This window comes from Pseudophryne corroboree, chromosome 11, assembly GCF_028390025.1.
Source record: "Pseudophryne corroboree isolate aPseCor3 chromosome 11, aPseCor3.hap2, whole genome shotgun sequence".
In the NCBI taxonomy this organism is placed as follows: Eukaryota; Metazoa; Chordata; class Amphibia; order Anura; family Myobatrachidae; genus Pseudophryne; species Pseudophryne corroboree.
This window is the reverse complement of record NC_086454.1, coordinates 31,285,444-31,429,622: the sequence shown is the minus strand read 5'-3', so window position 1 is coordinate 31,429,622 and position 144,179 is coordinate 31,285,444. Positions and strand designations below refer to the sequence as shown.

Sequence of the window (144,179 nt, the reverse complement as noted above, 5' to 3'; positions counted from 1 at the left end):
AAACTGTCAGTTGCCACCCACAAACGCCTTCTTCCTGTCAATCTCCTTGCGATCGGCTGTGCAAACGGATTAATCGCACAAACCCATCGCTGAGCGGTGATCCGCTTTGTACCCGTGGGACACGCCTGCGCATTGCGGTGCATACGCATGCGCATTTTAGACCTGAACGCCGCTGTACGAAAACGCAGCCTAGCGATCAGGTCTGACGTAGGCCCTATGTATGATTTTGACTATGGCCATCTTTTACTGTACTATGTACTATAGAGTGTACACTTTCTAGTCTGCCTGTACAGTCTATTTTTTCTTGCAATACCGACCCCGCGGGAGCGCTCATCGGCATCGCAGGGTGTATACACATGGTGCTATATGCACTATGGGGGTCATTCCGAGTTGATCGCTCGCTAGCTAGTTTTAGCAGCCGTGCAAACGCTATGCCGCCGCCCACCGGGGAGTGTATTTTAGCTTAGCAGAAGTGCGAACGCTTGTGCAGCCGAGCTCTGCAAAAACAGTTTGTTCAGTTTCAGAGTAGCTCTGAACCTACTCAGCGCTTGCGATCACTTCAGCCTATTCCTGTCCAGGTTTGATGTCATACACCCGCCCAGCGAACGCCCAGCCACGCCTGCGTTTTTTCAGACATGCCTGCGTTTTTCCAACCACTCCCTGAAACAGTCAGTTGACACCCAGTAACGCCCCCTTTCTGTCAACCTTCTTGCGTCCGTCAGTGCGACTGAAAACTTCGCTACAACCTGTGCACAACCACAACGGGCTTTGGGGGTCATTCCGAGTTGTTCGCTCGCTAGCAGTTTTTAGCAGCCGTGCAAACGCTATGCCGCCTCCCACTGGGAGTGTATTTTAGCTTAGCAGAAGTGCGAACGAAAAGATCGCAGAGCGGCTATGAAATAATTTTGTGTAGTTTCAGAGTAGCTTCAGACCTACTCAGTGCTTGCGATCACTTCAGACTGTTCAGTTCCTGTTTTGACGTCACGAACACCTGTTCACCTGCCAATATGTCAGCACAGAGTAATACAGCAGCATCATATATACCAGGGCTGCAACCGCTGGCAATCTCATTTATAAGCCAAAGGAAAAGGAGCCTGAAGATGGAAACCCCGCTCATGCATTATTGTGTTTTGCGGAGTCTGTGTAAGTAACTGAAGAAGCTAAATAAAACCTTCCTCTCGCTGAAAGAACCATGATATACAGTGCTGTATTATTGTGGTACTTTGTATTGGAGGAGGAAATGCACATCCACAATACGGCCACATGAGGTCCTCGTGTCACAGGAGAAAAGCTGCGGAGGAAGCTGGATCATGTGTAAGGGAGAGTAGAGAGTGTTACAAGATGACTCACAAAAGACAAAGGGCCAGATGTACTAAGGGGGTAATTTCGACCCGAACGCACGCTGCACTTCCTCGCAGTGGTGCGATCGGGTCGGAACAGCGCATGCACGGCGTGCGCACTGCACAGGCGCGTCGTTGCTCGGTGACCCCTGTCGCTGGGCTACAATGCTGGAAACGAAGAAAGCGGTCACAGCGGCGACCGCAAGAAGATTGACAGAAGGAAGGCGTTCCGGGGCGTCACCTGTCCGTTGGCGGACGTTTTCGGGGAGTGGTAAGGAAAATGCAGGCGTGTCCAGGAGAACGGAGGGCGGATGTCTGACGTCAAAGCCGGCCCCATCATCGCTGGATCCGTCGCACAGGGTAAGTATGTCTAGGGCTGCTCTTATTTAACGTGAAACTTTAGCATAGCAGGGCTGCACAAGCGTTTGCAGCCCTGCTATGCTAAAATACACTCCCCCATAGGCGGGGATTAGTTGATCGCACCAGCAGCAAAAAGTTGCTTGGTGTGGACAACTCGGAATGACCCCCTAAGTCTTGAAAAGTGATAAAGTGGAGAGTGATAAACTGCCAACCAATCAGCTCCTAACTGCCGTGTTACAGGCTGTGTTTGAATATGACAGTTTGGAGCTGATTGGTTGGTAGTTTATCACTCTCCGCGTTATCACTTTTCAAGGCTTAGTACATCTGGCCTAAAGTCTGGGTGCTATAGGGGCATATTCATCAGCACTTAATTTCTACAAAAGTAGGTGAAAATTAACATTTTAACTTTTGTAAAAATTAAGTTTTGGGGCCATTCATCATGAAGGTTACCGTAGGAGATACCACCTGTATGATCTATAGTTGTGCACCTGCATGAACTATAGTTGTGCACCTGCCTGAATTATAGTTGTGCACCTGCACTAGTGCTAGTCCTGACAAATTTTTTCACTGCTACGGAAGTAGTGGTGAAAAGATTTGCGAAGACAGCTGATTGTAACTGCATAGTAATGGTGCGGTCACATATAGGATAAGTGCGCCGTGGGCGGAGTCTCAGGGGACTGTGCCCAGAGATACGGCTGATTGCCGACCTCTCGCACCTAGGTCAGGGCTGGCACCAGTGCTCGCAGATAGTGATGACATCTGCTCTCACACCGGAATATAGGGGGAGATTCCCATCTATTTTCTAGCATGCAGTGACCCACGCCCATAAGAAGTAATAAGGAATAGAAAGGTAACACAGCGGCAGTCATAGAAACAGATGGTGTTACTCCACAAACCGCAAGGTCCTGCTGAAGCCACACCTTCCTGGTGGTACCACGCCTCCATGGCATATTGGATCAATACATGCACCAACCCCTACAATATACTGAAGAGCTGACTTTATATTTATGCTCCCCCCATAGCTCTGTCTCACTACTGGCTGCTCAATTATGGATTTCCTTAAAACCTGGACTGTTGGGGTGCCTTGGGGACTGAGTTTGGGAACCACTAAATTGTCCTATCATTCCCCACCACACAAGTGTCAGGATGTGGGTAGATTGTTCCACGTAATTGTCCCCATGGTTACCGTGCACACCTGGCCAATGGGGGGGGGGGGGGGGGCGCATGGACCTCCATTTTCTTAGGCCTCCTGGGTCTCAGCACTCTGACGCAGGCAAGTGTGAGGAGGAGGGGGGTGAGGTGACATGTGGATATATTGGATATAAGCAACAATGGGGGCAGAGCCGAAACTAGGGGGGGGGCTAGGGGGGCAGGCGACCTGGGCGCTGGATTGGAGGGGGCGCCGAGACCCCCTAGCATGCTCTCCTTATGCGGCAATGGTATCATTTCAGAGCAGTCTGTGAGTAAACTGAAAATAAACTACAGCTCCCAGCAGCCCTCGGGAGCTGCAGTTTACTTTCAATTTCCTCTCTGCAGTCAGTGGCGGACAATCGGTGCTTCCGCCTCCTCACAGTCCCGCTGCCCGTCACCCACCCGAACGCTTCTCATTTCTCCCCACCCCCGCTGCCCGACTCCCGCCTGAACATATTTCTTTTCAACCACCCGCTGCCCTTCTCCCGCCCGGAAACCTCTAATCTCTCCCCAGCTCCGCTGCCCGTCTCCTGCCTGAAGGCTTCTCCTCCCGCCTGTCTCCTGCAGGGTGCGTGGAGCATACAATAGGTGAGCTTTCTGGCAGAGGGCATTGACTGGCAGTCTGGCTCAGGACAGGTGGGCAAGAAGAGAACATAAAAGTTTCTTAGTGTGTGTGTGTGCATATGGCTATGTACGTATGTGGCTGTGTGTGTATGCGCGCGCATGTGTGGCTCTGTATATATGGCTCTGTATATATGTGGCTGTGTGTGTGTGCATGTGTGGATTTGTATATGTGGCTGTATGTGTGCATGTGTGGATTTGTATATGTGGCTGTGTGTGTGTGTGTGCGCACACTTGTGTGTCTTTACATATGTGGCTGTGTGTGCATATGGCTGTGTGTATGTGAAAATTTACATGTGTGACTGTGCATCTGCATATGCTGCTAAATTTAACATGGATCCAGCTTGTTAACCCACACCCACTATATAGTACTGTCCACTATTAAATCCACACTGTGCATTACAACATTTGGGGATATTTATCATATTTATCAAAACTGGCGCACAGGTTTAAGTAGAGTTGCCCTTAACAACAATGGAGAAAATGGTGTAATGTACTGTTTGCCTAATACAGACCTGATCGCTGTTGTGCAGTGGCCGATTACTAAATGACTGCACATGCGTATGGATCGTAATGTGCAGACGAGACGCCAAACAGCTAAAAACAAATCCTGCTCCCTTTTTAATCACTAGGCGAACGCATGCTGATTGACAGAAAGCGGACATTTGGTGGTAGTAACTGGACTTTTTTCCTGAGAGTGTCAGGAATAATGCAGGCGTTCCCAAGCGTTTTCAGGGAGGGTGTATGACGTCAGCTCCGGCATGATCAGCCTGTTTGTATCGCACTGTAGGAGTAAGTCCTGGGCTGCACAGACTGGAAAAATCATTCGATGGTGAGTGAGTTGCGAACGGATTTGCATATGTCCGCTGTGTGGCGAAGTTTTTGCAGAGCCAAGGATGCACCTGCCACCAACAGGAAAGCCGGGGAGCCGGACGGGAGGAGAGAGATCCTGCAGAATGGGAGGTATGTGTGCACCTACCACACACACATGCAGGTCCCCGCTAAAATTGCTAAGGCAATTTTTCATGTCAAAACGTTCTGAAATTTAATACTTTTTATATATATATATATATATATATATATATATATATATATATTTTTATTTTTTATTTTTTTTATTTTCGTATATATATATATATTATTATTTTTTTTTTGTGTGTGGGGGGGCGCCAAATGACTACCTTGCCCCGGGTGACAAAAATCCTAGTTTCGGCCCTGATGGGGGTCATTCCTACACAATCGCTCGCTGCAGCTTGTCGCAGCGTTCGGGTCGGAACTGCAAATGCGCCGGTGCCTAGCAAACGATCGCCTCTGAGACCGAGGTGGTTGCTGGGCGGGAGGGGGCTGAACGGCGGCGTCAAGCCGCCGTTTAGGGGGAGCGGTCCGGCCAACACAGGCGTGCCCGGACAGTTGGGGGGGCGGGCTGCGGCGGCTGCGTGACATCTCATGCAGCCGCTGCGGCTAGTGGCAGCGACGAACAACTCCCGGCTAGCCGCAAGAGCTGCGCTGGCCGGGAGTTACTCCTCAAATACAAAGGCATCACCACTGTGCGATGTGTTTGGATTTGTGCAGGGGGGGGGGGGGCGGCACTAACATGCGGGACGGACTACCCCTGTACTGGGCGTCCCCTGCATGTCAGGGAACATGATCGTAGCTGTGATAAATTTAGCACAGCTACGATCAACTCGGAATGACCCCCAATACCCATTACAACCCTACAAAATAAAATGGAGGCATTATGAATTGGCATTAATCCTATTTGGATAAAATCTGCGTACTGGATGTGCGCGTATGAGAGTAAAAGGCTTCATATAAATAGCAGCCAATTCAGCAGGTTGTACACTTACCGCAGCAGAAATGAGTTATTGAGCGGCGTGTAATTCTCTGCTGCACAAAGTGAATGTCAGACCCAGCAGCTCCTGGGCGCCGGCACACAGAATGTGCCCTATTTCTCTTCCCAGGAACATGCCTCACTCCTGAATGGGATAAATTGCAGCGTTCATGTGAAATTGTTCCTATTGTGAGACATAAATAGGAAACGTAACCAGCGTCAGGTTGGGGGACTGGGCTCTTACTATACTTCTAATTCTCTCAGCAACAATTCTATTTTTGCAGACTTCAAAGTAAAACTAAATAGAGGAAAAAGTTTATACATTGGGCCAGATTTGAGGGGGGTGGGGGTGGGTGAATACAACTGGGGACGCAGAGCCGGATTAAGACCATGGGGTGCCCGGTGCACTTAAGACAGTGGGGCCCCTAATAAAGAGAAGGCAGATGAAAAAAAAACAGGCAGCAGCTTAGTAAAATTTGCCTTCCCTGCACTCCCATCCCCACTGCAGCGGCGCCCGCACAGACAGGACAGCTCCCCCCTTAATCTGGCTCTGTGGGGACGGCTTCCACAGCCAAGAGTTGTACCTGGCACTTGCGGCTCCTTACGCCTGGAGATATTTGGCCCCGATTCAGATGCGGTTGCAACTTTGACGGTGTCGCAGCTGAGCGATTGTCGGTAGACTCAGTGCCGTAGCTACCATTAGGCAGTTTTAGGCAGCTGCCTATGGGCGCCGGCTCCTGAGGGGGCGGCAACGAGTCTCCCAGCACAGTAATAAGGATGGCTCTGAAAAAGACATCCTTATTTTACTACAGCCACGGTTTGCACAGGCTTACTGGCTGAGACTGCAAACATGTCACAGTCTGGCATCTCTGGTGCAGCCAGCAGCAGTGCCCGACGCCCGACCCTCTTCCTCTCTGCACTGTGGTTGCTCCATTCCCCGGGACCCAACCACCTATCTACTATAGTACGTGTAATACCCTGAAGCTATTGCACCATGGAGATCCCCTTGTGATTTTTTTGTTTTGTTTACATTGTGGAACTACAAGTCCCAGAGTAGATTGTGGGCTGAACTTTATGTGACCCTGTCAGCTTGGGACAGGGATTTTGCCGCCAATTCTCTGGTCCTGTCACTTCTTACCCAGCAACATAAAAAGTCTGGGAAACATGTCCCCAGCTGATTGGGTCCCCTGGGTTGTAGGGCAGAGTGACCAGGGGGTAGTCTGTTGCTGGGGCCCCGGGAGCCAGTCATCATAGAGGAGAGGGGAGGTGGAGGAGCACCAGGACCCTTAAAAGAAGCCTCACAGCACAGGAGAGGGAGCCCCTGGAGGAATGGGAATATGTACCTGGGGAAGTGGAGCCATGTAGTGTCCAGAGCCTGAAGACTGGAGTATGCAGCGCTGGGAGGATCGCTGCCAGAGGAGCCCTGGAGGAATGGGAAGATTACCTGGGGAAGGTGTCGCCATGTAGCCCCAGGAGCCGCCTGCCAGTGTGTGAGGACCGTCTGCGCAGAGAAGAAGCCGAGGGGAGAACCAGCGACCGGAGCACCAGTGCCAGAAGAATGCCGGAGACCCTGCCTGAGGAGAAGAGCTGGCCGCGTCAGTGCCAGCGGGGATGGAGTGCGGAGAAGAGCCGCCGCTGCTGAGAGACTGGAGCGCTGGGCCGGAGGAACCGCAGCCCGTCCAGCAGAGCAGTGATGACATCCGTCCCCTGGATTCCAAGGAGCGGCAGATGAGAAGCGCGCAGGCACCGCGAAGGACGACCCCGGGAAGAAGACCCCAGCGAGGACCCCTGGCGGCTGGAGTACGGCGAGGACCCGAGAAGACCCCAGCGTAGAGATGACGGCGCGGACCGGAGCCTGCTGCACAGGAGCAGAGCGAGATTAGTGAGAGGACAGTGGGGACCGGAGCAGAAGAGGACATCGCCGGCAGAAGTAGTGAAGAAGATTCGGGAGCCGATCGGAGGTGGCAGAAGCGCCGCAGCAGGTGGTGAGACCCTGATCGCCCTTCCGCTGCCATACTCTGCCCCTGTTGTGCCCTCCGCTGCAAAAGCTCTGCAAAGAGGGGACATAGTATTTGCAAAGGGGGGTAGACACCCCTAAGATCCCCTGGGTCCTGTTATTTATCCCCTTCCGCTGCATGAACTCTGCATTGGGGAACATATTGTTTAATGGGGGGGTAGGACCTCCTTCATAGTGCCTGCAGGTGTAGTATAGTGGAGGGGGTGAGCGTCCCTCATGACTTCCGTGCCGCACAAACTAAGTAAAGTATGGGGAAGGGCACCCCACAGTAGCTGTGCCCCTGCTTAGGTGCAAACAGAGGGTAGGCACCCCCTGTTTTAGTGAGAGGGGCAGATCTATAGTTCTTTTTATGCAAGCTCCGCCCAGCAGTATGAAAGCTAATGTTAATGCATTTATCCGCTATTAAGGAATGCTGGTACTGATAGTTCTTTTTTATGCAAGCTCCACCCAGCAGTGTGAAAGCTAATGTTAATGCATTTATCTGCTATTAAGGAATGCTGGTACTGATAGTTCTTTTTTATGCAAGCTCCGCCCAGCCGTGTGAAAGTTAATGTTAATGCATTTATCTGCTATTAAGGAATGCTGGTACTGATAGTTCTTTTTATGCAAGCTCCGCCCAGCAGTGTGAAAGCTAATGTTAATGCATTTATCCGCTATTAAGGAATGCTGGTACTGATAGTTCTTTTTATGCAAGCTCCGCCCAGCAGTGTGAAAGCTAATGTTAATGCATTTATCTGCTATTAAGGAATGCTGGTACTGATAGTTCTTTTTATGCAAGCTCCGCCCAGCAGTGTGAAAGCTAATGTTAATGCATTTATCTGCTATTAAGGAATGCTGGTACTGATAGTTCTTTTTATGCAAGCTCCGCCCAGCAGTGTGAAAGCTAATGTTAATGCATTTATCTGCTATTAAGGAATGCTGGTACTGATAGTTCTTTTTATGCAAGCTCCGCCCAGCAGTGTGAAAGCTAATGTTAATGCATTTATCTGCTATTAAGGAATGCTGGTACTGATAGTTCTTTTTATGCAAGCTCCGCCCAGCAGTGTGAAAGCTAATGTTAATGCATTTATCTGCTATTAAGGAATGCTGGTACTGATAGTTCTTTTTATGCAAGCTCCGCCCAGCAGTATGAAAGCTAATGTTAATGCATTTATCTGCTATTAAGGAATGCTGGTACTGATAGTTCTTTTTATGCAAGCTCCGCCCAGCAGTGTGAAAGCTAATGTTAATGCATTTGTCTGCTATTAAGGAATGCTGGTACTGATAGTTCTTTTTATGCAAGCTCCGCCCAGCAGTGTGAAAGCTAATGTTAATGCATTTATCTGCTATTAAGGAATGCTGGTACTGATAGTTATTTTTATGCAAGCTCCGCCCAGCAGTGTGAAAGCTAATGTTAATGCATTTATCTGCTATTAAGGAATGCTGGTACTGATAGTTCTTTTTATGCAAGCTCCGCCCAGCAGTATGAAAGCTAATGTTAATGCATTTATCTGCTATTAAGGAATGCTGGTACTGATAGTTCTTTTATTGCAAGCTCCGCCCAGCAGTGTGAAAGCTAATGTTAATGCATTTATCTGCTATTAAGGAATGCTGGTACTGATAGTTCTTTTTATGCAAGCTCCGCCCAGCAGTGTGAAAGCTAATGTTAATGCATTTGTCTGCTATTAAGGAATGCTGGTACTGATAGTTCTTTTTTATGCAAGCTCCGCCCAGCAGTGTGAAAGCTAATGTTAATGCATTTATCTGCTATTAAGGAATGCTGGTACTGATAGTTCTTTTATTGCAAGTTACCTGCTTACCTGCTACTTGTATTGCTAACGCTGGTTACCTGAGACTGTCGTTTAATAGCCATAACCAGCCTGCTTTAATCGTGCACAAGTTCCTGCTTACCTGCTACCTGTATTGCTGACGCTGGTTACCTGAGACTGTTGTTTAGTAGCCATAACCAGCCTGCTTTAATTGTGCACAAGTTCCTGCTTACCTGCTACCTGTATTGCTAACGCTGGTTACCTGAGATTGTCGTTTAATAGCCATAACCAGCCTGCTTTAATCGTGCACAAGTTCCTGCTTACCTGCTACTTGTATTGCTGACGCTGGTTACCTGAGACTGTCGTTTAATAGCCATAACCAGCCTGCTTTAATCGTGCACAAGTTCCTGCTTACCTGCTATCTGTATTGCTGACGCTGGTTACCTGAGACTGTTGTTTAGTAGCCATAACCAGCCTGCTTTAATTGTGCACAAGTTACCTGCTGACCTGCTACTTGTATTGCTAACGCTGGTTACCTGAGACTGTCGTTTAATAGCCATAACCAGCCGGCTTTAATCGTGCACAAGTTCCTGCTTACCTGCTACCTGTATTGCTGACGCTGGTTACCTGAGACTGTTGTTTAGTAGCCATAACCAGCCTGCTTTAATTGTGCACAAGTTCCTGCTTACCTGCTACCTGTATTGCTAACGCTGGTTACCTGAGACTGTCGTTTAATAGCCATAACCAGCCTGCTTTAATCGTGCACAAGTTCCTGCTTACCTGCTACTTGTATTGCTAACGCTGGTTACCTGAGACTGTAGTTTAATAGCCATAACCAGCCTGCTTTAATCGTGCACAAGTTCCTGCTTACCTGCTACCTGTATTGCTGACGCTGGTTACCTGAGACTGTTGTTTAGTAGCCATAACCAGCCTGCTTTAATTGTGCACAAGTTACCTGCTTACCTGCTACTTGTATTGCTAACGCTGGTTACCTGAGACTGTCGTTTAATAGCCATAACCAGCCTGCTTTAATCGTGCACAAGTTCCTGCTTACCTGCTACCTGTATTGCTGACGCTGGTTACCTGAGACTGTTGTTTAGTAGCCATAACCAGCCTGCTTTAATTGTGCACAAGTTACCTGCTGACCTGCTACTTGTATTGCTAACGCTGGTTACCTGAGACTGTCGTTTAATAGCCATAACCAGCCTGCTTTAATCGTGCACAAGTTCCTGCTTACCTGCTACCTGTATTGCTGACGCTGGTTACCTGAGACTGTTGTTTAGTAGCCATAACCAGCCTGCTTTAATTGTGCACAAGTTACCTGCTTACCTGCTACTTGTATTGCTAACGCTGGTTACCTGAGACTGTCGTTTAATAGCCATAACCAGCCTGCTTTAATCGTGCACAAGTTCCTGCTTACCTGCTACCTGTATTGCTGACGCTGGTTACCTGAGACTATTATTTAGAAGCCATAACCAGCCTGCTTCAATTGTGCACCAGTTACTTGCTTACCTGCTACCTGTATTGCTAACGCTGGTTACTTGAGACTGTTATTTAGAAGCCATAACCAGCCTGCTTCAATTGTGCGCCAGTTTCCTGTTTACCTGCCTCTTGTAAATTTTGTTAGGATAATAAAATGGAGTTGGATACTATATTATGTTTGTGTTGTCATTGTGTCTGAGAGGTAAAGCAGGTCTGCCGCTCTGATCACCCGAACCTGATTCACACTAGCACCCCACAATTTAGTTCAAGTTTTCGGCACCGTAAGCGTCATGTGTTTGTTTGTGGGTGGACATTACATAAATTTTGGCGTCACGAACAGGATCAGAGAATCGCAGGCGGGCCTGTGCTCCAGACACAATGACTTGTTTGCCAACAGAGCTGTACCCAGTTCAAGGCTTATGTTAACCGATGTATAGTGTTAAGGTGTATACGTGAGGACACGTATAATTTTAGGGGGGAAGAATGTAATACCCTGAAGCTATTGCACCATGGAGATCCCCTTGTGATTTTTTTTTTTGTTTACATTGTGGAACTACAAGTCCCAGAGTAGATTGTGGGCTGAACTTTATGTGACCCTGTCAGCTTGGGACAGGGATTTTGCCGCCAATTCTCTGGTCCTGTCACTTCTTACCCAGCAACATAAAAAGTCTGGGAAACATGTCCCCAGCTGATTGGGTCCCCTGGGTTGTAGGGCAGAGTGACCAGGGGGTAGTCTGTTGCTGGGGCCCCGGGAGCCAGTCATCATAGAGGAGAGGGGAGGTGGAGGAGCACCAGGACCCTTAAAAGAAGCCTCACAGCACAGGAGAGGGAGCCCCTGGAGGAATGGGAATATGTACCTGGGGAAGTGGAGCCATGTAGTGTCCAGAGCCTGAAGACTGGAGTATGCAGCGCTGGGAGGATCGCTGCCAGAGGAGCCCTGGAGGAATGGGAAGATTACCTGGGGAAGGTGTCGCCATGTAGCCCCAGGAGCCGCCTGCCAGTGTGTGAGGACCGTCTGCGCAGAGAAGAAGCCGAGGGGAGAACCAGCGACCGGAGCACCAGTGCCAGAAGAATGCCGGAGACCCTGCCTGAGGAGAAGAGCTGGCCGCGTCAGTGCCAGCGGGGATGGAGTGCGGAGAAGAGCCGCCGCTGCTGAGAGACTGGAGCGCTGGGCCGGAGGAACCGCAGCCCGTCCAGCAGAGCAGTGATGACATCCGTCCCCTGGATTCCAAGGAGCGGCAGATGAGAAGCGTGCAGGCACCGCGAAGGACGACCCCGGGAAGAAGACCCCAGCGAGGACCCCTGGCGGCTGGAGTACGGCGAGGACCCGAGAAGACCCCAGCGTAGAGATGACGGCGCGGACCGGAGCCTGCTGCACAGGAGCAGAGCGAGATTAGTGAGAGGACAGTGGGGACCGGAGCAGAAGAGGACATCGCCGGCAGAAGTAGTGAAGAAGATTCGGGAGCCGATCGGAGGTGGCAGAAGCGCCGCAGCAGGTGGTGAGACTCTGATCGCCCTTCCGCTGCCATACTCTGCCCCTGTTGTGCCCTCCGCTGCAAAAGCTCTGCAAAGAGGGGACATAGTATTTGCAAAGGGGGGTAGACACCCCTAAGATTCCCTGGGTCCTGTTATTTATCCCCTTCCGCTGCATGAACTCTGCATTGGGGAACATATTGTTTAATGGGGGGGTAGGACCTCCTTCATAGTGCCTGCAGGTGTAGTATAGTGGAGGGGGTGAGCGTCCCTCATGACTTCCGTGCCGCACAAACTAAGTAAAGTATGGGGAAGGGCACCCCACAGTAGCTGTGCCCCTGCTTAGGTGCAAACAGAGGGTAGGCACCCCCTGTTTTAGTGAGAGGGGCAGATCTATAGTTCTTTTTATGCAAGCTCCGCCCAGCAGTATGAAAGCTAATGTTAATGCATTTATCCGCTATTAAGGAATGCTGGTACTGATAGTTCTTTTTTATGCAAGCTCCGCCCAGCAGTGTGAAAGCTAATGTTAATGCATTTATCTGCTATTAAGGAATGCTGGTACTGATAGTTCTTTTTTATGCAAGCTCCGCCCAGCCGTGTGAAAGTTAATGTTAATGCATTTATCTGCTATTAAGGAATGCTGGTACTGATAGTTCTTTTTATGCAAGCTCCGCCCAGCAGTGTGAAAGCTAATGTTAATGCATTTATCCGCTATTAAGGAATGCTGGTACTGATAGTTCTTTTTATGCAAGCTCCGCCCAGCAGTGTGAAAGCTAATGTTAATGCATTTATCTGCTATTAAGGAATGCTGGTACTGATAGTTCTTTTTATGCAAGCTCCGCCCAGCAGTGTGAAAGCTAATGTTAATGCATTTATCTGCTATTAAGGAATGCTGGTACTGATAGTTCTTTTTATGCAAGCTCCGCCCAGCAGTGTGAAAGCTAATGTTAATGCATTTATCTGCTATTAAGGAATGCTGGTACTGATAGTTCTTTTTATGCAAGCTCCGCCCAGCAGTGTGAAAGCTAATGTTAATGCATTTATCTGCTATTAAGGAATGCTGGTACTGATAGTTCTTTTTATGCAAGCTCCGCCCAGCAGTGTGAAAGCTAATGTTAATGCATTTATCTGCTATTAAGGAATGCTGGTACTGATAGTTCTTTTTATGCAAGCTCCGCCCAGCAGTATGAAAGCTAATGTTAATGCATTTATCTGCTATTAAGGAATGCTGGTACTGATAGTTCTTTTTATGCAAGCTCCGCCCAGCAGTGTGAAAGCTAATGTTAATGCATTTGTCTGCTATTAAGGAATGCTGGTACTGATAGTTCTTTTTATGCAAGCTCCGCCCAGCAGTGTGAAAGCTAATGTTAATGCATTTATCTGCTATTAAGGAATGCTGGTACTGATAGTTATTTTTATGCAAGCTCCGCCCAGCAGTGTGAAAGCTAATGTTAATGCATTTATCTGCTATTAAGGAATGCTGGTACTGATAGTTCTTTTTATGCAAGCTCCGCCCAGCAGTATGAAAGCTAATGTTAATGCATTTATCTGCTATTAAGGAATGCTGGTACTGATAGTTCTTTTATTGCAAGCTCCGCCCAGCAGTGTGAAAGCTAATGTTAATGCATTTATCTGCTATTAAGGAATGCTGGTACTGATAGTTCTTTTTATGCAAGCTCCGCCCAGCAGTGTGAAAGCTAATGTTAATGCATTTGTCTGCTATTAAGGAATGCTGGTACTGATAGTTCTTTTTTATGCAAGCTCCGCCCAGCAGTGTGAAAGCTAATGTTAATGCATTTATCTGCTATTAAGGAATGCTGGTACTGATAGTTCTTTTATTGCAAGTTACCTGCTTACCTGCTACTTGTATTGCTAACGCTGGTTACCTGAGACTGTCGTTTAATAGCCATAACCAGCCTGCTTTAATCGTGCACAAGTTCCTGCTTACCTGCTACCTGTATTGCTGACGCTGGTTACCTGAGACTGTTGTTTAGTAGCCATAACCAGCCTGCTTTAATTGTGCACAAGTTCCTGCTTACCTGCTACCTGTATTGCTAACGCTGGTTACCTGAGATTGTCGTTTAATAGCCATAACCAGCCTGCTTTAATCGTGCACAAGTTCCTGCTTACCTGCTACTTGTATTGCTGACGCTGGTTACCTGAGACTGTCGTTTAATAGCCATAACCAGCCTGCTTTAATCGTGCACAAGTTCCTGCTTACCTGCTATCTGTATTGCTGACGCTGGTTACCTGAGACTGTTGTTTAGTAGCCATAACCAGCCTGCTTTAATTGTGCACAAGTTACCTGCTGACCTGCTACTTGTATTGCTAACGCTGGTTACCTGAGACTGTCGTTTAATAGCCATAACCAGCCGGCTTTAATCGTGCACAAGTTCCTGCTTACCTGCTACCTGTATTGCTGACGCTGGTTACCTGAGACTGTTGTTTAGTAGCCATAACCAGCCTGCTTTAATTGTGCACAAGTTCCTGCTTACCTGCTACCTGTATTGCTAACGCTGGTTACCTGAGACTGTCGTTTAATAGCCATAACCAGCCTGCTTTAATCGTGCACAAGTTCCTGCTTACCTGCTACTTGTATTGCTAACGCTGGTTACCTGAGACTGTCGTTTAATAGCCATAACCAGCCTGCTTTAATCGTGCACAAGTTCCTGCTTACCTGCTACCTGTATTGCTGACGCTGGTTACCTGAGACTGTTGTTTAGTAGCCATAACCAGCCTGCTTTAATTGTGCACAAGTTACCTGCTTACCTGCTACTTGTATTGCTAACGCTGGTTACCTGAGACTGTCGTTTAATAGCCATAACCAGCCTGCTTTAATCGTGCACAAGTTCCTGCTTACCTGCTACCTGTATTGCTGACGCTGGTTACCTGAGACTGTTGTTTAGTAGCCATAACCAGCCTGCTTTAATTGTGCACAAGTTACCTGCTGACCTGCTACTTGTATTGCTAACGCTGGTTACCTGAGACTGTCGTTTAATAGCCATAACCAGCCTGCTTTAATCGTGCACAAGTTCCTGCTTACCTGCTACCTGTATTGCTGACGCTGGTTACCTGAGACTGTTGTTTAGTAGCCATAACCAGCCTGCTTTAATTGTGCACAAGTTATCTGCTTACCTGCTACTTGTATTGCTAACGCTGGTTACCTGAGACTGTCGTTTAATAGCCATAACCAGCCTGCTTTAATCGTGCACAAGTTCCTGCTTACCTGCTACCTGTATTGCTGACGCTGGTTACCTGAGACTATTATTTAGAAGCCATAACCAGCCTGCTTCAATTGTGCACCAGTTACTTGCTTACCTGCTACCTGTATTGCTAACGCTGGTTACTTGAGACTGTTATTTAGAAGCCATAACCAGCCTGCTTCAATTGTGCGCCAGTTTCCTGTTTACCTGCCTCTTGTAAATTTTGTTAGGATAATAAAATGGAGTTGGATACTATATTATGTTTGTGTTGTCATTGTGTCTGAGAGGTAAAGCAGGTCTGCCGCTCTGATCACCCGAACCTGATTCACACTAGCACCCCACAATTTAGTTCAAGTTTTCGGCACCGTAAGCGTCATGTGTTTGTTTGTGGGTGGACATTACATACGCCCTTCTCCTGCCCCTCCTGAGGCTCTGCCCCCTCTTCCTGAGGCCCCGCCTCTTCCTACTCCTGGAGTCACGCTCTGTCTGTGTGGGCTTATACTGCCCTGCTTCTCAGTGTGCAGTGCAGTATGAGTGAGAGAAAATGCAGAACCCTTCAAGCAGTAGGTGGGTGTTTTTTAGTGTTATCTGGGGGTTGGGGTGTATATTGATATTATCTGGGGAGGTGGGTTTAGTAGTTATATGTGGGGTGGGATAATGTCATATTTAGATATACTGTATTTAAGTTACTTGCGCACGGTGTAAAGTTATGTGTGCTTGGAGTGGGGGCAGGTGTCTGTAGTAATGTTTTGTGGGGTCTCAGTAAAGGGATGTATTGTTTAATATGTAGATACAGAGCACTTGGGACTTCATAACTTATATATATATATATATATATATATATATAATGGGAGGAAGCAGCACAGAGGAGCAGTGATACAGGTGACGGGGGAAGTGACAAAAAAGGGGTTTGCATACAGGTGACAGGATAGGATAAATGGCACAGAGGTGCTGGGATACAGGCGTTGGGATACGGGTGTGGGGGTGGGGAAGGCAAAGAGGGAGAGAGGAGCTGAGATACAGGTGATGGTATGCAGGGGGAAGCGGCACAGAGGTGCCAGGATACAGGTGAAAGGATGGGGGGAATCAGCACTGAGGAACTGGGATACAGGTGACGGGATGCGGGGGAGGCAGCACTGAGGAGATGGGATACAGGTTTGGGATATGGGGGTGGGGGAGGCAAAGAGGCAGAGAGGGACTGGGATACAGGTGACGGGATGGGGGAAGCGGCACTGAGAAGCCGGGATACAGGTGACGGGATGGGACAAAGCAGTACAGAGGAGCTTGGATACAGGTGACGGGATGAGGGGAGAGGCGGCCCGGAGGAGCCAGGACACAGTTGACGGGATGGGGTGATAGGCAAAAATTTTGCATAGGGCGTGTTAATGCTGATTAACATACAGGACAGAAAAGCAATACCTTTTACACTGAAATTCGAGCCGCTGTGGCTGCCGGATGTAATCCTTAATCTATGTACTTTTTACTTATACTTTTTAAGAGTACACACACACACCGACACGCTGTAAGCACAATGCAGCTACACGTGTGGCTGAAATACACTTTTAACCTTAGCAGGAAAGAGACATGACACCAATTGTATTGTAAATGCTGGGATCCGACCCACCAACATATAATTGCTGGTCCAGGTGTACTTGCAGGTGGTCTTCACTGGGTTCCCGCCGAATATCAGAGTATAGTAAATACAGTATAATATTAATATTCTGTTCCTGCGCATAATCATGCGCAGGAGCGAGCTATCTTCTGCAACCTGCTACCGGAATGTTGCCCTTAAAATACCCTACAGCTGGATACCAAACACAACCTCCGAACCTAATGCTGTCCCCTCATATTCTGTAAAGGTGAATCCCTTTGTTATTGTACCTTTTATACAAGTATAACTTGCTGGTGTGGTGCATGTGGGCTATGTGTACATTGTGCACTATGTGGATTAAATATGAGATATGTCTTTGTGGCTTTTCCGTGCAAATACATATGCTACCGTAATTACTCATACCACGCGCTAATATGCACTACCGCGTGAGCGATTATACGCAGATTGCAGGCATGTGCACATACGGCGGAACAAGTACAAGCACGGAGGCCATCTGTGTGGTGTTTGTACTTGGTGCGTGTGACAATAATATTTTCGACTTCGACAGTCCACCCTTTGGCAGCCATCAATAACTGACACACTTAACTAATAAACTGAAAATATTATCTATACAATATATATACAAAGTTTGGATGATCGGGGGAGAGTTGTAGGTGGGAAATGTATAGCCTAGTGGGATAGTAAAAAGCATGTATGTATGAATCAATGTCTGAGGGGCATGTATCATCGTGCCGTATATGTTCTAAGAAAGCTTTGAGGTATTGCGAAGTATACATTAAATCCTTCTTATCCCGTATTAAGGGTCTGTACTTGGGCAAACAAACACTAACGAGCTCCTTTCGGGCAAGGGCTTTTGACCCTCACCTTTTCGGCTTCTAATACCAACAAATGGGGAGCACATTTATCTGATGATACATGGAGGGGGATCATATGTGAGTGCTACTATATGTGGATAACACCTGTCGACTATGTGTGCCATTAACTGAGGGTTGCAGTGATGAAGGTAAGACACATATATAAAAATACATTCACATAACATTGGGTATGGATGACGTCTTTTCCAGTTGGATGTTTCAGGGTAGAGGGGGGAAACAGAGAGAAATAGTGAAAGAAACAGGCAATGAAATTCATTTGCAATCCTTATCATAACACTGTCTCTACGGATGGATCATAAATCAAATCTGCTGCTGTAACAACGCCCTCGCTCCTTAGACTCATCAAATTTGTGCCGTGCTTGCGCCGCATCAAGATTTGAACACACCTGAATATCAGACCAATAATTATGACGACACCTAGGATGCAAAGGAGAAACTTTCCCACACGCATAATAACATTCTGTGCCCACTCTCCTAACCCAGAGAACCACATGCGTGGGTTCAACCATGAGACCCAGCCGGTCAGTTCATTACCCACAGCCGTCAAGGTAAGGTTGTGTTTACTCCTGAACTCCCACTTCAACTGCAAGATCTCATCCATCTTTTGATCGATGATCTCTGTGGGGTCGTCAGTGCTATTCGTAATATACGTACAGCACTTCACGCCATATTGAGTTGCCAGGGTAACACAGTACCCACCTGTCACAGCCGTAACGTAATTAAGGACCATTCTGTGCTGGATCAATTCCTTCTTGTGGGCTTGTAACTCCCTTCCTGTATACCTGAAGGTGTCATCATACATCTCAGTGATATTATCTATCAAGTTCGCCAGCGCATGGATGTACCTATAATTTATAGTTCCTCTGGCAGTACGGGTGATATCTAATGCGAGAAGGAACTGAATCCCGGTGGATTCATGGATCAAATCAGAGGCTGCGTGCTCTGTCCTGTCTATAAGGTGTCTCTTGATGATGTGTTCATAATGGGTATGAGTATAAGGAGTCTGAGCGTTGCAGGGAACATCTTTCATTTTGTCGTGGGTTATTGTCATGACCTCTGGTAGTACTCTCCCAATATAACACAACCCTTCAGAGCTCGGAGTAAGCCACTTTGTACGCTTTCCTCCCACATATGAAATAGGCATCATCTGGGAGAACATAAGGGACAAAATGTAACAACACCATATCACAAATCTTCCTTATAAAGAAACCAATCCCTAGTTTTCTCATTTGCTCAGTACAAGTATCCGGCTGGATGATGTGGGCACAATACCCCTGCGATACCTTTCCAACCCACATGGTCTTGCTCCCACGTGTATACCGGTACCGAAAATACTTTCCACTGTTGGCTATCTTGCGTACAAGTTCAGAGTCGATAGGAATCCTATCAGCTCTGTGTGAAAAGGTCATTATCTGGTTATTCCACGTCACTTCCCAATTTCCTGGTTTTCGGAAATTGGAAACATTAAAACACAACAGGGACCTATCTACGTTGTACTGGTGGAGCTTCAAGCTAGGGGGCCTAGATATATTGAATTTCTTGTCCACCGGTCTCCCACCCCATAATTCGAGTTCCTCATCTATTGTTAAAGGGTATGGTACTAATCCTGACTTACTCTGTCCTTGAGGTACCTGTGAGCACACCCAACATTCGGTTTGGTTTAAGACCTTACCCACTAATGAGTGGTAATCACTCAACGGATGTCGGCCTATGTCGGCATTAATGTTGGACTGACATCTTTGGATGCACCCATCTTCGACTATGTTCTTGCAATTTCTACATATACAATATTCGTCAGACAATAACCCTTCACAGTGCCTCCGAGCTCCATGACTACCACAGCGCTTACTGATACCAGCCTTTACTAGAGTGATGTGCTGCTCCTAAGATCCTACAAATCTGTACTCTCCATCAGAACCCATTCCAGATCCTTGCTCGACGTCTCTGGGACCCTCACAAAAACATATTGTCCTGATTAAAAACAGAGTTACCAGAAAAACCCGAAATGCAGTCTCTTGAGGTAGATCCATTTCGTTAAGGAGCAAAGAGAAAAATAAGAAAGGAAACAAAATAAAAGAAAATGCAGTGGGGGTGAGGTGAAAAAAGAAAAATGGTACGACAACCGTCTTTGATTTTGTTGTTCCCCGCGCTCAGGTGCCGTTTCAACAGTCCTGCCTCTCAGCTTTCCTGGAACAAATTCTCTAGTGATACAACGTTCTCTTCACCTTGCTCTTTGTCACGAGTTTTCTCCGGGTCAGCGACCTTCTTGCGGTGGGACGAGTCTCTCTCTCGGCAACCTTTAGTGCTTGTCGTGCTGGTCAACAAAACTTGATACGGTCCTTCCCACCTGTCTATGAGGCAACCTGAGCGTAAAAATTTTTGAATCATCACATAATCCCCAGGCTCAATGTCATGACAATTACTGTTCGGTAGGTCAGGAATCACCAGCTTTAAATTTCTTTGTTGATTTCTCAGCTGCTGGCTCATCCTAACCAAGTATTGCACAGTTATTTCGTTATTGCACTTCAAATCATCCTGGGGGTCTATCATTACATGGGGTTGTCGACCAAAAAGAACTTTGAACTTTGGGTGATAAGTTAAGCGGTGACCTGGGAGTGGTTCTGGAACTGTACAACACTAGTGGCAAAGCTTCTGGCCACAACAATCCAGTCTCAGCCATTACTTTGCTCAATTTATTCTTAATAGTGCTGTTCATTCTTTCTACCTTCGCACTCATCTGTGGTTGGTACGGAGTGTGCAGCTTGCTATTAATACCCATCAGTTTGCACATGACCTGAAAGACTTCACCTGTAAAATGGGTACCCCTATCACTTTCAATCATTCTAGGGATACCATATCTGCACACAAATTCCTGCACGATTTTCTTTGCAGTGAACACAGCAGTATTTGTGGCAGTGGGGAATGCTTCTACCCAGCTGGAAAACACATCAGTACATACTAACACATATTTCAAATTCCTACAGGGTGGTAACTGTATGAAGTCGATTTGTATTACCTGAAAAGGTCCGTCTGTAGGAGGGATATGGGATGGCTCCGTTGGTATTACCTTACCAATATTCTTCCTCAAGCAAGTAAGACATGTCATTGCTTTCTTACCCGCATGAGAAGAGAACCCTGGTGCACTCAAGGAGGCTCTTACCTGCTTACGCACACCTTCCTTGCCCAGATGAGTCAGACCGTGTTCCGCCTCAGCTAAGCTTGGGAGATATGCTCTGGGGGCCACTGGCTTACCGTATCCATCTGTCCAAAGTCCCGAGGACTCCTGACCATATCCCTTCGCCTTCCAGACTGCCTTTTCCTGTAGGGAACACAAATTTTGAATTTCAATTTAATTATTTCACATTATCAGTTGTGTGAAGTAAAAACATCTCTGGATGAGAGAAGAGAGGGAAAATGAAAAAGAAAATGTGAGGTTTGCCATTCACCGACAGGCCGTCACACCATCATTCATATCAGTGTCTGTACACAATCTCCCTTCACCAGTATTCCCATTCTCCACCCTTTGTGCATGACCAGGCACACTGTAGTAATACTGGTGTCATCCTGCTGGTGAGATATACTGGGTTCGGGCAGAACTCTGAAGGACCAAGGTGTTTGAACTGTAATTGGGTCCATGTATTGGACCACCCTGTGTGAACGCAAAAGATGAAGAGGAAATTGTGGAGAAAGAGAATAGAAGTTGGTGACAGATAAATTTGTAGAGGTAAAGAGGATTTTATAAAAATGACAACTGGATTGGGCACTACGGGGAAGTGATTCTCTACTTGGTCTGCTTCCCTTAAAAAAAAAATTCTGTTTGTTGTATCGCTATTGGGACTATCCCAGCCATCAATCCAGTGTCCTGTCCATCCTAAGTTCATAGGGAACCTGGTATTTTAGCAAGACATTTTCCTCTACCTGTGATGGACATGAATCTAGAACAGTGAAATGCAACATTAGTCTTCGTGGGTGTCTAACATACTTTGTACTTCCTGAGCGGGAGCACATTATATGTATATCATATCTAACAAAGCTCCTGTTAAGTTAATCAGGGGCCATTTCTGCTAGAAAAAGAAGCAAAAGTTTAGAGGCCCCATCTTAACCTCAGCAAGTTTTGTCAAAGGGTAATGTTGCGTTTATTTTGTTCTTCCCATTAGCTGAATCTGTGTTTTCTATATGGCTTTTGAATCCTAACTATATGTCCCTTGGTCCCGTTTATGTGTTTAATAATGTGGCTTGTGTTTTCTGTCTAGGGGTCTATATTGACTATGTGTTCTACTACTGATGGGACTTCCCTGTAAGAGCCTGTATACTTACAGTCCTCAACCTCTCCTCCTGTTGTTCTCTGCGTATAGCGATATTCTTGTGATGTTCAATAACGCACTTTCTAAGATTATCTACTGTGACCCCTCTCCAGTTAGGCAAAGATGTTTTCACCCTGTCCCTCAATGCCTTATTGAGCCCGTCCATTAGCACAGAGACAGCCACCTCCCTGTAAGTCGCATTGTTCCCTATATCCGATACCCCAGTGTATCTAGCCATTATTTGCAAAGCCCTATGGAAATATTCAGATGTCATTTCATTTTCTCTCTGCTTTATGGAGAAAATTTTTTCTCCACTTAACAGCAGTGGGGAAATACAATCCTAGTTGCATGTTAATTTGTTTAACGTTCTCCTGGATTTGTCAGTCAGAAGATCGTCTGACTCTATTTTACACTCTGTTATAAATTTTTGGGTGTCAATATTTGAGGGTAAACACACCCGTAGCACTGTTCGCCAATCTTTATTTGTGGGCTCATGGGCGTTACCTAATTCTTTAATGAATTTCTGGCATCCGACTAGATCTTTTCTGGGATCGGGGAATTCTGACATAGTTGACCTTAACTCTGCTCGGGACCAAGGACAATGCATTGCAATGTTCCTGATGGGAGTTACTACCTCACTATCAGTTCTCCCATTGGGAACTGCAATCACCCTGACAGGATTTAATTCAACTATATCATTTTGGTTTGATTCTATAATACGGGGAGTTATCGTATCTGCATAGTGTATGGTGCCGTACTTACCGGTGGACACAACCTCACTCACCCCTCCACTGGGGGGTATCGCTACCTATCTTGGTGGTTGGGCCATGCCCACCTGGGTATTCTGTAGGGTGGCTGCTAGAGAGAGTGCCGATATCGTGCTGGGCTCATCCTCCTCCTCACAATCCTGGGGAAAATTTAGAATGGGATACAACTGGCAAGGGTTAGGGTTAACACATTGATTAATCACTTTCTTATCCTTTACCAATGCACCATTGTTTGTAGCCAATTTCTTCCCGTCACCATATGGCGGTAGTGGTGCGCTCGCAATCGCTTTCCCGCTAGGTCTGGAACTTGCTGTGCGAGCCAGTTCCCTTTGCACCTCCCCCTCTTGCTGCCACAAATTTAAACAGTCTGTATGTCTGATCCTTTGTTTTCTAGATTTGATCAGACATATTCTAATCCTTATGTTCTGCAATACCTCTGATTCAAAGCTGCCCACCCTAGGGAATGATGCCCTATCTTCAGCAGTCATACGCACCCATTCATTGCAAAAAGCCTCCGTGTGTGGACCATATTTCTCACACATAATAAATCTCGCTGACCCCCTGGGCCGCGGCTCTCCAGCCTGAACCCTGGCTATCAAACGTCCACCGCTTGTGCAATTGGATCCCATCACGGACTTTTTGCTTGCTAACGCAATCCCCAATGCACAACACGAATAGACGGTGAAAGACACTCGCTCCTTCTCCGCTGACATACCACAACTCATTCCAATAGTGACCACCGCGTACCCAATAAGGACCCTACCTGGCTTCTATTCACTGGAAGTTTTAGGAATAACTTACCTTTTCCAGTGAATATCTACTGTTGAAGATTTTCCTGAGAAAGACCAGCGAAAACTTCCCTTTTCGTTATACGCAAATCACGCTTGCGTATGCTCTACACGGCGCTAATGAGACCATGGTTTGTGCAAAAGCTCGCAAAAATAGTATCACGTTGTGCCACGTATCGCACGTACAAACGTGCGGTCCAGTCGCACAGCGTATAGGTACTTGTTACATATCCGCCCTACGACCACTGGAGTCGAATACACAAGCTGCGCTCCTCAGCCAGAGCATAACCAAAAACCTTTACTTCAATGTACAATTCTAAACTTCTCAATGCACAATTCTATATCACGCTCCTCTGCAAATCTCACGATTCGCATATTTCTCTATGTATTAACGTAAGTCAGCCGCCTCACGCCACCAAGCCTCCGCTTACTTAGTGTCACCTACGGGATCCCGAATTTCGGGGTTTGACAACCGTTCACTCCTACTTTCACTCACTCAAATACACAATTGTTTTTCTTTTCTGTACAGAAAATACCACTCCCTGTGACCGGCTACTTTACCCCAGGTAGTACAGTTTAAACAAAATATTATATTAATCTGCTTTTGAAATCGGATAGTTATGTGCTATTGTATTAAAGTATACTATCCCGCCTTTACTTGAACAACTATCGTGTGATTTGTACTTTGTGTCCGCAATCCTACGCAACTTTGCGTAACCACGTGACCGTGTGTGTCTTTACACCACGTGTGCGCTCCTGTATTTTGTCTGTACCACGTGTACAAACGTGCGTCCGCAACTCAATAAACCACACAATCTCTATAAACGTGGGCAGTACAAACATACAAACTACTATTGCTCACTAACACAACACACAGTTGTTTCTATATAAACCTAAGCGACCAGGCCGGAGCTGCATTTTGGGTTTTACGATTACACCCTTAACATACTATTTCAAATATATTCTATATAGCAAACAAATGTATCCGATTTCACACAGATCTATAATGACTGTAATAAGCTATGTCAAAAATATGGTAGCAGTATGTGAGAGAGTATGAAAAGTATTGGTACGCTTTGTGTACGCTTTTGGCGCCAAAAATTTTGCACACAGATTTTAAATAGCTTTTTTCCTGTTTCCTCCGGGTTCTATCAGCACCTCTGTAGACTAGACAAAGCAGACGTGATCTAATCAGCACAAAAGAGGGTTTTAAAACACCCAAGCAACCAGGAAAAGGTTTTACTTAAAGATGCGTCTCCACCCTTTGCTGATAGATCAAAGTCTGCTATGGTCTGCAAGTCTATGAATGTGTGAAAAACCGGATGAGCTCCCAATTGTTAATGCTGATTAACATACGGGACAGAAAAGCAATACCTTTTACACTGAAATTTGAGCCGCTGCGGCTGCTGGATGTAATCCTTAACCTACGTACTTTTTACTCACTTAGAGTACACACACACCGACACACTGTAAGCACAATGCAGCTACACGTGTGGCTGAAATACACTTTAAACCTTAGCAGTAAAAAGACACGACACCAATTATATTGTAAATGCTGGGATCCGACCCACCAACATATAATTGCTAAAAAGGGGTTACAACAGTAATACAAACACAATATGAGAAAAGGCTACAATCAATGGTACATACGTTTGTTTCGCCAGCGCCACACGGTCCTGGTGCTAACTCAATCAAGTTAGATGACCTTCAGAGAGAGAGAGTGACTGGCCAGACAGCTTAGCTTTTATACACTTGACCAAAACATAACACAATAGAAACTGTAATCTCTTCCCCTATAGGTCAAAAGGGCTGATCATTTACAGTACAGGAGGGGTCATAGGTTGGTTTGAATAGGTGGGCGATGCCTGGTCCAGGTGTACTTGCAGTTGGTCTCCACTGGGTTCCCGCCGAATATCAGAGTACAGTAAATACAGTACAATATTAATAGTCTGTTCCTGCGCATAATTATGCGCAGGAGCGTGCTATCTTCTGCAAACTGCTACCGGAATGTTGCCCTTAAAATACCCTACAGCTGGATACCAAACACCACCTCCTAACCTAATGTTGTCACCTCATATCCTGTAAAGGTGAATCCCTTTGTTATTGTACCTTTTAAACAAGTATAACTCGCTGGTGTGGTGCATGTGGGCTATGTGTACATTGTGCACTATGTGGATTAAATATGAGATATGTCTTTGTGGCTTTTCCGTGCAAATACATACGCTACCGTAATTACTCATACCACGCGCTAATATGCACTACCGCGTGAGCGATTATATGCAGATTGCGGGCATGTGCACGTACGGTGGAACAAGTACACGCATCTGTGTGGTGTTTGTACTTGGTGCGTGTGACAATAATATGTTCAACTTCGACAGGCGCCTAGAAACCTTACACCAGCCCTGATTACAGAGTACACATGCACATAATCAAAACAGCAAAAAACTGCAGCATTTGGGGCTGTTGAGGATTATTAACGTAAGAAAAGGATAAGCACATGAGGTAAGAGGTTACATTCGTGAGAGCTTACATTCTAAAGGGGAGGGGCAGATAGACAGGGGTGACGCAGATGGGGTAGACCAAGCATGGGACAGAGGGTTAGGATGAGATTTGGCTGGGTTTGGTAACGAAGTGGGTCTTAAGAGCCCGTTTGAAGTTCTGTAGAGAGCAGCACATGTAAAATCTTGGAGGTAGGAGTGGGAGGAAGTAATCAGAAGACAGGAGAGGTGGCGTGCAGTAGCAGACTGAAGAGGACGGGTGGGAGTGTAAAGGGAGATAAGGTCAGAGATATAGATGGGAGAGGAGTGGGTGAGGGCTTTGTAAGTTAGTGTGGGAAGTTTGAATTGGATTCTGAAAGGGGAGCCAGTGAAGGCAGTGCCGTAACTAGGCATTTTAGCGCTGTGTGCAAGAAACGACAGTGGCGCCCCCCCCCATGTAAGATAGGGGCAGTGTGCGCCGCAGGCGCGCAAAAAAATTATAGGGGCGTGGCTTCACGGGAAGGGCCGTGGCCACAAAATAATAGCAATTCATACTACGGTGCACAGTAGTCTACATTATTCAAATTACGCTGCACAGTAGCGCCACTACACCAGGTAGAGCCCCTTTTATACATTACAGCAGACAGTGTCCCCCTTTTTACACATTGCGGCAGCCAGTCCCCCTTTTTACACATTGCGGCAGCCAGTCTCCCTTTTCACACATTGCGGCAGCCAGGACCCTTTCTTACACATTGCGGCAGCCAGGCCCCCTTTTTACACATTGTGGCAGATAGACCCTTTTTTTACACATTGCGGCAGCCAGTCCCCCTTTTTATACATTGCGGCAGATAGACCCTTTTTACACATTGCGGCAGCCAGTCCCCCTTTTTACACATTACAGCAGCCAGTCTCCCTTTTAACACATTGCGGCAGCCGGTCCTTCTTTTTACATATTGCGGCAGACAGCGTCCCTTTTTTACAATTACAGCAGACAGCGTCCCCGTTTTTACACATTACGGCAGACGGTGTCCCCCTTTATACACATTGCGGCAGCCAGTCCCCCTTTTTACACATTACGGCAGCCAGTCCCCCTTTTTACACATTGCGGCAGATAGACCCTTTTTACACATTGCGGCAGCCAGCCCCATTTTACACATTGCGGCAGCCAGGACCCCATTTTACACATTGCGGCAGCCAGTCCCCATTTTTTACACATTGCGGCAGCCAGTCCCATTTTACACATTGCGGCAGCCAGTCCCATTTTACACATTGCGACAGCCATCCCCCTTTTTTACACATTGCGGCAGCCAGTCCCATTTTTTACACATTGCGGCAGCCAGTCCCATTTTACACATTGCGGCAGCCAGTCCCATTTTTTACACATTGCGGCAGGCGGTGTCCGAGAGAGAGACAGAGAGAGAGAGAGAGAGAGAGAGAGACAGAGAGAGAGAGAGAGAGAGAGAGAGGGGGGGGGGAATATACTTACCTTCTCCCCGCTGACAGGCTCCTCGTGCTGCTCCCTCGGTGCAGGCAGTGAGATGAGAAGTGTCACAACTGAGGGCCTGAGCTGACGGGAGGCAGCCTCAGTTGTAGGGGCTGAGATGTAACGGAACCTGGGAGGTTGTATCAGACCCCTAGACATGTAAGTAACATGTAGAATAACTGCCCGAAGGCGTGACCACGACAACCAGGATAAAAGTCAATGATGTTTATTATGACAAACTCCGTAACACAGCAGCAGTAAAGGAAACATAAAAGTCAACAGAGGATAAATACAATTCCTGGGTACTACAGGGTGGCAAGGGCCACAGGCACTGGTAGTGTGAGACAGTTCTAATAATCTTCTAGTTGGAAAGTCCTTACCAGGCCTGACTGTAGCAATGGAGAGAACCCAGGATCGTACCAGCTGGTGTTCCAGGAAAGGCTGGGCTGCTGAAGATAAAACGGCTGCTGTGGATACTGGCTGGAACCAGACTGTTGTTGGTACGGAGTGGATACTGTCTGGAACCAGTTAAATAATAAACGAACTTGAGAGCGATGAAATAATAATACCGGTGGAGAGTGGTAAACTGCAGAAAGGACACCGGCCCTTTAAGGGAAGCTGTACACTGCTGGAAGCTGGGCTGGAAGCAGGTGATTGACTTGAGAGCGATGAAATAATAATACCGGTGGAGAGTGGTAAACTGCAGAAAGGACACCGGCCCTTTAAGAGAAGTTGTACACTGCTGGAAGCTCGGCTGGAAGCAGGTGATTGCTGTAGCTGGAAACAGGTGAGTCCAGAATGGATCGGAGAGTCAGGCTACACCGCAGATGGAATGCTGGTGCGGGTCTCTATAGCAGAAGTCTGGAGACAGGAGCTGGAACCTGGAAGACAACCACAGGAGAGAGACAAACTGGAACTAGGTTAGACAACCAAAGCACTGACGCCTTCCTTGTTCAGGCACAGCTTACTTATACCTGCAGCAAGGAAGGGGTTGGCTAGGCAATTATGCAAATCAACAATACAGACAGCAGATTGGTGGAAATGATCAGATGACAAAAACCAAGATGGCTGCGCCCATGCAGACACTTGGAGGGAAGTTTGGTTTGTAATCCATGTGAGAATTGAAACAGTAATGGCGACGCCGGCCACAGGAGACAGGAGACGCCAGACTGACAAGCGCACATTTAACCACGCGGGCACAGCGGAGGCCGCGGCTGATGAAATCACCACTCTGACATTCTGCATGTGGAAACTCAGAAACAGCGGGATCCGGTCCTGGAATGCTGAGCCAGCCTTAGGAGGCATCTGAAGGGTAAGTAATGGCGTCCAGATACCCGGATCGTGACAGCACCCCCCCCTTTAGGAGTGGCCCCAGGACACTTCTTAGGCTTTAAAGGAAACTTTGCGTGGAAATTTCGGACCAAGGCAGGAGCATGGACGTCTGAGGCATTGGTCCAAGAGCGTTCTTCAGGACCATAGCCCTTCCAGTCAATGAGGTATTGTAACTGACCGTAACGGAAACGTGAGTCCAAAATCTTGGCCACCTCGTACTCGACTCCCCGTTGAGTCTGAACTTTGGGAGCTGGAGGAAGTGCGGAATGAAACCGATTCAGGATCAGCGGTTTCAACAAAGAAACATGAAATGTCCTGGGTATTTTCAAGAAGGATGGTAACTGTAACCTGTAGGCAACAGGATTGATGACTTGTTCAATCTTGAAGGGTCCGATGTAGCGAGGTGCAAATTTCATGCTGGGAACTCTCAACCTCAAATTCTTCGTGGACAACCACACACGATCACCCACCTTGAGAGCAGGAACCGCTCTACGCTTCCTATCGGCAAACTTTTTATACCTGAATGAGGCTTTAAGCAGGGCTGCGCGGACGTTCTTCCAGTTATTTGAAAACTGACGCAAGGTGACATCCACTGCTGGAACAGAAGTTGCGGGAAGCGGTTGGAATTCTGGGACTTTAGGGTGGAATCCATAATTAATGAAGAATGGTGTAGAAGAAGATGAGGAATGGTATTGATTGTTGTGGCTGAACTCGGCCCAAGGAAGGAGTTGAACCCAGTCATCTTGAGAGGAAGACACATATATACGGAGGAAGGCCTCCAAGTCCTGATTCACCCTCTCGGTTTGACCATTGGTCTGAGGATGGTAAGCCGTGGAAAACTTTAACTTGACTTGGAGGGCTTGACACAAACTTCGCCAAAATTTGGCTACAAATTGTACTCCACGATCCGAGATGATCTCTTCAGGAAGACCGTGAAGTCGGAAGATCTCTTGTATAAACACTTGAGCCAACTTGGAAGCTGACGGAAGACCGGTGAGAGGGATGAAATGTGCCATCTTGGTGAACCGGTCAACTACCACCCAGATGGTATTAAACTTGTTGCAGATAGGTAGATCGGAAACAAAGTCCATCGACAAATGGGTCCATGGTCGACGGGGAACAGATAATGGAACCAGTTGCCCCGCAGGCGACTGGCGGGAGACTTTGTGTTGGGCACACTTTGGGCAGGAGGCAATAAATTCCATAACGTCCTTCTTCAGAGTTGGCCACCAGTAGGACCTAGAAATAAATTCAAGGGTTTTCTGAATGCCTGTATGTCCAGCAAAACGGGAAGCATGGGCCCAATGCATGAGCTTCTTCCTTAGAACTGGCTTAACAAAACTTTTCCCTGGTGGAGGCGTAGAGTCCATCCCTACCGTGGAGAATGCCAACGGATTAATAATAGGATGCTTGTCTGCAGACTCGGACTCATTTTCTTGCTCCCATGAGCGGGAAAGGGCATCGGCCTTACGATTCTGAGAACCCGGACAGAACTGGAGTTTAAAGTCAAATCTGGAAAAGAAAAGTGCCCATCTGGCCTGACGAGGGTTGAGACATTGTGCGCCTTTGAGATATAAAAGATTTTTGTGGTCGGTAAGTATGGTGATTGAGTGGGAAGCTCCCTCCAACAGGTATCTCCACTCCTCCAGAGCGAGCTTGATGGCTAGCAACTCCTGATCGCCAATGGCATAGTTGCGCTCAGCTGGGGAGAACTTCCGGGAGAAGAAACTGCAAGGATGTAGATGTCCATCTTTGGCCCTCTGGGATAACACTGCTCCTACTCCAACGGAGGAGGCATCTACCTCTAAGATAAAAGGAGAGTCGGTGTCAGGCTGTTTCAGAACTGGTGCAGAGATGAACCGTTGCTTCAGAAGGTGAAAGGCCTGTGTAGCTTCCTCGGACCACTTGGACGGATTAGCACCTTTCTTGGTTAATGCAGTGATAGGCGCCACAATGGTGGAAAAGTCTCGTATAAATTTTCTATAATAATTGGCGAACCCTAAGAACCTCTGGACCCCTTTGAGGCTTAAGGGTATAGGCCAATTCTGGATTGCTTGGAGTTTCTCAGGATCCATCTCTAGTCCGGAACCGGACACAATGTAACCTAGAAACGGAATGGTTTTAACTTCAAACACACACTTCTCCAATTTACAATAGAGGTGATTGACACGGAGACGGGAAAGAACCTCTTTTACCCAGAAACGATGATCTTCGAGATTATTAGCAAAGATGAGGATGTCGTCTAGATAAACCACGACATGGCGGTACAAGATGTCCCTGAAGATCTCATTCACGAAGTGCTGGAAGACTGCTGGAGCGTTGCTCAATCCGAAGGGCATGACGAGGTACTCATAATGTCCGTCACGGGTGTTAAAGGCGGTCTTCCACTCGTCACCCTCACGGATTCGGATGAGATTGTAGGCACCCCTCAAGTCCAGCTTTGTGAAAATGGTTGCACCACTAACTCTATCAAAGAGCTCAGTAATCAGGGGTAAAGGGTATCGGTTCTTGACGGTAATGTCGTTCAGACCCCTGTAGTCGATGCACGGACGCAGACCACCGTCTTTCTTCTTAACGAAGAAGAAGCCTGCGCCGGCTGGAGAAGAAGATGGTCGGATGAAACCCTTCGCCAGGTTCTCTTTGATGTACTCTTCCATGGAGTGTGTCTCGGGCAGAGACAACGGATAAGTTCGGCCTCGCGGTGGAACCTTCCCTGGAATGAGGTCGATTGGGCAGTCCCATTCTCTATGAGGAGGAAGGATATCAGCAGAGGCTTTACTGAACACATCCGTGAAGTCTTGATATGGAGGAGGCGGAACATCAGTTGACCTGGGGAAGGAAGAACAAACAGGAAGAACTTTGGCTAAACAAGTCTCAGCACAGGAGGGACCCCATGCCAGTATTTGTGTAGTCGTCCAGTCAATTGATGGGTTGTGGAGACGGAGCCATGGAAGGCCTAAAACCACTGGATGTGTGGCTCTTGGAATCACTAAAAAAGAAATATACTCAGAATGAAGAACTCCCACTCTCAGACGAACTGGAAGAGTCCTTAAGGAAATGACTGCGTCAAAAATCTTGCTGCCATCCACGGCAGTCAAAGAGATGGACGAGGACAGTCTCTCGGTGGGTAGGGACCACCGTTTAACATAAGCTTCGGTTATGAAATTCCCAGCTGCTCCGGAATCAAGGAGGGCAATGACGTTCCTGTAACGTTGAGCAATTTGGAGCGACACTGGGAGGTTACAGTCATGAGGAGATGGAGAGGAGATCATCACTCCTAGCCGGCCCTCTCCTTGGCGAGCTAGGATCTGGAGTCCCGGACGTTTGGGACAGGCATTGATAGTGTGCGACGGAGCTGCACAGTAGAGACAGAGAGACTCAGAGAGACGTTTTCGGCGCTCAGCAGGAGATAGACGGGAACGACTAATTTGCATAGGCTCATCCTTGGATGGAGATGGTTGACGAGAAGGAGGAGCAGAAGATTTAGGAGTAGATGATCTTCCTCGCTCGGTTGCTCTCTCTCTAAAACGTAGATCAACCTTCGTGCAAAGAGAAATTAGCTCATCCAACTTAGAGGGCAAGTCTCTGGTAGCTAACTCATCCTTGATGCGTTCTGATAAGCCATGCCAGAATGCAGCATACAGGGCCTCGTCGTTCCATGCCAGTTCGGATGCCAGGATTTTAAACTGTATAAGATACTGTCCCACAGTACGTGTTCCCTGGCGTAAACGAAGAATCTCAGATGAAGCAGATGTTATCCGGCCTGGCTCGTCGAAGATGCGCCTGAATGTAGCTACAAAGTCAGTATAGGAGGATAGCAGGGGATCAGACTTCTCCCATAAAGGTGATGCCCAGTCAAGGGCTGAGCCACTGAGAAGGGAGATGATATAGGCAATTTTGGTACGGTCACTGAAGAAATTGCCAGGTAGAAGCTCAAAGTGGATTTCACATTGATTGAGAAATCCCCTGCAGAACCTTGGAGATCCATCAAATTTTGCTGGCGTTGGAAGATGAAGATGTGGACTGGAAATGGGTAAGGTGGGTGGGGTTACAGCTGGTGTCACTGTAGTGGACCCACCGGACGTGCCAGGTCCACGGAGGGTCGTTTGAATCCCATCCAGCCGTGTGGAGAGATCCTGGAGACAGCGGATGATGTGGCCCTGTGCAGCCTCCTGATGTTCAAGTCGGGCTGCCAGTTCTTGCATCGGCCTGGCCGCTTGATCCTGGTCTCCGGCTGGATTCATTAGGTCAGTGCTTACTGTCACAACTGAGGGCCTGAGCTGACGGGAGGCAGCCTCAGTTGTAGGGGCTGAGATGTAACGGAACCTGGGAGGTTGTATCAGACCCCTAGACATGTAAGTAACATGTAGAATAACTGCCCGAAGGCGTGACCACGACAACCAGGATAAAAGTCAATGATGTTTATTATGACAAACTCCGTAACACAGCAGCAGTAAAGGAAACATAAAAGTCAACAGAGGATAAATACAATTCCTGGGTACTACAGGGTGGCAAGGGCCACAGGCACTGGTAGTGTGAGACAGTTCTAATAATCTTCTAGTTGGAAAGTCCTTACCAGGCCTGACTGTAGCAATGGAGAGAACCCAGGATCGTACCAGCTGGTGTTCCAGGAAAGGCTGGGCTGCTGAAGATAAAACGGCTGCTGTGGATACTGGCTGGAACCAGACTGTTGTTGGTACGGAGTGGATACTGTCTGGAACCAGTTAAATAATAAACGAACTTGAGAGCGATGAAATAATAATACCGGTGGAGAGTGGTAAACTGCAGAAAGGACACCGGCCCTTTAAGGGAAGCTGTACACTGCTGGAAGCTGGGCTGGAAGCAGGTGATTGACTTGAGAGCGATGAAATAATAATACCGGTGGAGAGTGGTAAACTGCAGAAAGGACACCGGCCCTTTAAGAGAAGTTGTACACTGCTGGAAGCTCGGCTGGAAGCAGGTGATTGCTGTAGCTGGAAACAGGTGAGTCCAGAATGGATCGGAGAGTCAGGCTACACCGCAGATGGAATGCTGGTGCGGGTCTCTATAGCAGAAGTCTGGAGACAGGAGCTGGAACCTGGAAGACAACCACAGGAGAGAGACAAACTGGAACTAGGTTAGACAACCAAAGCACTGACGCCTTCCTTGTTCAGGCACAGCTTACTTATACCTGCAGCAAGGAAGGGGTTGGCTAGGCAATTATGCAAATCAACAATACAGACAGCAGATTGGTGGAAATGATCAGATGACAAAAACCAAGATGGCTGCGCCCATGCAGACACTTGGAGGGAAGTTTGGTTTGTAATCCATGTGAGAATTGAAACAGTAATGGCGACGCCGGCCACAGGAGACAGGAGACGCCAGACTGACAAGCGCACATTTAACCACGCGGGCACAGCGGAGGCCGCGGCTGATGAAATCACCACTCTGACATTCTGCATGTGGAAACTCAGAAACAGCGGGATCCGGTCCTGGAATGCTGAGCCAGCCTTAGGAGGCATCTGAAGGGTAAGTAATGGCGTCCAGATACCCGGATCGTGACAAGAAGGAGGAGGAGGGAGGGGGAGCAGGGAGCCGCAGCAGCGCTATGTTATTGGTAGTAAGCGCCGCTGCAGCATCCCCCTCTCCTTCTGTATTGGCTGCCGGGCAGCCAATACGGAAGGAGAGGGGGATGCTGCAGCGGCGCTTACTACCAATAACATAGCGCTGCTGCGGCTCCCTGCTCCCCCTCCCTCCTCCTTCTCCGCTGCCTCCGGCGCTGATGTCTTCTAGCTTCACAGCGCGGCGCACGGCGCAGAGACTTAGAGGCGGCATGTAATGAGTCAATTTGACTCATTACATGCCGCTGGCCGTGCGCCCCCAGGGCAACTGCGCTGTGTGCCAAGCCCCCTTGGCACACACGTAGTTACGGCTCTGAGTGAAGGTCTTGTAGGAGAGGAGAGGTGGATGTAGTGCGTTTGGTGAGGAAGATGAGCCGGGCTGCAGCATTGAGGATAGATTGGAGTGGAGAGAGGTAATTGTCAGGGAGACCAGTTAGGAGGAGATTACAGTAATCCAGTCTGGAGATGACCAGTGAGTGAACAATGGTCTTAGTGGAATCCTGGGTGAGAAAAGTTCTGATCCTGGAAATGTTTTTGAGATGAAAATGACAGGTTTGTGAGAGGTGCTGAATGTGTGGTTTGGGATACCCCTTTCACATCTCCAATGCTGGATCCCACCTAGGAATTGGAAATGGGTCCTTACCGGGTGGGATCCGGCATTGGAAACTCTCCTACCCCTTTTGCTGGCTTCCAGACCCGGCAATATGCCGGGTCGGTTGCCATAGCGGTGGGGGGCGGAGCCGGCAGCGGAGGTGGAAGCAGCGCTGGGAGATGAGCTCATCTCCTCGCCACCTCTCCTTATCTAGTGAACTGGTCCCGGGTCGCATCGACCTGGGAATCCGTTTATGCAGCCACTGCCCCGGTATTCAACCCGGGAATAACACTGCTTATAACCCGGGTTGAATTACCGGGTCAGGCGACCCAGAATTCGGTCTTGGCACTTTCACACCGCACACTGACCCGTGTCGACCCGGCAATATGACGGGCCAATACCGGGTTATTTGTGCGGTGTGAAAGGGGTATAAGAGAGGGAGGAGTCAAGGATTACGTTAAAACAGTGCACTTGGGGGCTAGAGGATATAGTCTTGCCATCGCTGGATAATGAGATTGTGGGAGGTGAGGTTGTGCGGGAGGGTGGGAAGATGATCAGCTCGGTCTTAGACATGTTATGTTTAAGAAAGTGCTGGGACGGAGGCGTGGCTTGGCAGGCTAGGGAGAAGGATGTGCCTTGGAGCTGCTCCTGCACGGCGTCCTTAAAAGAAGATACTCACACTGTCATTTAGCCCACCAGGTTCTTCCACGCCATCTGTTGACCCTCTGCTGGCGACGGGGGACTGGAGGAAGCGGGTTGCGGAGACGGGGGACGCTCAGTGCGTCCTTGCGGGTTGCGGCCCTCCTCTCTCCCCACAGCCGGGACCTCTAGTGCACCGGGCGCCAGCCGCGGGTTTCCAAGGCAACGGAGCGGAGCCTCCCGCCCCGCTCGTGCCCGCTACTGAAGCGCTGCCTCTCCTTCTCCCCGGAGTGTGTTACCTGGCGATCCAGGTCCTGGCCTCCCCCTGCACACAGCCAGCATTCTCCCCTCACGCACGGAGCTCACACACTGGATCCCTTGGGTCTCTTCCTCGGGCTGTGCATCACCCGGTGGCCATCTTAAGTGTGGGGGAAAAAATCCTGAAACAGCCTGCAATTCCACCTGTCACCAGCGGCTGGGACTCACTGGCTGGACTGACCAGGGAAGCTCTGCTGCATGTCCATTTCTGCATCTCTCCTGCCTTTCAAGCTTTGTGGCAGGGGTAAGCAGGTGAGGGCAGAAAAGTATTCTGTCTCCCCATACTATATGCCCTTCAGCTATATTTATATTTCTGTGCACATCCTTTTTATTTTATTTTTCTCATTAAGCCTCTCCCCCTCTGGAACTTTGATCTCTACATATAAGCGGCCATTGCTACTGGGTCTTTATTGCCCACTTGACCTATCAACAGCGGTTGTCCTGAGGCTCCTTTCAAATATACCACAGGTTGGTCTATCTGTGCGGCTTTAAAAACAGCTGACCATCCTTAATTTATAGAGTTGGTGCTCCCCCAGCTGGTGTGCAATTATATTGCAGCTCATTTATTGTCATACAAGTTTATATACATCTTTTATACCTTGTCATACCCTACTGCCCCTTTTACGCCATAAGCTCCTCATAATGGATAAGTGCATGGCTAAAACTCCCAGAAATCCCTGCGGTTCACAAGCGAATAAAGGCCGGGGTCGGGACAACATCCCTGCAGATAGCCCTCAGTCACCGGCATCTGGTCCTAATAATAGTCCATTGCGATGCTCATCACTTACTACAACGACGGATCCTGCCAAATCCTTTGCAACGCATGAGATCACTGACATCTTGGCTTCCCTCTTGGATCAAAAATTGGCCCCATTGAAAGACTCATTGGATTCCGCTCTTACCCAGTTGAATCATCATGACCAACGTTTGTCGGAGGCGGAGCAAAGAATCTCAGACCTTGAGGACGATTTAACAACAGCCAAAACGGCGCTCTCTGAACAAGATAAAATAGTGACGTCCATGCAAGAGAAACTTGAAGATTTCGAGAACAGAAACAGAAGAAGTAATGTGCGCCTTATAGGACTCCCGGAAACGGTGAAACCTTACGAACTGATGAATATGGAATCTCAATGGCTGCCGAGAGAATTGGGATGTGTATCGGACTCGGAATCAGTGCTGATTGAACGTGTTCACCGTATTGGTCCTGATCGTGAATCTACTAAAGATAGGCCCAGACCGGTCATCATGAAGTTTTTAAATTACGCTGATAAGGTTCGTCTGCTTGATGCCTATAGAAAACGTTCCTCTCTCAAATACCAGGAATCCAAGATCCTCCTTTTTCAAGACTTCTCAATATATGGTGGCTGCAAAGCGACGAGAGTTTTCCCCAGTATGCAAACGCATGTTTGAGATGGAGCTTCGATTTGCATTACTGTATCCTGCTAAGCTGAGGGTCACACATTCAGGAAAAACCTACTTCTTTGACACTCCGCAAGCTGCAAGAAACTTTGTGGACTCTTTAGCTTCTTCCCGCTCGTCCAGGATGGACGATGCGGATTGACACTACAGAATTGCATTGTGATGTCATCTTCTATTTCTTGAACATTCAGGTTACAGATGACCGTATTTGATTTGAAATGTACTAGATCTATCTCAGGTAGTTTAGTGCCTAGATATGATGTGATGTTTTGTAGCGTTTGTTGGACTCTTTTCAGGACCAACCATCCTATAGAAAATCTTCAGTTTTGTCTTCCTTTTTTCTTCTTTGGCTCACTTGCCCTCTTTTTCTTATTCTTATTCTTTGCCTATATCTCACTGATCTCATTTCTTCTTTTTCTTCTCATCTTTACTTAGCTTTTAAAATGCTCTAGTATTAGATGGCCTTCTGGTTCAAAATCCCTATTGTTGTCTTGGTATGATTGTGTCCTGCAATGTTCTGTTGGGATGCGACCCAGTTGGAAATCCTCCTGGGTTCATATAATGTTAAAATGGTTTATGATAATTGTTGAAATTCTAATTGAGGTTAACACACATGATATATCCCTACTAAATGTGATATGTTTATACTCCCCCCTGCCGGTCAGATTTTCACTATCCCCTTCCCCGCTCGCTGGGACGGGAAAGGGTTCCCTAAAGAGAGTTGTAAATTTTATGACTTGGCCTATGGTTGGCATCAGTTAAATGACTGCGATTGTTAACCCCCCTAAAAAGATAAAAACAGCTCTTAAATTAGTTACTTGGAATGTGGAGGGCTTAAATTCTCCTATAAAGAGAAAGGAAATTCTGACCCACCTAAAACGTTTATGGCCAGATATAGTTTTCTTACAGGAAACATACTGGACAATTTCTGACCCTAATGCGATAAGGGATTTATGGATAGGAGACTTTAAAACGGCATCTTACACATCTAAACAACGAGGGGTCATGATTATTTTCAGCAAATTTCTGGTTTACACTATTAGTGACTGCTTAATAGACCCAGAGGGAAGGTATCTGTTTTTGAAACTGACTGTACATGGTTTGCCTTACATCTTAGCTAATATTTATGCTCCCACGGGTACTAATGCCCACTTTTTCACAGATATTTACGCAAAGTTACAAGACTTGGCGGAGGGCGCAGTCATTTTGGACGGGGACGTTAACTGTGTTCAATTGACAGGATTAGACAGAACCACCTCCGCAACCGTCCATGGTTCGATCGCCCCCCCCCCCCCATCGCTTTCTCTATTGACCAACTCGATGAGATTATGTGATCCCTGGAGGTGCCAACATCCTGATTCTTGTGAGTATACGTTTTACTCGCACCCCCATCACTCCTCGTCCAGACTGGACTATTGGCTAATCACGGACACTCTTCTGCAACAGGTGGTACACTCCCAGATTGATCCTATTCTCCTTTCTGACCATGCTCCGGTGCGGTTCACTATAAAGTTGGACACTCCTATACCACACTCCTACAACTGGAGGTTTCCAGCCTATATGGAAAACTCTTCAGACTTTCGCCTGCATCTTGAACAGGCATTTTTAAATTATAAGACTGATAACATTGAACATGTGGAAGACATAAATCTGTTTTGATCCGCCTCGAAGCCGGTAATACGGGGCCAGATTATGGAGTATGTCTCCAGGAGACGCAAGGCACTTAACAATCACTTAAATGATCTTAGTCAAACCTTAACTAAAACTTATAATTTACTTGTTTCACACTACTCACTTGAAAATCGCCAGGCCTACCTTGCAGCTAAACAGCAATATGATGCCCTATGTACCGAACGAGCGAGTTTCTCTCATGATATCTGTAGGAACAAGTTTTTTAGAACTGGCAATAAATCGGGCCGGTTATTGGCAAATTTAGTTCGGTCATACTCTGCTCCTTCACGTATCACTCAATTGTATATTGATCCTACCTCTACTGTTATGGATACTCTTGCTATCTCCGAGGAATTCTTACGCTATTATCAAACTTTATATCAGTCTCCTCCTGATCATCCAAAGGATGGACTGAGATTTCTGGAAAAAGCAGGACTACCAGTACTAACAGAGGAAGAGAGGGAGTCTCTAACGGCACCGGTCCAGGAATCAGAATTATTATCTCTAATCAAATTATTGAAAAAAGGGAAATCCCCTGGTCCGGACGGGTTTGGGGCAGAGTACTACCGAATGCTTGCTACCCACTTGATACCATACATGCTAGCTCTTTTTATTTCATTGTTGCAAGAAAATACGGCTCCGACCGGTTTCGATGAAGCTAGAATAGTGGTCTTTCCGAAACCGGGAAAAGATCCTAAATATGTACAATCTTATAGGCCGATTTCCCTGCTGAACCAGGACTTAAAGTTATTTACCAAATTATTAGCATTTCGACTTCAGCCCATTTTGCAGCGAATTTTACATCCTGCTCGTTCGAAACAGAACTTCAGTACATAATATACGTACTTTGTTGGCAGCGATACATAGCTCGAATCAATCAGAGTGTCGAAAAGCCCTTATAGTCAGTTGTGATGCCGATAAGGCATTTGACCGCGTCTCCTGGTCTCATATAGTGCGAGTCCTACAGGCCCAACACTTTGGTGCAGAGTTTATTGGTGTCTTCAAAACTCTTTATGCCACACCTCAAGCGTTTATCACGATTAATGGGTTAAATACAAAATCATTTCAGCTACATAGGGGGACGAGACAGGGTTGCCCCCTCTCCCCCTTGTTATTTAATTTGGCTTTAGATCCGCTCATACGCACATTCATTAATGAAGTGTCCTGGAAGGGTATTGCAGTGGGCTCTCATGCCATAAAAGTATCTGCCTTTGCGGATGATCTTTTACTATATTTCAGCGATCCTATAACGTCCTTTCCCTCACTATTGACTACTTTGCAGAATTTCAACTTAATATCAGGATTTTTGATTAATTTTGATAAGACGGAGGCACTGGCGCTGGGTGGAGATGCGAAGGGAGGATGGGATGGTGCGTTCCCATTTAAATGGGCGCATGATTGTATAACGTATCTTGGTATATGTGTATCATCTAGTCCCTCGGAATTGTATTCTTTACATTTTTCTTACTACATTAATAGGATGATTGAGGACTTTACGAGGTGGCAACACCTGCCGATCTCATACTTGGGTAGGTGCCATTTATACAAAATGGTGTCTTTCCCGCGTTTGCTTTACCCGATATAGATGCTCCCATTCTTGCTATCAAAAAAGGATATACATACAACAAATAAAGCCATTACTAAATTTATATGGGCGAATAAACGTCCTCGTATTGCATTGTTTAAATTAAAACAACCACCCTCCCTTGGGGGAGTCGATCTCCCCTGCCTGTAAGATTACTCTTTGGCGGCTAATTATAGATGTGCCTTAGACTGGATAGGTGATGGGGACAATTTTGTCAACAAGGCACTAGAGCAGGCTTTGCCCCCTAGTCATGATTTGCTAGGGCAGTACGGATGGTGTAATGGTTAGCATTACTGCCTCACAGCACTGAGGTCATGGGTTCAATTCCCACCATGTCCTAACTGTGTGGAGTTTGTATATTCTCCCCGTACTTGGGTGGGTTTCCTCCGGGTACTCCGGTTTCCTCCCACAATCCAAAAATATACTGGCAGGTTAATTGGTTCCTAACAAAATTAACCCTAGCGTGAATGTGTGTGCGTGTACATGTGGTAGGGAATATAGATTGTAAGCTCCACTGGGGCAGGGACTGATGTGAATGGCCAATTCTCTGTAAAGCGCTGCGGAATATGTGTGCGCTATATAAATAACTGGTAATAATAATAATAATATTACATTTCCCGAATTCCTCCATATCACAGGATATAAAGTCAATTCCATTACTATATGCTCCTTACAAGGCATGGCATCACATTAGAAAACGTTCTAAACTCACTGTGACACATTCCCTGTTCCAGCCTTTATTAGGGAATCCGGCTTTTCAGGGAGGGGAGGCAGGTGAGGTTATACACAGTTGGCACCTCCGGGGACTCCGCTCACTATTTAAATTTTTACATGATGACTGCTTAGCGGTATTATCATTGTCCCAATTACGAGATAGATACCCGACTTTAAACTTTCCTTTTTTTGCGTATTTTCAAAGGCGTAGTTTTGCAACATCCGTTATAACCCACCTACAGCCCACTGATCTCACTTTTCCACTTGATGGAATAGTACGACGACGTCTAGACTCCCCTCACTCTACATCTTTAATATACACTTATACCAGACGAAAGATTGACTATACTAAACTCACCACGGGCATAGCTAAATGGAAAGACGTCTTCACGGGAGTAGATATACACACGATTATTAAGTGGTCTAATTTACTTACTAAACAATTGGTATCTTCCTCGTATGCGGAAATGCATTTGAAAATCCTACATAGAGCTTATTATAATCCTCGACTGCGGTTCCTTACGGTGGCTGCTGATGACTCCTTATATTTCAAATGTCGATCCCCTGATGCTGACATTATACATTGTTTATGGTCTTGCCCAGTTATACAATCATTCTGGGATCTAATACAGACATACATTAAGACCAACTTGGGTATCCCATTTACATTAACAATGGCATGGGCCTTTTGGAACTCTATAGAACCCCAAACCCCTGCACTAACCAAGGGTACATGACTGCTTCTGGCTCGCATCACAGCTGCAGCAAAGAAAACAATACTATCCCAATGGATACAAAAAGACCATATCCCTATTTCCCTTATTATTCCTATTCCAAATGGATTGGACTGAATGTTCTTTAGCTGTTGAATCCCGCGCTGCTCTGTTATTTGCGATTTGGCTTCCTTTTTTACTCACATTGCCTATTGATACCAAAGAGAATATCCGTAAGGTGGTTAGATTATCAACTTGGTATAATGTAGCAATTCTTACTGATGGGTCGCCACCATTCTAGTTTCTTTAAAGGGGACTCTCACTATTAGATATTTACCATCCCACCTTCACGCATTGCCATGCTTTGGCGTAGCTGTTACGTATTATTATACTATACTTCATGACCATTGGGGAATTTATCACTTTGCTTCATAGTAGTCTACAATTAGACATATCACTGTAATGAACGGACAGGTGTTTCAACTGTCCGCCTTTAATGTTTCATATTGTATTATTACATGTGTGTTACTTTTCTTCTGTTTAATAAACACAATTTAAAAAAAAGAAAGTGCTGGGACATCCAGGAAGAGATAGCGGAGAGACAGTTGGAGGTAAGAGTGAGAAGAGCCGTGGAGAGATCAGGGGAGGAGAGGTAGATTTGAGTGTCATCAGCATAGAGGTGATATTGGAAGTTAAAATAACTAATGAGTTCACCTAAAGAGGACGTATAGAGAGAGAGAAAAGGAGAGGACCAAGAACAGAACCTTGGGGGACACCAAAAGTTAGTGGAAGTGGGGGGGAGCTAGCATCATGAGAGGAGACAGAGAAGGAACGGTCAGAGAGGTAGGAGGACAGCCAGGAGAGGGCAGTATCACGTAGACCAAGAGAGTGAAGGATTTGTAGAAGGAGAGGGTGGTCCACAGTGTCAAAAGCAGCAGAGAGGTCAAGAAGAATAAGCAGAGAGTAGTGGCCCTTAGATTTGGCTGCATGGAGGTTATTGCAGACTTTTGTGAGGGCAGTTTCAGTGTAGTGGAGAGAACGGAAACCAGACTGGAATGGGTTGAGCAGTGAGTGAGAGGAAAGAAAGGCAGTGAGGCGGTTATAGACAATACGCTCAAGGAGCTTAGAGGCAAAAGGAAGGAGAGAGAGTGTTTACTTCATGTATTATATAATGAAACATGTGTTAATAAATACACATAAGTGCACAGTGACATTCCGAACACCCTGTATAGAAAGAATAAGGAGTAAATACTTCAGCACCACAACTACGCACTGTAGTGTCCTTGGTTCACATTATTGCACACAGAAAGTCCGAGGCTGAAGTTCTTATTCGTCCAGCTTCTTATTCACTTCTTATTCTGCTCCAGCTTCTTATTCACTTCTTATTCGGCTCCAGCTTCTTACTCACTTCTTATTCGGCTCCAACTTCTTATTCAGAAATTATTATATTAAAATAAATGAAATAAGGATAGGTCACTAAGTTAACATTGCATAAACTTAAAGTAGTGTCCCTTACACCAATTTACATTACATTTTGTATTAAACAAAAATGATTTGGTCATGGAAATGGTTGGTAAAGCGGGCACAGGCAGCAAATTTCATCATTATGAAGAAGTAGCTGCAGTTGTGCAAGGGCTAAACAGCGGCATTGGGTAGAAAATGGCAGAGTTCTAGATCCCAACATGGGCAAGGTAAGTATTCTTACCTTACCCCAATTTCCCCATAACCCTCTGTCCCCGTAGACTAAACCTACCCCTTCTGTTCTGTCCATCATGTCCCGATCTCCTCTATTATCCTTGTCCTGTCACATCTATCCTTTTTTCATATGGGGGCCAATTTGTGCGTATATTTTACCTCTCGATGCCAATTGGGGGCCCTTTCAAGATTTTGCTACGGGGCCCACAAATTTGTAGTTACACCCCTGCCTGGCGGGAAATTTCCTGTTTTGTAAATCAAATCCGTAACCTACCCCGACCTCTTAGCCTGGTGTGGTACTGGAAAGTCATGGGAAAAACTACACAGAGTTTCCTGATATTCCAATAACCAGCACCAGGCTGAACCTGCCTGGGGCTTACACTATAGCAGGGAGACACAGAGCATGGGGTCCTCAGGGCCGGTTCTAGGGCTTTTTGCGCCCCGGACGGGAAATAGGGGCGTGGCTTCATACAGGGGACGTGGTCAGTTATGCCCCCTGTACAGTAGTAGCGCCGCTGAAATGCTGTGCGGTGCGCGATGATGTCATAGCGCACCGCAAGAGGACCTTTGCTGTGCGGTGCGCAATGACGTCATCGCGGACCGCACAGTAAAGGTCCTCTCCACGAAGGGAAAGTAGACGCTACGCGTCTAGTTCCCTTCACAGCGGGCAGCATCAGCGTGACAGAGAGGGCAGCGGGGGGCACAGCAGCAGCGGAACTTGCCATGGTGCGGCGCCCTCCCGAAGGCGGTGCCCCGGGCAAAAGTCCTGCTTACCCGTGGCAAGATCCGCTACTGGGGGTCCTCCTGCCATACAGGGGTATAACCACAAGGATTAACATATCTATAATACTGTGTTCACTGGCTGCCAGACATACTAGCTACAAGTCTGAGAATGAGAGTTACTATAACTGATACAAAGTAACGATTTATGCTGCGCTACCAAGAATCACTCAGAATACAACCATTCATGGTTACAATTAGTGATGAGCGGGTTCGGTTCCTCGGAAACCGAACCCCCCCGAACTTCACCCATTTTACACGGATCCGAGGCATACTCGGATTCTCCCGTATGGCTCGGTTAATCCGAGCACGGCCGAACGTCATCATCCCGCTGTCGGATTCTCGCGAGATTCGGATTCTATATAAGGAGCTGTGCGTCGCCGCCATTTTCACTCGTGCATTGGAAATGTTAGGGAGAGGACGTGGCTGGCGTCCTCTCCGTTTGTGCTTATTGCTTGATTGTGGGGACTGGGGAGCAGCTGTATTATATAGGAGGAGTACAGTGCAGAGTTTTGCTGACCAGTGACCACCAGTATACGTTGTCTGCCTGAAAAACGCTCCATATCTATGCTCAGTGTGCTGCATATATCTGTGCTCACACTGCTTTATTGTGGGGACTGGGGACCAGCAGTATTATATAGGAGGAGTACAGTGCAGAGTTTTGCTGACCAGTGACCACCAGTATACGTTGTCTGCCTGAAAAACGCTCCATATCTGTGCTCAGTGTGCTGCATATATCTGTGCTCACACTGCTTTATTGTGGGAACTGGGGACCACCAGTATATTACATAGGAGGAGTACAGTGCAGAGTTTTGCTGACCAGTGACCACCAGTATTATACGTTCTCTGCCTGAAAAACACTCCATATCTGCGCTCAGTGTGCTGCATATATCTGTGCTCACACTGCTTTATTGTGGGTACTGGGGACCACCAGTATATTATATAGGAGGAGTACAGTGCAGAGTTTTGCTGACCAGTGACCACCAGTATATATAGCAGTACGGTACGGAAGGCCACTGCTCTACCTACCTCTGTGTCATCAAGTATACTATCCATCTAGATTCTATACCTGTGGTGCATTTTAGTTTTGCAGTTTGCTGACAGTGACCACCAGTATATATAGCAGTACGGTACGGAAGGCCACTGCTCTACCTACCTCTGTGTCGTCAAGTATACTATCCATCTAGATTCTATACCTGTGGTGCATTTTAGTTTTGCAGTTTGCTGACAGTGACCACCAGTATATATAGCAGTACGGAAGGCCACTGCTCTACCTACCTCTGTGTCGTCAAGTATACTATCCATCTAGATTCTATACCTGTGGTGCATTTTAGTTTTGCAGTTTGCTGACAGTGACCACCAGTATATATAGCAGTACGGTACGGAAGGCCACTGCTCTACCTACCTCTGTGTCGTCAAGTATACTATCAATCTAGATTCTATACCTGTGGTGCATTTTAGTTTTGCAGTTTGCTGACAGTGACCACCAGTATATAAAGCAGTACGGTACGGAAGGCCACTGCTCTACCTACCTCTGTGTTGTCAAGTATACTATCCATCTAGATTCTATACCTGTGGTGCATTTTAGTTTTGCAGTTTGCTGACAGTGACCACTAGTATATATAGCAGTACGGAAGGCCACTGCTCTACCTACCTCTGTGTCGTCAAGTATACTATCCATCTAGATTCTATACCTGTGGTGCATTTTAGTTTTGCAGTTTGCTGACAGTGACCACCAGTATATATAGCAGTACGGTACGGAAGGCCACTGCTCTACCTACCTCTGTGTCGTCAAGTATACTATCCATCTAGATTCTATACCTGTGGTGCATTTTAGTTTTGCAGTTTGCTGACAGTGACCACCAGTATATATAGCAGTACGGTACGGAAGGCCACTGCTCTACCTACCTCTGTGTCATCAAGTATACTATCCATCTAGATTCTATACCTGTGGTGCATTTTAGTTTTACAGTTTGCTGACAGTGACCACCAGTATATATAGCAGTACGGTACGGAAGGCCACTGCTCTACCTACCTCTGTGTCGTCAAGTATACTATCAATCTAGATTCTATACCTGTGGTGCATTTTAGTTTTGCAGTTTGCTGACAGTGACCACCAGTATATATAGCAGTACGGTACGGAAGGCCACTGCTCTACCTACCTCTGTGTCGTCAAGTATACTATCCATCTAGATTCTATACCTGTGGTGCATTTTAGTTTTGCAGTTTGCTGACAGTGACCACCAGTATATATAGCAGTACGGTACGGAAGGCCACTGCTCTACCTACCTCTGTGTCGTCAAGTATACTATCCATCCATACCTGTGGTGCATTTCAGTTGTGCGCAGTATATATAGTAGTAGGCCATTGCTATTGATACTGGCATATAATTCCACACATTAAAAAATGGAGAACAAAAATGTGGAGGTTAAAATAGGGAAAGATCAAGATCCACTTCCACCTCGTGCTGAAGCTGCTGCCACTAGTCATGGCCGGGACGATGAAATGCCATCAACGTCGTCTGCCAAGGCCGATGCCCAATGTCATAGTAGAGAGCATGTAAAATCCAAAAAAACAAAAGTTCAGTAAAATGACCCAAAAATCTAAATTGAAAGCATCTGATGAGAAGCGTAAACTTGCCAATATGCCATTTACGACACAGAGTGGCAAGGAATGGCTGAGGCCCTGGCCTATGTTCATGGCTAGTGGTTCAGCTTCACATGAGGATGGAAGCACTCATCCTCTCGCTAGAAAACTGCAGTGCCACTCCTAGATGGGCCAGGTGTTTGTGTCGGCCACTTGGGTCGCTTAGCTTAGTCACACAGCTACCTCATTGCGCCTCTTTTTTTCTTTGCATCATGTGCTGTTTGGGGACTATTTTTTTGAAGTGCCATCTTGTCTGACACTGCAGTGCCACTCCTAGGTTCTGTCCTTGGTCCTCTTCTCTTCTCTCTCTATACGTCCTCACTAGGTAAGCTCATTAGTTCTTTTGGATTCCAATATCATCTCTATGCTTTCCTCTCCAGACCTCTCCCCTACTCTCCTCACTCATATCTCCAACTGTCTCTCTGCTATCTCTTCCTGGATGTCCCAGCGCTTTCTTAAACTTAACATGTCTAAGACCGAGCTGATCATCTTCCCTCCCTCCCGCATAACCTCACCTCCTACAATCTCATTATCTATTGATGGCACTACTATCTCCTCTACCCCCCAAGTGCGCTGTCTTGGAGTAATCCTTGACTTCTCCCTCTCCTTCAAACCACACATTCAGCACCTCTCACAAACTTGCCGTTTTCATCTAAAAAATAGTTCCAGGATCAGACCCTTTCTGACCCAGGATGCTACTAAGACTCTTATCCAGTCACTGGTCATCTCCAGACTGGACTACTGTAATCTCCTCCTGACTGGCATTCCTGACAAATACCTCTCTCCACTCCAATCTATCCTCAATGCTGCAGCCCGGCTCATTTTCCTCACCAAACGCACTACGTCCACCTCTCCTCACTTACTAGACCTTCACTGGCTCCCCTTCCCTTTCAGAATCCATTTCAAGCTTCTCACACTTGCTTACAAAGCCCTCACCCACTCCTCTCCCATCTACATCTCTGATCTTATCTCGCTTTACACTCCCACCCGTCCTCTTCGCTCTGCTAATGCTCGCCGACTCTCCTGCCTACGGATTACTTCCTCCCACTCCTACCTCCAAGATTTTTCACGTGCTGCACCACTTCTCTGGAATTCCCTACCTCTCCCCCTCAGACTCTCCACCTCTCTACAAAACTTCAAACGGGCTCTCAAGACCCACTTCTTCACCAAACCCAGCCAAATCTCATCCTAAACCTCTGTTCCACGCTCTCTATGTTCCCCATCTGTCTCACCCCTGTCTGTCTACCCCTCCCCTTTAGAATGTAAGCTCTCACGAGCAGGGCCCTCTTCCCTCATGTGCTTACCCTTTTCTTACTTTAATAATCTTCAGCTGCACCAAATCCAGCAGTCTTCTGCCACCTGATACTTATTCCAGTGTCATCTGCTGATGTAGCTATGTTTATTTACCCTGTACTTGTCCTATATTGTCGTCAACTGTAAGTTGCTGTTTTCCTGTTTGATTAATTGTTTATGTACTCTGTAATTGGGCGCTGCGGAACCCTTGTGGCGCCATATAAATAAAGGATGATAATAATAATAATAATAATAATAATAGATGGGCCAGGTGTTTGTGTCGGCCACTTGGGTCGCTTAGCTTAGTCACACAGCTACCTCATTGCGCCTCTTTTTTTCTCTGCATCATGTGCTGTTTGGGGACTATTTTTTTGAAGTGCCATCCTGTCTGACACTGCAGTGCCACTCCTAGATGGGCCAGGTGTTTGTGTCGGCCACTTGTGTCGCTTAGCTTAGTCACACAGCGACCTTGGTGCGCCTCTTTTTTTCTTTGCATCATGTGCTGTTTGGGGACTATTTTTTTGAAGTGCCATCCTGCCTGACACTGCAGTGCCACTCCTAGATGGGCCAGGTGTTTGTGTCGGCCACTTGTGTCGCTTAGCTTAGCCATCCAGCAACCTTGGTGCAAATTTTAGGACTAAAAATAATATTGTGAGGTGTGAAGTGTTCAGAATAGACTGAAAATGAGTGTAAATTATGGTTATTGAGGTTAATAATACTATGGGATCAAAATGACCCCCAAATTCTATGATTTAAGCTGTTTTTGAGGGTTTTTTGTAAAAAAACACCAGAATCCAAAACACACCCGAATCCGACAAAAAAATTTCAGGGAGGTTTTGGCAAAACGCGTCCGAATCCCAAACACGGCCGCGGAACCGAATCCAAAACACAAAACCCGAAAAATTTCTGGTGCACATCTCTAGTTACAATATCATAAATTAGTTACTCCTATGCCTGTGGTTTAAATACCACAAGCCCTAGCACCTCATCATATCACAAATATTGGTCTCCTTTATACAATTCTCTGTTAACACACATATAGGAATGGGGTGTAGTATGGTATGCCAGCGGCCGGCCTCCCGGTGACCAGCATACCGGCACTGGGAGCCGACCGCCGGCATACCGACAGCGTGGCGAGCGCAAATGAGCCCCTTGCGGACTTGCTGCTGGCACGGTGGCGCGCTACGTGCGCCACGCTATTTTATTCTCCCTCCAGGGGGGTCGTGGACCCCCACGAGGGAGAAAAAGTGTCGGTATGTCGGCTGTCGGGATTCCAGCGCCGGTATACTGTGCGCCGGGATCCCGACAGTCGGCATACTGAAGACCACCCATAGGAATGCTATATACAAAAAGTTGAATAAGAGACGGGACACATGATATAATTTTAAATATCTTTATTACCATCTATATATATTTCTTTCACTTTTTCTTTTCCTAACATTCATTTGTACTTTGCTCAATCAGCCTACTATTGGCTAACTAGGAATATAATAAATACCAAAAAAATCATACATTATAAGCTATACAGGCTGTCGAATGGAGTGTTTTGTTGATACCTGTTTTTAAATTAATAAAATTAATTTTAACAGTAATTGAGATTAAGGGACAGAGTACACCCAATTGAATCCAATTCTTTCCCCCTTTCTGCAGTGTATCATATTTGATGATTGGAGGGTTGCACCCAGTACAGACGATCTGATATAATATGGAGACGTCATCGTTCCAATTATTAAGCTCTATGTTCCCTAAAAAGAATCACTTATAATGTGGTGCGGAAAAATCTTTTCTTTTTTTCAATTAAAAACAGACAGTCCAAGGGATTTTTTAGTGACAGTGGTGGTCCCTTTAGGAATATCTATCCAGGGGATCTTTAATAGTAATGTAGCTCTTATATTGCTCTGAGCTCCTGCGGAATCACATGCAGGAGCTCAGAGCCAAATAAGATAGATATTCCTAAAGGGACCACCGCGGTCACTAAAAGATCCCTTGGACTGTCTGTTTTTCAGTTATTATTTTATTCACGGAAACCTCACTCTAAATGAATCACTAGGATGTCCTTTGTCTCTTACATTTAGAAAGTACGAGGGTCAATTTCAGAGTTACCAGTTCCCTCTCCATCTGATCTTCGGTCTGAATGAAACCACAAAAGGGAACTTTCAATTATCTTTGAGTGCTCCTTGACAACCCTTATACCCCATTACCTTTTTGGTTCTCCGCTGGCAAGAGGACCTGTCTGGGATTAGCTGCCAGCTCCACTAAGGATTATTGTATTTTAGGTGGTTTATAACTGTCAGCACATTTTGGTTAATTTGTCTGTATGTATGGACGGACAGAGCACCCCTTAATGGGCACAGCAGCAGTCTCTGGATGTATACTGGGGAACAGCACAAAATAGAATTAAATATATATTTTTATTATTTCTTTTAACACAGGGGCAGAGCCCCTTGATGGACAAACAGAGCATCCCATAATGGATGGAGAAGCCCCTTGATGGCCCAGCAGCAGCAGCCTCTGGATGTATACTGGGGTACAGCACAAAATAAAAATAGCATATCTATCTATCTATCTATCTATCTATCTATCTATCTATCTATCTATCTATCTATCTATCTATCTATCTATCTATCTATCTATCTATATATGTGTGTGTGTGTTTTAACACTTAGGCAAATCCACTGGATGGACTTGACAGATCAGCCCCTTGACAGAGCAGCACCTGGAGGACACAGCAGCCCTTATATGAGGACACAACAGCCACTTAGATGACACAGCAGTCCCTAAATGTGTGCCCACAGCAGCCCCTAAATGTGAGCCCACAGCAGCCCCTTAGATGACATAGCAGCCCCTAAATATGAGCTTATTTTTGTTGGGAGCAAATTGACCCATCAGTGTATTTTTGGACTGTGGGAGGAAACCAAAAGTACCCAGAGAAAACCCACACAGGTACGGGGAGAATATACAAACTCCACACAGTTAGGGCCATGGTGGGAATTGAACCCATGACCTCACTGCTGTGAGGCAGTAATACTAACCATTACACCATCCGTATGGAATTGAGAAGACACTGGAGAATTTTTATATGCGCAGTATTGCAAACAGGATACCGGAAGTGGGGTGAAAGTAATGCGGTCAGGGCGGGGACAGAAAGTCCCTTTATTTATGACATTTTAATATGTTCTGGATGTTAGTCTTAGTTATATTTTTTTTTAGATGTCTGTTATATTTATGAGGTGGATTGTTGAGGAAAAGACTGGAAAGCATATAATATCTTAAATTAATAGTCAGTAACATATCTGACTAACAGGAAGTGAGGTCATGCCCATTACGTTCATTAGTAGATTATCTGTGGTATAAATATGTTGTCTATCCCCCAAACTTGTACCTTGATGAACTCTGATTGACAAAACGTATTTGGGATGCCCAAACTGACCTCTGAGATAGGGCTTTTTCTGTATTTGTGCTGCTATAATTACCTATTTTTAATAGCGTGTTTTTTTTTGTTTTGCTTTTTTATAAATTGTTATCTCATGTTTTTAAACTAAAAAATTTTTATGGTCTCTTTTTAAAGACACAGATTCATTTTCTATATGTTTTATGGTGGGACACAGAGCCGGCCCTAACCAATATGATGCCCTAGGCAAGATTTTGGCTGGTGACCCCTAGCACCACAGCTGGTTCCACCTCTGACCTTGCACCTCTTTCCCAGCACCATCACCCCTCACCTATAGCCGTCCTTATTTTGGTGTTTGTACCCCCTATATTTTAAAAAGGAACAGTTCGCACATTTGGCGCACAGCCCAAAAAGGGGTGTGTTTTTGCTGGTAAGGGGCATGGCCACACAATAGTAACCCCAATTCCAATTACGCCACACAGTAGTGCAACTTTATTCACATTTGATCATGCGTTAGTGTCCATAATTCATATTACAACCCACAGTAGTATCACTTTACCTTATAAACGTTACTCCTCACAGTAGTGTCCCTTTTTCACATTACATCACACTGAATTGCTCCTTATTCACATTACACCACACCCTATTGCTCTTTATTCACATTAGACAACACAGTAGTGCCCTTTCTATAGGCAACGCCACATAGTAGAGCACCTTATACACATAATGCCACACATTAGTAATGCATTTATACACATAAATCCACACAGTAATGCCCCTTACACATATGAGACACATTATTAATGTCCTTATAAACATAATGCGCCTTACACATTATGACAACCTTTATTAATGCCCTTTTACACATAATGTCCCTTACACATATGCCGCACATTATTAATGCCCTTATACACATAATGACACACATAGTGCCCCCTACACATTTGCTGCACATTATTAGTGCCCCTATACACATAATGACACACATACAGTAGTACCCTGTTACACATATGCCGCACATTATTAATGCCCTTATACACATAATGACACACATAGTGCCCCCTACACATTTGCTGCACATTATTAGTGCCCCTATACACATAATGACACACATACAGTAGTACCCTTTTACACATATGCCACACATTATTAATACCCTTATACACATAATGACACACATAGTGCCCCCTACACATATGTTGCACATTATTAATGCATTTTTACATGACACACATAATGCTCCTTACACATATTCCGAACACTACTGCACAACCAACCCACTCACATGCACACAGCACTCACACTGCCACTAACACTGTGACCTCTGCCTCTGCTAGATTGTTAAAAATATACAAACATAAAAATGAACACAAATATTTTTCTAATTGTTTTATTCCTCCTGTTGTATTGGATGTTGTATTTGGACTAACGGAAGCCAAGGCGCACTTAGTCCCAGGAGGTCTTCTATGGAGCCGGAACATGGAGCAGGGAAGCAAGCAAGAAAAAAAAAGAAATGACACTTGGTAAGTCAGGTTATAAGATACTTAAAACTAAGGGGTATATTTACTAAGCAGTGATAAGAGCAGATAAGTGAGCCAGTGGAGAAGTTGCCCATGGCAACCAATCAGCACTGAAGTAAAATCTATAATTTGCATACTATAAAATGATACAGAGCTGCTGATTGGTTGATGGGGAAATTTCTCCTCTGGCTCACTTCTCTGTTCTTATCACTGCTTAGTAAATGTCCCCCTAAGTTAGGAAACTATTCAAAATTAATAATTTTGTACTAAGCTTTCTCTAAATGATACAAAATATATATACCAAGATTACAGTCACTTTGATCTCCTGCCCTTTATCTGGTTTGTTATTTTCATTATGTTTCTTTTCCATATTTCCTATTTATTATAGACCTAATCCAGCCTGAGCTGTTACAAAGTACTCACTACTCTCCAAATTACATCTCTGACCTTCTCTCCCTTTACTCTCCCACCCGTTCTCTTCCCTCTGCTAATGCACGCCGACTCTCCTGCCTACTGATTACTTCCTTCCACTCCTATATAAGATTTTTCACGTGCTGCTCCCTTTCTCTGGAATTCTCTACCTCTCCCCCTCAGACTCTCCACCTCTCTACAGAACTTCAAACGGGTTCTTAAGACCCACTTCTTTACCAAACCCAGCCAAATCTCATCCTAACCCTCTGTCCCACGTTCTCTATGTACCCCATCTGTGTCACCCCTGTCTGTCTACCCCTCCCCTTTAAAATGTAAGCTCTCACAAGCAGGGCCCTCTTCCCTCATGTGCTTATCCTTTTCTTACTCTAATAATCCTCAACAGCCCCAAATCCAGCAGTCTTCTGCCACCTGATACTTATCTCTGTGTCATAGAGGGATGTAGTTATGTTTATTTACCCTGTACTTGTCCTATATTGTCTTCCACTGTAAGTTGCTGTTTTCCTGTTTTGATTATGTGCATATGTACTCTGTAATTGGGCGCTGCAGAACCCTTGTGGCGCCATATAAATAAAGGATACTAATAATAATAATAATAATAAGTTGTAGTTTTGCAACACTACAACTCCATTCTCTAGCATGCGGGGGCCACCCAGCACAGGGGAAGGCCGCCCGCATGCAGTATCCCGCCCCCCCCCCCCCCCCCCCCTCGTGAAATGCAAGTTGTGGAATCTGTTATTGCAAGCGCAATAAATGAAGTTGAATGATTTCAGAAGAGCATTATTTATCGATTAATCGGAGTGAATTACACCCATTATAGGAAAACTCATACAGTGGAATACATATAATAACATTTGTGAGTCATACAATACAAAGGATCATTATACAGACAATCCCTTATCTTATACGTCTAAAGGGGCGGACACATGGAGAGATGTCTGCTTAAATTCTAAGCAATCTGACTAGATTACTTAGAAAAGCACACATTATTTATTATTTAATTACAGTTTCTTATATAGCGCAGCAAATTCCGTTGCGCTTTACAATTTTGTGTATGCCCCATAGCGATAGTGATGCGTGGCCCCGCGCGTCACTATTGCATACTCTAGATTGGCCTACATGCAAGCACTATCTAGTTAGATTGTTCACTTCACTGCTCAGTGAAGTGAGCGCCCCCCCGTCACCCCCCTCCGCTCAGCACATCTCTCTAATACCCCTTGTCCACTAGCTCTAAAAACACGAGTAAATGCGCGGGGGCGTGCATTTACCCATTTTTTCTTAGTGGAAACGGCCCCCCCTGAAAATTCCCGGATCAAGTGATCCGGGAATTCTACCCTGGTAGCTTGCCGAGTTGAACACGTGTTCAACCCGGTAATCTGTGTAGTGTGAACGGAAGCCGTGTCGATGTGACACGGCTCCCGTTCACAGTGTATGGAAGGGCGGCGCTGGGAGGTCATGTGATCTCACAGCACCGCCCCTGCCGCGTCACAATCAGCGTCCCCAACCCGGCAATATGCCCGGGTTGGTGGAGCTAGTGTAGAAGTGGGCTGTAGCACGGGTCGCAGCCGCGTCAGGCTCCCGGCTTCAACCCGTGCTACCGGTGGAAAAGGGGTATATGTGTACCGCCCTTAAGATGTGTAAGAACTATGTGGTGGGGTTCAGCTTCTGCACCTGGTAAACTCCTCCTCATCTATTCTCATTGTGTTCTGTGTGTTGTGAAGGTCACACAGCTATATTTTATCTAAATACATTCCAACACTATGAAGCTAATGGGAACAATCTATTCGGTTCCTTTCAGAACATTTCTTGTGTTTTGAATAATACATTTACTTAAAGGTATACTACATAAAGTAACGTTTTTGCCATTAAAGATGGAGGACGTGATGTACTAGAGGGAAAACGTGGTAAACCCCCCATTTTCATATGGACTAACCCCCAGCTGCTGGGTTATCGACGCTGAGGGAATCATCACCATCATCGCCCATGGGCTTCTTACCGCATCCCGCCACCATCACCACCCCGCGCCACTCCACGCCGCTCACGGTGACCTTCCCGGCATACCTGTGTGCAGGCATCCCATGGTCCCGGAACCTAAACTCCTCCTTCCCCAGCAATACAGCCGGAGGTCCTTCCGGCGGCATGGAGGGGGAGCCCGGGACTGACTGCTGGTGTCACCTCTCGGGGCTGAGAGGTGACAGAGACCCCTGGGAGATGACGGAGACACCCGCACACCTTCTCACAGGTATCACGGGGGCCTCTGTCATCACATTGCGATGTTGATCACATATGTTAGTACAGTGGGCGGTGATGTATTTTAATACATCCCACCCAGAGTCTGTATGGGCAACTCAAAGATCAGATCTATCAACTCTCGTCTTTTATTTACAACACAACTATTTTGACCTTTCTTAACTGACTTACTTGTAATTGGGATCAGGGCTTATTAAACTACGGGTACTTTACACACAAGAAACCAGGTACCTGTGCATAGGGCGCAACCATTCCCCGTATAAGCCCCTGATCCCAGCGTCTCTGTTAGAAGAACAGGTGTGTCAGTAGTGCATGGCACGCCTGGAGGCAGCACAACAGGACGTTATACATTGTAGGCTTCCATAAATGTGCGCGGATGCATGAGACGTTATCAATGTATGCCTGGAAGAGGAGAAGGAAAAAGCAGAAGACGACGTTTAGCTAAAGAGCAACGAGGAGCCACCAGGGGAATTCAACAAAGTAAATGTCTCTTTTCCTTTATCACTATCATGTGCAGGCAATCTAACTAACCGTACTGCATGCCGGCAATCTAACTAACCATACTGCATGCCGGCAATCTAACTAACCATACTATATGCCGGCAATCTCACTAACCATACTGCATGCCGGCAATCTCATTAACCATACTATATGCCGGCAATCTCACTAACCATACTATATGGTGGCAATCTCATTAACCATACTGCATGCCGGCAATCTCACTAACCATACTGCATGCCGGCAATCTCACTAACCATACTATATGCCGACAATCTCACTAACCATACTGCATGCCGGCAATCTCACTAACCATACTGCATGCCGGTAATCTCACTAACCATACTATATGCCGGCAATCTCACTAACCATACTATATGGCGGCAATCTCACTAACCATACTACATGCCGGCAATCTCACTAACCATACTGCATGCCGGCAATCTCACTAACCATACTATATGCCGTCAATCTCACTAACCATACTATATGCCGGCAATCTCACTAACCATACTATATGCCGGCAATCTCACTAACCATACTATATGGCGGCAATCTCACTAACCATACTGCATGCCGGCAATCTCACTAACCATACTGCATGCCGGCAATCTAACTAACCGTACTGCATGCCGGCAATCTCACTAACCGTACTGCATGCCGGCAATCTCACTAACCATACTATATGCCGGCAATCTCACTAACCATACTATATGCCGGCAATCTCGCTAACCATACTATATGCTGGCAATCTCACTAACCATACTGCATGCCGGCAATCTCACTAACCATACTATATGCCGGCAATCTCACTAACCATACTATATGCCGGCAATCTCACTAACCATACTATATGGCGGCAATCTCACTAACCATACTGCATGCCGGCAATCTCACTAACCATACTGCATGCCGGCAATCTCACTAACCATACTATATGCTGGCAATCTCACTAACCATACTGCATGCCGGCAATCTCACTAACCATACTATATGCCGGCAATCTCACTAACCATACTATATGCCGGCAATCTCACTAACCATACTATATGCCGGCAATCTCACTAACCATACTGCATGCCGGCAATCTCACTAACCATACTGCATGCCGGCAATCTCACTAACCATACTATATGGTGGCAATCTCACTAACCATACTATATGCCGGCAATCTCACTAACCATACTATATGCCGGCAATCTCACTAACCATACTATATGCCGGCAATCTCACTAACCATACTGCATGCCGGCAATCTCACTAACCATACTGCATGCCGGCAATCTCACTAACCATACTATATGGTGGCAATCTCACTAACCATACTATATGCCGGCAATCTCACTAACCATACTATATGCCGGCAATCTCACTAACCATACTATATGCTGGCAATCTCACTAACCATACTGCATGCCGGCAATCTCACTAACCATACTATATGCCGGCAATCTAACTAACCATACTATATGCTGGCAATCTAACTAACCATACTGCATGCCGGCAATCTAACTAACCGTACTGCATGCCGGCAATCTCACTAACCATACTATATGCTGGCAATCTAACTAACCATACTATATGCCGGCAATCTCACTAACCATACTATATGCCAGCAATCTCGCTAACCATACTGCATGCCGGCAATCTCGCTAACCATACTATATGCTGGCAATCTCACTAACCATACTATATGCCAGCAATCTCGCTAACCATACTGCATGCCGGCAATCTCACTAACCATACTATATGCCAGCAATCTCGCTAACCATACTGCATGCCGGCAATCTCGCTAACCATACTATATGCCGGCAATCTAACTAACCATACTGCCTTCCGGCAATCTCACTAACCATACTATATGCCAGCAATCTCACTAACCATACTATATGCCGGCAATCTAACTAACCATACCATATGCCAGCAATCTCACTAACAGTACTGCATGCCGGCAATCTAACTAACCATACTATATGCCAGCAATCTCACTAACCATACTGCATGCCGGCAATCTCACTAACCATACTGCATGCCGGCAATCTCACTAATTATACTGTGTCGATAATCTCACTAACCATACTATTTGCCGGCAATCTAACTAACCATACTGCATGCCGGCAATCTCATTAATTATACTGTGTCAGTAATCTCACTAACCGCACTGCATGCCAGCAATTTCACTATTTATACTGTGTCAGCAATCTCACTAACCATACTGCATGCCAGCAATCTCACTAACGATCCAGCATGCCAGCATTCTCACTAATTATACTGTGTCGGTAATCTCACTAACTGCACTGCATGCCGGCAATCTTACTATTTATACTGTGTCAGCAATCTCGCTAACCATACTGCATGCCGGCAATCTCACTAACCATCCAGCATGCCGGCAATCTCACTAATTATACTGTCGGTAATATCACTAACCATACTGCATGCCAGCAATTTACCCATACAGTTTACCAGAAACCCAGCGGTGCAAGTATGCGGGTACGCTCGGGTACGGAGTAACCTTTAGAATTTGGCAGCGGGTACGCAGTACCACCTGCCACACACTTTGCCATTACCACAATTATAATGTGCCACAAAGCAACAAGACCATGGTGCTTGGCAGTATGACGGCTCCTCCCACTTTGTCAGGGTTACTGGGAGTGCGACAGTGGCTGTATTTTCCTGTTATTTTGGAGGCATTACTATATATTGTTATTATACTGGAGGTATCACTATATATTTATATTATACTGGAGGTATCACTATATATTGTTATTAAATTGGGGGCATTACTATATATTTCTATTATACTGGAGGTATTTCTATATATTTCTATTATACTGGAGGTATCACTATGTATTTCTATTATACTGGAGGTATCACTATATATTTCTATTATACTGGGGGTATCACTATATATTTCTATTATACTGGGGGTATCACTATATATTTCTATTATACTGGGGGTATCACTATATATTTCTATTATACTGGAGGTATCACTATAAATTTCTATTATACTGGGGGTATCACTATATATTTCTATTATACTGGGGGTATCACTATATATTTCTATTATACTGGAGGTATCACTATGTATTTCTATTATACTGGAGGTATCACTATATATTTCTATTATACTGGAGGTATTACTATATATTTCTATTATACTGGGGTATCACTATATATTTCTATTATACTGGGGGTATCACTATATATTTCTATTATACTGGGGGTATCACTATATATTTCTATTATACTGGAGGTATCACTATAAATTTCTATTATACTGGGGGTATCACTATATATTTCTATTATACTGGAGGTATCACTATATATTTCTATTATACTGGAGGTATCACTATATATTGTTATTATACTGGAGGTATCACTATATATTTCTATTATACTGGAGGTATCACTATATATTTCTATTATACTGGAGGTATCACTATATATTTCTGTTATACTGGAGGTATCACTATATATTTCTATTATACTGGAGGTATCACTATGTATTTCTATTATATTGGAGGTATCACTATATATTGTTATTATACTGGAGGTATCACTATATATTGTTATTATACTGGAGGTATCACTATATATTTCTATTATACTGGAGGTATCACTATATATTTCTATTATACTGGAGGTATCACTATATATTGTTATTATACTGGAGGTATCACTATATATTTCTATTATACTGGAGGTATCACTATATATTTCTATTATACTGGAGGTATCACTATATATTTCTGTTATACTGGAGGTATCACTATATATTTCTATTATACTGGAGGTATCACTATGTATTTCTATTATACTGGAGGTATCACTATATATTTATATTATACTGGAGGCATTTCTATATATTTCTATTCTACTGGAGGTATCACTATATATTTCTATTATACTGGAGGTATCACTATATATTTCTATTATACTGGAGGTATCACTATATATTTATATTATACTGGAGGCATTTCTATATATTTCTATTATACTGGAGGTATCACTATATATTTCTATTCTACTGGAGGTATCACTATATATTTCTATTATACTGGAGGTATCACTATATATTTCTGTTATACTGGAGGCATTTCTATATATTCTTAGCCTTGCCTCCAGATTCCCCCCCAAAAAAGGGGCTGTCGTGTGGCCACGCCGCTAGTGTCATGTAGCCACTCCCACTAGCAGCATGTGGCCATGCCCCCTCAACACATGACCACGCCCATTTTTCAGCACTCAGTACCACTAAAAAAATATTTCTACTTGCACCACTGCAGCAACCTCACTAATTGTACTGCCAGCAATCTCACTACGGGGTATATTTTTTAAAATCCGCATCTCACATTTTAATACATTGCAGGGATGTATCAGATACCGCATGCAGGGAAAAAGCTTGTGAGGAAGTTCTGTCCCTGCAAATCTTCTCCCCAAACTTCTCATGGTACTTTTCATGAGAGTGTAACTGCGCATTCACCACAGCCGGCTATCGTGACTCGTGATGGAACTAATCTCACGGGGAGTTACTGACAGTAATACCCGGATGGTTCTCTTCCTTGTCACAAGGCAAATAAAGATACCGAAGGGCATATGAGTTTGATTATGGTGCTCATTCAGTATTGTGGATGCCCCTATTTCACGGCGCCCTGGGCGACCGCATAGTTTCACCTAACGGTAGCGCTGACCCCTTGTCTAATCAGTTTGCTGGCTGAGGGTAGGAAATAAAATGTCTCCCCTCACGTCTCTGACACACACTGCCATAAACTGCTGTATATGATGGCACACTCTTATAGGCCCTACACTCTGGGCGATATCAGTCAAAGATATGAATGATCTTGTTCATTAATGAACGAGATACCGTTCATATCTTTGAGTGTGGAGTCACCAGCGATGAACGATGCGCGGCCCCGCGCTCGTTCATCGCTGGTGCCCCGTCGGCTGTGCATGCAGGCCAATATGGACGCTCTCCATATTTGCCTGCACTGCTATGGAGCCGGGTGATGGGGGGAGTGAAGAAACTTCACTCTCCCCGTCACTGCCCCCTGCCGCCGGGTCACCCGTATCCGCAGTCGGGCAGCTCAGCGGCGGATCGCTCAATGTGTAGGGCCCTTTAGAGGAGAAATACAATAATATAAGACAACAAGTTAAATACCATTAATTAAGCTTTCTATCAAGATAATTGGACATTACATAGAATAATTAATGTACCTCAATCCACAAAGTTTTCATTATATGGGTGAGGTCTGGTCCTCCTGTAAAAACAAATATATAGATATTATTAATGAGTGAAATAACATTAACATTAAACCAGAATAAGCATTTATATCTCACAGGGTGTGGGGATAACAGAAAGACACGATATATAGAACATTGTACTATCTGGAGATGACAGAGCTATGGGGACCTCAGTCTCCTCTGCCTCCATGTCTGTTGTTGTCAGCCGCAGAAGGTGTGACTTGTGCCTAATTGCTACTCTGCCCCCATCCCCGCCTGCACTGCTGTGTGCACCAGACTTGTCATCTCTCGCTTTGCCATGCAAGCCAAGGACTGTCTGTGTTTTATATATATATATATATATATATGAGAAACATCTCTGATAAATAAAGACTTACTGTGCTCTCTGATCGCCTCTAGCTCCAACATTAGGTAGTACTCGTACACCTCTGGGGTGGAATACTTTTCTGCAAAGGAAAATAAATTGATTACAAACACTATAAAGCCATGTATTGTCCAGCATTGGGCTAGGGAACTAGACTTCTAACTGACCCCCTTCCTAATCCCCAACATACAGACATCCGCTATGGAGAAACACAACACACATAACATCTCACACAGACACATAATACACCAGCATACATAACAACTCCCACACAGGCACATAATATATTCCTTTGAAAAAGTCACGTGATCGTGACGAAACGCGTTAGGCTCCTCCCAATAGCTGACTGCTGACCCATTCTTGCTGTGGCTGCACACCACGGTTCACGGATCACCCCGGCCAGCGCTTCTCATCAAGCGCCTCATCTCGCTGCTGGCGGCGGCTGCCGCATATGGACATTACAGCTGCAGAGAGAGAATCTCTACCACTCTACCTGGAAGCCTAAGCCGATACCTATGCACATCGGGTATAACAGCCTGTTGGTAGCATTTAACGGCGTGGAACGGCTCACTCCCTCTTGCACATTGGTGGGCATAATAAAGGATCTGCACCAGCCCACGGGAGACTCCAGGAATCAGTCTCTCATCCAGAGACACTTGAAAGCGTATACAAACAGTCCCGTCTGGATTAATTTGCTACAGCTGCTTTTTCTTATACAAAAAAGGGCCTCAGTGGATCGCACCGGGGACGCCCGGTTCTGACAACCCAGGAGAGGTAATTCGTTCATTTACTAAATTAAATAACTCATTGCCGGGACTCTCCATATATCTCTAAGTACATGCTGCCTCTGTACTTATAGAGAACGTGCAGCCATAATTTGTTGTGAACATTTACTTTTCAGTAACTAATGACTTGATTGTTACACACTTGTCTATTTAATTTTTCATCTCTCATGAGATTATTGATTATTTAAACATCGTCATCTGTTACATAGTATTTTAGGGTCAGCTCAGAGTATTCTTATACTTATTATCTTTTAAGATATTGTATTTACACTATATTGTTACTTATTATCTTTTAAGATATCATACTTACATCATATTGGTATTTTAAATAAAATATTTTTATTTTTTGTTCATGGATTTGTCAGCTCTCCATTTATAGGATTATTTATACATTGTTTATTAGCATCATAAGCGCAGCCAATCTTTCTTCTTTGGCCTTTAGCAATTATTAAAGCATATACACAGTGCTTTATTGGCAGCGCTCTTGATGCTATTATCAAATTTTAAATTATTTCTGATTAGGCGCTTTTAGCAGATTTTGTTTAGTTTTGTATTCCCTTGTCTAATCAGTTTGCTGGCTGAGGGTAGGAAATAAAATGTCTCCCCTCACGTCTCTGACACACACTGCCATAAACTGCTGTATATGATGGCACACTCTTATAGGCCCTACACTCTGGGCGATATCAGTCAAAGATATGAATGATCTTGTTCATTAATGAACGAGATACCGTTCATATCTTTGAGTGTGGAGTCACCAGCGATGAACGATGCGCGGCCCCGCGCTCGTTCATCGCTGGTGCCCCGTCGGCTGTGCATGCAGGCCAATATGGACGCTCTCCATATTTGCCTGCACTGCTATGGAGCCGGGTGATGGGGGGAGTGAAGAAACTTCACTCTCCCCGTCACTGCCCCCTGCCGCCGGGTCACCCGTATCCGCAGTCGGGCAGCTCAGCGGCGGATCGCTCAATGTGTAGGGCCCTTTAGAGGAGAAATACAATAATATAAGACAACAAGTTAAATACCATTAATTAAGCTTTCTATCAAGATAATTGGACATTACATAGAATAATTAATGTACCTCAATCCACAAAGTTTTCATTATATGGGTGAGGTCTGGTCCTCCTGTAAAAACAAATATATAGATATTATTAATGAGTGAAATAACATTAACATTAAACCAGAATAAGCATTTATATCTCACAGGGTGTGGGGATAACAGAAAGACACGATATATAGAACATTGTACTATCTGGAGATGACAGAGCTATGGGGACCTCAGTCTCCTCTGCCTCCATGTCTGTTGTTGTCAGCCGCAGAAGGTGTGACTTGTGCCTAATTGCTACCCTGCCCCCATCCCCGCCTGCACTGCTGTGTGCACCAGACTTGTCATCTCTCGCTTTGCCATGCAAGCCAAGGACTGTCTGTGTTTTATATATATATATATATATATATATATGAGAAACATCTCTGATAAATAAAGACTTACTGTGCTCTCTGATCGCCTCTAGCTCCAACATTAGGTAGTACTCGTACACCTCTGGGGTGGAATACTTTTCTGCAAAGGAAAATAAATTGATTACAAACACTATAAAGCCATGTATTGTCCAGCATTGGGCTAGGGAACTAGACTTCTAACTGACCCCCTTCCTAATCCCCAACATACAGACATCCGCTATGGAGAAACACAACACACATAACATCTCACACAGACACATAATACACCAGCATACATAACAACTCCCACACAGGCACATAATATGCAACACACATAGCATCTCCCACACAGACACATAATACAGAACATACATAACATTTCCCACATAGACACATAATATACAACACACATAACATCTCCCACACAGACACATAATACACAGCATACATAACATCTCCCACACAGGCACATAATATACAACACACATAACATCTCCCACACAGACACATTGGCCCTCATTCCGAGTTGTTCGCTCGCAAGGCGAATGTAGCAGAGTTACACACGCTAAGCCGCCGCCTACTGGGAGTGAATCTTAGCTTCTTAAAATTGCGACCGACGTACGCGCAATATTGCGATTACAAACGAGTTAGCAGTTTCAGAGTAGCTCCAGACTTACTCTGCCTGTGCGATCATTTCAGTGCTTGTCGTTCCTGGTTGACGTCACAAACACACCCAGCGTTCGCCCAGGCACTCCCACCGTTTCCCCGGCCACTCCTGCGTTTTTTCCGGAAACGGTAGCGTTTTCAGCCACACGCCCCTGAAACGCCGTGTATCCGCCCAGTAACACCCATTTCCTGTCAATCACATTACGATCGCCGGAGCGAAGAAAAAGCCGTGAGTAAAAATACTTTCTTCATAGTAAAGTTACTTGGCGCAGTCGCAGTGCGAACATTGCGCATGCGTACTAAGCGGATTTTCACTGCGATGCGATGAAAAATACCGAGCGAACAACTCGGAATGAGGGCCATAATACACAGCATACATAACATCTCCCACACAGGCACATAATATACAACAGACATAGCATCTCCCACACAGACACATAATACAGAACATACATAACATCTCCCACACAGACACATAATATACTGTACAACACACATAGCATCTCCCACACAGACACATAATACAGAACATACATAGCATCTCCCACACAGACACATAATACAGAACATACATAACATCTCCCACACAGACACATAATATACTGTACAACACACATAGCATCTCCCACACAGACACATAATACAGAACATACAAAAGCATCTCCCACACAGACACATAATACAGAACATACATAACATCTCCCACATAGACACATAATATACAACACATATAACATCTCCCACACAGACACATAATACACAGCATACATAACATCTCCCACACAGACACATAATATACAACACACATAGCATCTCCCACACACACATAATACAGAAAATACATAACATCTCCCACACAGACACATAATATACTGTACAACACACATAGCATCTCCCACACAGACACATAATACAGAACATACATAGCATCTCCCACACAGACATATAATACACAGCACACATAGCATCTCCCACACAGACACATAATACAGAACATACATAACATCTCCCACACAGACACATAATATACTGTACAACACACATAACATCTCCCACACACACATAATACAGAACATACAGAACATCTCCCACACAGACACATAATACACAACACACATAACATCTCCCACACAGACACATAATACACAACACACATAACATCTTCCACACACACATAATACACAACACACATAGCATCTCCCACACAGACACATAATACAGAACATACATAACATCTCCCACACAGATACATAATACACAACACACATAGCATCTCCCACACAGACACATAATACAGAACATACATAACATCTCCCACACAGACACATAATATACTGTACAACACACATAACATCTCCCACACACACATAATACAGAATATACAGAACATCTCCCACACATACACATAATATACTGTACAACACACATAGCATCTCCCACACAGACACATAATACAGAACATACATAGCATCTCCCACACAGACATATAATACACAACACACATAGCATCTCCCACACAGACACATAATACAGAACATACATAACATCTCCCACACAGACACATAATATACTGTACAACACACATAACATCTCCCACACAGACACATAATCGAGGTAATTGTTTTTATAAATTACACAACTACAGTTTCTACATAATGTTATGGATCAGCTCTATGTGCTAATAGCATCACGCAGAAGATTTCACAGAAATCTCCAGCAAAAGGGCGACTACCGCTGCAGATCATAGTCCCCATTATTATCAATGTGACCCCTATGTACCAAACTCCAAAAAGCGAAGCAATGCCTCGATTATTAATACATAAACCTCATAACTGGAAACAATTTAGTGCTATATACTGTATTATAGACTAGCTATAGCTATCATGAAAAAAATTGATTCAGGGTGTGCAGACCGCATCAATTTTTGCCCCCGGACCCTGAGTACCTGTGTGTACCGCCAAGACTGCACCCATTAGAAATATTCCAGTACTAGAGACACCCTGCTGTCTGACTGCAATTGGAGCTGAGCCCCCCGAACACTTTCACCCCACCTCTCTCCCACTTTTTTTCTTCCCCACCCCGTCATTGTCTCCCCACCTCTCTTCCCCTCTCCCCACTGTCTCTCTCTGGCACAGATTTATCAAGCCGGGATTAATTGCACGTGATAAAGTACCAACCAACCAGCTCCTAACTGACATGTTACAGGCTGTGTTTGAAAAATGACAGTTAGGAGCTGATTGGTTGGTACTTTATCACCATGCAATATATCACTCTCCAAGGCTTGATAAATCTGGGCCGTAGGGTAGGGCCACACATAGCAGCGCTTGGCCGGAAGGAGACTGCACATGGGCACCTATGCAGGCATCCACACATGTGCGCCAGTCCCGCCACCGCCGTATCCAACCACAGCATGTTGCGGTCGGGCCAGATGACAGGACGGTGGGATTTTAATGTGAACACATACATTTCAATATATGTGTTCACACAGTGCGGCTGTGTTCCATTGAAAACCCGTGGATCACTGGCCGGATCCTGTTCTGCGGCATCCTCCAGAACAGGATCCGTGTGCACACAAAACCCCCTTCCTGGCCAAGCTTGGCCCCTATGTGCGGCCCCAGCCTTAGCCACTGTCCCCTCACTCTCTCCTTTAACCTCCCTGACACTGCTGGGAGGGGTCAGAGGTTAGAGCAACTGTCACTGCCTGCCAATCTGATGACATCATTTGTATTAGCAATCAGTTTCATTATTTATATAGACTGGAAAGAAGTATTTAATAAATATAAACTTACCATGAATGGCCATATATCCCGGAAATTCCGGGGTGGTATCTGCAAATAAAAAATATATTGAATTTTAACATTATGTGAAACCCAAATCTGAACATTCAGTTACATCATTTAAGAAAGAAGATTGGTGTCACAACTGAGGGCCTGAGCTGACGGGAGGCAGCCTCAGTTGTAGGGGCTGAGATGTACCGAAACCTGGGAGGTTGTATCAGACCCCTGGACATGTAAGTAACATGAATAATAACTGCCCGAAGGCGTGACCACGACAACTTAGATAAAAGTCAATGATGTTTATTATGACAACTCCGCAACACAGCAGCAGTAAAAGAAAACGTAAAAGTCAGCAAATAATAAATACAGTTCCTGGGTACTACAGGATGGCAGGAGCCACAGAGCACTGGTAGTGTGAGATAGTTCTTATGATCTTCTAGATGGAAAGTCCTTACCAGGCCCGACTGTAGCAATGGAGATAACCCAGGATTGTGCCAGCTGGTGTTCCAGGAAAAGCTGGGTTGCTGAAGGTAAAACAGCTGCTGTGGATACTGGCTGGAACCAGACTGTTGTTAGCACGGAGTGGATACTGGCTGGAACCAGTTAAATAATAAATGAACTTGGGAGCGATGAAATATGAACTGAAATGTAGAACTTGAGAGCGGAGAAATAATAATACCGGTGGAGAGTGGTAAAGTGTAGAAAGGACACCGGCCCTTTAAGGGAAGCTGTACTCTGCTGGAAGCTGAGCTGGAAGCAGGTAATGTTGTAGCTGGAAACAGATGAATCCACAATGGATTGGAGAGTCAGGCTACACCGCAGGTGGAATGCTGGTGCGGGTCTCTATGGTGGAAGTCTTGAGACAGGAGCTGGAACCTGGAAGACAATCACAGGAGAGAGACAAACAGGAACTAGGTTTGACAACCAAAGCACTGACGCCTTCCTTGCTCAGGCACAGTGTATTTATACCTGCAGCAAGGAAGGGATTGGCTAGGCAATTATGCAGATTAACAATACTGACAACAGATTGGAGGAAATGATCAGCTGACAGAATCCAAGATGGCTGCGCCCATGCAGACACTTGGAGGGAAGTTTGGTTTGTAATCCATGTGGTAATGAAAACAGTAATGGCGGCACCGGCCACTGGAGACAGGAGACGCCAGGCTGACAAGTGCACATCCAACCACGCGGACACAGCGGAGGCCGCGGCTGACGTAATCGCCACTCTGACACTCTGCATGCAGAAGCTCAGGGACGGCGGCGGAGGCCGCGGGAGACGCCATGCCAGATGTAATAAGGCGTTACTGTGACAGCGTCTCAGAGAGACAGGAGAGGATGCAGGAATGTGAACATTAGGATAACAGATGGGATCCGGTCCTGGAGCGCTGAGCCAGCCTTAGGAGGCATCTGATGGGTAAGAAATGGCGTCCAGATACTCGGATCGTGACAGCACCCCCCCCTTTAGGAGTGGCCCCAGGACACTTCTTTGGCTTTTGAGGAAACTTGGAATGGAATCTCCGGACCAAGGCAGGAGCATGGACATCAGAAGCATTGGTCCATGAACGTTCCTCAGGACCATAACCCTTCCAGTCAATAAGATATTGTAGTTGACCGTAACGGTGACGTGAGTCCAGGATCTTGGCCACTTCATACTCAACGCCTCGTTGAGTTTGGACTTTCGGAGTTGGAGGAAGTGAGGAATGAAACCGATTCAAGATCAGCGGTTTCAACAGGGAAACATGGAATGTCCTGGGTATTTTTAAGAAGGGAGGCAACTGGAGTCTGTAAGCAACAGGATTGATGACTTGTTCAATCTTGAAAGGACCGATATAGCGAGGTGCAAACTTCATACTGGGAACTCTTAACCTCAAATTCTTCGTGGATAACCATACCCGATCACCCGCCTTGAGAGCAGGAACTGCTCGACGCTTCTTATCCGCAAACTTCTTGTACCTGAACGATGCCTTGAGCAGAGCTGATCGTACGCTCTTCCAGATATTGGCAAACTGATGCAAGGTGATATCCACTGCGGGAACAGAAGTTGCTGGAAGCGGTTGGAACTCAGGGACTTTAGGGTGGAATCCAAAGTTAGTGAAGAATGGTGTTGAAGCAGATGAAGAATGATACTGGTTGTTATGACAGAACTCGGCCCAGGGAAGTAATTGAACCCAGTCATCTTGAGAGGAGGACACATAGATGCGGAGGAAGGCCTCCAAGTCCTGATTCACCCTCTCGGTTTGACCATTGGTCTGAGGATGGTAAGCCGTGGAAAACTTTAGCTTGACTTGGAGGACTTGACATAAACTTCGCCAGAATTTGGCTGTGAATTGAACTCCTCGATCTGAGATAATTTCTTCAGGAAGACCGTGGAGTCGGAAGATCTCTTGTATGAATACTTGAGCCAACTTGGAAGCTGACGGAAGACCGGTGAGAGGAATGAAGTGTGCCATCTTGGTGAACCGGTCAACTACCACCCAGATGGTATTGAACTTGTTGCACATGGGTAAGTCTGTAATGAAATCCATCGACAAGTGGGTCCATGGTCGACGGGGAACGGATAGTGGAACCAGTTGCCCCGCAGGCGACTGGCGGGATACTTTATGTTGGGCACACTTTGGGCAAGATGCAATAAACTCCAAGACGTCCTTTTTCAGAGTTGGCCACCAATAGGACCTAGAGATAAACTCCAGGGTTTTTTGGATACCTGTATGTCCGGCAAAACGGGAAGCATGGGCCCAATGCATGAGCTTCTTCCTTAGCATCGGCTTCACAAAACTTTTCCCTGATGGGGGCGTAGAGTCCATCCCTACCGTGGAGAATGCCAACGGATTTATAATAGGATGCTTGTCTGAAGACTCTGACTCATTTTCTTGCTCCCATGAGCGGGAAAGGGCATCGGCCTTGCGATTCTGAGAGCCCGGACAGAACTGGAGTTTAAAGTCGAACCTGGAAAAGAAAAGTGCCCATCTGGCCTGACGAGGGTTGAGACATTGTGCGCCCTTCAGGTATAAAAGGTTCTTGTGGTCTGTAAGTATGGTGATTAAATGAGAAGCTCCCTCCAACAGATACCTCCACTCTTCTAGAGCGAGCTTGATGGCTAGCAACTCCTGGTCGCCAATGGCATAGTTGCGCTCAGCTGGGGAGAACTTCCGGGAGAAGAAACTGCAAGGATGTAAATGGCCATCTTTAGCCCTCTGAGATAACACCGCTCCTACTCCAACGGAGGAGGCATCCACCTCTAGGATGAAAGGAGAGTCGATGTCAGGCTGTTTCAGGACAGGCGCAGAGATGAACCTCTGTTTTAAAAGATGAAAAGCTTGCATGGCTTCTTCAGACCACTTGGACGGGTTAGCACCCTTCTTGGTGAAAGCAGTAATAGGCGCCACAATGGTGGAAAAGTCTCGTATAAACTTTCGGTAATAATTGGCGAACCCTAAGAACCTCTGGACCCCTTTGAGGGTTAAGGGTACCGGCCAATTCTGAATTGCTTGTAGTTTCTCAGGATCCATCTCTAGTCCGGAACCGGACACAATGTACCCTAGAAACGGAATGGACTTGACTTCAAAGACGCATTTTTCTAATTTGCAATAGAGATGATTGACACGGAGACGGGACAGAACCTCTTTAACCCAAAAACGATGTTCCTCTAAATCGTTGGCAAAAATGAGGATATCGTCTAGATAGACCACGACATGACGGTATAGAATGTCTCTGAAAATCTCATTGACAAAATGCTGGAAGACAGCTGGAGCATTGCTCAATCCGAAGGGCATGACGAGGTACTCATAATGTCCGTCACGGGTGTTAAAGGCGGTCTTCCACTCGTCACCCTCACGGATCCGGATGAGATTGTATGCACCTCGCAAGTCCAGCTTTGTAAAGATGGTAGCTCCGCTAACTCTGTCAAAGAGCTCAGTAATCAGGGGTAAAGGATAACGGTTCTTGATGGTAATGTCGTTCAAACCTCTGTAGTCGATGCACGGCCGCAGACCACCATCTTTCTTTTTTACAAAAAAGAAGCCTGCGCCGGCTGGGGAAGAAGAAGGTCGAATGAACCCCTTTGCTAGGTTCTCTTTAATGTATTCCTCCATAGAATGCGTCTCAGGCAGAGACAACGGATAAGTTCGGCCTCGAGGTGGAACCTTCCCTGGAACGAGATCAATCGGGCAGTCCCATTCTCTATGAGGAGGAAGGATATCAGCAGAAGCTTTACTGAACACATCCGTGAAATCTTGATATGGAGGAGGTGGAACATCAGACGACCTGGGGGAGGAAGAACAGACAGGCAATACTTTAAACAAACATGTCTCTGCACAGGAGGAAACCCATGCCAGGATTTGCGTAGTCGTCCAATCAATTGTAGGATTGTGAAGACGGAGCCATGGAAGGCCCAGGACCACAGGATGTGTGGCTCTTGGAATCACTAAAAGTGAAATAAGTTCGGAATGAAGAACTCCCACTCTCAGACGAACTGGTAGAGTCCTTAGAGCAATAACAGTATCAAAAATTTTACTGCCATCCACGGCAGTTAAGGAAAAGGAGGAAGGAAGTCTCTCGGTGGGTAGGGACCACCATTTAACATAGGCTTCAGTAATAAAGTTCCCAGCTGCTCCGGAATCAAGGAGAGCAATGACGTTCCGATAACGTTGAGCAACTTGAAGCGAGACTGGGAGATTACAATCATGAGGAGATGGAGAGGAGATCATTACTCCTAGCCGGCCCTCTCCTGGGCGAGCTAGGGTTTGGAGTTTTCCCGGACGTTCGGGACAGGCATTGATGGTGTGAGACGGAGCTGCACAGTAAAGACAAAGAGACTCAGAGAGACGTCTTCGGCGCTCAGCAGGAGTTAAACGGGAACGGCCAATTTGCATGGGCTCATCTTTAGATGGTGACAGTTGACGAGGAGGAGGAGCAGAAGATTTTGGAGCAGATGATCTTCCACGCTCAGTTGCTCTCTCTCTGAAACGTAAATCAACTTTCGTGCAGAGTGAGATTAGCTCATCTAACTTAGAAGGTAAGTCTCTGGTAGCTAACTCATCTTTAATAAGCTCAGATAAGCCATGCCAGAATGCAGCATACAGGGCCTCGTCGTTCCATGCCTGTTCGGATGCCAGGATCTGGAACTGTATCAGATATTGTCCTACAGTACGTGACCCCTGGCGTAAACGGAGAATCTCGGATGAAGCTGAGGTTACCCGGCCTGGCTCGTCGAAGATGCGCCTGAATGTTGACACGAATGCAGTGTAAGAAGATAGCAGGGTGTCGGACCTCTCCCATAACGGTGATGCCCAGTCAAAGGCGGAGCCACTGAGAAGAGAGATGATGTAGGCAATTTTTGTACGGTCACTAGGAAAATTGCCAGGTTGTAGCTCAAACTGAATCTCACACTGGTTGAGAAATCCCCTGCAGAATCTTGGAGATCCGTCAAATTTTGCTGGCGTTGGAAGATGAAGACGTGGAGCAGAAATGGGTAAGGTGGGTGGGGTTATAGCTGGAGTCACTGTGGTTGACGCACCAGATGCGCCTGATCCACGGAGAGTTGTCTGAATCCCATCCAGCCGAGTAGAGAGATCCTGGAGACAGCGGATGATGTGGCCCTGTGCAGCCTCCTGATGTTCTAGTCGGGCTGCCAGTTCTTGCATCGGCCTGGCCGCTTGATCCTGGTCTCCGGCTGGATTCATTAGGTCAGTGCTTACTGTCACAACTGAGGGCCTGAGCTGACGGGAGGCAGCCTCAGTTGTAGGGGCTGAGATGTACCGGAACCTGGGAGGTTGTATCAGACCCCTGGACATGTAAGTAACATGAATAATAACTGCCCGAAGGCGTGACCACGACAACTTAGATAAAAGTCAATGATGTTTATTATGACAACTCCGCAACACAGCAGCAGTAAAAGAAAACGTAAAAGTCAGCAAATAATAAATACAGTTCCTGGGTACTACAGGATGGCAGGAGCCACAGAGCACTGGTAGTGTGAGATAGTTCTTATGATCTTCTAGATGGAAAGTCCTTACCAGGCCCGACTGTAGCAATGGAGATAACCCAGGATTGTGCCAGCTGGTGTTCCAGGAAAAGCTGGGTTGCTGAAGGTAAAACAGCTGCTGTGGATACTGGCTGGAACCAGACTGTTGTTAGCACGGAGTGGATACTGGCTGGAACCAGTTAAATAATAAATGAACTTGGGAGCGATGAAATATGAACTGAAATGTAGAACTTGAGAGCGGAGAAATAATAATACCGGTGGAGAGTGGTAAAGTGTAGAAAGGACACCGGCCCTTTAAGGGAAGCTGTACTCTGCTGGAAGCTGAGCTGGAAGCAGGTAATGTTGTAGCTGGAAACAGATGAATCCACAATGGATTGGAGAGTCAGGCTACACCGCAGGTGGAATGCTGGTGCGGGTCTCTATGGTGGAAGTCTTGAGACAGGAGCTGGAACCTGGAAGACAATCACAGGAGAGAGACAAACAGGAACTAGGTTTGACAACCAAAGCACTGACGCCTTCCTTGCTCAGGCACAGTGTATTTATACCTGCAGCAAGGAAGGGATTGGCTAGGCAATTATGCAGATTAACAATACTGACAACAGATTGGAGGAAATGATCAGCTGACAGAATCCAAGATGGCTGCGCCCATGCAGACACTTGGAGGGAAGTTTGGTTTGTAATCCATGTGGTAATGAAAACAGTAATGGCGGCGCCGGCCACTGGAGACAGGAGACGCCAGGCTGACAAGTGCACATCCAACCACGCGGACACAGCGGAGGCCGCGGCTGACGTAATCGCCACTCTGACACTCTGCATGCAGAAGCACAGGGACGGCGGCGGAGGCCGCGGGAGACGCCATGCCAGATGTAATAAGGCGTTACTGTGACAGCGTCTCAGAGAGACAGGAGAGGATGCAGGAATGTGAACATTAGGATAACAGATGGGATCCGGTCCTGGAGCGCTGAGCCAGCCTTAGGAGGCATCTGATGGGTAAGAAATGGCGTCCAGATACCCGGATCGTGACAATTGGCCATTAATTAACATTGGCCCTCATTCCGAGTTGATCGCTCGTTGCCGTTTTTCGCAGTGTAGCGATCAGGCTAAAAATCGGCTGTTCTGCGCATGCGTATGGGCCGCAGCGTGCACACGCTAAGTACTTTCACACAAAACTATGCAGTTTTACACAAGGTCGAGTCGCTCGAGTGATCGTTGTGTGATTGACAGGAAGTGGGTGTTTCTGGGCGGAAACTGAGCGTTTTCAGGGAGTGTGCTGAAAAACGCAGGCGTTACAGATAAAAACGCAGGAGTGGCTGGAGAAACGGGGGAGTGGCTGGCCGAACGCAGGGCGTGTTTGTGACGTCAAACCAGGAACTAAACAGTCTGCAGTGATCGCAAGGTAGGAGTAAGTTTTGAGCTACTCAGAAACTGCATGAAAATATTTAGTAGCAGAACTGCTAACCTTTCAGTCGCACTTCTGCTAAGCTAAGAAACACTCCCAGAGGGTGGCGGCTTAGCGTTTGCACTGCTGCTAAAAGCAGCTAGCGAGCGATCAACTCGGAATGAGGGCCATTATGTATAATATATATCTTAATTTTTTTTTACTTCAATTAATAAAGTTTGTTTTTACTGCTTTAATAAGTAAATAAGCATAACACGAATAGCACTGCATATGATAGAAAGAGCTGTTTTTGATGAATAATAAGCTCTTTGAACATAATAAATAGGCCAAAAATTCTAAATAAATTGATTTCTAACTCTATACTAAAATAAAATCATATCATATAAATATATTGTTCCTTACTTTCAGATAATAGGCCAAATAGGCTAAAGAATATTAGGAATAACATTCCTAGCATTTTCAGATTGCTCATCTTCCTCCACTACTAATCTGAAAGTGAGGGGCCAGTGGGCCGTAGGCTGTGATATAATGACTGTCATGTCAATGTGATGTCATAATGATAGTCATGTAAATATGATGTCATAATCATACTCATGTCAATGTGATGTCATAATCATACTCATAACATTGCACCCTACAGCCTGACCTGGGCTTAGTATACGTATAGACTGTGCTTTATCATTGCCAACAATAATCAGAATATTTGTCACATTTGTGTCCTGAAATTTAAGTTGGACTTTTCTGGCTGCTTATTCCATTGCTGCCTATCTATCCCCTGCACTTCAGGGGGTATGAGATAGAGAGGAGGCGTTATCACTGATATTACATGGATGGATTCTAGGGCCTAGTATAGTGTATGCCCGGGTTCCTAATCCCCAGTATATGACAATAACAAAGGATGCCCAATGCTGCAGGAGATGCATTAGGAGTATTTATAATAGATTCAAGAATTATTTGTCTTTGTGACAACACAGATAGAGCGCGGGGCCTCCTCTCATACCCCCTGAATTATGCACATATTGGTTATTGATTATTTCTTCTTCATCCACTAGGGGTCACTGGAGTACTCTTGGGATATGGACGGGCGTTAGCAGGACAGGCACTGAATATTTAAAAATAGTAACTCTCCTCCCCTCCATACTCCCATAGTTCCTCAGTGTTTTTTCTCATACGTCCTAGAGGATGCTGGGGACTCCGTAAGGGCCATGGGGGTATAGACGGGATCCGCAGGAGCTTGGGCACACTAAAAAGACTTTGACTGGGTGTGAACTGGCTCCTCCCTCTATGCCCCTCCTCCAGACCTCAGTTAGACTTTGTGCCCAGGAGAGACTGGACACACACTAGGGGAGCTCTACAGAGTTTCTCTACAAGACTTTATGTTAGGTTTTTTATTTTCAGGCAGACCTGCTGGCTACAGGCTCCCTGCATCGTGGGACTGAGGGGAGAGAAGTCAGACCTACTTCTTCTTAGTTAAGGGCTCTGCTTCTTAGGCTACTGGACACCATTAGCTCCAGAGGGTCCGATCACTTGGTACGCCTAGCTGCTTGCTCCCGAAGCCGCGCCGTCAACCCCCTCACAGAAGCCAGAAGAAAGAAGCCGGGTGAGTATTGGAAGAAAAGAAGACTTCAGTGACGGCAGAAGACTTCAGTAACGAAGGTAACATGCAGCGGTTGCGCTGCGCTCCATGCTCCCACACACCAACGGCTCTCACAGGGTGCAGGGCGCTGGGGGGGAGCGCCCTGGGCAGCAAGTTACTGTAAGTTTTAAGGCTGGCATAAGTACATGTTAGGTGCCTGAGCACCGTTTACGATTCCCCCTCCAGATACTGCAGCGGTCCCGCTGCGCGCCATTGCTCTCACACGTTTGTACAGGGTGCAGGGCGCTAGGGGGGAGCGCCCTGGGCGGCAGTATACCTATTTGTGGGTGACAACAGTGCTATACAGTGGGTAGACACTGTATAGGGACCCCCAATACAATATATAATGCTATATTATTAGCGGGCTAAAGCGCGCCGAGAAGGGGCGGGGCTTAGCCCTCACTTCGGGTTACAGCACCATTTTCTGCAGGTCCCCGCCAAAAGCATGAGGGGGCACGATGTTAGTGCTATATGGTGGACATTATAGCACTATCTTAGACAAATTGGTCATGTAATCTGTGTGTTATGAATATATATATACATATCTGTGTGTTCCCTGTCAAATACCAGCTATAGCTTTAGTCGACATGTCGACAGAAGTGAGTGCTCTGTCATTTATGGGGATCACAGTCGGCATCGCCGACTGCGATTGATAATTGATTCTGCAGCTGCAGTGTCAGCAGGTCGGTAGTTGTATACTTATCATAAGTAAACACTGTATGGGAGACACAGTAGTATGTGGGTGACTGTCGGCACCATCTGTTATTACTGGGTGTAAATTGAACATGCGGTAACTACCTTATGCCTGTATATATGTTTATAAAACGTTATATGTATATAAATGTGGGGCAGTGAAATTGTACTTATTTATGTATACTTCCCTCGGTCCCCTCGGAGTTACAAGACTGTTATTTTACCTGGTTACTACTCCCTGCTGTCGACGAAGACTACGTTTTCTGACGACCATAATGTTTCCTGGTAGATCCACAACTGGGGCATTCAGTACATGGTCATACACATGCAGAACACATTAATGTCACTAGGGACCTGTTGGTTCCGGATAATCCGATTATATGTATATGTATATATATATATATATATATATATATATTTAGGATATGTGTGTAATTGTGTATTACATTATGTATATTCATTTATGATTGATAATGAATGCTGAAATAATGGTATTTCTTCTCATGTGCTGGTCGCTCTGTTGAAAAAGCTCTAGGTCGGCCGTGACGAGTTGGTCTCAGATCCTCAAGGAGTCCGAGTGTTTATTCTTTTCCCGCTGCGGATAGAATACTGTGAAAGTCAACTCCTGGTCGACACGGGGGCCCTGTCATAAAGGATCGTATACAGGAAGCTAAGTGATATTTTATTCTTTACTTTGGAGCTATTTGCATTGCCTGCACATGGGGGAGTGTTTGTATTCGGTAAGGCATCAGATAGAATTACCCTGTAGAGAGAGGGGATGTTCCTTAGGTTGTTCCTTCTCTATAACATGGCGGCAGGTTGCTGTATGACTGCAGAAGAAATGCTGAGGCTGAATCCGTGATACTGGAGTGTTTCCCTGGTACGGTGTACAGCTGTTGGCTAGGCCTCAGTTCAGTCAATCTCGGTGGATACTCTGTGTGTTAGATTCCCTCACAACGGTTGGTGACGCATTCGGTTGTGGGATGCAGTCATTTTAACCGGTTAGATACCTTTCTTTTTTCCTTCTTGGTGCAGATTGTGGAGGGTGACAAGGTAGGAGCTCTGCAGCCTTGTTAGGTTCGCAGAAGCGGATGTTGGTTTCTGTTCTACCACATCCACAGCAAGTCGCTGGGTCTGTCTGGCTGGAGCCCACTCCGGTGGGAACTAGTCTACTATTCTTCAGTCAGTCCGGGAATGGTCTTGGACCTGTGTGTTAAAAATAGAATCCATAGGGGCACATGCTGGAGTTTACAGATGATTCCCCTCACTGTTTTTCGAATAGATCTTACCGATTACCCTCTGGAAAAGCACGTAAAGGTAGAAAAGGGGTTAAATGCGTTTTTCTCCGCATTCGGCTTACCTGGGTTGATTTCCAGGATTGCCTTGGCCTTTTCACCGGAGTGATGGCAGTATGATGGTTTTCTTTCAATAGTAAGAGCCATTGTTATTCTGTTCTGAGACGCTCTCCTGATTACGGCGAGGTCAAGAAATAAGTGGTGCAAATCGTTGTTTCTCTCTGACTGGTTTCAAGTTCAACACAGGGAATGGCTGTTGTTTCCAGCGACGCAGATGTCGGAGGTGGGTATCAGAGTAGATACTGAACGGTTGAGGTTCTGTGTTTTCATGTGGAGAGAGGTCTGAGGATCAGGAGTTGGAGCAGATTTGCAGTGACAATCCATCAATATGTTCTGTTGATGAAGAACATGGTGCGGCCTAAGAGGCTTTTCAGTGAGCGGGTCAAATGCCTGAGTGGTTTTCATGGGGCCAGTTGGGAATACAGTCCGGGTCTCACCTGCACATGCACCAGAATATAATCCTAATGGCCAAGATTTCGCTCCTGTGGTGTCTGCTCAGTTCTCACCTCCTAGAGGGACGAAGGTTCGGAATCCAGGTGGATTTCCTGGTGTCCATGCATACAGATCTCCAAGACTGGGGAGCAGTCCTTGCAAGGGAAGTATTTCCAGAGGAAAAGGTCAAGCTGGGAAGCTTGTCTGCAATAAGTTTTCTTGGATTAAGAGCTATTTTCAGTGGACATATGGCTTAGTGATATGCCTGTTTAGTTCTATCAGACGACTTGACAGCAGTGGTGTAAGTAAACCGCTAGGGCGGAACAAGGAGCTAAGCGACAACGGCAGAGGCCGTAAAAGTTTCCGCTGGGTGAAAGGACTGGTAAACGCTATATTAGCAGTCTTTGTTCCGGATGGGAACGACGGAGAAATAGATTTCCTCTGCAGATGCGATTTTCATCCGGGAGAAATACAGTCGTCATCGAGAAGTTTTCACTGAAGTGACAAGTCTTTGAGGAGTGCCTCAGGTCGACATGCTGCCGTCTCATCTCAACGAGAGATCTCAGGGATATTGTTCCGGGTCAAGGGACTCTCAAGCTATAGCAGTAAACGTCCTCGGGACACCTTGGGTGTTTCAGTCGGTCTAGGTGTCCCCTCCATATTCACTATTCGGAAGGTGATAAAAGTAAGAAGAACAACGGTTCAGGCGATCCTCTTTGTTCCGATCTAACCAAGGAGGGCTTGGTATCCAGTTCTTCAAGTTTTACTCATAGAAGATCCTTGGCCTCTTCCTCTACGTGAGGAATTGTTACAGCAAGATCCGGGAGTGTATCATGACTTGCCGCGGCTGCGTTTGACGGCGTGGCGGTTGAACGCCATATCCTAGCCAGAAAGGGTATTCCTTATGAAGTCAGTTACACACTTCTTCAGGCTAGAAAAGAATCAGGAATCGGCGTTTTGCAGCGCGCTGGTGTGCAGGCCTCCGGAGGTCATGGCCCCAGTCGCGGCTGCATGAGTGCACTGCCCGCAAGTGCCGTGACTGATGTTGCGGAGTACCTCAGAATTACGTCCAGCGTGTGCCCCACTGTGTGTCGGCGTTTGTCCGGTGTGGGCGCCGCCATGACACCTGCGCTCAGCTGATCCGGACACCCAGCCCAGCGGGGTGTGTTCTCACAGAGATCCAATCATCACAGACCAAGGGGTATAAACTCCAGTTCCTGGCTCAGTCTCATCGCCTCGGACAACGAGTCACACTCGGTGTTCTAGTGCTCCTGGTTCCCGTGTTCCTGTCTCCAAGTGGATCCCCTGTTGTGCTTTTCTTCATTCAAGTCTTCAGTTCTCATTCTTTCAGCCTGCTTCAGACTCCAGCCACAGATCACTACTACCTTTTAAACAAGTATAACTCGCTGGTGTGGTGCATGTGGGCTATGTGTACATTGTGCACTATGTGGATTAAATATGAGATATGTCTTTGTGGCTTTTCCGTGCAAATACATACGCTACCGTAATTACTCATACCACGCGCTAATACGCACTACCGCGTGAGCGATTATATGCAGATTGCGGGCATGTGCACGTACGGCAGAACAAGTACACGCATCTGTGTGGTGTTTGTACTTGGTGCGTGTGACAATAATATTTTCAACTTCGACAGGCGCCTAGAAACCTTGCACCAGCCCTGATTACAGAGTACATATGCACATAATCAAAACAGCAAAAAACTGCAGGATTTGGGGCTGTTGAGGATTATTAACGTAAGAAAAGGATAAGCACATGAGGGAAGAGGGCCCTGCTCGTGAGAGCTTACATTCTAAAGGGGAGGGGCAGATAGACAGGGGTGACGCAGATGGGGTAGACCAAGCATGGGACAGAGGGTTAGGATGAGATTTGGCTGGGTTTGGTAACGAAGTGGGTCTTAAGAGCCCGTTTGAAGTTCTGTAGAGAGCTGCACATGAAAAATCTTGGAGGTAGGAGTGGGAGGAAGTAATCAGAAGACAGGAGAGGTGGCGTGCAGTAGCAGAGTGAAGAGGACGGGTGGGAGTGTAAAGGGAGATAAGGTCAGAGATGTTGATGGGAGAGACGTGGGTGAGGGCTTTGTAAGTGAGTGTGGAAAGTTTGAATTGGATTCTGAAAGGGGAGCCAGTGAAGGTCTTGTAGGAGAGGGGAGGTGGATGTAGTGCGTTTGGTGAGGAAGATGAGCCGGGCTGCAGCATTGAGGATAGATTGGAGTGGAGAGAGGTAATTGTCAGGGAGACCAGTTAGGAGGAGATTACAGTAATCCAGTCTGGAGATGACCAGTGAGTGAACAATGGTTTTAGTGGAATCCTGGGTGAGAAAAGGTCTGATCCTGGAAATGTTTTTGAGATGAAAATGACAGGTTTGTGAGAGGTGCTGAATGTGTGGTTTGGGATACCCCTTTCACATCTCCAATGCTGGATCCCACCCGGGAATTGGAAACGGGTCCTTACCGGGTGGGATCCGGCATTGGAAACTCTCCTACACCTTTTGCTGGCTTCCAGACCCGGCAATATGCCGGGTCGGTTGCCATAGCGGTGGGGGGCGGAGCAGGCAACGGAGGTGGAGGCAGCGCTGGGAGATGAGCTCATCTCCTCGCCGCCTCTCCTTATCTAGTAAACTGGTCGCGGGTCGCATCGACCTGGGAATCCGTTTATGCAGCCACTGCCCCGGTATTCAACCCGGGAATAACACTGCTTATAACCCGGGTTGAATTACCGGGTCAGGCGACCCAGAATTCGGTCTTGGCACTTTCACACCGCACACTGACCCGTGTCGACCCGGCAATATGACGGGCCAATACCGGGTTATTTGTGCGGTGTGAAAGGGGTATAAGAGAGGGAGGAGTCAAGGATTACGTTAAGACAGTGCACTTGGGGGCTAGAGGAGATAGTCTTGCCATCGCTGGATAATGAGATTGTGGGAGGTGAGGTTGTGCGGGAGGGTGGGAAGATGATCAGCTCGGTCTTAGACATGTTATGTTTAAGAAAGTGCTGGGACGGAGGCGTGGCTTGGCAGGCTAGGGAGAAGGACGTGCCTTGGAGCTGCTCCTGCACGGCGTCCTTAAAAGAAGACACTCACACTGTCATTTAGCCCACCATGTTCTTCCACGCCATCTGTTGCCCCTCTGCTGCCGACGGGGGACTAGAGGAAGCGGGTTGCGGAGACGGGGGACGCTCAGTGCGTCCTTGTGGGTTGCGGCCCTCCTCTCTCCCCACAGCCGGGACCTCTAGTGCGCCGGGCACCAGCCGCGGGTTTCCAAGGCAACGGAGCGGAGCCTCCCGCCATGCTCATACCCGCTACTGAAGCGCTGCCTCTCCTGCTCCCCGGAGTGTGTTACCTGGCGATCCAGGTCCTGGCCTCCCCCTGCACACAGCCAGCATTCTCCCCTCACGCACGGAGCTCACACACTGGATCCCTTGGGTCTCTTCCTCGGGCTGTGCATCACCCTGTGGCCATCTTAAGTGTGGGAAAAAAATCCTGAAACAGCCTGCAATTCCACCTGTCACCTGCGGACTCACTGGCTGGACTGACCAGGGAAGCTCTGCTGCATGTCCATTTCTGCATCTCTACTGCCTTTCAAGCTTTGTGGCAGGGGTAAGCAGGTGAGGGCAGAAAAGTATTCTGTCTCCAGATACTATATGCCCTTCAGCTATATTTATATTTCTGTGCACATCCTTTTTATTTTATTTTTATTTTTCTCATTAAGCCTCTCCCCCTATGGAACTTTGATCTCTACATATAAGCGGCCATTGCTACTGGGTCTTTATTGCCCACTTGGCCTATCAACAGCGGTTGGCCTGAGGCTCCTTTCAAATATACCACAGGTTGGTCTATCTGTGCGGCTTTAAAAACAGCTGACCATCCTTAATTTATAGAATTGGAGCTTCCCCAGCTTGTGTGCAATTATAATGCAGCTCATTTATTGTCATACAAGTTTATATACATCTTTTATACCTTGTCATACCCTACTGCCCCTTTTACGCCATAAGCTCCTCATAATGGATAAGTACATGGCTAAAACTCCCAGAAATCCCCGCGGTTCACAAGCGAATAAAAGCCGGGGTCGGGACAACATCCCTGCAGATAGCCCTCAGTCACCGGCATCTGGTCCTAATAATAGGTCATTGCGATGCTCATCACTTACTACAACGACGGATCCTGCCAAATCCTTTGCAACGCATGAGATCACTGACATCTTGGCTACCCTCTTGGATCAAAAATTGGCCCCATTGAAAGACTCATTGGATTCCGCTCTTACCCAGTTGAATCATCATGACCAACGTTTGTCGGAGGCGGAGCAAAGAATCTCAGACCTTGAGGACGATTTAACAACAGCCAAAACGGCGCTCTCTGACCAAGATAAAATAGTGACGTCCATGCAAGAGAAACTTGAAGAGATCGAGAACAGAAACAGAAGAAGTAATGTGCGCCTTATAGGACTCCCGGAAACGGTGAAACCTTACGAACTGATGAATTTGGTATCTCAATGGCTGCCGAGAGAATTGGGATGTGTATCGGACTCGGAATCAGTGCTGATTGAACGTGTTCACCGTATTGGTCCTGATCGTCAATCTACTAAAGATAGGCCCAGACCGGTCATCATGAAGTTTTTAAATTACGCTGATAAGGTTCGTCTGCTTGATGCCTATAGAAAACGTTCCTCTCTCAAATACCAGGAGTCCAAGATCCTCCTTTTTCAAGACTTCTCAATATATGGTGACTGCAAAGCGACGAGAGTTTTCCCAAGTATGCAAACGCATGTTTGAGATGGAGCTTCGATTTGCATTACTGTATCCTGCTAAGCTGAGGGTCACACATTCAGGAAAAACCTACTTCTTTGATACTCCGCAAGCTGCAAGAAACTTTGTGGACTTTTTAGCTTCTTCCCGCTCGTCCAGGATGGACGATGCGGATTGACACTACAGAATTGCATTGTGATGTCATCTTCTATTTCTTGAACATTCAGGTTACAGATGACCGTATTTGATTTGAAATGTACTAGAGCTATCTCAGCTAGTTTAGTGCCTAGATATGATGTGATGTTTTGTAGCGTTTGTTGGACTCTTTTCAGGACCAACCATCCTATAGAAAATCTTCAGTTTTGTCTTCCTTTTTTCTTCTTTGGCTCACTTGCCCTCTTTTTCTTATTCTTATTCTTTGCCTATATCTCACTGATCTCATTTCTTCTTTTTCTTCTCATCTTTACTTAGCTTTTAAAATGCTCTAGTATTAGATGGCCTTCTGGTTCGAAATCCCTATTGTTATCTTGGTATGATTGTGTCCTGCAATGTTCTGTTGGGATGCGACCCAGTTGGAAATCCTCCTGGGTTCATATAATGTTAAAATGGTTTATGATAATTGTTGAAATTCTAATTGAGGTTAACACACATGATATATCCCTACTAAATGTGATATGTTTATACTCCCCCCTGCTGGTCAGATTTTCACTATCCCCTTCCCCGCTCGCTGGGACGGGAAAGGGTTCCCTAAAGAGAGTTGTTAATTTTATGACTATGCCTAGGGTTGGCATCGGTGAAATGACTGCGATTGTTAATCCCCCTAAAAAGATAAAAACAGCTCTTAAAGTTACTTGGAATGTGGAGGGCTTAAATTCTCCTATAAAGAGAAAGAAAATTCTGGCCCACCTAAAATGTTTATGGCCAGATATAGTTTTCTTACAGGAAACACACTGGAAAATTTCTGACCCTAATGCGGTAAGGGATTCATGGATAGGAGACTTTAAAACGGCATCTTACACATCTAAACAACGAGGGGTCATGATTATTTTCAGCAAATTTCTGGTTTACAATATTAGTGACTGCTTAATAGACCAAGAGGAAAGGTATCTGTATTTGAAACTGACTGTACATGGTTTGCCTTACACCTTAGCTAATATTTATGCTCCCACGGGTACTAATGCCCACTTTTTCACAGATATTTATGCAAAGTTACAAGACTGGGCAGAGAGCGCAGTCATTTTGGGCGGGGACTTTAACTGTGTTCAATTGACAGGATTAGACAGGACCACCTCCGCAGCCGTCCATGGTTCGATCCCCCCCCCCCATCACTTTCTCTATTGACCAACTCGATGAGATTATGTGATCCCTGGAGGTGCCAACATCCTGATTCTTGTGAGTATACGTTTTACTCGCACCCCCATCACTCCTCATCCAGACTGGACTATTGGCTAATCACGGACACTCTTCTGCAACAGGTGGTACACTCCCAGATTGATCCTATTCTCCTTTCTGACCATGCTCCGGTGTGGTTCACTATAAAGTTGGACACTCCTATCACACACTTCTACAACTGGAGGTTTCCAGCCTATATGGAAAACCCTTCAGACTTTCGCCTGCATCTTGATCAGGCATTTTTAAATGATAAGACTAATAACATTGAACATGTGGAAGACATAAATCTGTTTTGGTCCGCCTCGAAGCCGGTAATACGGGGCCAGATTATGGAGTATGTCTCCAGGAGACGCAAGGCACTTAACATTCACTTAAATCAGGGGTGTTAAAGACAAGGCCCGCGGGCCAAATCCGGCCCGCCAGACCTCGTCTGATGGCCCGCGGTGCCGCCGCCATGAAACCCCCTTCTCCCGAGTGCCCAGCTCGGGGGGGCGGGGTTTCGCGGAATGACGCGATTGCGTCGTGACGTCACGGCGCAAACGCGTCATTCAACGAAACCCCGTCGGAGGAGGGAGAAGGGAGCCGCGCAGACGAGGAGGGAGAGGCGGCTGAAGAGCGGCGAGAACCGCTTCAAATGTAAGTCAGCCCCTCTCCCTTCCTCTCTTTCTCTCTCTCTCCCTCCTTCCACCACCTGCCGCAATGTGTAAAATGGGGACCTGTACCTGCCGCTATGTGTAAAATGGGGACCTGTGCCTGCCACAATGTGTAAAATGGGGACCTGTGCCTGCCACAATGTGTAAAATGGGGACCTGTACCTGCCGCTATGTGTAAAATGGGGACCTGTGCCTGCCACAATGTGTAAAATGGGGACCTGTGCCTGCCACAATGTGTAAAATGGGGACCTGTACCTGCCGCTATGTGTAAAATGGGGACCTGTGCCTGCCACAATGTGTAAAATGGGGACCTGTGCCTGCCACAATGTGTAAAATGGGGACCTGTACCTGCCGCTATGTGTAAAATGGGGACCTGTGCCTGCCACAATGTGTAAAATGGGGACCTGTGCCTGCCACAATGTGTAAAATGGGGACCTGTACCTGCCGCTATGTGTAAAATGGGGACCTGTGCCTGCCACAATGTGTAAAATGGGGACCTGTGCCTGCCACAATGTGTAAAATGGGGACCTGTGCCTGCCACAATGTGTAAAATGGGGACCTGTGCCTGCCACAATGTGTAAAATGGGGACCTGTGCACTATAAAAGGGGGCACATGGCTGGGCACTATAAAAGGGGGCACATGGCTGGGCACTTTAAAAGGGGGCAGATGGCTGGGCACATATAAGGCAGGTGGAGCGGTAAATTTTGGATAGACCTACAGATACAACCGGCCCTTTGATGGGGACCAAACTGCTGATGCGGCCCCCGATGAATTTGAGTTTGACACCCCTGACTTAAATGATCTTAGTCAAACCTTAACTAAAACTTATAATTTACTTGTTTCACACTACTCACTTGAAAATCGCCAGGCCTACCTTGCAGCTAAACAGCAATATATGATGCCCTATGTACCGAACGAGCGAGTTTATCTCATGATATCTGTAGGAACAAGTTTTTTAGAACTGGCAATAAATCGGGCCGGTTATTGGCAAATTTAGTTCGGTCATACTCTGCTCCTTCACGTATCACTCAATTGTATATTGATCCTACCTCTACTGTTATGGATACTCCTGCTATCTCAGAGGAATTCTTACGCTATTATCAAACTTTATATCAGTCTCCTCCTGATCATCCAAAGGATGGACTGAGATTTCTGGAAAAAGCAGGATTACCAGTACTAACGGAGGAAGAATTATTATCTCTAATCAAATTGTTGAAAAGAGGGAAATTCCCTGGTCCGGACGGGTTTGGGGCAGAGTACTACCGAATGCTTGCTACCCGCTTGATGCCATACATGCTAGCTCTTTTTAATTAATTGTTGCAAGGAAATCCGGCTCCGACCGGTTTCGATGAAGCTAGAATAGTGGTCTTTCCGACACCGGGAAAAGATCCTAAATATGTACAATCCTATAGGCCGATTTCCCTGCTGAACCAGGACTTAAAGTTATTTACCAAATTATTAGCATTTCGACTTCAGCCCATTTTGCAGCGAATTTTACATCCTGCTCAAAATGGGTTTGTTCGAAACAGAACTTCAGTACATAATATACGTACTTTGTTGGCAGCGATACATAGCTCGAATCAATCAGAGTGTCGAAAAGCCCTTATAGTCAGTTGTGATGCCGATAATGTTAGGCGCCGAGGGTCCGCCCGTCAGTGCGGCCCGGCGCCTAGCAACTAGGGACGCCGCAGGCAGACAGCCGCCGGCTCCCTAGCAACGCTAGACGCCGGGCGCACGGAGCCGCTTAGACCATAGCAACGGGGACGCCACTGTCGGACCGCGTTCCCCGTTGCTAGGTCTAATTAATCAGGTCAAATTGTATCCTGGCCGTGCAGCATGCAGCTGCACGGCATAATTATGATTACCCTGTCTGGATCCGGATTGGAGGGTTTCCTAATAAAAGCACTCTCAGGACTTCTCACAGACGCCGGTGTTAGCTTCCTGTTGGCTGTGTCAGTTACAGAGAGTTTCCAGTCCTGCTCAATTCGGTTGTTCCTGTCCTCAGTGATCCAGTACTCGGAATTTGTCATCTATTCCTGGAGTCCTACCGAGCACCTTTAACATCCTGTGGTGTTCGTGAGTCGCGGCGTAGCCGTGTGTTGCGGCTTGACCGCTTACTATTTATTATTTAGTTTTATTGTGTTCCGGAGCTTTTGCGGAGGATTCCGCTCCCACAAGTCCACTCTGGTATCCAGCGGTGCTGGATAGGAGTAACGGATCAGTGGATCTTTGGTTGTCCTTTTCCCTGGCGGTTTGTCCGCACATACTTTTGGTTAAGTTAGATAGCTTGTAACCCCTGGCCTGGTTGCTTAGTCAGAGGGCCCCTTGTTATCACCCTGTCTCGGATTTCCCTTTGTCTCCCATTAAGACCTGAGGGGGCATCGGGGTTGGGCAGACATAATCCGCCCTTCGAACGCGGCTGCCATGGGCTCAAGCAACCATAGTCTCGCAGGGGATTTCTGATAACACGGGCGAGACAACGGAGTTAGGGCGCCAGGGGTTACTAGGCTTCCCTGTTCCCGTAACCAGCATATCTTTCCAGTACTCAGACCTCTGCCATAAGATCTCATCTGGTCTGGAGTACGGGAATCATAACATTAACACCGGCCATACTAAAATTTAAAATTAACAGGAGTTAATTTTTTCCCTTATTCAGTTGGGAGATTTGTCAGCCTCATGAATCCCACCGGTGTTGGGCCAAATCCGGGCCAGCTTTTAGTTAGCCAGATTCAAGAGCTTACTCAGATGGTTCAGGATCTGTCCCTTCGGGTGAGGTCACAGGAAGATCTGTTACGGACTTCCCCGAGGGTCATTCCTGAACCAAAAATGCATCTGCCTGACCGTTTTTCTGGGGATAGAAAGCATTTTTTTAATTTTAAAGAGTCTTGTAAACTGTATTTTCGTTTAAGACCAGTCTCCTCAGGTACGGAATCTCAGCGGGTAGGAATTATTATTTCTCTGCTACAGGGGGATCCTCAGACCTGGGCTTTTGGTTTAAAGACAGACGATCCAGCTTTATTGTCCGTAGACGCCTTTCTGGGGTCCTTAGGGCTTTTGTATGACGACCCTGATAGAGAGGCATCGCCGAGAGTCAGTTGCGTGCTCTCAGACAGGGTAGGAATCCCGCAGAGATTTATTGTACGGAGTTTCGCCGTTGGTCGAACGACTGTGGATGGAATGACCCAGCCCTGCGCAGTCAGTTTCGCCTCGGCTTATCTGAGTCTATAAAAGACAGTCTCCTTCAGTATCCCGCTCCTGAGACTCTCGATAAACTCATGGAGCTCTCTATTAAGATTGATCGTCGTCTCAGGGAGCGGAGGGCTGAAAAAGGAGCATCTGTCGGGTCTACTCCTTGTGTTTTTTCCATTCCTGTGGACATTGAGGAGCCCATGCAGATAGGCCTCTCCAAACTGTCTCCTGAAGAAAGAACCAGAAGGCAAAATTCTGGTCTTTGTTTATACTGTGGGGGTAAGGGACATTTTGCCGTAGTTGTCCGAACAAGTCGGGAAACGCCTCGACCAAGTGAGTTGTGAGGGGGTTCACTTTGGTTTACAGCTTATCTCCTCAAATAATTCACTGTTAGTTCCAGCTAAAGTTTCCTTTGGCAGCCTCTGTTCCTCGGTCTCGGCTTTTGTGGACAGTGGAGCTGCAGGGAACTTTATGGATTTAACATGGGCCAAGGCCTTAGGTATTCCTCAGTTAGCCTTGGGTAGGTGTATCACCATGCATGGTTTAGATGGGAGTCCCTTGTCCAATGGGGTTATTTCTCTCTGTACACCTTCTGTTCTTCTTTCGGTAGGAGCTCTGCATTCTGAAAAGATTGAGTTTTTCCTTACCCATTGCCCAGCAGTTCCTGTGGTTCTGGGTCACCCTTGGCTGGCCTTTCATAATCCCATCATTGATTGGCAGTTGGGGGAGATCTTACAATGGGGTACCATCTGTAATAAAGAATGTATTACGCTTCCCATCAGAATTGCTGCTGTCATTCCCGCACCCATTCCTGTGGAATACCAGGATTTTGTTGATGTATTTTCCAAGGGCAATGCGGATATTCTGCCTCCCCATAGGCCTTATGATTGTGCTATTGAGTTAATTCCTGGTGCCACTTTGCCTAAGGGAAGGTTATATGCATTGTCCGGACCTGAAACTGTGGCCATGAATGAGTATGTTAAAGAAAGCCTAGGGAAAGGATTTATCAGGCCATCTAAATCCCCTTTAAGTGCAGGCTTCTTCTTCGTGGAGAAGAAGGATGGATCACTCAGACCTTGCATTGACTTTAGAGCCTTGAATAAAATCTCAGTAAAGAATACTTACCCTTTGCCGCTGATTTCTGTCCTCTTTGATCAGCTACGTTCGGCTGTGATTTTTTCTAAGATTGACCTAAGAGGAGCATATAACCTCATCAGAATCAAGTCAGGGGATGAGTGGAAAACGGCATTCAGTACTCAGTCAGGCCACTATGAGTATCTGGTTATGCCATTCGGCCTGTCCAACGCTCCGGCAGTTTTCCAGGATCTCATTAACAATGTGCTCCGTGAATTTCTTGGAAGATTCGTTGTAGTCTACTTAGACGATATTTTGATATATTCTGACTCTATAGAACAACATGTTACCCAGGTGCGTCAGGTTCTAAAAAAATTACGTGAAAATCACCTATATGCCAAGCTGGAGAAGTGTGAATTTCATGTCACGGAGGTATCCTTTTTAGGGTACATTATTTCCCCTCGGGGATTCTGTATGGAACCAAAGAAGCTCCAAGCCATCCTTAGTTGGGCGCAACCCACCAATTTAAAAGCAATTCAGCGCTTTTTAGGGTTTGCGAATTACTATAGAAGATTTATTCACTCTTTCTCTGACCTAGTTGCTCCCATTGTGGCACTGACTAAAAAGGGAGCAGATCCTACCAACTGGTCACGTGAAGCGGAGTTGTCTTTTCAGGCCTTGAAACAAGCCTTTGTCTCAGCCCCTGTCCTCAGACATCCCAACCCAGAATTGCCTTTCATTGTTGAGGTCGATGCCTCGGAGGTTGGAGTAGGGGCTATCCTGTCTCAGAAGGATCCGGATTCCCTGGAATTACATCCTTGTGCCTTTATGTCCAGGAAATTCTCATCTGCTGAATCCAACTACGATGTTGGTAACCGGGAATTACTGGCTATTAAATGGGCTTTCGAGGAGTGGAGACATTGGCTTGAAGGAGCCACTCATACCATTTCGGTTTTGACTGATCACAAAAATCTTCAATACATTGAATCAGCTAAACGGCTGAATGCCCGGCAAGCTCGTTGGGCTTTATTTTTTACTCGTTTCAAGTTCATTATCACCTTCAGGCCAGGTTCCAAGAATACCAAGGCAGATGCCCTGTCACGCAGTTTTCTTCCAGTTCAAGACAACAGTCCTGTTACTCCCATACTTCCGTCTTCAGTCATTCGGGCAGGCCTCACACAGGATTTATTTACCCAGTTGAAGCAGCTTCAACATCAAGCTCCTGGTAATACTCCTGCTGGTCGTCTTTTTGTCCCCGAGTTTTTGAGAGCAACGGTTTTGACGGAGTTTCACGATAGCAAAGTTGCCGGGCATCCGGGGATCGCTAAAACTTTTGAATTAGTTTCCCGCTCGGTATGGTGGCCTGGTCTTTCCAAAGACATTAAGGAATTTGTTTTTTCTTGTCAGGTCTGTGCACAGCATAAGGTTCCCCGTTCCTTGCCTATCGGTCAACTTTTGCCCTTGAATGTTCCTCTTAGGCCATGGTCTCATATTTCCATGGATTTTGTGGTGGACCTTCCTCTGTCAGCCGGATGCCGAGTCATATGGGTGGTAGTGGACCGTTTTAGCAAAATGGCCCATTTTATTGCTCTTCCCCGATTGCCATCTGCCCAGGGATTGGCAGTCTTGTTCCTCCGCCATGTTTTCAGACTCCATGGGTTACCCACTGATATTGTTTCTGATCGGGGTCCACAATTCATTGCACAATTTTGGAAGTCTTTTTGTGCCTCATTGAAGATGAAATTATCTTTAACGTCTGGCTACCATCCCCAATCCAACGGGCAGACTGAGCGAGTCAATCAATCATTAAAACAATATTTGCGTTTGTACTCGGCCAAACTCCAAAATGACTGGTCTGAGTTTCTTCCGTTAGCAGAGTTTGCTTACAACAATGCCTGTCATTCCTCCACCAATGTATCTCCATTTTTTACAGTTTTTGGTTTTCACCCCAGAGCTAATTCCTTTTTTCAACATTCCTCTGTCTCCTCACTGACCTTGACCTCTCATCTCAAACTCATTTGGAGAAAAGTGCACCTGGCTCTCAGAAAAGCGGCATTTCGGGAGAAAAAATTTTCTGACAGGCTCCGGCGGCCGTGCACTTTTAAAGTTGGAGATAGGGTATGGTTGTCGACTCGCAACATTAAACTTCAACAAACCTCAGCCAGATTGGGTCCTAAATTTATTGGACCATTTCATATTATCAAAAAAGTCAATCCAGTGGCTTTCCGGTTACGGTTACCAAAAACTTTACGGATCTGAAATACCTTCCATTGCTCCTTGTTAAAACCATATGTTTCGTCCAGTAAATTTCCTCGCAAGATCTCTCAGGGGAAATCACCAATAGACGTACAGGGTCAGCAGGAGTTCTTAGTGGAGAAGGTTCTCGATTCCAAGTTGTCCCGGGGTCGGCTTTATTTTTTGGTACATTGGAGAGGTTATGGTCCAGAAGAAAGGTCTTGGGTCCTGGACGAGGATCTCCATGCCCCGAGGCTCAAAAGGGCATTTTTTCGAGAATTTCCTCAAAAACCTGGCCTTAGGGGTTCCTTGACCCCTCCTCAAGGGGGGGGTACTGTTAGGCGCCGAGGGTCCGCCCGTCAGTGCGGCCCGGCGCCTAGCAACTAGGGACGCCGCAGGCAGACAGCCGCCGGCTCCCTAGCAACGCTAGACGCCGGGCGCACGGAGCCGCTTAGACCATAGCAACGGGGACGCCACTGTCGGACCGCGTTCCCCGTTGCTAGGTCTAATTAATCAGGTCAAATTGTATCCTGGCCGTGCAGCATGCAGCTGCACGGCATAATTATGATTACCCTGTCTGGATCCGGATTGGAGGGTTTCCTAATAAAAGCACTCTCAGGACTTCTCACAGACGCCGGTGTTAGCTTCCTGTTGGCTGTGTCAGTTACAGAGAGTTTCCAGTCCTGCTCAATTCGGTTGTTCCTGTCCTCAGTGATCCAGTACTCGGAATTTGTCATCTATTCCTGGAGTCCTACCGAGCACCTTTAACATCCTGTGGTGTTCGTGAGTCGCGGCGTAGCCGTGTGTTGCGGCTTGACCGCTTACTATTTATTATTTAGTTTTATTGTGTTCCGGAGCTTTTGCGGAGGATTCCGCTCCCACAAGTCCACTCTGGTATCCAGCGGTGCTGGATAGGAGTAACGGATCAGTGGATCTTTGGTTGTCCTTTTCCCTGGCGGTTTGTCCGCACATACTTTTGGTTAAGTTAGATAGCTTGTAACTCCTGGCCTGGTTGCTTAGTCAGAGGGCCCCTTGTTATCACCCTGTCTCGGATTTCCCTTTGTCTCCCATTAAGACCTGAGGGGGCATCGGGGTTGGGCAGACATAATCCGCCCTTCGAACGCGGCTGCCATGGGCTCAAGCAACCATTGTCTCGCAGGGGATTTCTGATAACACGGGCGAGACAACGGAGTTAGGGCGCCAGGGGTTACTAGGCTTCCCTGTTCCCGTAACCAGCATATCTTTCCAGTACTCAGACCTCTGCCATAAGATCTCATCTGGTCTGGAGTACGGGAATCATAACAGATAAGGCATTTGACCGCGTCTCCTGGTCTCATATACTGCGAGTCCTACAGACCCAATACTTTGGTGCGGAGTTTATTGGTGTCTTCAAAACTCTTTATGCCACACCTCAAGCGTCTATCACGATTAATGGATTAAACACAAAATCATTTCAGTTACATAGGGGGATGAGACAGGGTTGCCCCCTCTCTCCCTTGTTATTTAATCTGGCTTTGGATCCGCTCATACGCACATTCATAGATGAAGTGTCCTGGAAGGGTATTGCAGTGGGCTCTCATGCCATAAAAGTATCTGCCTTTGCGGATGATCTTTTACTATATTTCAGCGATCCTATAACGTCCTTTCCCTCACTATTGACTACTTTGTGGAATTTCAACTTAATATCAGGATTTTTGATTAATTTTGATAAGACGGAGGCACTGGCGCTGGGTGGAGATGCGAAGGGAGGATGGGATGGTGCGTTCCCATTTAAATGGGCGCATAATTGTATAACATATCTTGGTATACGTGTATCATCTAGTCCCTCAGAATTGTATTCTTTAAAATTTTTCTTACTACATTAATAGGATGATTGAGGACTTTACGAGGTGGCAACACCTGCCGATTTCATACTTGGGTAGGTGCCATTTATACAAAATGGTGTCTTTCCCGCGTTTGCTTTACCCGATACAGATGCCCCCATTCTTGCTATCAAAAAAGGATATACATACAACAAATAAAGCCATTACTAAATTTATATGGGCGAATAAACGCCCTTGTGTTGCATTGTTTAAATTAAAACAACCACCCTCACTTGGGGGAGTCAATCTCCCCTGCCTGGAAGATTACTCTTTGGCGGCTAATTATAGATGTGCCTTAGATTGGATAGGTAATGGGGACAATTTTGTCAACAAGGCACTAGAGCAGGCTTTGCTCCCTAGTCATGATTTGCTAGGGATATTACATTTCCCGAATTCCTCCATATCACAGGATATATAGTCAATTCCATTACTATATGCTCCTTACAAGGCATGGCATCAAATTAGAAAACGTTCTAAACTCACCCTGACGCATTCCCTGTTCCAGCCTTTATTAGGGAATCCGGCCTTTCAGGGAGGGGAGGCAGGTGAGGTTATACACAGTTGGCACCTCCAGGGACTCCGCTCACTATTTCAATTTTTACATGATGACTGCTTAGCGGTATTATCATTGTCCCAATTACGAGATAGATACCCGACTTCAAACTTTCCTTTTTTTGCGTATTTTCAATTGCGTAGTTTTGCAACATCCGTTATAACCCACCTACAGCCCACTGATCTCACTTTTCCACTTGATGGAATAGTACGACGACGTCTAGACTCCCCTCACTCTACATCTTTAATATATACTTATACCAGACGAAAGATTGACTATACTAAACTCACCACGGGCATAGCTAAATGGAAAGACGTCTTCACGGGAGTAGATATACACACGATTATTAAGTGGTCTAATTTACTTACTAAACAGTTGGTATCTTCCTCGTATGCGGAAATGCATTTGAAAATCCTACATAGAGCTTATTATAATCCTCGACTGCGGTTCCTTACGGTGGCTGCTGATGACTCCTTATATTTCAAATGTCGATCCCCTGATGCTGACATTATACATTGTTTATGGTCTTGCCCAGTTATACAATCATTCTGGGATCTAATACAGACATACATTAAGACCAACTTGGGTATCCCATTTACATTAACAATGGCATGGGCCTTTTGGAACTCTATAGAACCCCAAACCCCTGCACTAACCAAGGGTACATGACTGCTTCTGGCTCGCATCACAGCTGCAGCAAAGAAAACAATACTATCCCAATGGATACAAAAAGACCATATCCCTATTTCCCTTATTATTCCTATTCCAAATGGATTGGACTGAATGTTCTTTAGCTGTTGAATCCCGCGCTGCTCTGTTATTTGCGATTTGGCTTCCTTTTTTACTCACATTGCCTATTGATACCAAAGAGAATATCCGTAAGGTGGTTAGATTATCAACTTGGTATAATGTAGCAATTCTTACTGATGGGTCGCCACCATTCTAGTTTCTTTAAAGGGGACTCTCACTATTAGATATTTACCATCCCACCTTCACGCATTGCCATGCTTTGGCGTAGCTGTTACGTATTATTATACTATACTTCATGACCATTGGGGAATTTATCACTTTGCTTCATAGTAGTCTACAATTAGACATATCACTGTAATGAACGGACAGGTGTTTCAACTGTCCGCCTTTAATGTTTCATATTGTATTATTACATGTGTGTTACTTTTCTTCTGTTTAATAAACACAATTTAAAAAAAAGAAAGTGCTGGGACATCCAGGAAGAGATAGCGGAGAGACAGTTGGAGGTAAGAGTGAGAAGAGCCGTGGAGAGATCAGGGGAGGAGAGGTAGATTTGAGTGTCATCAGCATAGAGGTGATATTGGAAGTTAAAATAACTAATGAGTTCACCTAAAGAGGACGTATAGAGAGAGAGAAAAGGAGAGGACCAAGAACAGAACCTTGGGGGACACCAAAAGTTAGTGGAAGTGGGGGGGAGCTAGCATCATGAGAGGAGACAGAGAAGGAATGGTCAGAGAGGTAGGAGGACAGCCAGGAGAGGGCAGTATCACGTAGACCAAGAGAGTGAAGGATTTGTAGAAGGAGAGGGTGGTCCACAGTGTCAAAAGCAGCAGAGAGGTCAAGAAGAATAAGCAGAGAGTAGTGGCCCTTAGATTTGGCTGCATGGAGGTTATTGCAGACTTTTGTGAGGGCAGTTTCAGTGTAGTGGAGAGAACGGAAACCAGACTGGAATGGGTTGAGCAGTGAGTGAGAGGAAAGAAAGGCAGTGAGGCGGTTATAGACAATACGCTCAAGGAGCTTAGAGGCAAAAGGAAGGAGAGAGAGTGTTTACTTCATGTATTATATAATGAAACATGTGTTAATAAATACACATAAGTGCACAGTGACATTCCGAACACCCTGTATAGAAAGAATAAGGAGTAAATACTTCAGCACCACAACTACGCACTGTAGTGTCCTTGGTTCACATTATTGCACACAGAAAGTCCGAGGCTGAAGTTCTTATTCGTCCAGCTTCTTATTCACTTCTTATTCTGCTCCAGCTTCTTATTCACTTCTTATTCGGCTCCAGCTTCTTACTCACTTCTTATTCGGCTCCAACTTCTTATTCAGAAATTATTATATTAAAATAAATGAAATAAGGATAGGTCACTAAGTTAACATTGCATAAACTTAAAGTAGTGTCCCTTACACCAATTTACATTACATTTTGTATTAAACAAAAATGATTTGGTCATGGAAATGGTTGGTAAAGCGGGCACAGGCAGCAAATTTCATCATTATGAAGAAGTAGCTGCAGTTGTGCAAGGGCTAAACAGCGGCATTGGGTAGAAAATGGCAGAGTTCTAGATCCCAACATGGGCAAGGTAAGTATTCTTACCTTACCCCAATTTCCCCATAACCCTCTGTCCCCGTAGACTAAACCTACCCCTTCTGTTCTGTCCATCATGTCCCGATCTCCTCTATTATCCTTGTCCTGTCACATCTATCCTTTTTTCATATGGGGGCCAATTTGTGCGTATATTTTACCTCTCGATGCCAATTGGGGGCCCTTTCAAGATTTTGCTACGGGGCCCACAAATTTGTAGTTACACCCCTGCCTGGCGGGAAATTTCCTGTTTTGTAAATCAAATCCGTAACCTACCCCGACCTCTTAGCCTGGTGTGGTACTGGAAAGTCATAGGAAAAACTACACAGAGTTTCCTGATATTCCAATAACCAGCACCAGGCTGAACCTGCCTGGGGCTTACACTATAGCAGGGAGACACAGAGCATGGGGTCCTCAGGGCCGGTTCTAGGGCTTTTTGCGCCCCGGACGGGAAATAGGGGCGTGGCTTCATACAGGGGACGTGGTCAGTTATGCCCCCTGTACAGTAGTAGCGCCGCTGAAATGCTGTGCGGTGCGCGATGATGTCATAGCGCACCGCAAGAGGACCTTTGCTGTGCGGTGCGCAATGACGTCATCGCGGACCGCACAGTAAAGGTCCTCTCCACGAAGGGAAAGTAGACGCTACGCGTCTAGTTCCCTTCACAGCGGGCAGCATCAGCGTGACAGAGAGGGCAGCGGGGGGCACAGCAGCAGCGGAACTTGCCATGGTGCGGCGCCCTCCCGAAGGCGGTGCCCCGGGCAAAAGTCCTGCTTACCCGTGGCAAGATCCGCTACTGGGGGTCCTCCTGCCATACAGGGGTATAACCACAAGGATTAACATATCTATAATACTGTGTTCACTGGCTGCCAGACATACTAGCTACAAGTCTGAGAATGAGAGTTACTATAACTGATACAAAGTAACGATTTATGCTGCGCTACCAAGAATCACTCAGAATACAACCATTCATGGTTACAATTAGTGATGAGCGGGTTCGGTTCCTCGGAAACCGAACCCCCCCGAACTTCACCCATTTTACACGGATCCGAGGCATACTCGGATTCTCCCGTATGGCTCGGTTAATCCGAGCACGGCCGAACGTCATCATCCCGCTGTCGGATTCTCGCGAGATTCGGATTCTATATAAGGAGCTGTGCGTCGCCGCCATTTTCACTCGTGCATTGGAAATGTTAGGGAGAGGACGTGGCTGGCGTCCTCTCCGTTTGTGCTTATTGCTTAATTGTGGGGACTGGGGAGCAGCTGTATTATATAGGAGGAGTACAGTGCAGAGTTTTGCTGACCAGTGACCACCAGTATACGTTGTCTGCCTGAAAAACGCTCCATATCTATGCTCAGTGTGCTGCATATATCTGTGCTCACACTGCTTTATTGTGGGGACTGGGGACCAGCAGTATTATATAGGAGGAGTACAGTGCAGAGTTTTGCTGACCAGTGACCACCAGTATACGTTGTCTGCCTGAAAAACGCTCCATATCTGTGCTCAGTGTGCTGCATATATCTGTGCTCACACTGCTTTATTGTGGGAACTGGGGACCACCAGTATATTACATAGGAGGAGTACAGTGCAGAGTTTTGCTGACCAGTGACCACCAGTATTATACGTTCTCTGCCTGAAAAACACTCCATATCTGCGCTCAGTGTGCTGCATATATCTGTGCTCACACTGCTTTATTGTGGGTACTGGGGACCACCAGTATATTATATAGGAGGAGTACAGTGCAGAGTTTTGCTGACCAGTGACCACCAGTATATATAGCAGTACGGTACGGAAGGCCACTGCTCTACCTACCTCTGTGTCATCAAGTATACTATCCATCTAGATTCTATACCTGTGGTGCATTTTAGTTTTGCAGTTTGCTGACAGTGACCACCAGTATATATAGCAGTACGGTACGGAAGGCCACTGCTCTACCTACCTCTGTGTCGTCAAGTATACTATCCATCTAGATTCTATACCTGTGGTGCATTTTAGTTTTGCAGTTTGCTGACAGTGACCACCAGTATATATAGCAGTACGGAAGGCCACTGCTCTACCTACCTCTGTGTCGTCAAGTATACTATCCATCTAGATTCTATACCTGTGGTGCATTTTAGTTTTGCAGTTTGCTGACAGTGACCACCAGTATATATAGCAGTACGGTACGGAAGGCCACTGCTCTACCTACCTCTGTGTCGTCAAGTATACTATCAATCTAGATTCTATACCTGTGGTGCATTTTAGTTTTGCAGTTTGCTGACAGTGACCACCAGTATATAAAGCAGTACGGTACGGAAGGCCACTGCTCTACCTACCTCTGTGTTGTCAAGTATACTATCCATCTAGATTCTATACCTGTGGTGCATTTTAGTTTTGCAGTTTGCTGACAGTGACCACTAGTATATATAGCAGTACGGAAGGCCACTGCTCTACCTACCTCTGTGTCGTCAAGTATACTATCCATCTAGATTCTATACCTGTGGTGCATTTTAGTTTTGCAGTTTGCTGACAGTGACCACCAGTATATATAGCAGTACGGTACGGAAGGCCACTGCTCTACCTACCTCTGTGTCGTCAAGTATACTATCCATCTAGATTCTATACCTGTGGTGCATTTTAGTTTTGCAGTTTGCTGACAGTGACCACCAGTATATATAGCAGTACGGTACGGAAGGCCACTGCTCTACCTACCTCTGTGTCATCAAGTATACTATCCATCTAGATTCTATACCTGTGGTGCATTTTAGTTTTACAGTTTGCTGACAGTGACCACCAGTATATATAGCAGTACGGTACGGAAGGCCACTGCTCTACCTACCTCTGTGTCGTCAAGTATACTATCAATCTAGATTCTATACCTGTGGTGCATTTTAGTTTTGCAGTTTGCTGACAGTGACCACCAGTATATATAGCAGTACGGTACGGAAGGCCACTGCTCTACCTACCTCTGTGTCGTCAAGTATACTATCCATCTAGATTCTATACCTGTGGTGCATTTTAGTTTTGCAGTTTGCTGACAGTGACCACCAGTATATATAGCAGTACGGTACGGAAGGCCACTGCTCTACCTACCTCTGTGTCGTCAAGTATACTATCCATCCATACCTGTGGTGCATTTCAGTTGTGCGCAGTATATATAGTAGTAGGCCATTGCTATTGATACTGGCATATAATTCCACACATTAAAAAATGGAGAACAAAAATGTGGAGGTTAAAATAGGGAAAGATCAAGATCCACTTCCACCTCGTGCTGAAGCTGCTGCCACTAGTCATGGCCGGGACGATGAAATGCCATCAACGTCGTCTGCCAAGGCCGATGCCCAATGTCATAGTAGAGAGCATGTAAAATCCAAAAAAACAAAAGTTCAGTAAAATGACCCAAAAATCTAAATTGAAAGCATCTGATGAGAAGCGTAAACTTGCCAATATGCCATTTACGACACAGAGTGGCAAGGAACGGCTGAGGCCCTGGCCTATGTTCATGGCTAGTGGTTCAGCTTCACATGAGGATGGAAGCACTCATCCTCTCGCTAGAAAACTGCAGTGCCACTCCTAGATGGGCCAGGTGTTTGTGTCGGCCACTTGGGTCGCTTAGCTTAGTCACACAGCTACCTCATTGCGCCTCTTTTTTTCTTTGCATCATGTGCTGTTTGGGGACTATTTTTTTGAAGTGCCATCTTGTCTGACACTGCAGTGCCACTCCTAGGTTCTGTCCTTGGTCCTCTTCTCTTCTCTCTCTATACGTCCTCACTAGGTAAGCTCATTAGTTCTTTTGGATTCCAATATCATCTCTATGCTTTCCTCTCCAGACCTCTCCCCTACTCTCCTCACTCATATCTCCAACTGTCTCTCTGCTATCTCTTCCTGGATGTCCCAGCGCTTTCTTAAACTTAACATGTCTAAGACCGAGCTGATCATCTTCCCTCCCTCCCGCATAACCTCACCTCCTACAATCTCATTATCTATTGATGGCACTACTATCTCCTCTACCCCCCAAGTGCGCTGTCTTGGAGTAATCCTTGACTTCTCCCTCTCCTTCAAACCACACATTCAGCACCTCTCACAAACTTGCCGTTTTCATCTAAAAAATAGTTCCAGGATCAGACCCTTTCTGACCCAGGATGCTACTAAGACTCTTATCCAGTCACTGGTCATCTCCAGACTGGACTACTGTAATCTCCTCCTGACTGGCATTCCTGACAAATACCTCTCTCCACTCCAATCTATCCTCAATGCTGCAGCCCGGCTCATTTTCCTCACCAAACGCACTACGTCCACCTCTCCTCACTTACTAGACCTTCACTGGCTCCCCTTCCCTTTCAGAATCCATTTCAAGCTTCTCACACTTGCTTACAAAGCCCTCACCCACTCCTCTCCCATCTACATCTCTGATCTTATCTCGCTTTACACTCCCACCCGTCCTCTTCGCTCTGCTAATGCTCGCCGACTCTCCTGCCTACGGATTACTTCCTCCCACTCCTACCTCCAAGATTTTTCACGTGCTGCACCACTTCTCTGGAATTCCCTACCTCTCCCCCTCAGACTCTCCACCTCTCTACAAAACTTCAAACGGGCTCTCAAGACCCACTTCTTCACCAAACCCAGCCAAATCTCATCCTAAACCTCTGTTCCACGCTCTCTATGTTCCCCATCTGTCTCACCCCTGTCTGTCTACCCCTCCCCTTTAGAATGTAAGCTCTCACGAGCAGGGCCCTCTTCCCTCATGTGCTTACCCTTTTCTTACTTTAATAATCTTCAGCTGCACCAAATCCAGCAGTCTTCTGCCACCTGATACTTATTCCAGTGTCATCTGCTGATGTAGCTATGTTTATTTACCCTGTACTTGTCCTATATTGTCGTCAACTGTAAGTTGCTGTTTTCCTGTTTGATTAATTGTTTATGTACTCTGTAATTGGGCGCTGCGGAACCCTTGTGGCGCCATATAAATAAAGGATGATAATAATAATAATAATAATAATAATAATAGATGGGCCAGGTGTTTGTGTCGGCCACTTGGGTCGCTTAGCTTAGTCACACAGCTACCTCGTTGCGCCTCTTTTTTTCTCTGCATCATGTGCTGTTTGGGGACTATTTTTTTGAAGTGCCATCCTGTCTGACACTGCAGTGCCACTCCTAGATGGGCCAGGTGTTTGTGTCGGCCACTTGTGTCGCTTAGCTTAGTCACACAGCGACCTTGGTGCGCCTCTTTTTTTCTTTGCATCATGTGCTGTTTGGGGACTATTTTTTTGAAGTGCCATCCTGCCTGACACTGCAGTGCCACTCCTAGATGGGCCAGGTGTTTGTGTCGGCCACTTGTGTCGCTTAGCTTAGCCATCCAGCAACCTTGGTGCAAATTTTAGGACTAAAAATAATATTGTGAGGTGTGAAGTGTTCAGAATAGACTGAAAATGAGTGTAAATTATGGTTATTGAGGTTAATAATACTATGGGATCAAAATGACCCCCAAATTCTATGATTTAAGCTGTTTTTGAGGGTTTTTTGTAAAAAAACACCAGAATCCAAAACACACCCGAATCCGACAAAAAAATTTCAGGGAGGTTTTGGCAAAACGCGTCCGAATCCCAAACACGGCCGCGGAACCGAATCCAAAACACAAAACCCGAAAAATTTCTGGTGCACATCTCTAGTTACAATATCATAAATTAGTTACTCCTATGCCTGTGGTTTAAATACCACAAGCCCTAGCACCTCATCATATCACAAATATTGGTCTCCTTTATACAATTCTCTGTTAACACACATATAGGAATGGGGTGTAGTATGGTATGCCAGCGGCCGGCCTCCCGGTGACCAGCATACCGGCACTGGGAGCCGACCGCCGGCATACCGACAGCGTGGCGAGCGCAAATGAGCCCCTTGCGGACTTGCTGCTGGCACGGTGGCGCGCTACGTGCGCCACGCTATTTTATTCTCCCTCCAGGGGGGTCGTGGACCCCCACGAGGGAGAAAAAGTGTCGGTATGTCGGCTGTCGGGATTCCAGCGCCGGTATACTGTGCGCCGGGATCCCGACAGTCGGCATACTGAAGACCACCCATAGGAATGCTATATACAAAAAGTTGAATAAGAGACGGGACACATGATATCATTTTAAATATCTTTATTACCATCTATATATATTTCTTTCACTTTTTCTTTTCCTAACATTCATTTGTACTTTGCTCAATCAGCCTACTATTGGCTAACTAGGAATATAATAAATACCAAAAAAATCATACATTATAAGCTATACAGGCTGTCGAATGGAGTGTTTTGTTGATACCTGTTTTTAAATTAATAAAATTAATTTTAACAGTAATTGAGATTAAGGGACAGAGTACACCCAATTGAATCCAATTCTTTCCCCCTTTCTGCAGTGTATCATATTTGATGATTGGAGGGTTGCACCCAGTACAGACGATCTGATATAATATGGAGACGTCATCGTTCCAATTATTAAGCTCTATGTTCCCTAAAAAGAATCACTTATAATGTGGTGCGGAAAAATCTTTTCTTTTTTTCAATTAAAAACAGACAGTCCAAGGGATTTTTTAGTGACAGTGGTGGTCCCTTTAGGAATATCTATCCAGGGGATCTTTAATAGTAATGTAGCTCTTATATTGCTCTGAGCTCCTGCGGAATCACATGCAGGAGCTCAGAGCCAAATAAGATAGATATTCCTAAAGGGACCACCGCGGTCACTAAAAGATCCCTTGGACTGTCTGTTTTTCAGTTATTATTTTATTCACGGAAACCTCACTCTAAATGAATCACTAGGATGTCCTTTGTCTCTTACATTTAGAAAGTACGAGGGTCAATTTCAGAGTTACCAGTTCCCTCACCATCTGATCTTCGGTCTGAATGAAACCGCAAAAGGGAACTTTCAATTATCTTTGAGTGCTCCTTGACAACCCTTATACCCCATTACCTTTTTGGTTCTCCGCTGGCAAGAGGACCTGTCTGGGATTAGCTGCCAGCTCCACTAAGGATTATTGTATTTTAGGTGGTTTATAACTGTCAGCACATTTTGGTTAATTTGTCTGTATGTATGGACGGACAGAGCACCCCTTAATGGGCACAGCAGCAGTCTCTGGATGTATACTGGGGAACAGCACAAAATAGAATTAAATATATATTTTTATTATTTCTTTTAACACAGGGGCAGAGCCCCTTGATGGACAAACAGAGCATCCCATAATGGATGGAGAAGCCCCTTGATGGCCCAGCAGCAGCAGCCTCTGGATGTATACTGGGGTACAGCACAAAATAAAAATAGCATATCTATCTATCTATCTATCTATCTATCTATCTATCTATCTATCTATCTATCTATCTATCTATCTATCTATCTATCTATCTATCTATCTATCTATGTGTGTGTGTGTTTTAACACTTAGGCAAATCCACTGGATGGACTTGACAGATCAGCCCCTTGACAGAGCAGCACCTGGAGGACACAGCAGCCCTTATATGAGGACACAACAGCCACTTGGATGACACAGCAGTCCCTAAATGTGTGCCCACAGCAGCCCCTAAATGTGAGCCCACAGCAGCCCCTTAGATGACATAGCAGCCCCTAAATATGAGCTTATTTTTGTTGGGAGCAAATTGACCCATCAGTGTATTTTTGGACTGTGGGAGGAAACCAAAAGTACCCAGAGAAAACCCACACAGGTACGGGGAGAATATACAAACTCCACACAGTTAGGGCCATGGTGGGAATTGAACCCATGACCTCACTGCTGTGAGGCAGTAATACTAACCATTACACCATCCGTATGGAATTGAGAAGACACTGGAGAATTTTTATATGCGCAGTATTGCAAACAGGATACCGGAAGTGGGGTGAAAGTAATGCGGTCAGGGCGGGGACAGAAAGTACCTTTATTTATGACATTTTAATATGTTCTGGATGTTCGTCTTAGTTATATTTTTTTTTAGATGTCTGTTATATTTATGAGGTGGATTGTTGAGGAAAAGACTGGAAAGCATATAATATCTTAAATTAATAGTCAGTAACATATCTGACTAACAGGAAGTGAGGTCATGCCCATTACGTTCATTAGTAGATTATCTGTGGTATAAATATGTTGTCTATCCCCCAAACTTGTACCTTGATGAACTCTGATTGACAAAACGTATTTGGGATGCCCAAACTGACCTCTGAGATAGGGCTTTTTCTGTATTTGTGCTGCTATAATTACCTATTTTTAATAGCGTGTTTTTTTTTGTTTTGCTTTTTTATAAATTGTTATCTCATGTTTTTAAACTAAAAAATTTTTATGGTCTCTTTTTAAAGACACAGATTCATTTTCTATATGTTTTATGGTGGGACACAGAGCCGGCCCTAACCAATATGTTGCCCAAGGCAAGATTTTGGCTGGTGACCCCTAGCACCACAGCTGGTTCCACCTCTGACCTTGCACCTCTTTCCCAGCACCATCACCCCTCACCTATAGCCGTCCTTATTTTGGTGTTTGTACCCCCTATATTTTAAAAAGGAACAGTTCGCACATTTGGCGCACAGCCCAAAAAGGGGTGTGTTTTTGCTGGTAAGGGGCATGGCCACACAATAGTAACCCCAATTCCAATTACGCCACACAGTAGTGCAACTTTATTCACATTTGATCATGCGTTAGTGTCCATAATTCATATTACAACCCACAGTAGTATCACTTTACCTTATAAACGTTACTCCTCACAGTAGTGTCCCTTTTTCACATTACATCACACTGAATTGCTCCTTATTCACATTACACCACACCCTATTGCTCTTTATTCACATTAGACAACACAGTAGTGCCCTTTCTATAGGCAACGCCACATAGTAGAGCACCTTATACACATAATGCCACACATTAGTAATGCATTTATACACATAAATCCACAAGTAATGCCCCTTACACATATGAGACACATTATTAATGTCCTTATAAACATAATGCGCCTTACACATTATGACAACCTTTATTAATGCCCTTTTACACATAATGTCCCTTACACATATGCCGCACATTATTAATACCCTTATACACATAATGACACACATAGTGCCCCCTACACATTTGTTGCACATTATTAGTGCCCCTATACACATAATGACACACATACAGTAGTACCCTTTTACACATATGCCACACATGATTAATACCCTTATACACATAATGACACACATAGTGCCCCCTACACATATGCCACACATGATTAATACCCTTATATACATAATGACACACATAGTGCCCCCTACACATATGTTGAACACTACTGCACAACCAACCCACTCACATGCACACAGCACTCACACTGCCACTAACACTGTGACCTCTGCCTCTGCTAGATTGTTAAAAATATACAAACATAAAAATGAACACAAATATTTTTCTAATTGTTTTATTCCTCCTGTTGTATTGGATGTTGTATTTGGACTAACGGAAGCCAAGGCGCACTTAGTCCCAGGAGGTCTTCTATGGAGCCGGAACATGGAGCAGGGAAGCAAGCAAGAAAAAAAAAAGAAATGACACTTGGTAAGTCAGGTTATAAGAAGTTAGGAAACTATTCAAAATTAATAATTTTGTACTAAGCTTTCTCTAAATGATACAAAATATATATACCAAGATTACAGTCACTTTGATCTCCTGCCCTTTATCTGGTTTGTTATTTTCATTATGTTTCTTTTCCATATTTCCTATTTATTATAGACCTAATCCAGCCTGAGCTGTTACACAGCACTCACCCACTACTCTCCCATTTACATCTCTGACCTTCTCTCCCTTTACTCTCCCACCCGTCCTCTTCCCTCTGCTAATGCACGCCGACTCTCCTGCCTACTGATTACTTCCTTCCACTTCTATATAAGATTTTTCACGTGCTGCTCCCTTTCTCTGGAATTCTCTACCTCTCCCCCTCAGACTCTCCACCTCTCTACAGAACTTCAAACGGGTTCTTAAGACCCACTTCTTTACCAAACCCAGCCAAATCTCATCCTAACCCTCTGTCCCACGTTCTCTATGTACCCCATCTGTGTCACCCCTGTCTGTCTACCCCTCCCCTTTAAAATGTAAGCTCTCACAAGCAGGGCCCTCTTCCTTCATGTGCTTATCCTTTTCTTACTTTAATAATCCTCAACTGCCCCAAATCCTGTAGTGTTCTGGCACCTGATACTTATCTCTGTGTCATAGAGGGATGTAGTTATGTTTATTTACCCTGTACTTGTCCTATATTGTCTTCCACTGTAAGTTGCTGTTTTCCTGTTTTGATTATGTGCATATGTACTCTGTAATTGGGCGCTGCGGAACCCTTGTGGCGCCATATAAATAAAGGATAATAATAATAATAATAATAATAATAATAATAATAATAAGTTGTAGTTTTGCAACACTACAACTCCATTCTCTAGCATGCGGGGGCCACCCAGCACAGGGGAAGGCCGCCCGCATGCAGTATCCCCCCCCCCCCCCCCCCCCCCATGAAATGCAAGTTGTGGAATCTGTTATTGCAAGCGCAATAAATGAAGTTGAATGATTTCAGAAGAGCATTATTTATCGATTAATCGGAGTGAATTACACCTATTATAGGAAAACTCATACAGTGCAATACATATAATAACATTTGTGAGTCATACAATACAAAGGATCATTATACAGACAATCCCTTATCTTATACGTCTAAAGGGGCGGACACATGGAGAGATGTGTGCTTAAATTCTAAGCAATCTGACTAGATTACTTAGAAAAGCACACATTATTTATTATTTAATTACAGTTTCTTATATAGCGCAGCAAATTCCGTTGCGCTTTACAATTTTGTGTATGCCCCATAGCGATAGTGATGCGTGGCCCCGCGCGTCACTATTGCATACTCTAGATTGGCCTACATGCAAGCACTATCGAGTTAGATTGTTCACTTCACTGCTCAGTGAAGTGAGCGCCCCCCCCGTCACCCCCCTCCGCTCAGCACATCTCTCTAATACCCCTTTTCCACTAGCTCTAAAAACACGAGTAAATGCGCGGGGGCGTGCATTTACCCATTTTTTCTTAGTGGAAACGGCCCCCCCCCTGAAAATTCCCGGATCAAGTGATCCGGGAATTCTACCCTGGTAGCTTGCCGAGTTGAACACGTGTTCAACCCGGTAAGCTGTGTAGTGTGAACGGAAGCCGTGTCGATGTGACACGGCTCCCGTTCACAGTGTATGGAAGGGCGGCGCTGGGAGGTCATGTGATCTCACAGCACCGCCCCTGCCGCGTCACAATCAGCGTTCCCAACCCGGCAATATGCCCGGGTTGGTGGAGCTAGTGTAGAAGTGGGCTGTAGCACGGGTCGCAGCCGCGTCAGGCTCCCGGCTTCAACCCGTGCTACCGGTGGAAAAGTATATGTGTACCGCCCTTAAGATGTGTAAGAACTATGTGGTGGGGTTCAGCTTCTGCACCTGGTAAACTCCTCCTCATCTATTCTCATTGTGTTCTGTGTGTTGTGAAGGTCACACAGCTATATTTTATCTAAATACATTCCAACACTATGAAGCTAATGGGAACAATCTATTCGGTTCCTTTCAGAACATTTCTTGTGTTTTGAATAATACATTTACTTAAAGGTATACTACATAAAGTAACGTTTTTGCCATTAAAGATGGAGGACCTGATGTACTAGAGGGAAAACGTGGTAAACCCCCCATTTTCATATGGACTAACCCCCAGCTGCTGGGTTATCGACGCTGAGGGAATCATCACCATCATCGCCCATGGGCTTCTTACCGCATCCCGCCACCATCACCACCCCGCGCCACTCCACGCCGCTCACGGTGACCTTCCCGGCATACCTGTGTGCAGGCATCCCATGGTCCCGGAACCTAAACTCCTCCTTCCCCAGCAATACATCCGGAGGTCCTTCCGGCGGCATGGAGGGGGAGCCCGGGACTGACTGCTGGTGTCACCTCTCGGGGCTGAGAGGTGACAGAGACCCCTGGGAGATGACGGAGACACCCGCACACCTTCTCACAGGTATCACGGGGGCCTCTGTCATCACATTGCGATGTTGATCACATATGTTAGTACAGTGGGCGGTGATGTATTTTAATACATCCCACCCAGAGTCTGTATGGGCAACTCTAAGATCAGATCTATCAACTCTCGTCTTTTATTTACAACACAACTATTTTGACCTTTCTTAACTGACTTACTTGTAATTGGGATCAGGGCTTATTAAACTACGGGTACTTTACACACAAGAAACCAGGTACCTGTGCATAGGGCGCAACCATTCCCCGTATAAGCCCCTGATCCCAGCGTCTCTGTTAGAAGAACAGGTGTGTCAGTAGTGCATGGCACGCCTGGAGGCAGCACAACAGGACGTTATACATTGTAGGCTTCCATAAATGTGCGCGGATGCATGAGACGTTATCAATGTATGCCTGGAAGAGGAGAAGGAAAAAGCAGAAGACGACGTTTAGCTAAAGAGCAACGAGGAGCCACCAGGGGAATTCAACAAAGTAAATGTCTCTTTTCCTTTATCACTATCATGTGCAGGCAATCTAACTAACCGTACTGCATGCCGGCAATCTAACTAACCATACTGCATGCCGGCAATCTAACTAACCATACTATATGCCGGCAATCTCACTAACCATACTGCATGCCGGCAATCTCATTAACCATACTATATGCCGGCAATCTCACTAACCATACTATATGGCGGCAATCTCATTAACCATACTGCATGCCGGCAATCTCACTAACCATACTGCATGCCGGCAATCTCACTAACCATACTATATGCCGACAATCTCACTAACCATACTGCATGCCGGCAATCTCACTAACCATACTGCATGCCGGTAATCTCACTAACCATACTATATGCCGGCAATCTCACTAACCATACTATATGGCGGCAATCTCACTAACCATACTACATGCCGGCAATCTCACTAACCATACTGCATGCCGGCAATCTCACTAACCATACTATATGCCGTCAATCTCACTAACCATACTATATGCCGGCAATCTCACTAACCATACTATATGCCGGCAATCTCATTAACCATACTATATGGCGGCAATCTCACTAACCATACTGCATGCCGGCAATCTCACTAACCATACTGCATGCCGGCAATCTCACTAACCATACTGTGTTCCGGCAATCTCACTAACCATACTGTATGCCGGCAATCTAACTAACCGTACTGCATGCCGGCAATCTCACTAACCGTACTGCATGCCGGCAATCTCACTAACCATACTATATGCCGGCAATCTCACTAACCATACTGCATGCCGGCAATCTCACTAACCATACTATATGCCGGCAATCTCGCTAACCATACTATATGCTGGCAATCTCACTAACCATACTGCATGCCGGCAATCTCACTAACCATACTATATGCCGGCAATCTCACTAACCATACTATATGGCGGCAATCTCACTAACCATACTGCATGCCGGCAATCTCACTAACCATACTATATGCTGGCAATCTCACTAACCATACTGCATGCCGGCAATCTCACTAACCATACTATATGCCGGCAATCTCACTAACCATACTATATGCCGGCAATCTCACTAACCATACTATATGCCGGCAATCTCACTAACCATACTGCATGCCGGCAATCTCACTAACCATACTGCATGCCGGCAATCTCACTAACCATACTATATGGTGGCAATCTCACTAACCATACTATATGCCGGCAATCTCACTAACCATACTATATGCCGGCAATCTCACTAACCATACTATATGCTGGCAATCTCACTACCATACTGCATGCCGGCAATCTCACTAACCATACTATATGCCGGCAATCTAACTAACCATACTATATGCTGGCAATCTAACTAACCATACTGCATGCCGGCAATCTAACTAACCGTACTGCATGCCGGCAATCTCACTAACCATACTATATGCTGGCAATCTAACTAACCATACTATATGCCGGCAATCTCACTAACCATACTATATGCCAGCAATCTCGCTAACCATACTGCATGCCGGCAATCTCGCTAACCATACTATATGCTGGCAATCTCACTAACCATACTATATGCCAGCATTCTCGCTAACCATACTGCATGCCGGCAATCTCACTAACCATACTATATGCCAGCAATCTCGCTAACCATACTGCATGCCGGCAATCTCGCTAACCATACTATATGCCGGCAATCTAACTAACCATACTGCCTTCCGGCAATCTCACTAACCATACTATATGCCAGCAATCTCACTAACCATACTATATGCCGGCAATCTAACTAACCATACCATATGCCAGCAATCTCACTAACCGTACTGCATGCCGGCAATCTAACTAACCATACTATATGCCAGCAATCTCACTAACCATACTGCATGCCGGCAATCTCACTAACCATACTGCATGCCGGCAATCTCACTAATTATACTGTGTCGATAATCTCACTAACCATACTATTTGCCGGCAATCTAACTAACCATACTGCATGCCGGCAATCTCATTAATTATACTGTGTCAGTAATCTCACTAACCGCACTGCATGCCAGCAATTTCACTATTTATACTGTGTCAGCAATCTCACTAACCATACTGCATGCCAGCAATCTCACTAACGATCCAGCATGCCAGCATTCTCACTAATTATACTGTGTCGGTAATCTCACTAACTGCACTGCATGCCGGCAATCTCACTATTTATACTGTGTCAGCAATCTCGCTAACCATACTGCATGCCGGCAATCTCACTAACCATCCAGCATGCCGGCAATCTCACTAATTATACTGTCGGTAATATCACTAACCATACTGCATGCCAGCAATTTACCCATACAGTTTACCAGAAACCCAGCGGTGCAAGTATGCGGGTACGCTCGGGTACGGAGTACCCATAAGAATCTGGCAGCGGGTACGCAGTACCACCTGCCACACACTTTGCCATTACCACAATTATAATGTGCCACAAAGCAACAAGACCATGGTGCTTGGCAGCATGACGGCTCCTCCCACTTTGTCAGGGTTACTGGGAGTGCGACAGTGGCTGTATTTTCCTGTTATAATGGAGGCATTACTATATATTGTTATTATACTGGAGGTATCACTATATATTTCTATTATACTGGAGGTATCACTATATATTTCTATTATACTGGAGGTATCACTATATATTGTTATTATACTGGAGGTATCACTATATATTTCTATTATACTGGAGGTATCACTATATATTTCTATTATACTGGAGGTATCACTATATATTTCTATTATACTGGAGGTATCACTATATATTTCTATTATACTGGAGGTATCACTATATATTTCTATTATACTGGAGGTATCACTATATATTTCTATTATACTGGAGGTATCACTATATATTTCTGTTATACTGGAGGTATCACTATATATTTCTATTATACTGGAGGTATCACTATGTATTTCTATTATACTGGAGGTATCACTATATATTTATATTATACTGGAGGCATTTCTATATATTTCTATTATACTGGAGGTATCACTATATATTTCTATTCTACTGGAGGTATCACTATATATTTCTATTATACTGGAGGTATCACTATATATTTATATTATACTGGAGGCATTTCTATATATTTCTATTATACTGGAGGTATCACTATATATTTCTATTCTACTGGAGGTATCACTATATATTTCTATTATACTGGAGGTATCACTATATATTTCTGTTATACTGGAGGCATTTCTATATATTCTTAGCCTTGCCTCCAGATTCCCCCCCAAAAAAGGGGCTGTCGTGTGGCCACGCCGCTAGTGTCATGTAGCCACTCCCACTAGCAGCATGTGGCCATGCCCCCTCAACACATGACCACGCCCATTTTTCAGCACTCAGTACCACTAAAAAAATATTTCTACTTGCACCACTGCAGCAACCTCACTAATTGTACTGCCAGCAATCTCACTACGGGGTATATTTTTTAAAATCCGCATCTCACATTTTAATACATTGCAGGGATGTATCAGATACCGCATGCAGGGAAAAAGCTTGTGAGGAAGTTCTGTCCCTGCAAATCTTCTCCCCAAACTTCTCATGGTACTTTTCATGAAAAACTCCATGAGAGTGTAACTGCGCATTCACCACAGCCGGCTATCGTGACTCGTGATGGAACTAATCTCACAGGGAGTTACTGACAGTAATACCCGGGATGGTTCTCTTTCTTGTCACAGAGGGGAACCACAAGGCAAATAAAGATACCGAAGGGCATATGAGTTTGATTATGTTGCTCATTCAGTATTGTGGGTGCCCCTATTTCACGGCGCCCTGGGCGACCGCATAGTTTCACCTAACGGTAGCGCTGACCCCTTGTCTAATCAGTTTGCTGGCTGAGGGTAGGAAATAAAATGTCTCCCCTCACGTCTCTGACACACACTGCCATAAACTGCTGTATATGATGGCACACTCTTATAGGCCCTACACTCTGGGCGATATCAGTCAAAGACGCTCTCCATATTTGCCTGCACTGCTACGGAGCCGTGTGACGGGGGGAGTGAAGAAACTTCACTCTCCCCGTCACTGCCCCCTGCCGCCGGGTCACCCGTATCCGCAGTCGGGCAGCTCAGCGGCGGATCGCTCAATGTTATAGAGGAGAAATACAATAATATAAGACAACAAGTTAAATACCATTAATTAAGCTTTCTATCAAGATAATTGGACATTACATTGAATAATTAATGTACCTCAATCCACAAAGTTTTCATTATATGGGTGAGGTCTGGTCCTCCTTTAAAAACAAATATATAGATATTATTAATGAGTGAAATAACATTAACATTAAACCAGAATAAGCATTTATATCTCACAGGGTGTGGGGATAACAGAAAGACACGATATATAGAACATTGTACTATCTGGAGATGACAGAGCTATGGGGACCTCAGTCTCCTCTGCCTCCATGTCTGTTGTTGTCAGCCGCAGAAGGTGTGACTTGTGCCTAATTGCTACCCTGCCCCCATCCCCGCCTGCACTGCTGTGTGCACCAGACTTGTCAACTCTCGCTTTGCCATGCAAGCCAAGGACTGTCTGTGTTTTATATATATATATGAGAAACATCTCTGGTAAATATAGACTTACTGTGCTCTCTGATCGCCTCTAGCTCCAACATTAGGTAGTACTCGTACACCTCTGGGGTGGAATACTTTTCTGCAAAGGAAAATAAATTGATTACAAACACTATAAAGCCATGTATTGTCCAGCATTGGGCTAGGGAACTAGACTTCTAACTGACCCCCTTCCTAATCCCCAACATACAGACATCCGCTATGGAGAAACACAACACACATTACATCTCACACAGACACATAATACACCAGCATACATAACATCTCCCACACAGGCACATAATATACAACACACATAGCATCTCCCACACAGACACATAATACAGAACATACATAACATTTCCCACATAGACACATAATATACAACACACATAACATCTCCCACACAGACACATAATACACAGCATACATAACATCTCCCACACAGGCACATAATATACAACACACAAAACATCTCCCACACAGGCACATAATACACAGCATACATAACATCTCCCACACAGGCACATAATACACAACACACATAGCATCTCCCACACAGACACATAATACAGAACATACATAACATCTCCCACACAGACACATAATATACTGTACAACACACATAGCATCTCCCACACAGACACATAATACAGAACATACATAGCATCTCCCACACAGACACATAATACAGAACATACATAACATCTCCCACACAGACACATAATGTACTGTACAACACACATAGCATATCCCACACAGACACATAATACAGAACATACAAAAGCATCTCCCACACAGACACATAATACAGAACATACATAACATCTCCCACATAGACACATAATATACAACACACATAACATCTCCCACACAGACACATAATACACAGCATACATACATCTCCCACACAGACACATAATATACAACACACATAGCATCTCCCACACACACATAATACAGAAAATACATAACATCTCCCACACAGACACATAATATACTGTACAACACACATAGCATCTCCCACACAGACACATAATACAGAACATACATAGCATCTCCCACACAGACATATAATACACAGCACACATAGCATCTCCCACACAGACACATAATACAGAACATACATAGCATCTCCCACACAGACATATAATACACAGCACACACAGCATCTCCCACACAGAACATAATACAGAACATACAGAACATCTCCCACACAGACATAACATCTCCCACACAGACACATAATCGAGGTAATTGTTTTTATAAATTACACAAAAACTACAGTTTCTACATAATGTTATGGATCAGCTCTATGTGCTAATAGCATCACGCAGAAGATTTCACAGAAATCTCCACAAAAGGGCGACTACCGCTGCAGATCATAGTCCCCATTATTATCAATGTGACCCCTATGTACCAAACTCCAAAAAGCGAAGCAATGCCTCGATTATTAATACATAAACCTCATAACTGGAAACAATTTAGTGCTATATACTGTATTATAGACTAGCTATAGCTATCATGAAAAAAATTGATGCAGGGTGTGCAGACCGCATCAATTTTTGCCCCCAGACCCTGAGTACCTGTGTGTACCGCCAAGACTGCACCCATTAGAAATATTCCAGTACTAGAGACACCCTGCTGTCTGACTGCAATTGGAGCTGAGCCCCCCGAACACTTTCACCCCACCTCTCTCTCCCACTTTTTTTCTTCCCCACCCCGTCATTGTCTCCCCACCTCTCTTCCCCTCTCCCCACTGTCTCTCTCTGGCACAGATTTATCAAGCCGGGATTAATTGCACGTGACAAAGTACCAACCAACCAGCTCTTTCACCCCACCTCTCTCTCCCACTTTTTTTCTTCCCCACCCCGTCATTGTCTCCCCACCTCTCTTCCCCTCTCCCCACTGTCTGGCCCCAGCCTTAGCCACTGTCCCCTCACTCTCTCCTTTAACCTCCCTGACACTGCTGGGAGGGGTCAGAGGTTAGAGCAACCGTCACTGCCTGCCAATCTGATGACATCATTTGTATTAGCAATCAGTTTCATTATTTATATAGACTGGAAAGAAGTATTTAATAAATATAAACTTACCATGAATGGCCATATAGAACATACATAACATAACAGAACATACATAACATCTCCCACACAGACACATAATATACTGTACAACACACATAGCATCTCCCACACAGACACATAATACAGAACATACATAGCATCTCCCACACAGACATATAATACACAACACACATAGCATCTCCCACACAGACACATAATACAGAACATACATAACATCTCCCACACAGACACATAATATACTGTACAACACACATAACATCTCCCACACAGACACATAATCGAGGTAATTGTTTTTATAAATTACACAAAAACTACAGTTTCTACATAATGTTATGGATCAGCTCTATGTGCTAATAGCATCACGCAGAAGATTTCACAGAAATCTCCAGCAAAAGGGCGACTACCGCTGCAGATCATAGTCCCCATTATTATCAATGTGACCCCTATGTACCAAACTCCAAAAAGCGAAGCAATGCCTCGATTATTAATACATAAACCTCATAACTGGAAACAATTTAGTGCTATATACTGTATTATAGACTAGCTATAGCTATCATGAAAAAAATTGATGCAGGGTGTGCAGACCGCATCAATTTTTGCCCCCGGACCCTGAGTGCCTGTGTGTACCGCCAAGACTGCACCCATTAGAAATATTCCAGTACTAGAGACACCCTGCTGTCTGACTGCAATTGGAGCTGAGCCCCCCGAACACTTTCACCCCACCTCTCTCTCCCACTTTTTTTCTTCCCCACCCCGTCATTGTCTCCCCACCTCTCTTCCCCTCTCCCCACTGTCTCTCTCTGGCACAGATTTATCAAGCCGGGATTAATTGCACGTGATAAAGTACCAACCAACCAGCTCCTAATTGACATGTTACAGGCTGCGTTTGAAAAATGACAGTTAGGAGCTGATTGGTTGGTACTTTATCACCATGCAATATATCACTCTCCAAGGCTTGATAAATCTGGGCCGTAGGGTAGGGCCACACATAGCAGCGCTTGGCCGGAAGGAGACTGCACATGGGCGCCTATGCAGGCATCCACACATGTGCGCCAGTCCCGCCACCGCCGTATCCAACCACAGCATGTTGCGGTCGGGCCAGATGACAGGACGGTGGGATTTTAATGTGAACACATACATTTCAATATATGTGTTCACACAGTGCGGCTGTGTTCCATTGAAAACCCGTGGATCACTGGCCGGATCCTGTTCTGCGGCATCGTCCAGAACAGGATCCTTGTGCACACAAAACCCCCTTCCTGGTCAAGCTTGGCTCCTATGTGCGGCCCCAGCCTTAGCCACTGTCCCCTCACTCTCTCCTTTAACCTCCCTGACACTGCTGGGAGGGGTCAGAGGTTAGAGCAACCGTCACTGGCTGCCAATCTGATGACATCATTTGTATTAGCAATCAGTTTCATTATTTATATAGACTGGAAAGAAGTATTTAATAAATATAAACTTACCATGAATGGCCATATATCCCGGAAATTCCGGGGTGGTATCTGCAAATAAAAAATATATTGAATTTTAACATTATGTGAAACCCAAATCTGAACATTCAGTTACATCATTTAAGAAAGAAGATTGGCCATTAATTAACATTGGCCCTCATTCCGAGTTGATCGCTCGTTGCCGTTTTTCGCAGTGTAGCGATCAGGCTAAAAATCGGCTGTTCTGCGCATGCGTATGGGCCGCAGCGTGCACACGCTAAGTACTTTCACACAAAACTATGCAGTTTTACACAAGGTCGAGTCGCTCGAGTGATCGTTGTGTGATTGACAGGAAGTGGGTGTTTCTGGGCGGAAACTGAGCGTTTTCAGGGAGTGTGCTGAAAAACGCAGGCGTTACAGATAAAAACGCAGGAGTGGCTGGAGAAACGGGGGAGTGGCTGGCCGAACGCAGGGCGTGTTTGTGACGTCAAACCAGGAACTAAACAGTCTGCAGTGATCGCAAGGTAGGAGTAAGTTTTGAGCTACTCAGAAACTGCATGAAAATATTTAGTAGCAGAACTGCTAACCTTTCAGTCGCACTTCTGCTAAGCTAAGAAACACTCCCAGAGGGTGGCGGCATAGCGTTTGCACTGCTGCTAAAAGCAGCTAGCGAGCGATCAACTCGGAATGAGGGCCATTATGTATAATATATATCTTAATTTTTTTTTACTTCAATTAATAAAGTTTGTTTTTACTGCTTTAATAAGTAAATAAGCATAACACGAATAGCACTGCATATGATAGAAAGAGCTGTTTTTGATGAATAATAAGCTCTTTGAACATAATAAATAGGCCAAAAATTCTAAATAAATTGATTTCTAACTCTATACTAAAATAAAATCATATCATATAAATATATTGTTCCTTACTTTCAGATAATAGGCCAAATAGGCTAAAGAATATTAGGAATAACATTCCTAGCATTTTCAGATTGCTCATCTTCCTCCACTACTAATCTGAAAGTGAGGGGCCAGTGGGCCGTAGGCTGTGATATAATGACTGTCATGTCAATGTGATGTCATAATGATAGTCATGTAAATATGATGTCATAATCATACTCATGTCAATGTGATGTCATAATCATACTCATAACATTGCACCCTACAGCCTGACCTGGGCTTAGTATACGTATAGACTGTGCTTTATCATTGCCAACAATAATCAGAATATTTGTCACATTTGTGTCCTGAAATTTAAGTTGGACTTTTCTGGCTGCTTATTCCATTGCTGCCTATCTATCCCCTGCACTTCAGGGGGTATGAGATAGAGAGGAGGCGTTATCACTGATATTACATGGATGGATTCTAGGGCCTAGTATAGTGTATGCCCGGGTTCCTAATCCCCAGTATATGACAATAACAAAGGATGCCCAATGCAGGAGGTGCATTAGGAGTATTTATAATAGATTCAAGAATTATTTGTCTTTGTGACAACACAGAGCGCGGGGGCCTCCTCTCATACCCCCTGAATTATGCACATATTGGTTATTGATTATTTCTTCTTCATCCACTAGGGGTCACTGGAGTACTCTTGGGATATGGACGGGCGTTAGCAGGACAGGCACTGAATATTTAAATTAGTAACTCTCCTCCCCTCCATACTCCCATAGTTCCTCATTGTTTTTTCTCATACGTCCTAGAGGATGCTGGGGACTCCGTAAGGGCCATGGGGGTATAGACGGGATCCGCAGGAGCTTGGGCACACTAAAAAGACTTTGACTGGGTGTGAACTGGCTCCTCCCTCTATGCCCCTCCTCCAGACCTCAGTTAGACTTTGTGCCCAGGAGAGACTGGACACACACTAGGGGAGCTCTACAGAGTTTCTCTAAAAGACTTTATGTTAGGTTTTTTATTTTCAGGCAGACCTGCTGGCTACAGGCTCCCTGCATCGTGGGACTGAGGGGAGAGAAGTCAGACCTACTTCTTCTTAGTTAAGGGCTCTGCTTCTTAGGCTACTGGACACCATTAGCTCCAGAGGGTCCGATCACTTGGTACGCCTAGATGCTTGCTCCCGAAGCCGCGCCGTCAACCCCCTCACAGAAGCCAGAAGAAAGAAGCCGGGTGAGTATTGGAAGAAAAGAAGACTTCAGTGACGGCAGAAGACTTCAGTAACGAAGGTAACATGCAGCGGTTGCGCTGCGCTCCATGCTCCCACACACCAACGGCACTCACAGGGTGTAGGGCGCTGGGGGGGGGGGGGAGCGCCCTGGGCAGCAAGTTACTGTAAGTTTTAAGGCTGGCATAAGTACATGTTAGGTGCCTGGGCACCGTTTACGATTCCCCCTCCAGATACTGCAGCGGTCCCGCTGCGCGCCATTGCTCTCACACGTTTGTACAGGGTACAGGGTGCAGGGCGCTAGGGGGGAGCGCCCTGGGCGGCAGTATACCTATTTGTGGGTGACAACAGTGCTATACAGTGGGTAGACACTGTATAGGGACCCCCAATACAATATATAATGCTATATTATTAGCGGGCTAAAGCGCGCCGAGAAGGGGCGGGGCTTAGCCCTCACTTCGGGTTACAGCACCATTTTCTGCAGGTCCCCGCCAAAAGCATGAGGGGGCACGATGTTAGTGCTATATGGTGGACATTATAGCACTATCTTAGACACATTGGTCATGTAATCTGTGTGTTATGAATATATATATACATATCTGTGTGTTCCATGTCAAATACCAGCTATAGCTTTAGTCGACATGTCGACAGGAGTGAGTGCTCTGTCATTTATGGGGATCACAGTCGGCATCGCCGACTGCGATTGATAATTGATTCTGTAGCTGCAGTGTCAGCAGGTCGGTAGTTGTATACTTATCATAAGTAAACACTGTATGGGAGACACAGTAGTATGTGGGTGGCTCTGTCGGCACCATCTGTTATTACTGGGTGTAAATTTAACATGCGGTAACTACCTTATGCCTGTATATATGTTTATAAAACTTTATATGTATATAAATGTGGGGCAGTGTTATTGTACTTATTTATGTATACTTCCCTCGGTCCCCTCGGAGTTACAAGACTGTTATTTTACCTGGTTACTACTCCCTGCTGTCGACGAAGACTACGTTTTCTGACGACCATAATGTTTCCTGGTAGATCCACAACTTGGGCATTCAGTACATGGTCATACACATGCAGAACACATTAATGTCACTAGGGACCCGTTGGTTCCGCATAATCCGATTATATGTATATGTATGTATATCTCCTATATATTTGTCTAAATCTGTGACTCTGTGCCCGTAACGCTGGGTGAAGTCACAGCGGTGGGCGGAGTCAGCAAGTCTCTGCTCCTGCTGCCTGTCCATCTCTCTCTCTCCCCTCCCCCCACCCATCAGCAGCTCTGATTCACCGGCCGCGGCGCCGGCCCAAAAACAACGGCTGATGCCGCCCCCGGCATACACATTAGGAGGGACGGGTGGCGCAGGAGAAGGCTTTCATAGCCCTCCCTGCGCCGTGTACACAGACCCGCCGCCTCCTCCGCACACATCCAGCTGTCCGCTCTCCTGCTGTGACAGGAGGCGAGTGCTGCAGTGACGTCATCTCCTGCAGCAGTCTCCTCCTGTCACACAGCCGGCACACACTCTCCAGTCTCCGGGGGCTTCCAGCATCTACAGGCAAGCTGGAAACACCCCCGGAGCGAGAGAGAACAGACCCGCGAGGTCACGCCCCTTTCACAGCAGGCCACGCCCCCTTTTCGGCCGCGGGGGAGGAGATGTGTGTAACAGTAATGCTGAAATGCTGACCCAGTGACGCCTCTGGACACTACTGTTTACCAGCCTGCAGCAGCCGCCCACAGCCCCAACGGTGAGTCCCTCCGGCCATCCCACCCACTGTTTCTATGTCTGCTCGCCACTTTACACAAGTCTCCTCTTCTGGTGCCCTCCCCCTCCACTACTTTCCCCCCTCTCTTCATCAGCTTCCTCACTGGGGACCCTCCCTGCCGACCCGCGTCTCTATTTCCCCTCCCTACCACCCCGCGTCTCTCTATCCCCTCCCTACCGCCCCGCGTCTCTCTATCCCCTCCCTACCGCCCCGCGTCTCTATATCCCCTCCCTACCGCCCCGCGTCTCTCTATCCCCTCCCTACCGCCTCGCGTCTCTCTATCCCCTCTCTACCGCCCCGCGTCTCTCTATCCCCTCCCTACCGCCTCGCGTCTCTCTATCCCCTCCCTACCGCCCCGCGTCTCTATATCCCCTCCCAGCCGCCCGCGTCTCTCTATCCCCTCCCTACCGCCCCACGTCTCTCTATCCCCTCCCTACCGTCCCGCGTCTCTATATCCCCTCCCTACCGCCCCGCATCTCTGTATCCCCTTCCAGCCACCCCGCGTCTCTCTATCCCCTCCCTACCGCCCCACGTCTCTATATCCCCTTCCAGCCACCCCGCGTCTCTCTATCCCCTCCCTACCGCCCCGCGTCTCTATATCCCCTCCCAGCCGCCCGCGTCTCTCTATCCCCTCCCTACGGCCCCGCGTCTCTATATCCCCTCCCTACCGCCCCGCCTCTCTCTATCCACTCCTCCCTATGCCTCTGTATCCCCTCCCTACCGCCCGCGTCTCAGTATCCCCTCCCTACCGCTCTGCGTCTCTGTATCACCTCCCTACCGCCCCGTGTCTCTGTATCCCCTCCTACCGCTCCGCGTCTCTGTATCCCCTCCCTACCGCCCCGTGTCTCTCTATCCCCTCCCAGCCGCCCCGCCTCTCTGTATCCCCTCCCTATCGCCCCGGGTCTCTCTATCCCCTCCCTACCGCCCCGCGTCTCTCTATCCCCTCCCTGCCGACCCGCGTCTCTCTATCCCCTCCATACCGCCCCGCGTCTTTCTATCCCCTCCCTACCGCCCCGCGTCTCTATATATCCCCTCCCTACCGCCCTGCGTCTCTCTATCCCCTCCCTACGGCCCTGCGTCTCTCTATCCCCTCCCTGCCGCCCTGCGTCTCTCTATCCCCTCCCTACCGCCCCCCTTCTATCTATCCCCTCCCTACCGGCCCGCGTCTCTCTATCCCCTCTATCCACTCATACAAATATTGAACCGCAGCAAGGCGTGCAGGGGTTAAGGGGGCGTAGCCCCTTTCGACGGTGTGAAGAGCACCTAGTATATATATATTTAGGATATGTGTGTAATTGTGTATTACATTATGTATATTCATTTATGATTGAAAATGAATGCTGAAATAATGGTATTCCTTCTCATGTGCTGGTCGCTCTGTTGAAAAAGCTCTAGGTCGGCCGTGACGAGTTGGTCTCAGATCCTCAAGGAATCCGAATGGTTATTCTTTTCCCGCTGCGGATAGAATACTGTGAAAGTCAACTCCTGGTCGACACGGGGCCCTGTCAAAAAGGATCGTATACAGGAAGCTAAGTGATATTTTATTCTTTACTTTGGAGCTATTTGCATTGCCTGCACATGGGGGAGTGTTTGTATTCGGTAAGGCATCAGATAGAATTACCCTGTAGAGAGAGGGGATGTTCCTTAGGTTGTTCCTTCTCTATAACATGGCGGCAGGTTGCTGTATGACTGCAGAAGAAATGCTGAGGCTGAATCCGTGATACTGGAGTGTTTCCCTGGTACGGTGTACAGCTGTTGGGGAGGCCTCAGTTCAGTCCATCTCGGCGGATACCGCGGGTAAGTCTAACTCTGTGTGTTAGATTCCCTCACAACGGTTGGTGACGCATTCGGTTGTGGGATGCAGTAATTTTAACCGGTTAGATACCTTTCTTTTTTCCTTCTTGGTGCAGATTGTGGAAGGTGACAAGGTAAGAGCTCTGCAGCCTTGTTAGGTTCGCAGAAGCGGATGTTGGTTTCTGTTCTACCACATCCACAGCAAGTCGCTGGGTCTGTCTGGCTGGAGCCCACTCCGGTGGGAACTAGTCTACTACTCTTCAGTCAGTCTGGGAATGGTCTTGGACCTGTGTGTTAAAAATAGAATCCATAGGGGCACATGCTGGAGTTTACAGATGATTCCCCTCACTGTTTTTCGAATAGATCTTACCGATTACCCTCTGGAAAAGCACGTAAAGGTAGAAAAGGGGTTAAATGCGTTTTTCTCCGCATTCGGCTTACCTGGGTTGATTTCCAGGATTGCCTTGGCCATTTCACCGGAGTGATGGCAGTATGATGGTTTTCTTTCAATAGTAAGAGCCATTGTTATTCTGTTCTGAGACGCTCTCCTGATTACGGCGAGGTCAAGAAATAAGTGGTGCAAATCGTTGTTTCTCTCTGACTGGTTTCAACACAGGGAATGGCTGTTGTTCCCAGCGACGCAGATGTCGGAGGTGGGTATCAGAGTAGATACTGAACGGTTGAGGTTCTGTGTTTTCCTGTGGAGAGAGGTCTGAGGATCAGGAGTCGGAGCAGATTTGCAGTGACAATCCATCAATATGTTCTGTTGATGAAGAACATGGTGCGGCCTAAGAGGCTTTTCAGTGAGCGGGTCGAATGCCAGAGTGGTTTTCACGGGACCAGTTGGGAATACAGTCCGGGTCTCACCTGCACATGCACCAGAATATAATCCTAATGGCCAAGATATCGCTCCTGTGGTGTCTGCTCAGTTCTCACCTCCTAGAGGGACGAAGGTTCGGAATCCAGGTGGATTTCCTGGTGTCCATGCATGCAGATCTCCGAGACTGGGGAGCAGTCCTTGCAAGGGAAGTATTTCCAGAGGAAAAGGTCAAGCTGGGAAGCTTGTCTGCAATAAGTTTTCTTGGATTAAGAGCTATTTTCAGTGGACATATGGCTTAGTGATATGCCTGTTTAGTTCTATCAGACGACTTGACAGCAGTGGTGTAAGTAAACCGCTAGGGCGGAACAAGGAGCTAAGCGACAACGGCAGAGGCCGTAAAAGTTTCCGCTGGGTGAAAGGACTGGTAAACGCTATATTAGCAGTCTTTGTTCCGGATGGGAACGACGGAGAAATAGATTTCCTCTGCAGATGCGATTTTCATCCGGGAGAAATACAGTCGTCATCGAGAAGTTTTCACTGAAGTGACAAGTCTTTGAGGAGTGCCTCAGGTCGACATGCTGCCGTCTCATCTCAACGAGAGATCTCAGGGATATTGTTCCGGGTCAAGGGACTCTCAAGCTATAGCAGTAAACGTCCTCGGGACACCTTGGGTGTTTCAGTCGGTCTAGGTGTCCCCTCCATATTCACTATTCGGAAGGTGATAAAAGTAAGAAGAACAACGGTTCAGGCGATCCTCTTTGTTCCGGTCTAACCAAGGAGGGCTTGGTATCCAGTTCTTCAAGTTTTACTCATAGAAGATCCTTGGCCTCTTCCTCTACGTGAGGAATTGTTACAGCAAGATCCGGGAGTGTATCAGGACTTGCCGCGGCTGCGTTTGACGGCGTGGCGGTTGAACGCCATATCCTAGCCAGAAAGGGTATTCCTTATGAAGTCAGTTCCACACTTCTTCAGGCTAGAAAAGAAGTGTCAGGAATCAGCGTTTTGCAGCATTTCACTTACCAGCGCGCTGGTGTGCAGGCCTCCGGAGGTCATGGCCCCAGTCGTGGCTGCATGAGTGTACTGCCCGCAAGCGCCGTGACTGATGTTGCTGAGTACCTCAGAATTACGTCCAGCGTGTGCCCCGCTGTGTGTCGGCGTTTGTCCGGTGTGGGCGCCGCCATGACACCTGCGGTCAGCTGATCCGGACACCCAGCCCAGCGGGGGGTGTTCTCACAGAGATCCAATCATCACAGACCAAGGGGTATAAACTCCAGTTCCTGGCTCAGTCTCATCGCCTCGGACAACGAGTCACACTCGGTGTACTAGTGCTCCTGGTTTCCCGTGTTCCTGTCTCCAAGTGGATCCCCTGTTGTGCTTTTCTTCATTCAAGTCTTCAGTTCTCATTCTTCCAGCCTGCTTCAGACTCCAGCCACAGATCACTACTACCATCTGCAGTAAGAGACTTTCCTCAGGTGTTACTCTCTGCTAAACCTGTGCACCTAATTAACAGCATTTCATCCTGTGCATTGTATCCAGCATTTAACACTTCTGCTGAGTAGGACTGTCTCCTGCCTGGGCCATGCTAGGCCAAAGTACTTTCATGCCATAGAGACTGTGTGCTTTTTACCAACATACCGGAGCTCTGTTTTTCTTTTATTATTATTATTACAGTACCGTTTGCATCCAGTTATTCAAGTCATTATTACTGCCTATTTCCAGTGACTTTTATTATTATTGACTTTCAAAGTTATCATTCATTGCATTTCATCTCATCTGTTAACCCATTACTCTGTGACCTCTGTGACGTAATAAACAACAGTGCTTATGCGCAGGACTTTCATTCAGCCTCCTCGTTTTATACACCACACCAGCCCTGACCCACTAGTGCCCCCTTCGGGGACAGACAAAACCAGAGACCTGACAGTTTGTCCGAGGCCCATGGACCCGGACGGCGGTCACAGTGTGGGGTCAGGCCCATTCCAAAGTTTGGTGTCACAACTGGATGGTCAAGAGGTTGCACAGCAACAGATAATACAATTTCTGCAAGGGATGTCTTCCAGTCTGGATACTTTACAACAGACCATTTCAAATCCTGTCTCTCCAGTTCCATCTACAGTTCCAGTTCCAGTTCTTCAGTTTCCAGTGCTCCAGTTGCTCCCGCTCCTACTTCTCGTATTCATCTGCCTACGCCAAGCAAGTTTGATGGTAATCCTAAGATGTGTCGTGGGTTTCTGAACCAATGTGAAGTCCACTTTGAATTGCTGCCGCAGAACTTTCCAACACCCAGGGCCAAGGTCGCATATATTGTGTCCCTGTTGTCTGGCTCCGCCTTAAACTGGGTCTCCCCGCTGTGGGAGCAAGCAGATGCTCTTCTGAATAATTATACTGACTTTGTTGCAGCATTCCGACGCATCTTTGATGAACCAGGGCGTACAACCTCCGCTTCCTCAGACCTTCTTCAGATTCGCCAGGGAACACGTACTGTGGGACAATATGTTATCCAGTTCCAGATATTGGCATCAGAGGTAAAGTGGAATAATCAGGCGTTGGTTGCCGCCTTTTGGCATGGTCTATCCGACCGTATAAAGGATAAGTTAGTTACCCGAGATCTCCCAGAGCAACTGGAAGCCTTAATTTCTTTATGTATCAAATTGGATTTACGTTTACGCGAGCAGACCAGTGAACGTTCTCGAGGAGACCTTCGCAAGCATCGAGTTATGCCTCCAGTACAGCCTTTACCCGTTATTCCTGATGAACCCATGCAGGTGAATCGATTTCGTTTAACGCCTGAAGAGCGGTCAAGGAGGTTAAGGGAAAGACTGTGTCTTTATTGTGCTGCTACTGGTCATCTGATTGGTTCCTGTCCTGCTCGTTCGGGAAACGCCAGGCCCTAACTTGTAATGAAGGAGTCAAGTTAGGAACCTCAATAAAAACTCCTTCTTTTCAAGATCTCGCCTTGCCTGTTACCTTGGAAACACAGAATGGTCTTCAGTCTTTATCTGCCTTGGTGGACTGCGGTGCTGCTGGGAACTTTATCACACAAGCCGCAGTGGACAGAATCCAGCTTCCTGTCTCAAAGCTGTCTCGTCCTGTCTACCTTACTGCCGTGGACGGAAGTCGAATTACTGGAGGTTCCATCTTTCAGCAAACTAAGCCAGTGGTCCTGGGAGTGGGCTTTCTTCATTCTGAGCTCATTGAATTCCTAGTCATTCCAAAAGCCACCTATGAGATTGTACTAGGTATGCCCTGGCTTCAATTACATAATCCACAATTCAACTGGTCCACATTACAGCTTTCTGCATGGAGTCCGTCCTGTTTTCATTCGTGTTTGGCTCAAGTACATCCAGTGAGATCATCAGGTGTAAAAATTCAGTCTGATCTTCCAGAAGCCTATCAAGAGTTTGCTGACATCTTCAGCGAAAAGGCTGCTGATGTTCTGCCTCCCCATCGGGAATGGGATTGCCCCATTGATGTGGTTCCGGGGAGTAAGCCACCGAGAGGGCGCACCTACCCTCTATCTGTTCCTGAGACTCAAGCTATGAGTGAGTACATAAAAGAGAATCTTCAGAAAGGATTCATCCATCCATCTTCATCTCCAGCTGGTGCGGGGTTCTTCTTCGTCAAGAAAAAAGATGGAGGATTACGCCCCTGCATCGAATATCGAGGTTTGAATGACATTACTATTAAAAACAGCTATCATTGCCACTTATTACCGAACTGTTTGACAGAGTTAGGGGTGCTCGTGTTTTCACTAAGTTAGATCTTCGCGGGGCTTATAATCTCATCAGGATTCGAAGTGGCGATGAGTGAAAAACCGCCTTCAATACCCGCGATGGCCACTACGAATATCTAGTGATGCCCTTTGGGTTGAGCAATGCCCCGGCAGTTTTTCAGAACTTTGTCAATGAGGTATTCAGAGATCTTCTGTATAAGTGTGTGGTGGTTTACCTTGATGACATTTTGATTTTTTTCCCCATGACTTAGTTTCCCATCGTCAGCAGGTGAAAGAGGTTCTCCGACGTCTTCGACAGAATCATCTTTATGGAAAATTATCTAAATGCACATTTGAAGCCTCTTCTATGCCTTTTTTGGGATACATTATCTCTGGTACTGACCTTCAAATGGATTCGACTAAATTAGAGGCTATAGAGAACTGGTCTCTTCCTACGACACTCAAGTCAGTTCAACGTTTCATTGGCTTTGCCAATTACTACAGAAAGTTCATTAAAGGATTCTCTACGTTGATAGCTCCTATTACTTGCCTTACCCGGAAGGGGATGAATCCTTCCCAATGGTCTGAAGAAGCACTGTCTGCCTTTAGTAAGATTAAACAAGCTTTTGTTTCAGCTCCTGTGTTACAACAGCCAGATGTCAACAAGGCCTGTCAACAAGGATGTCAACAGTTGGTGTGGGCGCAGTCTTGTCCCAAGTCGGCACTGATGGTAAGACGCACCCTTGTGGGTTTCTCTCTCGTAGATTCTTGCACTCGCAGAGATGACGTATGCCATCGGTGATCAGGAACTTCTAGCAATTAAACTGGCACTTGAAGAATGGAGGTATCTGTTGGAGGGTGCAAGATTTCCCATTACCATCTACACAGATCATAAGGATCTTCTCTATCTGAAGGCCGCGCAGTGTCTAAACCCTCGACAAGCAAGGTGGGCTTTATTTTTCTCTCGTTTTGACTTTAAGTTGCTATTTAGACCTGGCTCTCAAAATGTCAAAGCAGATGCATTATCTCGCTCTATGAGCTCCAATGAGGTATCTTCTGAACAAGTTTCTCATCCAGTACTGAATCCTGTTGTATTTGCCGCTACTAATGTATCCCTAGTTCCACCTCCGGGCAAAATGTTTGTCTCTCCTGAGCTTCGTCCCAATCTTCTGTCTTGGGCTCATACGTCCAAGTTTACCGGTCACCCTGGAATCCTAACGACTTTTAAGTTTTTGTCTCAAACCTATTGGTGGCCTCATATGAAAGCAGATATTCAAGAGTTTATAGCTTCATGCCCCAAATGTGCTCAACACAAAGTTCCTCGTCAGGCTCCTGCAGGCCAATTGTTGCCAAATTCTATTCCAAGTCGCCCTTGGTCTCATCTGTCGATGGATTTTTATCTCTGACCTTCCTTCTTCAAAAGGGTATGACACCATCTGGGTAGTAGTTGACAGATTCTCAAAAATGGCTCATTTCGTTTCACTCATGGGCTTGCCCTCCGCTCCAAAACTAGCGCAGTTATTTCTTCATGAAATTTTTAGGTTGCATGGACTTCCGACTGAAATAATATCTGATCGGGGAGTACAGTTTGTGGCAAAATTCTGGAGGGCTTTGTGTTCTGCCCTACAAGTCAAACTTAAATTCTCCACTGCCTATCACGGTCAAACGGAGAGAGTAAACCAAGAGCTTGAGACCTTCCTAAGACTTTATATTTCTTCTTCGCAGGATGACTGGGAAGATTTGTTGCCTTGGGCGGAGTTTGCTCATAATTTTCGTTACCATACATCCACAGATACCACACCGTTATTTGCAGTTTATGGTCAACATCCCAGATTTCCAGATTTTCAGGATTTACCCATCATAGATGTGCCTGCAGCTTCTTCAGTTCTTCAACAGTTTTCACATATCTTGAAAAAGATTAATTTATATCTCAAAAAAGCGTCTCATCAATACAAGGTTTTTGCTGACCGAAAAAGACGAGCAGTTCCTAGTTTAAAGCCAGGGGACAAAGTCTGGCTGTCTACCCGAAATCTCCGTCTTCGAGTTCCTTCAATGAAATTTGCTCCACGATTCATTGGTCCATTTCCAGTAGAACGTGTCATCAACCCAGTGGCTTATAAATTGAAATTACCTTCTTTTCTGAAAGTTCCCAACTCATTTCATGTTTCTCTCCTTAGACCAGAGGTTCTCAAACTCGGTCCTGGGGAGCCCACACAGTGCATGTTTTGCAGGTAACCCAGCAGGTGCACAGGTGTATTAATTACTCACTGACACATTTTAAAAGGTCCACAGGTGGAGCTAATTATTTCACTTGCGATTCTGTGAGGAGACCTGCAAAACATGCACTGTGTGGGCCCCCGAGGACCGAGTTTGAGAACCTCTGCCTTAGACCATTAATTCTTAACCGTTTCCAGAGAGTTCTTCCGGCGGCTCCAAAAGTCCAGACTCATCGGGGTGTGGAATATGAGGTGGAGAAGATCCTGGACTCTCGACATCGCTATGGTCGCCTACAATATCTGATTGACTGGTCTGGATATGGTCCTGAGGAGAGGAGTTGGATCAACGCCACTGACGTTCATGCTCCACGGTTAGTCCAAGCGTTCCATAGACTGTTTCCTTTCAAGCCACGGGGGTGTTCAGTGCCCACCCATAAAGGAGGGGGTACTGTCAGGAATCGGCATTTTGCAGCATCTCACTTACCAGCGCGCTGGTGTGCAGGCCTCCGGAGGTCATGGCCCCAGTCGCGGCTGCATGAGTGCACTGCCCGCAAGCGCCATGACTGATGTTGCTGAGTACCTCAGAATTACGTCCAGCGTGTGCCCCGCTGTGTGTCGGCGTTTGTCCGGTGTGGGCGCCGCCATGACACCTGCGCTCAGCTGATCCGGACACCCAGCCCAACGGGGTGTGTTCTCACAGAGATCCAATCATCACAGACCAAGGGGTATAAACTCCAGTTCCTGGCTCAGTCTCATCGCCTCGGACAACGAGTCACACTCGGTGTACTAGTGCTCCTGGTTTCCCGTGTTCCTGTCTCCAAGTGGATCCCCTGTTGTGCTTTTCTTCATTCAAGTCTTCAGTTCTCATTCTTCCAGCCTGCTTCAGACTCCAGCCACAGATCACTACTACCATCTGCAGTAAGAGACTTTCCTCAGGTGTTACTCTCTGCTAAACCTGTGCACCTAATTAGCAGCATTTCATCCTGTGCATTGTATCCAGCATTTAACACTTCTGCTGAGTAGGACTGTCTCCTGCCTGGGCCATGCTAGGCCAAAGTACTTTCATGCCATAGAGACTGTGTGCTTTTTACCAACATACCGGAGTTCTGTTTTTCTTTTATTATTATTACAGTACTGTTTGCATCCAGTTATTCAAGTCATTATTACTGCCTATTTCTGTTGCCAGTGACTTTTATTATTATTGACTTTCAAAGTTATCATTCATTGCATTTCATCTCATCTGTTAACCCATTACTCTGTGACCTCTGTGACGTAATAAACAACAGCGCTTATGCGCAGGACTTTCATTCAGCCTCCTCGTTTTATACACCACACCAGCCCTGACCCACTAGTGCCCCCTTCGGGGACAGACAAAACCAGAGACCTGACAAGAAGTAGTGGCAAAGCCTTACCACCGTGTTTGGAAAAGATATGTGTCTTGGTGTGAATCCAAGAAGGCTACTACGGAAGACTCTCAGATGGGTCGTTCTTCTCCATTATTTGCAAGCAGGTGTGGGTGCAGGCCTAAAGTTAGGCTCCATTTAAGTGCGATTTTGGCCTTATAAAAAAATTTCTTTCAAGAAAGAATTTGCAACCTTTCCGGAAGTTAGGACCTTCGTGAAAGGGGTACTGCACATCCAACCTCCATTTGTGCCCCCGTTGCCACCGTGGGACCTTGACGTGGTGTGCGTTTTCTTGTGTCACACTGTTTGGAACCTTTGTGAAAATTTGTGTTAAAATTTCTCTCTTGGAAAGTGGTCATGCTATTGGCTTTGGTGTCCGCAAGGCGGGTGTCGGAAGTAGCGGCTTTGTCTCACAAGAGCCTGTTTGATCTTCCATGTGGACAGAGAGGAATTGAGAACTCGGATAAATAGGTCTGCCAAATGTGGTTTCTGGGTTTCGCAGAAATCAGCCTATTTTGATGCCGGTGGTTACTTAGGTGTTAGCTGATTCAAAGTCTCTCGATGTAGTCAGGGCTTTGAATGTTTAGGTCGCCAATGTGGCTCAGATTGGGGAAACAGAGGCTCTGTTTGTCCGATACGCCCCAGCATGGTTGGGGTGCCTGCGTATCTGCAGTCTGTTACACACTGGATCTGTGATACGATTCGGCGTGCTCGTTCTATGGCTGGATTGCGTTGCCGAAGTCGGTGGAGACCCATTCTACTAGCAAGATGGGCTCTTCTTGGGCGGATGCCCGAGGAGTCTCGGCGGTTCAACTTTGCCGAGCGGATACTTGGTCGGGTTCAAACACTTTTGCTATGCTCTACAAGTTTGATATCCTGGCTGATGGGGTCCTCTTGTGTGCTCAATCGGTGCTGCAGTGTCGTCCGCACTCTCCCGCCCGATTTGGAGCTTTGGTATAAACCCCATGGTCCTTACGGAGTCCCCAGCATCCTCTAGGACGTATGAGAAAATAGGATTTTAATACGTACCGGTAAATCCTTTTCTCTTAGTCCGTAGAGGATGCTGGGCGCCTGTCCCAGTGCGTAATTGGTTATGGTTACACTCGGGTAGTGTTTTCTTTCTGTCAGCTTGTTGCTGACGTTGTTCATGCCATGGCATGCAGTGTTTTCTTATTGGTTATGTTAACACACAGGTTGTGTTACGTGTTCTCTCAGCATGTGGCTGTATATTTTTCATACTGTGGGCTTGTATTCTGTTGAAGGCCATGTCTTGCGGTATGTTCGTGGTGTGAGCTGGTATGACACTCACTGTGTTAAATTTAAAAATTCTTTCCTCGAAATGTCCATCTCTCCTGGGCACAGTTTTCTAACTGAGGTCTGGAGGAGGGGCATAGAGGGAGGAGCCAGTTCACACCCAGTCAAAGTCTTTTTAGTGTGCCCAAGCTCCTGCGGATCCCGTCTATACCCCATGGTCCTTACGGAGTTCCCAGCATCCTCTACGGACTAAGAGAAAAAGATTTACCGGTAGGTATTAAAATCCTATTTTCAGTGGCTCACAGGGTAGAAGCACTAGTGGATTCTTCCACAATTACTTTATTTTAATTTTAATTTTTTATTTTACTGTTACCAATCCCTTCCCAGCTTAAGAAAGAAGTTTGGGTCCGGGATTGTGGAAGCTGCTGCAGTCAGCTCTTAGCTTGTCGTCGCTCATAGAGGAGCACCGCCATAGACTACAGGCAGCTCAGCTATTTCCAGCTGAGGCTGCAGGAAGGACTGGACGGAGCTTGTGTGAAGAAACCCCGTCATAGCCCAGGATCACAGGTATTTCTTGTACTGGTATCGGGGCGGTCAGCTCACGCTGCCGCCCCGCCGTGTGTGGGGACCACGCGCCGCCCACCGCCAGACCGCTAATGCCTGTTGCCCGCCGCCGGCCGCTGATACCCGCTCCCCGGCTCCCGGTTGCTGCTCCATCTGACGCGTCCCAGCTCCCGACCGCTAGAGTGGGAGATAGTACACAGCAGCAGCCGCTGCTGCCAGCGTTCCCCAGCATCTCTCACTATGGGAGCACATGCAAGGGGCCAATACGGAAGGAGAGAGGACTGCTGCAGCGGCGCCTCTACCAATTACATGGCGCTGCTGCGGCTCCAGTCCCCCTCCCACCTCCTCCTTCTCCGCTGCCTCCGGCGCTGCTGCTCTCCTCACCAGCACGGCGCACACAGCAGAGGCGGCATGTAATGAGTCAATTCACATGGGTGAATAATAGCTGCTGGAGCATTCCAGTCTCCGGCGCTGGGAGCACAGCGCACGTCCTGCTTCCCAATAAGAATATCAGTATCTTGGTGGATCTGATTCTATCAGTGAAGTAACATGGACAGGGGATGTGTAGAGCGACGGCATCTCCTCCAGTCAGACACATATTATAGGATATTACTGCAGAACGCCTCAGTGGCTGTATCTGTTTATTGATCAGCAAAGCGCTTTCCGTGCTGGAGACTGCAATCTTGCCGGTCAGTCCCTCATGTTGTGGTGTTTGCGGCTGAGATCAGGGATTATCTCGTTATCTGTCTCATAGAACAAGGTTACCTGTGGTTCCCGATCAGACATGAGCCGGGAAATGAGAGCCGTGCCACCTCCTCTCACTGTCAGCAGCTAAGATCACACCAAAAACAACCACAATACAATGTGAAATAAGCAAGAGCAGTACGATTGGTGTAGTGGTTAGCATTACTGCCTCACAGCACTGAGGTCATGGGTTTGATTCCCACGATGTCCTAACTATGTGGAGTTTGTATGTTCTCCCCTTGGGTTTCCTCCGGGTGCTCCGGTTCTTATCTGCCATCAAATTCTATGGAAGAGTTACACATTAAACTGTGCATGTACCAGAACATGGCAACCAACGGCGCGGGTGTCAGGATATACCTCACACCAAGGGGCCCATTTATCAATGAGTGATATAACTTGTTGTGAATGATAAAATGCGCTGTGTATGATAAATGGTGCTCCAGTCAATCAGCTCTCAACTGTCATTTTTCAAATACACGACCGTTAGGAGCTCAACGGTTGGGAGCTGATTGGCTGCATCACCTTTTATAATACGCAAGGAGTTTTATCATTCACAAATTTTATCACTCATTAAATGAGGAGATGGCACTGTGGGCGAGGAGACAGCACTGTGGGCGAGGAGACAGCACTGTGGGCAAGGAGACGGTACTGTGGGCAAGGAGACGGTACTGTGGGCGAGGAGACGGCACTGTGGGCAAGGAGACGGTACTGTGGGCAAGGAGACGGTACTGTGGGTGAGGAGACGGTACTGTGGGCGAGGAGACAGCACTGTGGGCGAGGAGACGGTACTGTGGACAAGGAGACAGCACTGTGGGGGAGGAGACGGCACTGTGGGTGAGGAGACAACACTGTGGGGGAGGAGACGGCACTGTGGGTGAGGAGACGGCACTGTGGAGGAGACGGTACTGTGGAGGAGACGGTACTGTGGAGGAGATGGCACTGTGGAGGAGACGGCACTGTGGGTGAGGAGACGGCACTGTGGAGGAGACGGCACTGTGGAGGAGACGGTACTGTAGGTGAGGAGAGGGAGACGGCACTGTGGGTGAGGAGACGGCACTGTGGACGAGGAGACGACACTGTGGGCGAGGAGACGGTACTGTGGGTGAGGAGATGGCACTGTGGGTGAGGAGACGTACTGTGGGCGAGGAGATGGCCCTGTGGGCGAGGAGATGGCACTGTGGGCGAGGAGAAGTCACTTTGGCGAAGAGACGGCACTGTGGGTGAGGAGACGGCACTGTGGGTGACGAGACAACACTGTGGGCGAGGAGACGGCACTGTGGGCGAGGAGACGGCACTGTGGGTGAGGAGATGGCACTGCGGGCGCGGAGACGGCACTGTGGACTAGGAGATGGCACTGTGGGCTAGGAGACGGCACTGTGGTCGAGAAGACAGCACTGTTGGCGAGGAGACGGCACTGTGGGTGAGGAGACGGCACTGTGGGCAAGGAGACGGTACTGTGGATGAGGAGACGGCACTATGGGCGAGGAGACGGCATTGTGTGCAAGGAGATGGCACTGTGGACGAGGAGATGGCACTTTGGGCGAGGAGACAGCACTGTGGGCAAGGAGATGGCACTGTGGGCGAGGAGACGGCACTGTGTGCGAGGAGATGGCACTGTGGACGAGGAGATGGCACTTTGGGCGAGGAGACAGCACTGTGGGCAAGGAGATGGCACTGTGGGCGAGGAGACAGCACTGGGTACGCGGAGACGGCACTGTGGGCGAGGAGGCGGCACTGTGGGCGAATGAGACAACACTGTGGGCGAGGAATCGACACTATGGACAAGGAGATGGCACTGTGGGCGAGGAGGCGGCACTGTGGGTGAGGAGACGGCACTGTGGATGAGGAGGCGGCACTGTGGGCGAGGAGGCGGCACTGTGGGCGAGGAGACGGGGGCTGCTACAGAAAACAGAGGGTGTGCCGTGGCAAGTGACTGCATCTTCCGACGCAGAATTACTGGCCTCAGCCGCGGAGATGTGGTGGAGAGATACTCTGCCAGTTGATGCAGATGATCTGATGCTGCGTTTTCGAACGCAGCAGCAGATCAGGTAAGCCTTCTTTATTGCTTACCAGTCACCTATCGCTCATGCGTGCCAGCTGTACCATGCCGACCTATCGCTCATGCGTGCCAGCTGTACCATGCCGACCTATCACTCATCTGTGCCGGCTGTACCATACCGACCTATCACTCATGTGTGCCAGCTGTACCATGCTGACCTATCACTCATGTGTGCCAGCTGTACCATGCTGACCTATCACTCATGTGTGCCAGCTGTACCATGCTGACCTATCACTCATGTGTGCCAGCTGTAACATGCCGACCTATCACTCATGTATTCCGGCTGTACCATGCCGACCTATCGCTCATGCGTGCCAGCTGTACCATGCCGACCTATCACTCGTGTGTGCCAGCTGTACCATGCCGACCTATCCCTCATCTGTGCCGGCTGTACCATGCCGACCTATCACTCATGTGTGCCAGCTGTACCATGATGACCTATCACTCATGTGTGCCAGCTGTAACATGCCGACCTATCACTCATATATTCCGGCTGTACCATGCCGACCTATCGCTCATGCGTGCCAGCTGTACCATGCCGACCTATCACTTGTGTGTGCCAGCTGTACCATGCCGACCTATCCCTCATCTGTGCCAGCTGTACCCTGCCGACCTATCACTCATGTATTCCGGCTGTACCATGCCGACCTATCACTCATGTGTGCCAGCTGTACCATGCCGACCTATCACTCATGTGTGCCAGCTGTACCATGCTGACCTATCACTCATGTGTGCCAGCTGTACCATGCCGACCTATCACTCATGTATTCCGGCTGTACCATGCCGACCTATCACTCATGTATTCCGGCTGTACCATGCCAACCTATCGCTCATGTGTGCCAGCTGTACCATGCCGACCTATCGCTCATCTGTGCCAGCTGTACCATGCCGACCTATCCCTCATGTGTGCCAGCTGTACCATGCCGACCTATCGATCATGCATGCCAGCTGTACCATGCTGACCTATCACTCATGTATTCCGGCTGTACCATGCCGACCTATCGCTCATGCGTGCCAGCTGTACCATGCCGACCTATCGCTCATGCGTGCCAGCTGTACCATGCCGTCCTATCACTCGTGTGTGCCAGCTGTACCATGCCGACCTATCCCTCATTTGTGCCGGCTGTACCATGCCGACCTATCATTCATGTGTGCCGGCTGTACCAAGCCGACCTATCCCTCATCTGTGCCGGCTGTACCATGCCGACCTATCACTCATGTGTGCCAGCTGTACCATGCTGACCTATCGCTCATGCGTGCCAGCTGTGCCATGCCGACCTATCGCTCATCTGTGCCGGCTGTACCATGCCGACCTATCGCTCATGTGTGCCAGCTGTACCATGCCGACCTATCACTCATGTTTGCCAGCTGTACCATGCCAACCTATCACTCAGGTGTGCCAGCTGTACCATGCTGACCTATCACTCATGCGTGCCAGCTGTACCATGCCGACCTATCACTCATGTGTGCCAGCTGTACCATGCTGACCTATCACTCAGGTGTGCCAGCTGTACCATGCTGACCTATCACTCATGCGTGCCAGCTGTACCATGCCGACCTATCACTCATGTGTGCCAGCTGTACCATGCCGACTTATCCCTCATGCGTGCCAGCTGTACCATGCCGACCTATCGCTCATGTGTGCCAGCTGTAACATGCCGACCTATCCCTCATGTGTTCCAGCTGTACCATGCCGACCTATCACTCATGTGTTCCGGTTGTACCCTGCCGACCTATCACTCATGCGTACCAGCTGTACCATGCCGACCTATCACTCATGTGTGCCGGCTGTACCATGCCGACCTATCACTCATGTGTTCCGGCTGTACCATGCTGACCTATTGCTCATGTGTGCCAGCTGTACCATGCCGACCTATCCCTCATGTGTTCCGGCTGTACCATGCCGACCTATCACTCATGTGTGCCGGCTGTACCATGCCGACCTATTACTCATGTGTGCCAGCTGTACCATGCCGACCTATTACTCATGTGTGCCAGCTGTACCATGCCGACCTATCGCTCATGTGTGCCAGCTGTACCATGCTGACCTATCATGCATATTGATACAATATTTGGTATTTATATGAATAATGGACACATAACAGAGGTGTCTGCAGGGTTCTGTGCTTTGCAGCTGCCAGAACATCTGTGTGACGTGGGTCCCTCTTCCCTGTGTGTTTGTGGCAATAATCACTGAGCAGAAACATATTCCCTGTATGTGTCACTCTCATCATTACTACGGGTAGATGGCTGCTTTTATCTCCAGCGGTAATGGGAGACGTTGCCACAAGATGTAGCTGTTGGTATAGGTCTGACTCTGTCAGTGCCGGAACACTGTGGGTGGAAAGTCCTGCAGATCAGATGAGACATTATTTCCTTATTGCCTGGAAATAGCTGTTTCTGCAACTCCTTATTTATCTGTTCCCTGTAACCATCCTTCATGTGAGTCTGACTTTCCCAAGCGAGGGCCGTGTTCTCCAGTCCTGTCCGTCACGCTGCTACTGCTCATCGTACAATGTAGTCTGCTATCTGTTAGCGTGTAATACTGAACGTCTGGCACCTGCGGGGTCAGGAGCTATCCTATCTGTTAGCGTTCAGTAGTACACGCTAACAGATAGGATAGCTCCTGACCCCGCAGGTGTCAGACGTTCAGTATTACACGCTAACAGATAGGATAGCTCCTGACCCTGCAGGTGCCAGACGTTCAGTATTACACGCTAACATATAGGATAGCTCCTGACCCCGCAGGTGCCAGACGTCCAGTATTCCACGCTAACAGATAGGATAGCTCCTGACCCCGTAGGTGCCAGACATTCAGTATTACACGCTAACAGATAGGATAGCTCCTGACCCCGCAGGTGTCAGACGTTCAGTATTCCACGCTAACAGATAGGATAGCTCCTGACCCCGCAGGTGTCAGACGTCCAGTATTACACGGCAACAGATAGGATAGCTCCTGACCCTGCAGGTGTCAGACGTCCAGTATTACACGCTAACAGATAGGATAGCTCCTGACCCCGCAGGTGCCAGACGTTCAGTATTACACGCTAACAGATAGGATAGCTCCTGACCCCGCAGGTGCCAGACGTTCAGTATTACACGCTAACAGATAGGATAGCTCCTGACCCCGCAGGTGCCAGACGTTCAGTATTACACGCTAACAGATAGGATAGCTCCTGACCCCGCAGGTGCCAGACGTCCAGTATTACACGCTAACAGATAGGATAGCTACTGACCCTGCAGGTGCCAGACGTTCAGTATTACACGCTAACAGATAGGATAGCTCCTGACCCCGCAGGTGCCAGACGTTCAGTATTACACGCTAACAGATAGGATAGCTCCTGACCCCGCAGGTGCCAGACGTCCAGTATTACACGCTAACAGATAGGATAGCTACTGACCCTGCAGGTGCCAGACGTTCAGTATTACACGCTAACAGATAGGATAGCTCCTGACCCCGCAGGTGCCAGACGTTCAGTATTACACGCTAACAGATAGGATAGCTCCTGACCCCGCAGGTGCCAGACGTCCAGTATTACACGCTAACAGATAGGATAGCTACTGACCCTGCAGGTGCCAGACGTTCAGTATTACACGCTAACAGATAGGATAGCTCCTGACCCTGCAGGTGCCAGACGTTCAGTATTCCACGCTAACAGATAGGATAGCTCCTGACCCTGCAGGTGCCAGACGTTCAGTATTACACGCTAACAGATAGGATAGCTCCTGACCCCGCAGGTGCCAGACGTTCAGTATTCCACGCTAACAGATAGGATAGCTCCTGACCCTGCAGGTGCCAGACGTTCAGTATTACACGCTAACAGATAGGATAGCTCCTGACCCCGCAGGTGTCAGACGTCCAGTATTACACGCTAACAGATAGGATAGCTCCTGACCCTGCAGGTGTCAGACGTCCAGTATTACACGCTAACAGATAGGATAGCTCCTGACCCCGCAGGTGCCAGACTTTCAGTATTACACGGCAACAGATAGGATAGCTCCTGACCCCGCAGGTGCCAGATGTTCAGTATTACACGCTAACAGATAGGATAGCTCCTGACCCTGCAGGTGCCAGACGTTCAGTATTACACGGCAACAGATAGGATAGCTCCTGACCCCGCAGGTGCCAGATGTTCAGTATTACACGCTAACAGATAGGATAGCTCCTGACCCTGCAGGTGCCAGACGTTCAGTATTACACGCTAACAGATAGGATAGCTCCTGACCCCGCAGGTGCCAGACGTTCTGTATTACACGCTAACAGATAGGATAGCTCCTGACCCCGCAGGTGCCAGACGTTCAGTATTACACGCTAACAGATAGGATAGCTCCTGACCCCGCAGGTGCCAGACGTTCAGTATTACACGGCAACAGATAGGATAGCTCCTGACCCCACAGGTGCCAGACGTTTAGTATTACACGCTAACAGATAGGATAGCTCCTGACCCTGCAGGTGTCAGACGTTCAGTATTACACGGCAACAGACAGGATAGCTCCTGACCCCCCAGGTGCCAGACGTTCAGTATTACACGGCAACAGACAGGATAGCTCCTGACCCCGCAGGTGTCAGACGTTCAGTATTACACGGCAACACATAGGACAGCTCCTGACCCCCCAGGTGCCAGACGTTCAGTATTACACGGCAACAGACAGGATAGCTCCTGACCCTGCAGGTGCCAGACATTCAGTATTACACGGCAACAGATAGGATAGCTCCTGACCCCGCAGGTGCCAGACGTTCAGTATTACACGCTAACAGATAGGATAGCTCCTGACCCCGCAGGTGCCAGACGTTCAGTATTACACGCTAACAGATAGGATAGCTCCTGACCCCGCAGGTGCCAGACATTCAGTATTACACGGCAACAGATAGGACAGCTCCTGACCCCGCAGGTGCCAGACGTTCAGTATTACACGGCAACAGATAGGATAGCTCCTGACCCTGCAGGTGCCAGACGTTCAGTATTACACGCTAACAGATAGGATAGCTCCTGGCCCCGCAGGTGCCAGACGTTCAGTATTACACGCTAACAGATAGGATAGCTCCTGACCCCGCAGGTGCCAGACGTTCAGTATTACACGGCAACAGATAGGATAGCTCCTGACCCTGCAGGTGCCAGACGTTCAGTATTACACGCTAACAGATAGGATAGCTCCTGACCCTGCAGGTGCCAGACGTTCAGTATTACACGCTAACAGATAGGATAGCTCCTTGCCCCGCAGGTGCCAGACGTTCAGTATTACACGGCAACAGATAGGATAGCTCCTGACCCTGCAGGTGCCAGACGTTCAGTATTACACGCTAACAGATAGGATAGCTCCTGGCCCCGCAGGTGCCAGACGTTCAGTATTACACGGCAACAGATAGGATAGCTCCTGACCCTGCAGGTGCCAGACGTTCAGTATTACACGCTAACAGATAGGATAGCTCCTGACCCTGCAGGTGCCAGACGTTCAGTATTACACGGCAACAGATAGGATAGCTTCTGACCCCGCAGGTGCCAGACGTTCAGTATTTCACGCTAACAGATAGGATAGCTCCTGACCCCGCAGGTGCCAGACGTTCAGTATTACACGCTAACAGATAGGATAGCTCCTGACCCCGCAGGTGCCAGATGTTCAGTATTACACGCTAACAGATAGGATAGCTCCTGACCCCGCAGGTGCCAGACGTTCAGTATTACACGCTAACAGATAGGATAGCTCCTGACCCAGCAGGTGCCAGACGTTCAGTATTACACGGCAACAGATAGGATAGCTCCTGACCCCGCAGGTGCCAGACGTTCAGTATTACACGGCAACAGATAGGATAGCTCCTGACCCCGCAGGTGCCAGACGTTCAGTATTACACGGCAACAGATAGGATAGCTCCTGACCCCGCAGGTGACAGACGTTCAGTATTACACGGCAACAGATAGGATAGCTCCTGACCCCGCAGGTGCCAGACGTTCAGTATTACACGCTAACAGATAGGATAGCTCCTGACCCCGCAGGTGTCAGACGTCCAGTATTACACGCTAACAGAGAGGATAGCTCCTGACCCCGCAGGTACCAGACGTTCAGTATTACACGCTAACAGATAGGATAGCTCCTGACCCTGCAGGTGCCAGACGTTCAGTATTACACGCTAACAGATAGGATAGCTCCTGACCCTGTAGGTGCCAGACGTTCAGTATTACACGCTAACAGATAGGATAGCTCCTGACCCCGCAGGTGCCAGACGTTCAGTATTCCACGCTAACAGATAGGATAGCTCCTGACCCTGCAGGTGCCAGACGTTCAGTATTACACGCTAACAGATAGGATAGCTCCTGGCCCCGCAGGTGCCAGACGTTCAGTATTACACGCTAACAGATAGGATAGCTCCTGACCCCGCAGGTGCCAGACGTTCAGTATTCCACGCTAACAGATAGGATAGCTCCTGACCCCGCAGGTGTCAGACATTCAGTATTCCACGCTAACAGATAGGATAGCTCCTGACCCCGCAGGTGTCAGACGTCCAGTATTACACGCTAACAGATAGGATAGCTCCTGACCCCGCAGGTGTCAGACGTCCAGTATTACACGCTAACAGATAGGACAGCTCCTGACCCCGCAGGTGCCAGACGTCCAGTATTACACGCTAACAGATAGGATAGCTCCTGACCCCGCAGGTGCCAGACGTTCAGTATTCCACGCTAACAGATAGGATAGCTCCTGACCCTGCAGGTGCCAGACGTTCAGTATTACACGCTAACAGATAGGATAGCTCCTGACCCCGCAGGTGTCAGACGTCCAGTATTACACGCTAACAGATAGGACAGCTCCTGACCCCGCAGGTGCCAGACGTCCAGTATTACACGCTAACAGATAGGATAGCTCCTGACCCCGCAGGTGTCAGACGTCCAGTATTACACGCTAACAGATAGGATAGCTCCTGACCCTGCAGGTGTCAGACGTCCAGTATTACACGCTAACAGATAGGATAGCTCCTGACCCCGCAGGTGCCAGACGTTCAGTATTCCACGCTAACAGATAGGATAGCTCCTGACCCCGCAGGTGTCAGACGTCCAGTATTACACGGCAACAGATAGGATAGCTCCTGACCCTGCAGGTGTCAGACGTCCAGTATTACACGCTAACAGATAGGATAGCTCCTGACCCCGCAGGTGCCAGACGTTCAGTATTACACGCTAACAGATAGGATAGCTCCTGACCCCGCAGGTGCCAGACGTTCAGTATTACACGCTAACAGATAGGATAGCTCCTGACCCCGCAGGTGCCAGACGTCCAGTATTACACGCTAACAGATAGGATAGCTACTGACCCTGCAGGTGCCAGACGTTCAGTATTACACGCTAACAGATAGGATAGCTCCTGACCCCGCAGGTGCCAGACGTTCAGTATTACACGCTAACAGATAGGATAGCTCCTGACCCCGCAGGTGCCAGACGTCCAGTATTACACGCTAACAGATAGGATAGCTACTGACCCTGCAGGTGCCAGACGTTCAGTATTACACGCTAACAGATAGGATAGCTCCTGACCCCGCAGGTGCCAGACGTTCAGTATTACACGCTAACAGATAGGATAGCTCCTGACCCCGCAGGTGCCAGACGTCCAGTATTACACGCTAACAGATAGGATAGCTACTGACCCTGCAGGTGCCAGACGTTCAGTATTACACGCTAACAGATAG

The 144,179-nt window shown here is 46.6% G+C and overlaps 1 long non-coding RNA gene across 1 annotated transcript; it reads left to right on the top strand.

Moving 5' to 3' along the window:
* The first annotated feature begins 53,259 nt into the window (after positions 1-53,259).
* Positions 53,260-105,361, top strand: LOC134969874 (uncharacterized). The gene is made up of 3 exons (XR_010189540.1): positions 53,260-53,483; positions 104,633-104,727; positions 104,871-105,361. It is a non-coding gene; the product is annotated as an uncharacterized LOC134969874 (long non-coding RNA).
* Positions 105,362-144,179: the final 38,818 nt, after the last annotated feature.